At 38.9% G+C, this 140421-nt stretch overlaps 12 protein-coding genes, 1 long non-coding RNA gene and 1 other non-coding gene across 21 annotated transcripts; 2 read left to right on the top strand and 12 right to left on the bottom strand.

Moving 5' to 3' along the window:
* Positions 1-21718: 21718 nt before the first annotated feature.
* Positions 21719-22317, bottom strand: LOC132785230 (tripartite motif-containing protein 3). Its single transcript, XM_060791224.1, has one exon. It carries the CDS (start codon positions 22315-22317, stop codon positions 21844-21846), a length of 474 nt encoding a protein of 157 aa, XP_060647207.1. The 3' UTR covers positions 21719-21843.
* Positions 22318-33895: 11578 nt separating this feature from the next.
* On the bottom strand, positions 33896-40227 carry LOC132786370 (G protein-activated inward rectifier potassium channel 3). 2 transcript variants are annotated; one of them, XM_060792882.1, is made up of 6 exons: positions 39837-40227; positions 37998-38257; positions 35208-35482; positions 34366-35148; positions 34160-34307; positions 33896-34098 (listed from the first exon to the last, which is right to left on the bottom strand). In XM_060792882.1, exons 2-5 carry the CDS (start codon positions 38255-38257, stop codon positions 34249-34251), a joined length of 1377 nt encoding a protein of 458 aa, XP_060648865.1. In that variant the 5' UTR covers positions 39837-40227; the 3' UTR covers positions 33896-34098; positions 34160-34248. The 2 variants fall into 2 exon arrangements, with proteins under 2 accessions (XP_060648865.1, XP_060648866.1); XM_060792883.1 differs by lacking the exons at positions 37998-38257; positions 39837-40227 and adding an exon at positions 37608-37843 and having other exon boundaries at positions 33897-34098.
* A 1724-nt stretch (positions 40228-41951) lies between these two features.
* LOC132785635 (carboxylic ester hydrolase) lies at positions 41952-59535 on the bottom strand. 3 transcript variants are annotated; one of them, XM_060791825.1, is made up of 9 exons: positions 59485-59535; positions 57431-57615; positions 46689-46793; positions 45339-45475; positions 45110-45271; positions 43912-44642; positions 42994-43163; positions 42653-42933; positions 41952-42595 (listed from the first exon to the last, which is right to left on the bottom strand). In XM_060791825.1, the coding sequence occupies exons 2-9, from the start codon at positions 57599-57601 to the stop codon at positions 42406-42408; spliced, it is 1947 nt and encodes a 648-aa protein (XP_060647808.1). In that variant the 5' UTR covers positions 57602-57615; positions 59485-59535; the 3' UTR covers positions 41952-42405. The 3 variants fall into 3 exon arrangements, with proteins under 3 accessions (XP_060647808.1, XP_060647807.1, XP_060647806.1); XM_060791824.1 differs by having other exon boundaries at positions 59325-59524; XM_060791823.1 differs by lacking the exons at positions 57431-57615; positions 59485-59535 and adding an exon at positions 51102-51803.
* A 2843-nt stretch (positions 59536-62378) lies between these two features.
* Positions 62379-69877, top strand: LOC132784469 (uncharacterized). Its single transcript, XR_009632254.1, has 8 exons — positions 62379-62468; positions 62560-63486; positions 63557-63891; positions 64917-65843; positions 65914-66244; positions 67540-68467; positions 68538-68872; positions 69791-69877. It is a non-coding gene; the product is annotated as an uncharacterized LOC132784469 (long non-coding RNA).
* Positions 62510-64506, bottom strand: LOC132784461 (UDP-glycosyltransferase UGT4-like). The gene is made up of 2 exons (XM_060790093.1): positions 64109-64506; positions 62510-63885 (listed from the first exon to the last, which is right to left on the bottom strand). The coding sequence occupies exons 1-2, from the start codon at positions 64353-64355 to the stop codon at positions 62510-62512; spliced, it is 1623 nt and encodes a 540-aa protein (XP_060646076.1). The 5' UTR covers positions 64356-64506.
* LOC132784465 (UDP-glucosyltransferase 2-like) lies at positions 64739-67006 on the bottom strand. The gene is made up of 2 exons (XM_060790097.1): positions 66721-67006; positions 64739-66242 (listed from the first exon to the last, which is right to left on the bottom strand). Exons 1-2 carry the CDS (start codon positions 66965-66967, stop codon positions 64909-64911), a joined length of 1581 nt encoding a protein of 526 aa, XP_060646080.1. The 5' UTR covers positions 66968-67006; the 3' UTR covers positions 64739-64908.
* On the bottom strand, positions 67382-69395 carry LOC132784462 (UDP-glycosyltransferase UGT4-like). The gene is given in 3 exon segments (XM_060790094.1): positions 67382-68458; positions 68460-68866; positions 69091-69395. Coding segments are annotated over 3 exon segments (1593 nt in total). The 5' UTR covers positions 69350-69395; the 3' UTR covers positions 67382-67531.
* On the bottom strand, positions 69474-71684 carry LOC132784464 (UDP-glycosyltransferase UGT4-like). The gene is made up of 2 exons (XM_060790096.1): positions 71315-71684; positions 69474-71108 (listed from the first exon to the last, which is right to left on the bottom strand). The coding sequence occupies exons 1-2, from the start codon at positions 71559-71561 to the stop codon at positions 69775-69777; spliced, it is 1581 nt and encodes a 526-aa protein (XP_060646079.1). The 5' UTR covers positions 71562-71684; the 3' UTR covers positions 69474-69774.
* A 241-nt stretch (positions 71685-71925) lies between these two features.
* On the bottom strand, positions 71926-74106 carry LOC132784467 (UDP-glycosyltransferase UGT4-like). Its single transcript, XM_060790100.1, has 2 exons — positions 73828-74106; positions 71926-73592 (listed from the first exon to the last, which is right to left on the bottom strand). Exons 1-2 carry the CDS (start codon positions 74072-74074, stop codon positions 72259-72261), a joined length of 1581 nt encoding a protein of 526 aa, XP_060646083.1. The 5' UTR covers positions 74075-74106; the 3' UTR covers positions 71926-72258.
* A 360-nt stretch (positions 74107-74466) lies between these two features.
* On the bottom strand, positions 74467-76418 carry LOC132784463 (UDP-glycosyltransferase UGT4-like). Its single transcript, XM_060790095.1, has 2 exons — positions 76145-76418; positions 74467-75941 (listed from the first exon to the last, which is right to left on the bottom strand). Exons 1-2 carry the CDS (start codon positions 76389-76391, stop codon positions 74608-74610), a joined length of 1581 nt encoding a protein of 526 aa, XP_060646078.1. The 5' UTR covers positions 76392-76418; the 3' UTR covers positions 74467-74607.
* Positions 75857-122868, top strand: LOC132784468 (uncharacterized). Of its 2 annotated transcripts, none has more exons than XM_060790101.1 (7): positions 75857-75947; positions 108943-109441; positions 115255-116009; positions 116080-116215; positions 118721-118854; positions 121225-121453; positions 121556-122868. In XM_060790101.1, exons 2-7 carry the CDS (start codon positions 109387-109389, stop codon positions 121660-121662), a joined length of 1416 nt encoding a protein of 471 aa, XP_060646084.1. In that variant the 5' UTR covers positions 75857-75947; positions 108943-109386; the 3' UTR covers positions 121663-122868. The 2 variants fall into 2 exon arrangements, with proteins under 2 accessions (XP_060646084.1, XP_060646085.1); XM_060790102.1 differs by lacking the exon at positions 75857-75947 and adding an exon at positions 99493-99590.
* On the bottom strand, positions 95831-98282 carry LOC132786602 (uncharacterized). The gene is made up of 2 exons (XM_060793164.1): positions 97337-98282; positions 95831-97092 (listed from the first exon to the last, which is right to left on the bottom strand). The coding sequence occupies exon 2, from the start codon at positions 97082-97084 to the stop codon at positions 95975-95977; it is 1110 nt and encodes a 369-aa protein (XP_060649147.1). The 5' UTR covers positions 97085-97092; positions 97337-98282; the 3' UTR covers positions 95831-95974.
* A 12364-nt stretch (positions 122869-135232) lies between the features above and the next one.
* Trnal-caa (transfer RNA leucine (anticodon CAA)) lies at positions 135233-135351 on the bottom strand. The gene is made up of 2 exons: positions 135314-135351; positions 135233-135277 (listed from the first exon to the last, which is right to left on the bottom strand). It is a non-coding gene; the product is annotated as a tRNA-Leu (tRNA).
* Positions 135352-136573: 1222 nt separating this feature from the next.
* Positions 136574-140155, bottom strand: LOC132786248 (uncharacterized). Of its 4 annotated transcripts, none has more exons than XM_060792732.1 (6): positions 140066-140155; positions 138386-138603; positions 137781-137855; positions 137315-137720; positions 137099-137235; positions 136574-137046 (listed from the first exon to the last, which is right to left on the bottom strand). In XM_060792732.1, the coding sequence occupies exons 2-6, from the start codon at positions 138591-138593 to the stop codon at positions 136733-136735; spliced, it is 1140 nt and encodes a 379-aa protein (XP_060648715.1). In that variant the 5' UTR covers positions 138594-138603; positions 140066-140155; the 3' UTR covers positions 136574-136732. The 4 variants fall into 4 exon arrangements, with proteins under 4 accessions (XP_060648715.1, XP_060648716.1, XP_060648718.1 ...); XM_060792733.1 differs by having other exon boundaries at positions 138386-138646; positions 140066-140126; XM_060792735.1 differs by lacking the exon at positions 140066-140155 and adding an exon at positions 139352-139536.
* Between the last annotated feature and the right edge of the window lie 266 nt (positions 140156-140421).

Here is a 140421-nt window from a genome sequence, read left to right as displayed (position 1 = left end):
TTATGCTGAATTCAGGCAACAAGCAGCAACACCTGCGAGAAATACGGGACGAGAAATTCCTCAAGAGACAAATATCAATGTCAACAACAATTTTTCAAACCTTTCAAATACGAGTAATTCGTTAAAACTCAAAGTAATTAAAACAAGAATGAAAGGATTTTGAAATGTTTCATTTGGGTTGTTGATTTTTGCATGCAAAGCCGAGTGCATAATAATATGCAGGAATTTATTAAAGCTCTGAAATGCAAAAGTCTTGCCCTTACCTTGGAACCAATCGCATGACTCAGACTCAGATTCGGACAGAGGCTGGCTGGCTGACCAATCTGGTGGCCTGGTGACCGCGTCATCGTGGTCCGCGTGGTCGTCCAGGTGTTCAATTAAACACTGACGTTGACCTTAATACTCGAGTCAGCGAGTGAGCCGTTGTGTTGCAAGACTGCCAGAATTTTTGACAAATTGTCGCTGAATGTGCACAGAAATCAAGTTTATGGACAATTTGCTTGAACAACTTTTCAAAAAAAAATACTCCACACGCATGAAAAAGAATAGCCCATAATCCATCGGAGCTTGTAGTCAACTCTTTCAACTCTATCAGCGTCTGTGTTGTAGTGGTAGAAAGTTGTGGCTGCTGGCAAAGCTGGCATTAAAATACCAAAAATAGTCAACGCAAGCGATGCCAATTCCAAGGTGTTAAAATACGTTAACGTATGCATTAAAATTGCTGATGAAGCGCGTCTTGTTGTCTGGCTTGGGCCGAGGATTACCAAATATTTGCGATTGCTGCCAAAAGTCAAAAGAAATCAATCAAAATGCCACAATCAACAACAATAGCAGTAACAGCAGCAGCAGCACCAACTACAACAGCAACAATACCAACGCCAACTTGCAACAAAGCAACAGCAACTGCAACTGCGGCAACACACGCCAGCCAGAAGACAGAAGCGACAGTCTGACGTGTGCCTAAGACGCTTAGTGGCTGCCTGCTAGACGGCTGCCTGGCTGTTGTTTGTTGCTGGTTGCTGGTTGTTGGCAAACAGACAGAGAGACAGTTGGACAGACATCCCCTCGTCTCTAAGTGGACAACAAAACGCCTCCAACACTTTTGGGCGCGAAAATGTGTTGCCATTGCGCCGATGCCAATGCTCGTGGTTGTTGTTGTTACTCTTGTTGCTGTTGTGCTAAGTTTTCCCCCAGCCAAGTGTTTGCCAAGTGCTTTAGCAGTTGCAGTTGCAGGGGCGTAACGGCTTAGCTGCTCAACGAAAGAAAGAGAGCGACAGAGACAGAGAGAGAGAGAGAGAATTACGACTCATGCGCTGCATATAAAATAAATATAAAATAAATAAGCCAACGTTGATCTTCATTTGTTGTTGTCAAGAAGTTGACATGACTCTGCCATTGCCATCGGGTCTTGACACATATTTGCATACACAAAATGCGCCGAAAATGTTGACAAGTGTCAGTCAGGCAAACGATTCTGATTCGTATTTGTATTCGCATTCGTTCTCAGAGTCTTGGAAGCTGGAAGCTGCTGATGATCGTGTTGTGTTCGAAATTTGCATGTGGTCGCATCTCACGCTTTGGCCAAAGAGATTTCGGAATACATTTTGCGGTTTTGGGCCAGTGAAATTTCATTGCGATCCATCGAGCGCACCTTTATGGTCTATTATACTAACGGGAATGCCCCGAGAGCAAACCGGAGCCGCTCGTCGTCGTCGTCGTCGACGTCGGCAATAATAATAAGTAAATTGATTGAAATGTGCGATATCATGTTAGCCGCAATTGAACGGAAATGGTCAACCGGCAACCAACCGACCTCCTCCCCGCACACACACACACACAGTTTTTGTGGTAGCGCATTCAATGTCGATTTCATTTTGCACCCGAGGCGCAGATACGCAGATAGACTGAGAGACGGACTGCGAGTGGGGTTGGGTCAGTTTTGCTGGCTGCTGGCTGCTGGGTCGATGCCAATGCCAAGTCGGGGGCAGGGTGCGGCCATGACGCCCACCCAGCTTGCCCAGCGGGCAATCAGTTAAGGTCGGGGCCGGGATCGGCTATCCACATGGCTTAAATAAATCATTAGCGCTTTGTTTACGAGTATGTGCCTCAAAAACGGTTGCCAAACGAATGCGTTCTATGCTCACCATCGAGTGAGTTACATAATTGCCAATTAATTCATTAGCTTGTGCACATTCGATGTTATATAACATTTGATCCCATGTCGAGTTTCGCAGTTCGCAAGCAAGTTCGTTGCCTAAGTCTTTTGATGTGCGTGTGCAACAACAAAAACTAAAAAAAAACTAAACAAAAATTAAGATCTGCACCAATTTGCAGCAGCCGCTTGGCGACATGTTGCCGGCATGTAATTAGCATGCTAACTTGCTGTCATACTCTCAGGTTGTCTCTTGCTTTGCTTCGTTGCTGCTGCTGCTGCTGCTTCGGCTACACCAAAGTCAAGCTCTGGGCGCACCTGCAACAGTTGCCGCTTCCGTTGCCGTCGCGTCGTCGTCGTTGTCGTCGTCGTCATTTCAAATGATCTCATAAAATGCTACTTAACACGTCTTTGTTGTTGTCGATGTTGTTGGTCGGCACCTTAAACTCAACCGCAATGATAACTCTTTGGCTCGTGCAAGCGACTGGGTGCCGATTTTTATTGACTTTTCATTGATTGCCGACGCGAGCGAGGCACAACAAAAAAAAACCTTACCGAAAAATATTCTTTTTAATGACGCCGGCTTTTTTTGGCACATGCGTAATTAAAACACTGTCGAAATGTGCGAAATGTCGCTGTTGTGATTTTTGTCTCAACTTTATACCCTGTGAGAATAAAAGGAGAGGTTTAACATTTTAAAATGTAACTTTATCATGTGACATAAAAAGTTATTTAAAATGAAACTCATTAAATAAATTGTCATATATATTGGCAACTTCTCACTAACTAAATATTTGTTTCTTTATAAATATAATTTAGTTTACTTATAAACTATTTCTTCAGTAGAAGGAAGTATTTACGACCCTATAAAGTATATATGGAATATTTTCAGCTATTTTAAATATAGTACAATAATATATCAATACACCAAATATAAATATTGGTATGTTTTATATCTTTGATGTAATTTAGCCGTGTATTCGTATATAGAATTTATTAGTATTTTCTTTTTTTGGCATATTAATTTGGTATATTTTAAGATTCATATCGCACTGTTTCACTATTATTTAAAATGAGTTATGGATATCACACAATCAAGCACACTAAAGTGTAGCTTTCTTACTTGTTTTTCTCTCAACTGCATACCCTGTACATATCAAGAATGGAGTGTTTAACATTTTCGAAAAGTATATGCAATTAAATATATGTAAAATAAAATGCAGTATTCAAAACTATTAAACAATTTACTAATGGTTGCTCTGTGAATATAATCAATTTTTTATTCCTTTCAGTCGACATTTTTAATTTATAGTTTGTCGTAAATTTTGTCACTTTTTGCCTTTGCATTTGGCAACACACTTTCCTTAGCCGAAAAGTCGCACTGATGTAATGCTTTTTAATACATTAATGGACCCCTTTTTTTGTGCACATGCAAATGTATGGTTTCCTGCCAGCGCTGACAGCAATAGCCACAGATATTATAACAGCAACGAGAGCAACAAAAACAACTGTGGCCCATAAATAGGCAATTTTCGCTTTGGCCGTTTAACGCCAACACCGAAATTGAGGCTCGGAACAGCCCCAACATTTGGAGCTGGTTTGCAACGAATCGAATCGATTATCGTGCACTTAACACCAAGCAGCTCTTTAACCTGTGCACTGCTCTCGGTCCAAATTGGTAGAGGGAGCGATGTAGGGGGAAGGGAAGTTGGCATGTTGTTACCCTTTAAGGTTGCTTTCTGTAACAATTTTCCAAAGTATTTTCAATCAAAAACTAGGCGGTAACTGCAGCAGCATGTACCGAGCGTTGATTGCACTTGAACATGATTGAAACACAGCGGCGGCCACAAGAGCCACAATCAAGTCCAACACTGGCATCATTATCAGTTTCAGCGTCAGCCTCAGCCTCAGCCTCGGTCTCGGTCTCAACATCGGCATTGACTTCGTGCTGATTATCAGCATGTGCACTGGCTGCCTGACAACGTCAGCGACGACGACGACGACGACGACGACGACGACGACGACGACGACGTCGCTGCATGTGCTTTTGCCCTCGATCCATAGATCAAGATCATAAATAGCAATAAGCCCCGGCCAGACAATGTCTGCTAACTGTTTCAGGCAATCAATCAATCCATCTAGCCGATGCTGCTGCTGCTGCGCCAACTGCAGCAGCTCAGTTGACGCCGACAGCATTTCGCGAGCTGAGCCTCGCGCCTCGCCTCGCACTTCGCACCGCTCGCTGCCCATTTGGAAAGTTCATTCAGTTGCGCTTCAGTTTTTTCTCTTGCCTTTTTTTTCCTCTCTTCGGCTGCTGCATTATAAAACGTGATCGATTGATTTGTGAGATCGTAGCGGGAACTGCGTCAGCACCATCGTCGAGTACAGCTAGAGTTGCAGCTGAAGCTGAAGCTGGAGCGCCGCCGCTTGCAAGTTCAACAAGCCGATTGACTGACTGACTGTTGACTAGATAATTGTGGCGTTCTGCTGCCGCTGACGCTACTTTTTTCTATAGTATTTTTTTTTTGCGCTAAACAGCTGAAGCTCGAATCAAAGCTGAAGAGCTGCCTGCCACATAGCTGAGGCATGCAGCACATTCCACTTGGCCGGGCAACTTCTCCATCTCCAACTCCAACTCCATCGCCATCTCCATCTCGTTCTCCGGTTTCCTGCTCTCTCGCTGAAAGCGGCCAATCTGTCAGCCTGACAGTTGGCCCAGTCACAGAATTTAGCCGGCCGCCGCTGTCGGCATTGCATTTGATGATTGATGATTGTTGAAACGCGAACAAAATTATGATTAAATAAGTAATTGTAGTTAAACAAAACGGCGATAGCGATAGCGACGAGCAGCACGATTGAGCCAAAGTGGTCAGTGACAGTCTCACAAAAAAGCAGGATGGCAAAAAGATGTCTTTGAGAATGCAACTAATCAAATACTCTTCACAACACATTTTACACTTAACGAGCTAAGGATTTGTTCACCTAAATTATTAGTTTAAAGAAGAGTATTTTTTTAGTGAGAAAGAATTTTAATTTAAAACTAGTATCCTACCCGTTATCTATTTTAAATACACTACAAAACAATGCAGTATTTTTTATAAAAAAAAATATACCGAATAATATACCGCAAAATACTACAAATACCTCAGGTCATTTTTGGTATATCGATGAAATGCTACTGAGATACTTTATTCGAAAATACTAGAAAAATACCGAAGGTCATAGTTGGTATATCGATGAAATACTATATTAGAACATACTAAAAAACATACCGAAATTCATATTGAGTGGTATTTTTATTATTAAAAAATATATCAAATATTATACCGCAAAATACTAAAAAAAAATACCTCAGGTCATACTTGGTATATCGATGAAATGCTACTGAGATACTATATTCGAAAATACTAGAAAAATACCGAAGGTCATAGTTGGTATATCGATGAAATACTACTTTAGAATATACTAAAACACATACCGAAAGTCATATTTGGTATATCGGTGAAATACTACAGTCTAAATACTATATTCGAAATACTACATTCGAAATATACCACAGAGCTCAAAATATACCAAATCGTTTGCTTTATTTGCCAAACTCTGGTTAGCGGTTATAACTTAAGCGAAGCCATAGATGAATATAGAATAAGAAGACAGTGATGTTGCCTTGGTGAATGCATTTTTGTAACTTGCAGCGACATAAAATTAACTAAGCAGCGATCAAGATATCGAGCTACACTGCTTTTTTTTGGTCAGCTTGTCGAGGTCTAGGTCAGAGCAGACAACGTGTGCTTGTGGCTGCCACACACAGCTTTGGTGGTCTGGTAAACTCAACATAAGGTCAAAAGCTATTATAAACAGACTCACGAATCGAAAACACACTAACACTAACACATGTGAACAGCGTTAAATAGCACGAAATATGAAAATAGTAAAATAACTTGGCACTTATAATAAATTCAAAATGCTCGGCAATTAAATCGTAAATTTTTACAACTACAAATTTACAGTTATTAAAAGCATAATTTGCTGTTGCCGGCTGCTATTATTAATTACTACAACAGTTTGGTGTCACGCTGCACACAAAAACAACGGGCGACGTTACGTTTGTTGCATTCGTCGAATAAGTAGTCGAACGAAAGACTTAGGCAACGAACTTGAGTTCAATCAACAATTTTCAATTTAAAAGCATTTGTTGTTGTTGTGGTCGCAAGCGCTGCGCAAGTCATTTGTGCACTGGCACGTTTTTTGCTTTTTTTGTTATGTGTGCTAGAGTCGATTGTACCGAGGGTTGCCTCAAACATTTCTCAGCTCTCTCCAGACACATTTTTATAATTTCATAACTGCAATGCTTGTGGCACACTGCGGCGCACGTGTTCCCCCGAAAACGGAAAACGGAGCCCATTGCTAATCGGCCATAGTTGCCAATGTCGTTTGTTAGCTTCGCCTTTTGTCTGCTTCGATTCAGTTCAGTTCAGTTTTGTCCAAAGCCGATGCTTATCGGCAAATGTGTTGAATGCTTGGCGAGTGCGCGCGCAGTTGTTGTTCGAAAAAATTAATTAGAACAAAATACAAAACGCGCAAATATTTTCAATAATGGGCGTGCCGGGCTTCGTATTTTGTATTTTCTGTATTTGTTTAGTCCAAACAATTGGCAACAATTTGTGGCAACAACTGCCAGTCAGAGTTGCAGTCAAAGTCACAGACAGGCATGACGATGTGGCAGGCAGCAACGAGCAGCCGTGGCGCTATCGCGATTTATGTTTCTATGAATTATTTGTTAAATTGGCTGCCCGCACATGTGCTGCCTCGGACTATTGACGAAAGGTTTTGCAGGCCAATCAAATCAAAAAAGGCAGCCACCACTCCACTCCACTCGAATACTCTAGTAACACATTTTGTTGTAGGTACGGTGAAGAAAAACTGGTTTGATGCAAAATTTCCAACTAATTAGGCGTGGTGGCTTTTAATCAAAACGATTAAAATGCTTTCCGACAATATTTTTCCACGCCTAATCAAAGACTTTATGCCATTTTTTGCATTGCGCTCATGACAGCTGCAATAACCAACTGACTAAAACCTGAAGCGCAACCCGAGGCTCCAAAACTGAAGCTGAAACTGAAGCCAGGAGGGGAGCGGGGCGGAAACGGGGGGCCAGGCGTGGTTTGGCGTGGCGTTGCCATATCAAATTGTGCTACAATTTATTAAAAACGAAATATGTGCGACTCGATTCAGACGGGGCAACAGGGAGACGACGACGACGCCGACGACGACGATAACAAGTTGTCGAACCAGATGTCAAAGCGATTTGCAAATATTTGACAAGCGCAAAACACCGACACCGAAAAGCAAAATGCGGCAGGACAACAAGTTGCAACAATAAACGATCATTACATGCGACTGAATGTCGCACTAAAATAGTTGGAGCAGAAATGTGCGCTGAAAGCAGAAAGATGATACCAATTGAAATTGAAATTAGAACAGACGATAAAATGTTGAATTGCTTTGTAAACAAGAACTGTACAAACCACTTGAACTGTTATGAGCACTTATTATATAGTCACTGTCATAGTATATATTATCTTGATCAGCGTCCACTTTTTCAATATTTGGTATATTTTTAATGTAATAGTATATCAATACGCCAAATATGGCATTGGTCAACAGCTATGTTTATCAATATTTGGTATATTTTGAATGTAATAGTATACCAATATGTAAAATATAGCCTTTGCCACCATCCACGTTCATCAATATTCGGTATATTTTGAATATAATAATATATCGATATACTAATTATGAATTTCAGTATATTTTCGTATTTTTGCAATATATTAATTCAAATTAGAAACTATTTTAGTCTAATATTCTATACCCTATGCCAAATATAGCTTTTAGTATATTTTAGAATACTTTCAGTATATTAATGGCAATTAGAAACCAATTCAAGCCCATCTCAGCCTCATAAAACCTGAATCCTTTAATTGAATTGTAAAATTTCCTTTATGCTTCGCAACTCGTGCATATTTTGTAAAGCACTTTTCGGGCAACTATCGCAACGATCTTCTTTGAGGCAGCGTCATCGCGGCGTCAACATAATAATAACATAAAAATTTATTTTATTTTTATTTTCAATTTAATTTTATTGAAAATCATCAGATCATGTTCCCCCCAACAACAAAAATATATAAAAACAACATCCAAAAATAAAGTCGCGTGGCGGGGACCGAGAGACGCAGATGTTGTTTCATTTTTCGCAGGCAGGCAGCAAAGGGAAAATCAAAAATTTAATACAACACGCGGCGGTTGCAGTGGCGCACGCATTAAAACCGCAACGGAGCCCAAGACGATATTGAGTCTGTCTCCTTCGCTCTTCTCTCTTCTCCCTCTTCTACCCTCTATCAGTGTGTTAACCTTCGCGGTTGTTGCCACCGGGGCCTCAGTTTTTTTTGGGCCTGGCCACTTTTCGGCCATTGTCAGCTTGGCAAAAATCTGATAAGTCGCATTATAAGAACATAAAAACACCCAAACCAGAAAACGTAAACGAAACATACACGAGGGAGAGAAAATAATTTCGGCCTGTCTTCTGCTCTCTGTCGCTCTCTCTTTCCCTCCCCCCTCAGACAACAACAAGGCCGAAACCGAAATATGCAACATGCATGTTGTTGTCGTTGTTGTGGTCGTCGCCAAAGCAAAGCCGAAACGATGCAAAAATACTTTTGGGGCCATGCCACGAAATGAAGTTGCAACAAGATACTGTACTTTACTTAAGGGCAAGTAGATGCACAACTGATACACGGACGCGGACTTGATTTCGCCTTTATGGGTATTTCTTCAGCTGCGCTGCGAGCTTTAATTTCTTGTGCAAACTTCGGGCCACTTGATGGGGCGTGTTAAGGCTTTACGAGTACAGTGTGTGTTGCATGCTGCAGCAGCAGCAGCAGCAGCGAGTGCCCTCATTAAGTTCAACAAGGATGCAGGCAGGCAGAGAACATGCACCAAGTAACTGCAATGTAAATTTGCACTACGTGCGCATCATTTTGAGGTGTTCAATCAGCGTTCGCTTGCAACTTGAAGCTGGTCACACTTAACGATCGTGTGGCAACTAATTACACTACGCAGTTCCGAGCTCTTATTCAATTATAAATATCCAAATTATTCACATTCTTTGTTGCTCAATATTCGTAGTTATTGTTAGAAATTATTAACATCGTTTTTGGTTGCTTATTCACTTGACTGTCTTTGTTTATTTTTAGCTATGGATTGGCCTCTCTTGGTGAAACTGTAAAACGCCTTTGGCCTCATCTCCATCTCCAGCTCTTCTATCTTCTCATCTCCAACTCTGATTGATGGCGTCGACAACAACAAGCGATTTGGTTTGATTTATTTTTAGCTGTTATTTGCTTTGATTTGCTTTGATCAAGCGGCACAAGATGATGATGAAGCACTGATGTTTGAAGTGCATTTTGAAAATCGTTTAACATTTCGAGCATTTTGAATGTTAATCAATTAAGTCGATTTGTTTGGCCCATGTTCGGGCATTTAGGCCTAATAATCAGCTATGCGGAACTGCAAGCTTGCCCAAATATTTTTCGTTGGTTTCGGTTGCTTTTCGCTAGTAGACTAATTACTTTGGCACTCAACGAGCGAGCACTTACTTCTAAACAACTCGGCATGCTTTCATCTAGCTGAAATGCAGCCAAACTGCCACATCAATGAGGCATGTGGTCGAAGCTGCGACTGAGGCTGCGACTGAGGCTGAGGCTGGCTGTGGGTCAGCTTTGTACAACGGAAAAAGCCACCCGGACAGTGGTCAACCTACTTTGGCAGCACGCCACACGGAGTGAGGCTTGTGGCTTGTGTTGTGTAGCCACAAAAGGTGATGATGAGGTTGATTACTTCAACTTCCACTTCAACTTGCATTGGCGACTTTCCTTCTAATTTGAGCTGTACAAATAATCAAAATTTTTAGCGCTCGCTTTGTGGCATTTAATTTGATTTTCAGCACGTTTCGGACGTTTAATTGAAAACCATTTTCGACTGCTTCGACTGCACTTCGCTGGGTGTCAAAATGAGCGCACGTTTTTGGACCACAACTTTCACCCATTTCGTAGGCGTTGGCTAGGGCAAAAAAGTTTGGCAAACTTTTCAGTCTCTTTTTTTTTCATCTCATTATTTGGTTCATTTTCATGGGCAACATTTGGGGGAAAAAGCTTGGTCGCAATTCAGTAGAATAAAAGCTGAAATTATTAAGAAATTAAATCGAGAAAACGAAACACAAATTTCCAATCACGCGCCACACGCCACATGCCACACGCCACGCGCAACATCGATATTGCTGTCAGCACTTGACCCAATGCCCAGACAATGGCTTTAATTTCTGGCTGTCCATTTGTAAAGTTTAGCTTTATTTTTCGGGTTACGTTGCGGGTGTGGCGCATCTTTTTCTTCTTCTATTTTGTATTTCTTATTATTTATTGTTATTTTTGTTGTTGTTGTTTTTGTATTTTGTGTATTTCGTATTCTGTTTTGTTTTGATCTTTGCGCGTCGGAAAACAATAAAACAAAAAATCACAAAAACACAAAACACAAGGCAAATTGTCTGCCAGCCCCACGTCGATCGTCGGTCTCTGATGATGGCCTGGTCAAAATGCTTGATGCCCTTACAAATGGCGCTTTTTGATTTCGTTTTCGTTTTCATTTTGGCTTCGCCATGCCATGCCATGCCATGCCATGGGTCAACGTTTCTGGGCGTCTTGACCTGGCTTAAATGAAAAACCATATTTCTCCTGATGCCTGGCCCCAGTTTTTGACGTGCGATCGATTGCGCCTGTCTGCCGGACCAAAATTTGTTGCTCGACTGCGGCTGCGACTGCGTCTTGGGCGTCTCTGTGGCCTAGCCTGACCTGATTTCATTTTTTTAGGTTGGGCAGCAAAAGTCATGCACTTGCCGAATCCGAAGAAATCCGAATCCGAATCCGCAAAAGCGAAGCAAACGAAATCCAAATGCGAGTTGCCATTGGAAATTGCCTTCTAATTAAGTGCATTTCATTTAATTAATTTAAACTAACTGTAAATTGGGCGCGGTGGCGTCGTCGTCGTTGTTGTTGTTGTTGGCCAGACCAACGACCAGAATTGCCGCATCGAAGCATCGAAGCAACGAGCTCGTTAAGAGGACCAAATCGAGGGCCAAAGACGACGACCAAGTTTATTAGTTCGTGCCTTCATTTCGTAATTACTTCAATTGATTTTGCGCTGCTGATGGCTTTGCCACGGCCGAATCACAGACTGAGAAGAGAAGGGAGGAGGGGAGGAAGGGAAGTCAACGGGATCTAACAAACGAATTGAACGGAACTAAACCGAAACCGAACTCAACTAAAACTTCATTGCGACTCTTTGCGCGCTTCGTTGCCTTTGATTGTAAATCAGTTTACTTTGCCATTTAGAAGCATTTGTGTTGTTGTTGTTGTTGCTGGTTGCTAGTTGTTGTTGTTGTTAGTGACTCGCGGTTGTTGGTGGTGTTTGCCAGTTGGCAGTTTGCCTGCCTTGGCTTTGCCTTGTACAAAAGGTGAAATCACGATTTTCAAGTGCATCGCCATCGATATACAATGAGTACAAGCCCCAGCAACTGGCTGCAACTGCTTGCTGGCTGGCTGGCTTGCAACTGCCCCGTTGCAAATTGTAACTCTAACTGTACAACAGGTTCAAAGTATCTCTTAACAGGTACGCCTGACAATGCAGAGCATAGACCCAGAGCCAGAGAGCATCGAATTGCTGTAGTTTGCCTTTAATTATCACCAAGCATTTCAACGATTTCCAACCAAACTAGGCAAATAAATTTCAAATACTTGCTGCGGTGCCCCAACAACAGCAAAGTTAATTAGTTTTTCTGGGCCCCATTCGAGAAATCACTCAATTAGATCAACTTTTTTGACCGGCGAAAGGCTGCCAAAATGTGGCAATTACTTGTTAGTCCGAAATGCATATAAAATGGTATCAAGGGTAGTGAGTGCTTAAGTCTGACGAATAATCATTACTCTTACATATATTTTCTTATTTGCAAATGCAAACAATTTAAGGGTAACCTTCTTAGATCAATCTCAGTCTTTAATGTATAAGATCATTAAGATATTAGATCAATCTGATTAAATACATATGTTCACACTTTAAGGGCTCCTTCAAAGCATCTCCAACATCTTCACTTCATTGTTGTACTGTAAACAAAGTGCACACAAAAGAATCAAATGTGGCAATTACTTGTTAGTCCGAAATGAATATAAAATGGTATCAAGGGTAAAGTGTACAGAAGTGAGGCGAATAATCAATACTCTTACACATAAGAGAGACTATTTTATTATATGAAAAAGCAAACAATTTAATGATAAACTTATTAGATCAATCTCAGTCTTTAATGTATAGGATCATTTAGATTATTAGATCAAACTTATTAAATACATATGTTCACACTTTAAGGACTCCTTCAAAGCATCTCCAACATCTTCACTTCATTCATTGTACTCCAAACAAAGTGCACACAAAAGAATCAATGGCCATAAACATGAACAGCGTGTGAGGTCAACGAGGAGGCAGCGAACGAGCGAGCGACTCACGTGATAATCATGTGAAAATACTCGTACTTTGATTTAATAAAGTAGCCAACTTTGGCAGAACTGGCAGCCAACTATAACAATAATTTTGCAGCCTTAATCGCATCTAAACGTTGTTCAAGCCAAAGCGCGCACAGCTGCGAACTGCTGCGAATGGTTATAGCCAAGTTGCATCCAAGCCAAGCAACCCGCACAGGTCAGAAGGCAGCCGGCAAAGTTCGCCGGCATCAACACCTTGGTTTAAACTCGAAGATGGAGTTGGAGATGGAGATGGCAACGAGAGAGTCTTTGGCTTCGGCAAACTTCGATGCTGACCCATGGCTGGGCTAATTGACAGTATCGTGACTAAAATCAATTTGTTGTGTGCAGCAAAAGCAACAAATTTCCAGTTGTTGCTGCCGCTTCGGCTTCGGCTTTGGCTGCTGCTGCTGCTGATCCCTCTATGAATGATTTACGATGCGTCGTATGCGGCTGTGACCCCAAAGTTCGACGTTGTTGAAACATCAAAAAAAAGCTAACATCAGCCTCAATCCTGGGTACCAGACTCCAGCACTCATCGCACTCAGTCACAGGTCCGCCGCAGATTATGTGTTTGCTAGTGACGCCCGCCTCATAATCAGCAGCACATAAACAACAACATCAGCAGCTGACCACCGCATTGATCAGCCGCAATGATGATGATGATAATAGTAAGTAAAAAAGTACAAGATAGAGTCGAGTGAGCTCGACTGCGAGATACCCGCTTCGTATATTCAATAAAAGTGCAATATTATTTTTAAAACACACCATATTAATACACTAAAATATACCGAAGTTCATATCTAGTATCAAAATATACCATATTGAACAAAATACAACAAATAAATACAGTAGAATATTAAAATATACTGTAAAAATCCCATATCTAGTATATGGAGATACTATGACATTCGAAATATACCATAGAATACAAAATTTACCAAATAAGTACACTAAAATACTATAATATTCTGACTTCCAAATCTGGTATATCCTTATACTATCATATTTAAAATATACCATATAATAAAAAGTGTACAAAATAAATACACAATCCAGCTAAATATACCGCAGTCTATATATGGTATATCAATATAATATTACACCCATAATACGCTATAGAGTCCAAAATAAACCGAATTGAAACACTAAATGAACTGAAATATATCTAGTATATCAATATGATATTATACTCAAAATATACAATAGCGTAAATGCTATACCAAATTAATGAATTTAAAAAACTAAAATATACCAAAGGCTTTATCTGTTTACTATTTACTATAATATTGTATTCAAAGTATCTAGTATATCAATATGATATTATACTCAAAATATACCATAGAGTAAATGCTATACCAAATTAATGAATTTAAAAAACTAAAATATACCAAAGGCTTTATCTGTTTACTATTTACTATAATATTGTATTCAAAGTATACCATTGTATTCAATTAATAAAATATACCGACGGTTATATCTGGTAATTAGATATACCATTCCATTAAAAATGCACCATAGATAACAATTATACTAAATTAAAACACTTAACGACTTAAATATATCGAAGGCTATATCTAATGTGATAGTATACTATTACTTTTAAGATATGCCAGATTGTAAAATTCTTTAACAACTTCTACAATTTTTGTATAAATTATAAAGACTGTAGCTGAGATTTTATATACTAAAAATCATAACCGTATAATTCCCTTCTACGCAATTGGTGTCAGGTATAATGATGATGATGATGGTACAAAAGATGGTCGAAGATTCGGCGCAGATTTTCACCCAGAGAGCTATACAGACGTTGCCCCGGACGAACATAATCAGGCAGTGGGTGTCCAACAGTGAATGGGCATGGCTCTCTTTGGCCATTTGGCGGCAATAACTATGAGTAAATTTGCAGCAAGCACAGCGTAAATAACAACTGAGTTTGACTTTATCGACTAGGCAAGCCCGCCTGCTGCCTGTTGCCTGTTCATCTGTTCGTCTGTGTCTACCAACTGAATTGGCACGATCATCAACATGATCATTAAGTTTGTTTATTGGCGAAAATTTAGAAATTTATTGCTCATTTGTTATTATGACTGAAAAGTCAAAGCAGTTCTCACACTTTTCGAGGTGATAAAGAGAGCCAGCCCTAGAGAGTGTCTCCCAACTCCCACAACTCCCACAGAGCCACCTGGGTCGTATGTTAAATGTGCATTAAGCAGACATTATGGCCAATCAGCAGGCGACTCTCTTGCGGCCATTAACGTAAGAGTTGATTGCGTTTATTTTGAGGTTGCGTGTTAATTAGAATAACTGATCGATAGATATCTATCGACAGTAATTGACTCTTTTGGCTATTTATAAACATTTATTCGACTGCTGATTTATGGTGCTGGCCTCAATTTGCATTGATTGACTATTAATAGGCAGATGAGTAAATGTTAAACATAAAAATGTTATTTTTAGGAAACACTAACTAAATCAATTTTAATGTGTATAATTTGCCAAAACTTTCAGCCATTTATTCGCGGCGTATTTTCGCATTCGTTCCATATATATCCAAGGCAGCTGTCATATTGGGCCAAAGCCACCCATGAAATGACGTGATAAAGTCGCGTAATTAAAATATGAACAGCGTTCATCTGTTTGCCCCAGCATTCAGTCTATGGCCAGCATGGGGCATGCTCCATTGCCCCGAGGAAGAAAAAGAGGAAAGAAAAAAAGAGCGTTGCTCTATTTTAAATAAATGTTTTGTGGCAAGCAGAGCAAAAAGTTATTCGTATTAGCTCAAGGATAGAAACCGGCAGCACGTCGTGCTCTCACGGATGCAACTGAAGTTTTGTGGGGCCAACACATGGTTAGATGCTCGCCGCCGCGTTAACCCGCTCCTTGAGCTAGAGCTGACTCGATCTGCCACAGCTGCGGGAGCTAATAAATTTTTTAGTCAAGTCAAGACTGTTTGTTGTCTGTTTGCCAGCCTGCCTGCCGCTATTGATCGTTAAGTAAATTGTCTGCAATTATGCCAAAAGGGAAAATAATAGAAATTATAACGAAAATGCTGTTGACTTTGTGCGCCAAACGAATGAAAATTGTGGGAAGAAGCCGCAGCCACCGAAGCAGCCTCCACACACTCCACTCCTTCAAACGATTTGAGTTGAGTTGAGTTGAGTTCGGTTCCCATTTGACGCGTTGCGGCTTTTATTGCCTGTCGTTTGTATGCACAGCACAGCGCAACAAAATGCTACAAATGCTGGTGCTCATAATTTTCTCTTAGGTGGCAAATTGCTGGCAGTTGCCGTTGCCATTGCCATTTTCCATGTGGGTCAAAATGCACACGAATCTTTGGCTTTGCATCTTGACATTCATATTTATAACTCGTGCAAATTCATTTAATTGTTTGCTGATAAGTGAAAACTTTGCCATGCTTGCTCCGCTTGATGCACTAACTAACCGAACGATTGACTGACTGACAGAATGGCTTACTGATTGATGTACTGACTGACAACTGGCTGGACAACTGTCTGCTGTGATTGGTTTATGCTGCGACTTTGTCGAAGGCGACTATCGACATGTATGCCGCAACAAGAAAATCAATTAAGCAATTGCCATGCGATGCTAATAATAACCATGCCACGCCCCTTTCATCGCCTGCTGCCTCACAGACATCAGAACGAGAAGCTGTCAGAGGTTTATTTGCATTTTTGGCCTCATACGAGGGCTGCTCAGTCAGCTGTGAACTGATTTATGGCGGCATCAATCAAGCGATGCCATAAACTTGATTGCCCAAGGAAGCTAAGAAATCGAATCAAATCTCAATCTAGGTTATATTGAAAGTCAACTTAAGATAGTAAATTTTGTTGATCATCGGGCAAAGAGTTGCAGCGTATACCTCAAAGTTCAAGGAAGCTACGAGATGGAATCAAATCCCAATCTAGGTTGCATCGAAAGTAAATTTGTTGATCATCTAACAGCGATTTCAAGAGTCAACCTCGCCAACAAAGTAGCCAACGTTTTGGTTGACCAACTGACTGACTGACTGACTGTCTGTATGTTTATCCTGCAGACATTTGATTGATGCATGTTCGCTGCGCACACAGACAAACTGCTTAATTGGCGCATATTCATGACAAGCCCCAAAGGCAGCTCAGCGCAGAAAATGCAGATTACATAAACGTCGAGCGAGTTGTGACAAATGTCTAGGCAGGACTTTGATCCTGTTTTCACACATTGTGCAACACGCCTCAAAATTGAAACAAGCGACAACCGGACAACAGTTCAGTTGTTGTTGTTGTTGCTGCTGTGGTTGCTGCCCCGCCCGCGCATTGTCACTATTTCAATTGCAATTGGAAATCGCAACGTGTAAAAATATTTGTGTAACTGAATTCGATTTGATTTGTTTCGTTTTCCATTTTTATACCCATTATCTATAGGGTAGAAGGGTATTATAACTTTATGCTGTCAGGAAATGTATCAGGCAGAAGAAGGCATCTCCGACATGAACTTAATTTCTTAATTTCATTTTGTTGATTGACAAGTTCGCTGCCTAAGTCTTTTGTTTGTTATACTTACAAATGGATATAAATGCTTTGGCTGACAATCTATTTTGCACTCTACGGTATATTTCGAATGAAGTGCTATGTCAATATACCAAAAATAATCATTGGTAAGCTTGCAGTATTTTTGCAGTATATTAATCTGGTATATTTTAAAATGCTTTTAATTTCAATGGGTTGAACTACTTCAATATACCAAACATAGTCTTTGGTATATTTTAGTATTAATTTGGTATATTTTTAGTATTAATTTGGTATATTTTAAATTGAATACCGCACCGTCTTGCTATTATTCACAATGGATAGCGGGTATCTCAGAGTCGATCACACTCGACTGCAGCTTTCTTAGTTGATTTTCATTTTTTTGGTTTATTTCTTTAGTTTATTTCTGTTTCTGATTGCTGCAGTTGATGCATTTCAAATGAGTTGATTTATGGCAACATTTCGGCTGGCTTTTGAATGACTGAATGACTGTCCGACTGACTGACTGACTTTGCTAACTGGCTCGTGCATGAATGAAGGCTTGTTGATGTTGTGACAGCTCCAAAAACTGGCCAACTTCCCCAGCCAGAGCCAGAGCCACAGCAGACATGTTAAACTGCTTTAATTACTCAGCTAGCAAATGTACAACTGAACAACTCTACAACTCTGCGGCTACACATGTATATTTTGCATTTTTAGGCCAAAAGATTTATGAGAATTGAGAATTTATGCCGCGCCCAGTTTGCCCAGTTTCTGCTCGCTTGTTTTTTTTTGTTTGGCTGTTGCATTGAGCAGCAAAGCGAGGCCCTTTAGCCGAAAGGAAAGTTGTTGGACATGCGACGACTTATCTTAACTGACCTGCAGATACGTTTTGTTTGTAAAAAAGCAACATTTGACTCCCACGCGACAACAGTTCAACAGAGCAAGAGCGACACGAATTGAAACTCAAATGGCACACATGTTGCTGCCCCTTCATCTGTCCCATGAAGTTGCCTCCTCAGAGTCTCTCTCTGTCTCTCTCTCACAGTCTGCGACTTTGATAAATTCCGCACAAACACACGAGCATTTGAATAATGAAGCGGGGGCCCAAAGACTCAGTCTGTTGTGGCCAGAGCCACAGCAACAGCATCAGCATCCGTGGCAAGGCGACTGGCTGTTGGGGGCATCAATCTGTCAACGCCGTCGCGTTTGTTGCATGCGCGTGCGCACAGTTTGAGTTCGATGGGTTTTCTGCCACTGGCGGCCTGCCCAAAGGCAAAGTCAAACAAGCAACCAGCAACCAGCAACAGCAACAGAGACGAAGACCAGAGAGCAATATGCAACAGTTAAATCGCGTGCCGCATGGCTGGCTGGTTGGCTGGCGCAGCGCAGCGCTGCTTTGTCGCCGCGGCGTGGCGTGGGTCGTCTATCAATTAAACAAAGCGGCAGCCTCGGCTGCTGCAGTTGCAATATCAAATGCAAGGCCGGCCATGACGGCCACCCAAAACGCTGCTCCAGTTGCCTTTTGTGGCAGCATCGAGCATCCAGCATCCAGCTTTGGCTGCTTGTCGCTTCCGCTCTGCACTGAGGCAGCAGCAACCAGTTTGGCTGTCCGCCTCGAGAGATCTGCAGAGTCGCCTCTTTGACGTCTTGTGGCAGGATTTGCGCGACATGGCGCATTATTTAACGACACAATTCGTGCAACTCCCACGCATGCACAGCAAACTGAAAGCGAAGCCGCAAAAGCTAAATGCTGTTTTGCTGTTGCTTTTACTGTTCGCTGCAGTTGTTGCTTAACTGATGCCCCAGCGACCGAAATTGGCGCAAAAATGTCACCAGGTTGCACTCCCTGGATATGCATCGATCATCGAGCTGCGAGCAGCGAGCAGCGCAAAATGTCAAATTGGCGGCGCGTTTATCGACCCACAAAAGCTGCTTTAATGTCAGTTAAGCAATTTGACAAATGACTCGAGATACCAAACACACAAAATGTTGAAAGCTGCGTTCAATGCACGAGATGAGAACGTAGTTGAAGTTGAAATCGAAGTTGAAATTGAAGTTGGAGTTGGTGCTTTTGCTACCTGTGCCTGGGGTTATCGACTGCGTCTAATCGGCGATAAAAATGTTTGCCTGCATGTAAGATCAGTCAAAGATCGATGCCATCGTCATCGGCATTCATAAATGCGTACAACAAAATGCGAGCATATCGCATTTCAACAACGAGCAGCAACAACGAGCAGCGGCAGCAACTGCCACAAATTACACGCAGGCCAGCGACAACAGGCATTAATAATTGGCTAAACTAAACGCAATATCAAAGCAAGCTGGCAGCGCGTTATCAATAAGAAACTGTTCAACTGTTCAACTGTTCAGCGAGCCACGCCCTCGCACGCACCGCAGCAACTCGCCGCAGGATGGATGACAAATTGCGCAAATCCATGAGATAGTTTTTGCAGTGGACACTCGCAGCCAATTGCATAATGCATTGCAGCTTAGATTTGTATCTTTTGCATGCGGCTGCGGCTGTGGCTTGGCCATGTTGTTGACTCAAAACGCTGTCAAAATGGCAACAGCAAAAATGATTCGTGAGATAAAGTCTGTACCGAAAAGCGAGTCAAACAAATGAACAAGCTCCAAAACTCTGATCTGCTCAGCCCAGAGCTGGGCTAGGCCAAGTCTCTGATCGCTGGTCAAGTTGCCAGCTCTGCGCATTTAATAAACAATTTTGCACCATTTTTTTTTGTTGTTGATGGTGTTGTTGTTGTTTGCAATCATGCAGGCGGCAACTGCAAATGTTTTTCGAACTGCAGTTGGCTGCCACTTGTGTTAATTGCCATCGTTAGCTGGTCATCTGCAAGCGAGTCTTATCAATTATCTGAACTGGCCACATCGATGGCAATTAGCCAGGCTAAGCGTCTAATTAAGTTGCCCCTTCCACAGTTGCACAGCACATACGAGTTCTGATCGATGATCGTGTTAGTGTGGCGTGTTACAACTAACGTGGCCAACAATTTGGTTATACAGATTAAGACGAGGATGCAGATGGCCATCGTCATCGTGGTCGTCGTCGTTGTCGGATAACTTATGTATTTGAGTTTTGCTAATAAAATAACCAGCTTACAGCTAATGCCTTATGGTTAACGGTTGCAGTTGCCACGCTTAGTTTATGCCTCCATGCTCCATGCCTTTGCTTGGCCCATAACTAAGCAAACTAATCTCACTGTCATTTCGCTTAATTTCCCACCAATTTTCTGTCGGATTTTCTAAAACAGGTGGAACCATTAAGCAAGCTTTCGACTGGAATGAGTTTAAGGCCATGCTTCACATGTAACCTTGGCCATTTGTATACCCGCTATTCATAGGTTAGAAGGGTATTATAACAGGCAGAAGGAGGTTTCTAAGACCCTATAAAGTATACATTGTTAGGCTGTCCGTCTGTCCGTACGTATAATCATCTAGATCTCAGAGACTATAAAATATAGAAATATAATTTTTGTCTACAGCATTTGTTATGTTTGCATGCAGATCAAGTTTGTTTCACATTTTTGGCACGCCCACTTCCGCGCCCTCAAATCGAAAAAAATCAAATAACATGCTACATAAAGATACATACAATAATAACTATAGTTTTTAATGAATCCTTTGCTCGTGATAAGATATAAAATTGTAGAAGTTATTTAAGAAATACTTTTGTTTGGGCAAAAACGCTTACTGCAATAAGGTCTTAGTTCCTTTGACTAATAATCTCAGTGGTATATACTATTTTAAATGTAGTACTATATCAATATACCAACTGTAGCCTTAGTATAATCTTAGTATTTTTGGGATATATTATTTTGTTATATATTGAGATTAATACAGCACCTTTTTGACCAGTATTAGGACTATATCAAGATACCAAATATATCCTCTGGTATATTTTGTGGTATATTAATTTAGTATATTATCAAATTATTAATATTATTACTATATCAACCTACCAAATATACCATTTTTAGTATTTTTGCGGTATATTATTTTGGTATATTTTTATATTAATACCGCACCTTTATTACAAGTATTAGTACTATATCAATATACCAAATATATCCTCTGGTATATTTTTAGTACTTTTGTGGTATATTAATTTAGTATATTATTAAATTATTAGTCTTATTACTATATCAATCTACCAAATATACCGTTTTTAGTATTTTTGCGGTATATTAATTACGTATATTTTAAAATTAATACCGCATTGTTTAGCTTCAATTCACAATGGGTAGCTGGTATCTCACAGTCGAGCACACTGTAGCTCTCTTACTTGCAATCACGTGAACGGCTTTTCCTAAGGAGTCATCACACAAATCAGCGAACATCGAAAGTAGTTTAATGTGTTTTTCCTAGGTGTGGGAATTCGCCAAGTAAAAGTAACTCAACTGCAAATTGTAATATCGATTTTATTGTAATTAACCAAGTGATGAAAAGACTTGATTATCAATCAATCGAACAGAGCGAATAGAATTTGTGTTTACGAGTAAAGTGTAGCCTAAAAGGAAGTATTAACAATAGCAATGAATCATGTGTTTGAGAGCTGTGTGTCTATTTGCCAATCATGGCCATGACATCCGGATGTCTGGCTGTGATCCTCGCGGACCACTTCTCCATATAAATTGGCAAAGAAACGTATTTCCTGTTCAGTCAGTGTCAGCATCAAAGTATCGTTCAACCTGTCGAAGTCTAGTTCGAAGAGTTGATGAAGATGATGATGCTCCGTTGTCCGGACATTTGCATCTTCGATCGCTGATGGCTGAGTGGCCGACATGGCTGCTGGGACAACAACACGATGATGCGAATCTGGAGCTGTGTGGCTGTCATTGGAAGCCTCAGCGCTCACCTGAAACTCGCGACGACACAACGGACACCGCAGATCCCCTCTTACCACCAGATAACGCTGTAAGCAATCACTGCAAAATGAATGGGCACAGGGCAACCAATGCGGATGATGCTGCTCTTCCAAACAGAATATGCATGGGCTGAGGACAGTCTTCATCATAGATATAGTATATAGTTAGGAACCACTCGAAGCGATATTAAATTCGTTCAGAAATTACCAAATTTTCCTTGAGCACAACTTTTAATTGCCAAGCTCGATGCTAGACAACAATATTTCGTAGCCTAAAGTGGTAAACAAGCCAAGCAGAGCCTACTTAATAAACGAAAGATGGAAAGCTCAATAAAAAACACAACTAAGTTAATTTTAAAAGAACATTTCATTCAAAAATTGTGTTGAAATACACAGTATAGATAGATTTTAAAATTTGTGTCACAATGAAAACAAAACTAATGCTTACTTTTGAAAGCAGAGGTCAATTAAAATTATGATGCTAAAGTTCTCTTCACACACATTTAAGTGTGAGCAATAAGTGTACGAATTTATCATTACAATTTTAAACGCTCATAAACTTTACTTATAACAACTGTCTGGTGGAATAAAATGTGTTCTAAAATAGGCAATTAAAAGTGTTAAGACAGTTTGATAAACTCATTTGACATTCAATTTCAATTGAAGAGATTTCAATGCCAAACAAAATTGCGATTATAATGTTATTCTTTTTTTTACCGCAAAACATATGACAGACTCTGGGAATATTCTGTGTTGCCTTGCATTGAATAATTTCATTTAATTTTGGCCTAAAGTTTATGGCAATTTTCAGTCTCTTGACGATACTGCACCCGTTGTTATTGTTGTTGCTATTGTTGTTGTTATGTCTTGGGCTCCACTCATTCAAATTGTATTCAAATCAATTACATTCGAACTAAACATAATTCATGTGGTATGGGTTAATACAACAAATTACAACTGACATTTAAACAGAAACATGAAACGGACAATTTAACATGAGCCAAAGCCAAACACAGCCAAAAATCGAAAAAAGCCAGAAGAGAAGCATAACAAAGGCTGCAGCCAACAAACAGGCCGCTGCCAGGCATCATATGAGAGGCACAAAAATCGCAGCGAGACGAAAACGAAAATTTCAGCAAAAATAAAGGCGCACATAAAATCGGAGCCACTCAGGCCAAAAGTGACCTTCAGTGGCCACACTAAAAAAATCAAAAAAAAGGAAAAAAATAACAACTACAAAAAATTGAACTGAACACACACACTCAGGGGCCACAGCGTCATGGTTAAGAAACCACAACAACAATGAGTGAAACCAAAAACAAAACAATAAAATTCTTTTCTCACGATTGTTGACTTTAACACTTACAGCGTCGCAAAAGTTACGAGCCATATTCACTGTCATTGCCCCGCCAGAAATTAAGCCTGACAGCGTTGCACTCCTTCCAACAACTGGAAATACTTAAGCTACTGGTATTGGTATTGGAGACAAATTTCCAGTTGATGAAGCAGTAGCTATAGCTTTAGCATACATATATAAATATGTAGCAGGAAGAAGCAGTGAGAGAGCACAGAAAGATAAATGTTCTTTTTGCAGGCCATTCGCAAAATTTTTACTTAATTTTATGTGCTTTGCATATTTTTTGGCTGTGCAATGCCATTAAAATTTTGTCAGCGTGTTGAACTCATTTATTTGCCATTGTTGTTGTTGTTTTCCTTTTATCGATTTAATGCATTTTGTAGTTGGCTTTAAATCTGTTTGGCTGTTTGTTTTTGTTTATTTTGCAATTAAGTGAAATTTATGTTACTGCAAGTTCGTCGCTTAAGTCTTTTGCTTCGTGGCACGTAAATTGCCAAAAAATATACTGTGCAGTATATATATATACTGTATTTCCTACTTATGTGTAGCCCCGGGGCCACTGCGTGGGTCGACACACACACACACACTCTTCCCCTTTGCCATCCTCCAGAGCTTCGTCCTGGCTGCGGCTTCTCTCTCTCTCTCTCGCTCTGGACGATCTCAGCGAGCGGTAGCTTATTTTAATCCGCCGCGTTGGTGGCGTGCATACATAATACATAATTACCGGTTTCACTTTTGCCTGCCAGTGATTATCATCGTGGCATTTCTTGATGTCGTATTTTTTTCTGTCTGTCGCTTTTTTCTTTTCGCATTCGCATTCGCATTTTCCCCCATTCCCAAAAGCAAGCTTTGCGGTTTTTTATTACCCTGCTGTTTACTGTGCCGCATCGTATGGTTTCTTAATTTTCAATTTTTATGATGTGTTAATGGATATTTTTGTGACATGACCTCCTGGCGAGCCGTTGTTATATGGCCATAGCAAACCCGCCTACTTGATGAATTCTGCCAGACTGTCCGCTTCGGACAGTCAGCCCATCGAGGAGGAGGAGAGAACAAAGAAGAGGGAGACTAAAAGATGTTATGCAATGCTACACAGAAAGAAAAAACGTGCTAACGTCAAGAAGAAAATTCCGAGATGTTAAGCAATGCTACACAGTAAGAAAAAGTACTAGAATCAAGAATTATATCTTCAATGAAGATCGTTTGTATATCAAAATTAAACCATGAAGGTTTATTCTTAAGTCTAGATCGGAAACCTACAAAAAATCTAAATTGCTTAATCTTGAAATTCAAGATTACAATCTTATAATCTGTAGAAAAGAAAAATCTTAAAATTGAACCAAGAAAATCTTAAATAAAGATCAAACAATCTTAAATTTAGTTTGTTTAAAATAAAGAAATAGATGGCGTATATGTTATAAATTTATTCGTTACACAATTATATGTACTTCCTCTATTTTTGTTTAATATTAGTTACAATTACAACACCTACTAAAGTTTGAACAGAAGTCCAACAACCACAAGGCTTCTTTACTTTGTGAGCTAACGACAACAACACCAGAAATTGCGTTCCAATTTTAAAGGAAAGGAAATTGAACATTTTAAGAAACAAGAACAAAATTCTTTCTTAAATCAAGATTCACAATCTTCTTTTTAATACTAAAATAATATATTCTCAATCTAAAAATGCATATTAAGCATACAAATCTTGATTTAAAATTTCTTCAATAAAAAAACATATTTCAAAATTGTTATTTTTAAGATCAAAAAAATCTTGAATCAAGATTTCTTCAATCTACATTTTTTTCTCTATGTGTATGCTATGCATGTCGAGCTGAAGTGCGATATAATTGAAGCTATTTAAAGCGTGTTAAATGGCAAGGACAAGTCAAACACAAGGCTGTCTCTCGTCGTCTAGTCCTGTGTTCTGAGAGCAGACAGTCTGTCAATCAGTTTGATGAGCAGCGCGAATTCTCGACCTGTTGAGAGATGCATATCTTAATAGCATTTGGCGGCGCTAGATGGCGCCACATTTGCAGCCTCCCTAACATATTCGCAAGATCATCAAACTTAAGTGAATCGCCAATCGTAACTGGTGACCCAGTTTCCTATCGCAGATGCAAGTTCTGCGAAATGCAGAAGTGCAACTGAGTTGCATGAAGTTGGGGCAAGTTGTCGCTCAAATTACACGCACACACAGAGCTCGGTTCGGTTCGGCTGAAAGCTGATTACAGGCCTCGGGGCATGCAATTTGCATCAATAAAAAAACTGAAGCCTGGCCCCGACGAACGTCAGCTGCTGTAGGTCAGTTAGTGAGATTCCTGTTCCTGGGCCCTTAAATGCCGTTCATCTTGTTCAGCGTGGCGTTGATTTGTTGACTGCTTCTGCATTTGGGTTTCGCTTGCTTCAATCAAGTGACGATCGCAGTAAACAACCCAAAGCCCGACTAAGTAGAGGACGGATTCAGATGGGGCCAACCTAACGCACGCCCCATTTACTTTCATCTTTGATCTGAACCGTCAACGAACCCAATCTCAATCCCAAACCCAATCCCGATGCCGAAGTGGACGTGTTATCGACCAGCCTTAAGAGATAAGAGTCTGCTTTTTGATGGTGTCTGACCACTTGACCGGGGCCAATAATTACTTTCTCCCATATGTTGGGTGAGTGGGCAACGACTGTTATTGATTTTCTGATTGCGGCCATAATTTTATTATGCATCATTAAGCCGATAAAGTCGCACACACAAAACAGCACATTTTCAGCCATTTGCCAATTGCTTATGGCCTTTGAAGAACCTCTCCGAAGAACGGCAAAAAAAAAACACAACCGAAATTCGAGATCATTTTCATGATCATAAAACTTTCCAAAAATGATGTGTAAATGTGAAAGGTTCATTGCCTATCCGAGTTAAGTAAAACTGGAAATTTTCAATCAGAAACAGGGGTCAACTAATTTGCATGTAAAAAGCTGTTGTTATTATATCATTTTGCCGATTGTTCGATTAATAAATGTTGACTAATTGAGATGTTAATGCCACCAAGTAACAAAAGGTTACTTCAAATGGGTAACAAATGTGAAAACTGCTTCAGATTGCACAACGCAACGCAAAAGTCTTCAAAAGTTCTCCAATCAGTTGTCCATCACACACAATCTTGGCCCGATCAATCTTTGGCCCGATTAATGTCTGTGGCCATAAGCTTATAAAGTGAAACAGCACTTTGACTTTAAGACCCATCAAACGGCCCTTTTGTTATACTATATTTATATATGTGTATCATTGTGCAATTTCTTTTGTGGCAGCTGAAGTTGGCTAAATTAACTTCACTTCACATCAAAAGCTGCCGAAAAGAAAAAACGAAATAAAACAGCAAACAATGCAGTTCCGAAATGAAATATGTTAATCAAAATAAATGCACGACTTCAAAATATCCTTTATTCAATTGAAAGCAAGTATTTATAAAAGGAATTTGTTTCAAAGATATAATATAATATATTTATTTAAAAAATTAGATTTATAAATTTAAAGTCACTACTTACTTTTTAAATTAAAGCAGCAAAAAATTCGTTTAAAAGCTGAAGCAGATTCAAACAACACAAAAACAAACAAAACAAAAAAACGTTACATTACGTTGAGCGATAGACACATGACCAATAGAGGGCGCCACCTTTCAGGCCGATCAGTGTCCTTCGGAGCACCTCTTTCTGCAGCCTTTTCTTAGAACCCGCCGCGAAACACAACATATTAATAATTAGAACTTAATCACTATGAGATTATGATACATGCATATGATAAATTATTTTAATGCACTTCTATTAATTTGGAATACTTTCGTTTACAAAAAAAAAACACACACACACACACACGCGCACCGAAAACAAAGCACAGAAATTTGCACATATTTCTTGCACTCTATGCTGGCTTGCTTTTTTAGATATCATTATGCAAACACACGCACATATATTAACACTTGCTTAAAAGCTTATTAACATAAATTAAATACTTTATAAAGAGCACTGCACTTTAAAAAAATAAGAAAATAAAACGGCTCGCGAAAATGGCGGGAAAGCGACAGAAAAACTACTGGCTATTCTTTCGCTTTTGCAGCCCTGTCAGCTAGCCCTAGAACTTTACATTCTGCTAACTAGCCGCGCGTTAATAAATGATTTGAATATTGATCTAATTGTCATTATATGCACATTTCCAAGTAAACATATAATTTATATTAATAAAAGTAACTTCAAAATATACATATCAGCAAGAATATAATCAGAATGTGCTCAATTAGCTTTTATAAATGTCAATCAAATTAAAGGACGAGTGCTGCCCAATTAACAGTCGCCAAAAATGTTGACCCATTAATGCTAATTCATTATAGTGAACTCACGCATTGCAGCTTTTGTCACTAAGCTTAGCAGTGGCTGCAGCAGTGCTAACATGCCTGCAAACTGACAAAAAGCTCAATTGCACGTAATTAGAATATTCAATGCCCTTGCAAAAGAGCTTGATGTCGTCACTATTGCTTCGCATATTAATTAATGGGATGCTGTTGATGTGTTGCTTTCTCCAGTGTTTACATCCGTGCAAGCTGACAAAAAGCTCAATTACATGGAATTAGCATATTTCAATGCACATGATGACATCACAATTGCTTCGCATACCAATTCATTAGCTTTTGCTAATGTTGTGCTTTATTGTTCCCTCTGGCAATTCTTGCTTAATTGTAAGCATTCCCTGTTTACCCTTTTAATTAGTACAGGGTATAACTACTGTTGCTTCTCCGCATTGCTCAAGTGTGATTTCTGACAGCTCTGGCAGCGACGTGCACTCCAAAGTGAGATCTGTCATAAAAGCGACCTGTGCCGCTCTTGATTGTGATTTTGATTTTGATTTTGGCGGGTTTTCAGCTGACGGACGGATTTCGCAGTATTCGGCTATCTGCTGTCCAAGTCTGTCCTCAGTGTCCTCGGTGTCCACTGTCTTGGATGCCATTTCAAAACGCAACGCTGCCCAAAAATGTATGCAGATTTTAAATTAAAACGCGTTATCAACAACCAACAACGAGTCCAAAAAAATAAACCGGTTGCCCGATAGCCAATTTGAGTCGCGGTCTCAGTTTCAGTTGATGGGTTTGAGATGTTTTTTATACAATATTTTGTTTTTGGAGTGGCACTTCCTTAATTGAAGCAGGCATTGCAACAAGTGCAGCGCTAATTTATGATGTTATTTAATAAATATAATTAATGTGAATAAACGCAAAGAGAAGAAGAAGAAGTAGAAGCAGAAGCAGAAGAAAACGCAGCTCATTTGTTGGCAACATAAAAATTACTTAATAATTTCCATCAAAACTAATTAATTTCAATATTATTCAGTCAAGCAGAAGCTCGCGATTGCCCCCGGGGCAACAGACAAACTGTGGCAAGGGCAATGGCAACGACACAACCCGAATGGCAACCACAACATCAACAACAACAACAACAACATTAACAACGGCAACGGCAGCGGCGTGTTAAGCATATTGCCTTGCAACTTAACCCTTTTTTGCCGACTTCTGCGCTTTGAAGATTGCTGTGGTTGTTGTTGTTGCTGTTGGGGCATAAAATGTTTATTACTTGCAGCAGCAGCAGCCAAAGGCGATTTACATTTATTATGTGTACACATATATGACTTCCCCTCTCACTCTCTCCTCTTCCCTTTTTCCACACTGAAAAAAAAGGTTCTAAAATCAAAAACATTCGTACTTAATATATTTTAAAATAAAACAAATTCTTCTAACTAAGAACATTAGTATAAAAAATACTAAAAACTATGTTAAGTTAAGCTTAAGACCAAAAATACTAGATTTGGGTTACAAAATTATGTAAAAAAGAACAGTTTTGAACATCAAAAATATTCAGCTTAAAAATTGTGTTTTTGAAATAAGATTACTTTAATAACAAATTCTTAAAACTGAAAACATTAGTATAAAAAAATACCAAAAGCTCAAAAGAAGTCCAAAAATACTAGTTTTATAAAGTTTTTATCTAGTTTTAAGTGTTTTCGTTTATAGCTCAGTTAGTTGAGCTGTGTCGATCCATTCTTTATTTAAGAGAGAAAAGGTCCTGGAATCAAATGCTGAGCGAATCGATGATGAGTATTTCGTAAGTAGAGTGATTAACATTCAAGTGAATAACTGAATGCGCAACTTAAAATAAAAAAAAAACAATAAAATATAATATAATATTCTTTTGATGTTACTTACTAAGATTTTTTTATTTAAAACTTTTAGATTTAACAATAATACTATTCTTACAAATTTAAGATTTTTTGCACATAATCTTCTTATATAAAATGTTCTTGAATTCAAGGTGAGTTAACATTGAGATTAAGATTCATGTTCTTGACGCACATTGTAAACCAAAATTCTTAGTGCTCAGACCAAAATATTGATTTTGGAACTCCTTTTTTTTGTGCAGTGCACTCTCTCTAGCTCTTTCACTCTTTCTTGGTATTTTTGGGGTAACTTAAATCAATTGCTGCATATAGCGGCAAATGCGTCAACGTCCATAGTTTGGCTGAAGCTGAAAGCTTCTTGGGTCTCATCTTCAACTCGACGACGAAGTTGGAGACGAGGTTGGAGCTGGAGCCTGTGGCTCATTCGCTACGCTTGAGTAATTTCATTTTTGTCGGCTTTGTCCTTACTGGCAAATGACTTGCGAGGCAGCAGCAGCTTCCTGGCCAGCTTTTATGGCATTTATGCTACTTATGCAGCGAGTCTGCTGCCTCTACTCTGACTCTGCCTCAGTCTCTGCCTCTCTGCAGTGCGGCCAAAATGACCGTAATTAATCAATTTGAGCAAAGTGGCAGCAGCAACAGGAGACGCACAGAGGGGAAGGGAAGGAACGGCAATGTCCGTGTAATAACAATGAAAACAGCGTGTGTTGCAGCAACATTGCTGTTGCATGGGGCAAGACACAAGCAACGGCGAGTCTCTCTGGACATGTGTAGCTCTCGTTGTGCTACTCATGTATATCTGCACACCATAAATTATGTTCGCACAGGGTTAAGCGCATTATTTAAGCATTCATCACGAGCGACGACCCAGTCCGTAGTCCGCAGTCCCTTCCCTTCTCCGCCCCTTTCCTGTCCCCTCAAACTGTGTCTCATCTGTTGCCGTGTAATAATTTTTGAAATTTATGTAAACAGTGTTGATTATGGATGAGTTATGTTGCATGTTCTACCCCCGGTTGCCCCGTTAATTTAAAGCTTGTTTTGTTCGCCAGGAGTTGAACTGGATTTTTTGACTTGACTTGAGTCATCGACTTGGCCAGGCCAATTGATGTCTTTATTAGGCTAACCACAGCTCGATGCAGCGCTAAATATCAAGCGTGCTGCAATACATATTTCCACTCTGCGGCTGGCTGCAACAATAAAATGCCACCAGAGCTCATTCAGCTAGTGGAACAACCGAATGTGCTGACAGCTCTTTGAATTTAAGGCGTGTTTCGACCACTTAGCCAAAAACCATGGGAAGCCAAATGTCGATCACGGATCGGAGGCTTCTAAGCCCCCAAAAAACTGCATGCGAGCCGAATTTGTATGTGGCATATTAAAATGACACGAACAATTACTTGCCACACAACGATCAATATGCAACGGAGGTTGAACAGAGCGAGTAAGAAAGCTACACTCGAGTGTGATCGACTTTCAGATACCCGCTAACCATTTTGAATAGCAAGACAGTATTAATCTCAAAATATGCCAAATTATTAAACCACAAAAATAATAAAAATATACCGAATATCATACTTGATACTTTGAAATAGTGCGGTATTATTCTCAAAATATACCAAATTATTAAATCACAAAAATACTAAAACTATACCGAATATCATACTTGCTACTTTTAAATAGTGCGGTATTAGTCTCAAAATATACCAAATTATTAAACCACAAAAATACTAAAAATATACCGAATATCATACTTGGTATTTTGAAATAGTGCGATATTAGTCTCAAAATATACTGAATTATTAAACCACAAAAATACTAAAAATATACCGAATATCATACTTGGTATTTTGGTATAGTGCGGTATTAGTCTTAAAATATACCGAATTAATATACCGCAGATGTACTACAAATATACTATTAGATATGTTTGGTATATTGGTATACTACTTCATTAAAAATATACCATTTTATATTTAAATTATACCAAATTAATATACCACAAATGCACTAAAAATATGCCATTAGATATATTTGGTATATTACTACTACTTCATTAAAAATATACCATTTTAAATTTAAATTATACTGAATTAATATACCGCAGATGTACTAAAATATACCAAATTCTATAGTTTTTCTACCTGCACTAAAAATATGCCATATTACATTTTAAAATATACCAAATTAACATACCATAAAACGTACTATAATATACCAAAAGAATATTGATATAGAACTACTTTCAACATAACTTATAGATCACTAAAATATACCATATTGTCAGCCAAAGCAACTAAGAAAGATTACTATAGAGTAGGAGCTTTTCCTTTTTAATGGTGACAAATAGTTATAATACCCTTTTACCCTATGCGTAGCGATTATAAATATCTGTTTGGGTGGCGCTTTTGTCTTTTCGGCGAAACGTGGCTGTGCTCGTGCCACATGCGGTGCCACAAGCCACAAGCTGCAACGTTGCCAATAATATTTTAATTTTTATTTATTTTCATTTTGCATTTTTTTGCAAGCACGTTTATAGTGTCCACAATCACTCGTTGATAGTTGAAATTTAAAAGACGATATGTCACCTGAAGTCTCTCAGCCTCAGCTTCAGCTTCTGCTAATGGTTTGCACTGCTGATAAGCACGACAAACATTTAACAAGTAATTAAACAAACTCGTAAACTCTCCACTCGCAGTCACATTTTCAATCTCTGCCTGGATAGGCGTGTTCGGGTGCCAAAAGTGGGTTAAGGACGCATAAAACTCAACCGGTGGCCGCCCCTTTGCCGTTGGCTGCCAAGCGTTCAGCATTTTTACACTGGCAGTAAAAATATTTTGATATTTCTATTGAAAGCTTGGAACTAGGCAACATTCGTATCCATACTTAAAGTAGTCAACACTTTTAGGTGTTTCTTAACATTTTTTGAAACTTAAAGACAGCATTCAAATACACATATAGTTTGTCACCTAACGATCCATAAATAGTTTAGAGTTCCTCATAAACTTAACGATTTTTTTAATATTGATTTCAACACAATTTAAACGGAAAAAGTTTGTTTCTTAAATTGCAAACAAGATTTGAATAGAAATATTTGTTTTTTATTTAGTACTTAATTTGCAAAACAAATAACGATTAAAGATATAATGTTTTCTTTCTTTGTTTTCCTTTTCAGCTTTAATTTATTGCTGATTGTGTCTCATAATATTGCTAACTGACAAAGGGAAAGCTACGATCAAGTGTGACCATACAACAAACGGAATTTATATAGAATATGGGACATTTACAACAATTTCTTTTTGCTGTAGTCCCTTGCTTTGCTAAGAATTACGCTGTTAATTTTTGGTAATAAAAGGCTAAAAGGCAACATAAACATTTCAAAAATAACATTTTTTGTTATTTAGTATTTTCTTTGTTAAGAATTAAGCTGTAGTTTATTGCTTTTAAAAGGTAAAAATAAATGCCTAAATATTGATATTTTCTTTTATTGTTATCCTTTGCTTTACGAAGAGGTTAACTCGATTTTACTATAGCTTTTTTCTGTCAGTGTTTGCTTTGTTTTTTTTGGGATATATTTGCTGCTGCTTTGTAATAGAGTTGCTGCAAATTTGGCATTGTATTTATGGGCAACAGCACACAGATGTCTGACCCACACCCACATTTCATTAGCCCCCACTCCAGTTACAGCATTCAGTTCAGTTCAGCTCAGTTCAGTTTGGTCCACTCGCCGCGTTGTGATAAATGTGATAATAAATATTCAAGTTGTTTGTGAGTGTTATAATTTAGTGTTGATTAGTTTGCGCAAATAAGAGTTATTGATTCAATTTCAATTAAAAGGATATGAATGTTTTCTATAAGCGCCACACACACACCTCGCAATCCCTCACTTCTATTTCCATTTGTAGCTCCTTGTCTCCCACACTCACAAATCAAAAGACTTGAACAACAAACTTGTTCCGAGTGTTTTGAATACTATATGTTTTTTTGGCACCTTTTGCATTGATAATTTTTCTGCACTGGGATTATTAATGATGCCTAATGAGTGGGCTGGGCACTGAAACCGAAACCGAAACCGAAACTGGAACTGAAACTCGATGTGGAATTTGATGTGAACTGCAATTGGGAAACACGAGTGGCAATTATGTGTCATTTATATGAATATGAAAGAGAGCGAGAGAAACGTGTAATTTGGTGTAAACTAAAAGCTCAAACATTTATTAACTTCAGTTTTCAAGTGTTCAAGTGTCGCTAGAAAAGCCTCGCTGCAAGGGCATCGACAGCTGCCAGCGCTGCCTCCGAGCGGAGCCGTTCGATTGCGTCGAAGTCGTCGAGAGATTGGGCGAGCAGCAAGCCGTCGCAGCTGTAAAAAGATCTCAAAATATTATAGCAAAGGAATCCCTTTTGAGTGGGGAACAACTTACGAGGGGAAACGAGGGGAATAACAAAGCTAAGAACTAAATGTAAATATAGCAACAAATAGGAAGACGAAACATTGGACGAGACAGAAGCGTTATGAGGCCTGATCAGAATGATTGTTCGATGACAGCTGACGCATGTTGAAAGTGGTCTCTGCATAGACAAAGCAACAGTAAGCATTAACTTATTCATCACACCCTCCGACTTCTACCTGGTGTCCTGAATCCCTCCTGTATCTTGTAGATCTCGTTCAGCTCCCGGGCGCTGCAAAGGGGCGTGTCCACCTGCGTGGTTTCGTTGAAGCGCGCATAGTCAATCTCATAGGCCTGGAGATCTTTGTTGTAGAGCACCACAGGATCGAAGCGGTGTCCCCAGAGTATCTCAGTGTTAATGTAACTCGATCTGGCTTGAGTCGATTGTCCCGTTGACTCTACAGTTCCTTCTAGGATAACAACAATCTCAAATTTATCCTGCAGCATGTCGGTGGCATTCAGGTTGTAAAGTGGCGAACTCTCATCAATTCTATGCTCAATCACCATAGGCCAGATGAAGAACAGATCCGCGCCAGATTCGTCGGTGCCTATTTGCAGTTCCGTAAAGTGCTGCGTCATCACTTCGCCCTCCTTCGTGCTGCGTGTCCTGATCAGCTGAGCACGCACTCCCGCGCCAATGATGTGCGACTTGCGCATATCCCCAACCCGGAACATCAGCGACAAGCAACCATCTCGCTGACAGATCACCGCATGCTTGGAGAAGAGCAGCGTCTGTGCTCGCTGCTTGGCACGCGTCATCTTGGCGAACACGATGCCAGCCATGAATGCGGAGGACATGACGCCAAAGATCGATTGAAAGCACATCATGAAGATGGCTTCGGGACACTCGGGAGACGTGGTGCGCACTCCGTAGCCGATGGTATGCTGTGTCTCGATGGAGAACAGAAAGCAGGAGGTGAAGCCATCGATGGCAGACACACAAGGCGCCCAGCCAGAGTCCTCTGTGGTAACAGATTCATATTAGTTTCAACTTCTTTAACTATTTTTACTATAGACTTACCTTGATTGTGGGGCAAGTGGAGCTCCTCGAGATCGCCGTGTGTGTACATGATGAGCCACCAGATGAGAGCAAAGAACAGCCACGAGAGTATGAAACTGAGAGCAAAGGCGAGCAGTGTCCAGCGCCATTGCCAGTCCACCATCGTTGTGTACATGTCCTGCAGGAAACGCACGCGTCGTCGCTGCAAATGCTTTTGCACCACGTTGCAGTCGCCATTCTTGAAGACCGCGCGTCGTCGCACGCGTCGCATGCTGCCCGGGCGGAAGTTGCGGGATCTGAGAAGGGGAAGAGTGAGTATAAGAATCAATATTGAAGGAATAAGTTGAATGAATGTGAAAAGAAATAGAAACAACGCCACTCTACTACGATAATTTAAGAAGCGATTTTCATAAACAGCCTAAAAGTAGGCAATGATTTTTTACAATTGCAGTTGCATTGATGTTCTGCTACTTTTTTTTTGCACATTAATGTTAAACTACATTAAGTTGCCCTACCAAGATAACCGTCATTCATTTCTTGTCATTAAAAATGTTTTATTTGTTGACCTCCCAAATTTGAGCACTCATGAGAAATAACATAGTTCAAATAGAACCTAAGCAACATTAAGATGCGATGTTTAGTAAAATACAAGAACTTCCTCCTTATTATATATTTTTTGTTATATAGTATAGAAATATCAAAAAAGTTTCTGGGGTCAAAAAGCATAAAATAAAGAAAGAAATTATGAAGTTATGAAAATGAATACCAATAGCAGGGTTCGATACTCTATTTATTTATTTTTTTATTTACAAAATAATATAATAACTAAAAGAAGGGAGTGCTAGATACTAAGACCATCGACTCTCGATACTCTAAACCTCATGTAAAATTGAAAATAATATTTGCTTCGAATGGAGGGAAAAGGCAAAAGAATTCTTTGAAGTATTCTTTCGCTTTATTGAAACTAAAAACTAAAGAAAAGATACGTAGTTACTTCATTTTGAATAAAAACTAACTAAAAATGTTTTTAAGTATTGTCTTATTCTATTGAGCAAGAACTGTAAAAAAGATAAAAGATATTTACACTTTGGAATATAAATGAATTCAAAATTTTATAAAGAATTCTCTTGCTTCATTAAAAGTAAAAACTTAAAAATATAAGCTCATTAAAAATGCTATTATTATTAATAAAATATTTTGGCTCTCTACTATTTACTCATTGAAATATAAATTAATTAAAAATTTTATAAAGAATTCTCTTGATTCATTAAAAGTAAAAGCTGTAATATATAAACTTATTAAAAGTGCTATTATTATTAATGAAATATGTTGGCTCTACTTGGATTATAGCATAATGCATACTTAAGAACTAACTGCAAAATAGCTTTGACCTCTGACATTGTCAGCGAACTAGACATTTGAATGCAAATGAATAGATTCACTTGCATTCGCTGTGGACTTCAATGTCATGCAGTCTGTCTACGATTGAATTGCCTGTCCAGACTTGCTCCCGTTTCCCGTTCCCGTTCCCCTCTTCGACTAATTGTCTAAATTAAGAGGCAACAAAGTACAGCTAATTAACACGTTGCGATGTTGCATTTGGTCAATGTCAGCTAAAAGTGCCAAAGACACACTTTTCATGCTAAGTGTGATCTGTTTAATTAACTGAAATTAAAGTGCAGTACTCTCAGTGAATAAGATTCGAGTTGAGTTCAGCCCACATGCAATTTTTGTGTCTACTTTGGAATTGCGACACTTTGCAGCCCCTTGGGCGATTAATTGACATTGTGCTGGTTCCATAAATAAAAGTTAATCGAATTTAACACAGCACAGGGCTGGCGTTAGATGATTCACATTTGCTTTGAAGATGGATGAAAATGCCGCCACTCGGTTAATTGTTAATTTGCTGAACTACTGAAAACAACGCCAACGCAATGAAGCGAAGGCTTCTGCAGGAAATGACTTCATAATGTGGGAAAAATGGGGGAGAAGTAAGTGATTGATAAAATGAAATGTGGAAGTGATAAACTTGTGTCTCAACCTGAAACAAATCGCTTAACGAGTGAGAAATAAATACGACAAAATGTCAACGTTGCGGATGACAGATGAATAATACGCCGTGTAGTCCCAATTTCAATGGGCAGCCTAATGAGTGGAATGGGGAAACGAGAGAGAGATACAACTATGAACGTAACTCAAGTCAACTGAGAACTGAGAACTGAGAACTGGGAATTGCGGCGTGGGCGGCTGTATAAATTACAACCGCAAACAGCAAACAGCGCATGGAGCACTTAAAAAACCAAATAAGCGTCGCACTGCTAATCAGCAAAACAAATCATATCTGTTAGAGAGACTGTAGCTTTGATTGGGCAGCAAGTTCAAGTTGAATGTCGCGAGAGAAAATCTCGAATCTCTAAATACCCTTTGGCCAGCGAGTGGCTGGATCCTTTGAGTGCCTCGTAGTAGACTCCAGCCTGGGATGGAGTGTGTGAAATGCCTCTCATATACTGTCTCTTCCACTCCTTCATGTGGGTAAAGGTTTCATCCTTGTCGCCTGCGAGTGTCTCGCCATCAACTGGATCCACTTGGACATCGCTCAAAGGCACCTGCAGCGGCATCGCGATCTTTAGACGAACGCGCACAAAACTCAACTGAAGCTAAGAACTATCGATTGTGATAGTCAATGCCTAAGCTGTCAGTGTTTGACTGAGGAATTAGAGCAGCTCTAACTAATAATCCACAGTTGACTCTACCACTTAGAAGACTGCCAAAATATCGAGTAAACATAATCGATTCCCTCCCTTCTCTTACCTGCAACTTGGCTGCCGTTGAAACGCTTTGCCATTTGTGGAGAGACCGTAGAAGCTGGCTGGGCGATTGGGAACAATTGTGATGGGATACGATTGTGGATTGCTAATCACACTGTCCAGTGAATCGGGATCCTCTTCAATAGTTGGCGGCCTCTTCAGCGGCTGTGCAGACTTCTCCTTGTTGTAGCCAGCGACTGTGGTCGATGCTGGCGTCGATGTTGTTGTCACAGCCGCCGTGTGGCTCGTGAAATTGAAACGCATCTGTGGATGTCACATTGAAAAAGGCCACTTTAGATGCCACAAAACACTACAGAGACTACAGAGTGCCGAGAGACACTTTAAGAGGTGCGAAAAGTGCATCGCGTATAATAGATTTAGTTGATGTTTGCAAAACTTGAACGTGCTCATAACAACACTGACAACAACGATGATGACGACGACGCTTTTTTATCAGTCCAGAAAAGGGCCTCATTTGCAGCGTCTCGTGGGGTGTTGAATTTGTCACTCTTACAGCACATTGTTTGCTCTCAGATGATGCAAACAATTTCATTTTGTAACTGACTATCTTTCTCTGGTTAAATAAGACGCTGATTTACTAACTAACTAAGTGTTGATTGAGTTGAATACTCGAAATATTTCTTTCTAGTCTTATTTTCATTGTCAATTCTATGATTTAATGAAACACTTAGTTCAATAGTAAAAAAAGTACCCCTAAAGATCATTTAATTATGTGCTTTATTTCTAATAAATGTCAAATAAAAATTTACATTTTGTAACAGACTATCTTTCTCTGGTTAAATAAGACTCTGATTTACTAACTCACTAAATGTTGATTGAGTTGAGTACTCAAAATATATCTTTCTAGTCTTAATTTCATTGTTACAATTTCAATTCTATAGTCAAATGAATCACTGACTTTAATAGTAATAAAATACCCAAAAAGAACATTTAGGTATGTACTTTATTTCTAATAAATGTCAAATAAAAATCTACTCTTTATTCCTTATGACACTTCTCTGGTTAATGAAGTCACTGGTTTACTGACTAAAAATTAAATTACAACTAAATTGCTTTGGAAAAACATTTATTTTTTTAAAATTCATTCATAGAGGTAATTTTATTTTAACAATTTCATTTATCCAGCTTTGTAATATCAAATCACTGTGTAAGTAATTATTCACTTGAATATAAAATTGCTTAAAACAACATTAAATGATTTGCTTAATTTCATTGTCACTCTTTAATTTCTCTAGTTAAATAAATCAATGGCTTACTAACTGACTAAGAATTGATTGACTTCAATCTGATAAAAATTTCCCAGAAGATCAATTAATCATTTGGATCTTTTTAATTAGTATCAAATGTAAATTTTACTTTTCATATATCTAATTTCATTTTAACAACTTGTTTTCTTCAGTTAAAAAAATCACTCACTGAAAACTGATTTACTAACTGACTAAATATTGATAAACCTGAAAGAATATTTTGAGTATTTATTTACTTTATTTCTAATAAATGTCAAAATGAAATCCACGCATATTTCTTAGATTTAATTTCTAGCCGTTTGGCTGGAAAATGGGCAGTTAATTGCTGTCCAATTAAACCTTAACGACTACACAAAACGTTATTCAACATTTTATGCTCATAACAAACGATAAACAGCAGCAGCAACATTTGGCTATAAGCAGCTGGCTAAAATGCCTGGGAAGAAGCCTAGCGAGAATTCACAACACCAACAGCAAAGGCAGCTTCCGTCTTTATTTATTTAATCCTATTGAGGCACTTAAGAATGTGTTAGGCCGGTTAAAAATACATAAAAACGTTTTCAATGCGGACACACCTTTCAATTATTTTCTTTTTGGTTTCGTTTGTTGGTTGTTTGGCTCGATTGGGATTAAATATTTTTAGCACCTTTTTACGAGCGGACTATTTTCAATTAATTGGCACCTTTAAAACGAGCATTAAGCGTGTATATTTTTCTTCTTTCTTTCTTTCTTTGTTGTTGTATTTGTCATGCAAAACACTTTAACACATCTTTAGCAACTTGTGTTATTTATTTTTGCATAAAAACCGCTAAAAGTTGAGCTTTGTTTTGCGAACGAAAGAGATCACGCCAAGCCAAAGTTGAGGCTGAGTCGAGCACTAGAGACGATGTCACGGATTAAATGACGATTGCGACTGCGATGGCGAGAGTGACAGTCGAGAGTCGACAGTTGACGGTGTCAGCGACAGCAAGAAAATATCAAAACTAAACAAAAGTTGTGAACAAAAGGTGGCTCGACTCGGCTTCGGGGCTGTAAATGAGCTCAGTTCGCACTCTCGGGGCAGATTGATGCTCTCGCACAGTCACAGATACAACAAGAGATATAGAGATAGAGATACAGTTACACACACTCACACACACGGACGAGAAAAGTTCAATTGAAATGATTTTTAAATTGAAAATGAGGCGGAAGATAAGCGCGATAAGTGCAGCTCGCTTATCTATATTTGATGTTTTCAATGGACAAAAGAAATTAAAAGGTAGCAAAGAGCGAGAGAGAGTAGGGTACGACCTTGCAATTCAATGGTGGCGTATACGTAATATCGAGTATACGCCTTTACCTTGACAAAAAGTGTTCGTGAGGGGTAAACACTGATAACAGCTGATGAGTGGAGAGTGTGAAGTGGTGGTGGCGTATACGTAATATTTACGCACTGCTGACTGCAGACAGCTCACGTGTCATTTTGCTGCACGCTGCACATAAATCTCAGAGCTACGCGGAAGCCAAAGAATGGTTGAGGCAAAGCTCGAGTTACGCGTCATGAATTTGCTAATTAATTAAAAGTGAATGAACTACGCACACAATATAGAATAGTAGCAATAAGTTAGTCAATAATGAGGAGGAATCGCATTTGATCTTCAGTTTCTATGCGGTAGTCACAGCTGACAAGGGAAGCGGACAGTGAAGAGTGCAGAGCAAAGGGGAGAATGATAGCAACAACTACATGAATTACGACCATTTCTCGGTAAATTGTGAATGGCAGCAGCCACAACCCCAGCCAGACAGCTGACAGTGTTGATGAAGAGCGCCCAGTCAAAAGCAGCTGTGATAATTGAATAATCAGCTTTGTTACGCAGCTTGACAATGAGCGTGCCCCAAGATTCGACTGCACTGCCGCATTCACACAGAGAGCATATTAATGTGTGTGTGTGTGTGTGTGTACCTTCCCCCTTAACCCACTCTGCTACTCTGCCTTTGTCTCGCCTCAAGTGCAAATTTGTTGGCAATCATTGGGTCACTTGTAATCCCTGCTGCTAATTTGTTTTTAATGCATTGAATGGCGCCCATGCGTTGCTATTTTTAAATAGCACCCCTCCGTCTTACGCATTTGTTTTTCCAATTAGCGTATTTTTGAGATTTATGCATAATTTGTTTAATGATTATCTACCAGCGACGAGAGGTATGCCAAGTATTTGCATTGAGAGTCTACAACGATAAACAATTTTAATGTGGATCGCATATAAAATGAGGTGAACATATTAATATTATTAATAGGCAGAATTAAACTTAATAAATTTGTATTTTCTTTAGAATTTCAATATTAAACAATAAGCTGAAAATGATTATAATATTCAACACATTGTTTGAAGGCATTGGGTATTGGCCAACAAGCGAAGCATTAGCGCCATCTATCGGAATAGAGCTATAAGTTATAGACTATGAGCAATAACTAAAGCAGCCCCAAAGTATGCAACACTTTTATTGCATACAAGCAGTTTATGCTTGAAGCAATAGCAAACTTTTATGAGTCAACCATTCGACGAGTTTTTAAATTGAAATGATTTGTCAATTACCGTTTAATACGATTATTTTATTTGCTTTCCCATCAATGAGAATTTATTCAACGACGAATGTAAACAAGCAGCAATAATTGGCATCGAACCAATTTTCAATAAAAAGACGTTTTCGAATACGATACAAAAAAAACGTGTGTCATGGGCAAACACGTTAATAACTTTATTGTGGATCGGATCAGAATTCAATCAGATCTCGAATTGAATGTTGGACACTTTGAAGAAAAGCCGTTTGACTATTTACACCTGATATTGTACAATGAGAAGTAAGGAAAAGATTTGTTGGCTTTGGGTATGCTATAAGTACAATTGCTTAAACTACATGTTTGTGTGTGTATGTTATATGTGGAGTGTATGTGTGTGTAAATGTTTATAAATGCTGCAACACTTATGTACAAGCTAAACACTAATTGGACTAACAAACTAATTGGCTACAAACTACGATAATTTTACAATGATATTTGCATTAAATATTCTTCTGCTCACTCTCTGACAAAATGGCAAAATCGTGTGTGTGAGTGTGTAAATGGGTGTGTGTGTGTGGAGATGGTGATAAACGTGTGTGGCAACTTCACATGGCCGCACCGTTGTAATGCTGATACATCTCATCCCAGAATCTCTGACGTTCTGGCTCTGGATTTGTCTTCATGTTGATCTCATGCGAGATGTCCAAATAGTTAAGACTATTCATCACATTCGTGGCATCAATGGGCGTCCACTTGGTGTTCAGTATGGGATCATCAAAGTTTGGCGTGGGCGTGCTGAAAAGTAGAGAACATCTTAGAGTTCTGTTTATTAGATTTCTCTAAAGAACTTACCCATATTTGGCAAAGTTTGTCCACATGCGCACCATGCGATTCTTCACTTGCACCTCCATTGACTTGGGATCCAAGCTGAGATTGAAGAAGCCAAACTTGAACAAGTAGCCCATTTCATCGCCGTGGCAAACTCCTGGCCTAGGGATGCCCAACATGCGCTTGTATAATCCCAAAGCACCGTCGAAAGAGAAGCGATACATATAAACAGGCGCATTGCCGAACTTGGCATGATTACGAGCCGTGCGTCGAATGCCTTGCAGGAACATCAAATCAGTAAGGAGCTAAAAATGATGTCAAGTTAATAAGGTAATAGAAAAGTAAAGAGAAGTCTTTATACTGACCGCTATCATCTCGTCCACGGACTCGAGACCCACGTGCTTGTTGCCCAGGTAGAAGGAGCGTATCTCACGCGTGACTCTGTCGTGCACGTGCGTGACATTCAGATCGTGAGGCACGAGGCGACCAAAGTCATTCTCAATGATGCCCAACAGCTGTGGATTCTTACGCAGTCCTGCAAGCAAGAAATGTTCATATTATAAGTAAACACTTTTTGCGATTAATTAATAAGAAGTTAGAAAGCAACAGTCAAGTTATGACTGCAATAGACCCTTATCTTTTTATGTATCTACTAAAAAAAAGCCTTTCAAGTTCATTTTCAGTTATTCAACTTATGTATTACAAGTTTTGATGAACTGAATTTCATTCCTTTAAATCTTCTACGTTTATTTACGGTCTAAGCTTACAAAGCTAGAAACCTAGAATCAAGTTATGACTGCAGTAGACCCTTTACATATTTAGATTTTCGCTTTGTATAATAAACTGAGTATTGGAGTATTTTTGTTGGATTTTTGCTAGTTTGAATTCCATTCCTTTAAATCTTCTAGTTACATTTACGATCTAAGTAATTTTCACAATTTTGAGCACGAGTTAAGTAAAAAGTTAATAGTTTTATAAAATCCAGCTAATACTTGGTAAGATTATAAACTTGTTTGCGATATAATGATGTTAATTTGATTTGCAAATTGATGCTAGCCACATTTCAATTAAAATAATATATAATAGAACTTAATATACTATTTTTCACTTTTCCAAAAGAGAAGGGTCTAAATATAAAAGTGAATAAAAGTTAATATTATAAAATGTATGTTAATAACGAAATAATTAAAAGGTTTTCCCAATACTATATTATTTTATATATGTTCACTATACTAATTACTTAATTATCATATATTCAAATACGATTTTAAAAGTCTACTCACTTCGAATGAAGAGCATCGCTTCGTGTGTGTTGTAGCCTGTCATGTAAGGCACATCGCTGTTAAAGTTGTGCTCCTCGTACATGTCGCTGGGATGCTGCGTGAGGAATGGTTCCTCCAAATAGTTCTCCTCCAGTGAGTCCTGGTTCCAATATCCCTCTACAACAGGCACAAATGGCAATCCGATGTTGTTGCGTTGATCTTCAGCTGTCAGCGTTGTGGGCGCGGCTTCAACCAATTTCATAGCCGGCACCCGACGCAAAAAGTCCAAGATCTCCTCAGTGTTGTTGGCACCCACGTAGCCCAGATTGGCAGCCAGACGAGCTGCTCTCTGACTTGAACTGGCCGCCATGGACCAGGGATTCAAGGCGGAGCCGCTCTGTGAGATGGCGCGATGGAAAAGTCCCTTGGCCAGTGGCGAAAGCAGGAGGAACTGAACTGAAGAGGCGCCCGCGGACTCGCCAAAGATGGTCACTTGATTAGGATCGCCACCGAAGGCTTCAATGTTATCCCTGACCCACTTGAGTGCGAGAATTTGATCCTTCAATCCCTGATTACCAGGCGCATCGGGTCCAGCAGTGAGAAAGCCAAGAGGACCAAGTCTGTAGTTGAGTGTGACGAGAACGATGTCTTCGGCAACCAAATAGTCAGGGCCATAAAGGAAGGAATTGCCAGAGCCAAAGGAGAAGCCGCCTCCGTGAAGCCAGACCATGACAGGCAGCTTGACCTGGGATCTAAATGAAAGATTGATTTAAATTAATGTAAGGTAGAAGTAGAAGTAGAAGTAGAAGAAGAAGTAGAAGTAGAAGTAGAAGTAGAAGTAGAAGTAGAAGTAGAAGTAGAAGTAGAAGTAGAAGTAGAAGTAGAAGTAGAAGTAGAAGTAGAAGTAGAAGTAGAAGTAGAAGTAGAAGTAGAAGTAGAAGTAGAAGTAGAAGTAGAAGTAGAAGTAGAAGTAGAAGTAGAAGTAGAAGTAGAAGTAGAAGTAGAAGTAGAAGTAGAAGTAGAAGTAGAAGTAGAAGTAGAAGTAGAAGTAGAAGTAGAAGTAGAAGTAGAAGTAGAAGTAGAAGTAGAAGTAGAAGTAGAAGTAGAAGTAGAAGTAGAAGTAGAAGTAGAAGTAGAAGTAGAAGTAGGTCTTAGAACTTCTTAAATTATGTATAAAATAAATAAAAAAAATTATAATATGAATAACTTCTCTGCTTACTCATCCTCCTTGGGCATTCTTGTAGTGAACACGTTGAGGAACAGACAATCTTCGTCTCCCTTGAACGTGTCAAGTATCATGTTCTTGTGCGGACAACTTTGACCCTCTCTTGAAGCATCTCTCACACCCGTCCAAGGTTTCTCTGGCTCCGCAGCGCGGAATCTGCAAAAGAATTACAATCTTTTTATTCACAATTCTGCTTTGCAAATACCAAGTTGAACCTATGTACCTTCTGGCTCCTATTGGCGCCGCTCCGTATCGCATGCCCTTGAAGCTGTAGTAACCGCCTCGTTCACCTGAGCGATACTTCAGATATCTGCCTCGCACCTTGCCCAGCGTTGTGCTCGCCACAATTTCGCGCTCCTTCTACAAATTTAAGTAATGTATATAGCGAATTTACCAGCAAGCAAATCAAGCAAAAAGTTGCCAAAACTCTAGCGTGCGAACTTCTCTAATTTACAAGTTGCTACAACAGAATAAACAATAAATAAAGCTGGTCGAAGATTGAATGCTCTATAAGGTTTTGGGTGTTTCTGTATTGTAATTCAATTGTTTGGTAGAAGATTTATTTAAAAATAAACATTTCTATTGACTCTTAATATGTCGCAATGTTAAGTTGTAAGTAAATCAGTTGAGTTTAAAATAGTTTAATGTTTCTATAGATTTATTATTTTCATATAACAACACTCAATATATTTGATTGTTATAAATAGAGTTCGTTATGAAGATCTAGTTAGATTAATTGCCACAACTACAAAAATTAATAAGTTGCTTTAAAGCTGACTTCAATCTTTAAAAATATTTTCTTTTGTAGCGATAAATTAAAGTGCTGAAAGATGGCTCAATAAATGTCAATCGTTAAGCTGACAGCTATATAGCAAGTCGAAGTGACATAGATTGGTTTTAAAGCATAAGTTACTTATTTATAAAGAAAAAAGTCAAACAATTAAATATGGTATTATTCTTAAAACAAACTTCTTTGAGGTTCAGTATGTAATGCACTTCTGTAAAAAGAGTATTCCGACAATTTGAACTGCCAAGTGAAGTGCTACTAATTTTTGCACCATGCCAAGTATCCATGAGGTGGCAGCATTTGTGGCAGTTGGTTGCAAGTGCATGTTTATATTACTATTAGTGTGATGTTTCTATGTAAATGTGTTGTGTCAATGTGTGGGTTATGATTGAGCAAGAGCTGCAAGAATTTGTAAGAATTAATCTTGAGCAGCGGTCGAGTGTTTGAGCGTTGGAGTTTACTTCGCACAAGGAGGCCATGGTGCAAATGTTGCGAAATCGTGTTTTGGCCAATGGCCATTGGCCATTAGCCGCAATGTAATGGCCAAAAAAGACAAGACAAGACAGAGAACCAGCTTTGCATTAAATAATTAAAATTTCGTGCCACACAGCTGATCTTTCTTTGTTCTTGAAGCCGGTTGACTAGAAGACTTGACCCGCTTCAAGCTGCAGTTGCTTGGAATTCAACGAGTTGCTGATTGATTCGTGTGCACACAACACAACACATAACATAACTAACTATATTTGGCATTTAACCACAAGGTCGTCAAGTTGTCTTGTTACTTACCCGCAGCGATCTCACCACCTCCTGCACCACTCGCATGGCCCTCGATGGCAGCAATTGCACCAACGAATTGGGATGCGAGGTCAATGTTTTCCAGGCCGTCGTCTCCTGCAATTTGAGTTTTGTTGTTTATATTAAGTTCACGGCATCAATGGCAATTTGCAAGCATGTCAGCTGGCGAGCGCCTTGTGCAAACACTCAAGTTCACCACGAGCATATTCATTCACTCATTACTCACTACTCACTGGGTATTCAGTACTCAGTATTCGGTTAGTCGCTTGTTGCAGTAATAGTTGACAATTTCATTATTGTTATTGTTTCTCTTTATTGCCCTCTCTCTTTCTGTTGTCTATCTCTCTCTCTCTCTTTCTTTCTCTGTCCCCGCTGGGGCTGCCCAGTTTTAATGATGTTAACGGGCAACCTTGCCTTACCTTCCCTTCCCTTACCTTGCCTCGCCGACAAGCAAATTTCATTTAATTGAAATGCCATTTACATCATACCAAAAGCTAAGTATATTAAAACAAAACAAACACAAATTCAACTGGGCGCTGAAGAAGTCTTAATACTCTACCATTTAGTTGACAATTAATTTGAGGTATTTTTAGTTTTATTTAAATGTATTTGAACTACAACTTTAATATTTTAAATATGTATTTTAAGTCCCTAACTATATGACATTTAGTTAGACAATCATTTTAGGTATTTCAAATTAAATTTAAATGCAGTAATAGTTGAAATTTAATATTATATATGTGCAATAAAAGAAGTGTCAGACTTATAGTACTATGATATTCTTTACTATGATGTTCCATCTATATTTGAAATAAGTGCTTTGAGTATTACAGCCTTAATTGAAAACATTGTAAATGAGGTTTTAGCTTGCTAATTTTTACTTTGATATTTAAAATGTGTGCCTTGAATATCTAACTGCTTGGTATATTAAGTTTTAGTGTAATAATATTTGATATTTAATATATAATATAAAATATAATATATGCTTTAAATACTTTGCACTTTGGTATTTAGTTAGACAATCATTTTAGGTATTTCAAATTAAATTTAAATGTAATAAAAGTTGAAATTTTATATCATAAATGCAATAAAAGAAGTGACAGATTGACTATTCTTTGTACTATGCTGATCTATATTTTAAATAAGAGTTTTGAGTATTATACCCTAGATTGAAAATATTGTAAAAGAGGTTTTAGCTTGGTTTTCTACTTTAAAATTTAAAATATGTGCCTTGCTTTTAGATTAAGCTGTTTGATATATTGAGTTTTAGTGCAATAATATTTGGTATTTAATATATAGAATATATGCTTTGGCTATTTGGTATTTAGTTAGAAAATCATTTTTAAGTGATGCAAGTTAACTACAATAAAAGTAGTCTTAGTTTAACTATTTCTTATAGCTTTGACCAGTCTCTGTTTAGTACTTAATTTGACAAGCATTTTAAATAATTAAAATGTTTAATTATAATTTACATGTATTTAAATGTAATAAGAGCATTTGGAACTTAATTATTTCATTAGCCCACAAACAGTTTTGTACTTAATTCAAGTTAAATTTAAATATAATAACAGACGAAGTAATTAAACTGTTTACTCTGCTGCATCTCTAAATATTTTGTGCTTAATTTGACAACCATTTGTGGTAATTCAACTTGAATTTAAATGCACTTAAAGCACTCTTTGAGCTGCTCTAGTTGAGTCAAGCCTTGGCTTTAAATATGCTTTGCTTTGACGAGCCCCCCTTTGAATGTGTTGCCAAGTTCGTGAAGCAGTTGCAATGCTCTTTAGTCTAGTGTATAGAAAAGATACACATAAAGAAAATGAAAACACTTTGCCAAAGGCGGCAACAAGCGAAGTGGCAACAACACAATGGCTTAGAGTCACGTGCAGCTTGAACGCTTGAAGCTTGAAGTCTGTAGTTAGATCTACTCAAAGACACATTTGTATCCACATTGTTGTCCGTCTGTCCGTCTGTCTGTCCGTCCGTCTCTTGTTCGTCTGTCAGCTGTCACATTAGCCGGCTCGGCGTGTGCCCCACAGCTGAAATGTATCTGTATCTCGAAGCTGAAGTGAATCATGACACACTTGGCCACTCGGACACTTGGACAGTTAAACATTTAACCATTTAACCAGTTGGCCATTTGGTCATTTGAGCACTAGAGCACTGAAGTTGAACAGTTAAAGAGCCGTCTTTAACGCACCAAACTCTAGACGTTCGTCGCTTGTGGCCAGTTTCAAGTTCACATTTTATAACACTTTATGCTAATTTCATTTATTTCTTTTATTCATCATTATTTTTTGTTTATGACACTCACTGCCCAAACTCTTGACCCGCTATAATATGCGTGGTCTCTATTTTTTGCTCTGTCTCTATCTTTCTCTCTGCCTTTGTCTCTCTCTTTTTATGCTAATGTGGGTGTAGCCGGTTATAAAACTGTTTGCGATTATTATTTATAACTGTTTCTCGATCGAGATACATTTTTTAATTAAATTCCCCACATATCAATTTAGTCAGAAGTAGGTCAGAGTTAAATCTCCTCTCTCGAGACTCGAGACAAACTCATGGAAATACCCCAATTTCCTTTTCATTGACGTCTAGATTAGTTTTTGATCTTGAACTCAAAATGCGACGCATAAATGTGGATATTTTAACAGGTTTTGTTTTACTTTAAGTGTATAATTAAATTTTTTTTAAGAAAAAATATTCAACAATGAAGTATATACTTAATGAATGTGTTTCTTGAGCTACCAATTTTGGTCAAATTATTGAATAAATAATATTAGTTCTGGTCATTTATGTTTTCAATTAATTTTTAGCTCTTGTCAAACGGTTGAAATCACTTTAATATTATTAATTTATAGTTGAATATATAATAATTAATTTAAATTAATTTTTGTAGTATTAAATTTGAAATGGACTATTAAAGAAAACATAACGAATCAAACGAAACCTAATGAGATTAATATAAATCAATTCACATTGACTGAAATTTACTTAACATAGCAAAATAAAGAAAACCTAAATTAAGATGCATAAAAATATTAAAAGAAACATCATAAAATTTATAAAAATATGTTCAAATTGTATAAACTTAACTAATAATAATAATGAAACAAGTAAGAAAGCTACAGTCGAGTGTACTCGACTGTGAGATTCCTGCTACCCATTTTAAATAAAAGAAATATATTTTGTGGTATTTTTCTCAAAATATATCTAATATACTACAAAAATACTAAAAATATACCAAATGGCATATTTGGTATATCGATATAGTATATAGTACCGCATTCAAAATATACCATAGACGGCACAATATACCAGATTGTCGGCCAAAGCAACTCAGACCCCTTGTAAGTAAGCGTTTTTGCCCATACAAAAGTATTTCTTTAATATCTTCGACAATTTTTATCTGATCGCAACCAAATTTTCAGGAATCATAACTATTATAGTTATTATTGTATATACCAAAATTCGCTCTTCTAGCTTTAAAATTACGTTTGTTTTTGATTTGCAGGGACTTAGGTGGGCGTGGCAAAAATTTGAAACAAACTTGATCTGCGTTCAAACATAACAAATGCTGTCGAAAAAAAATTATAGCTCTATCTCTTATAGTCTCTGAGATCTAGGTGTTCATACGGACGGACGGACAGACGGACAGACAGACATGGCTACATCGTCTCGGCTGTTGACGCTGATCAAGAATATATATATGTACTTTATAGGGTCGGAGATGCCTCGTTCTATCTGTTACATACATTTCCTGCCGGCACAAAGTTATAATACTCTTCTACCCTATGGGTAGCGGGTATAATAAAATGAATTGAAAATTGAGAAGCTCACATAATTCGTTGAATCGAAATGTTCGTGTTGTTAATATTTTATACACAAAATAGGAAGTAGCATTAATAAATGCATTAGGTAATGCATTTTTCAAAGAGTTTCCTCTCATAAAGTAATTACAGATTGAATAAATAACTCCCTTTGTTAGCCTCTTGAATGCAAGTGAGTAGCTTAACACTTTGTTGTGTGTTGAATTCTTCAGTTGGTTGCAACTGGCAATTTGTGGCATTTAAACGCAGTAAACACACAAATGATGCCATTTATAATGCACACACACATATTATGTAATAACAGCAACAATAATAACAACAATAAAGTTAACATCACCAACAAACAACAACTACAACAACAATGAAGACAGATGGACGCTTTCACGCTACGCTCGAAATATAAAAATAAATACGAACAAAACAGAAGGCAGGAGCAGAGGGGGAAAATAAATGCAGTCCGGCAGATCGCCAACTGCAACTGCAACATGCAACAAAGTAGAAAGTTGCAGCAATAGAAAAAGCATTGCATAAATATTTCACTATGAAGCGTAATCAAGTCAAAGGCAAAACAAACCTCAACTGGGGGCGGGATTCCGGTTGACCCGGAAGCCAATTCAGTGGTCAACGATGATGATTGAGTTGTAGTGGTTGCTGCTGTTGTTGTGGTTGCAGGTGTGGTAGCAGCGAGTAATAAAGCTCTGGCAAAAGCGTTGAACACATCTTCGGACTGTGGCAAACTCGCTTCGGTGGGCAAAACATCTTCAAGCTGTGCGTAATCCCAATTCCAATTCACATTTGGAACTTGTTGCATCTTCAGTTGATTCTTTGGCTCCGAGTGACGCTCCATGAAGATGGCAAAGAGAATCAGACCGAGGGACAACAACAATGCAACGCTCGCCAGCACATAGGGCGTGTATGGGCGGCAGGCCATGGCTCCAAGGGGGGGCGTGGTCGCTTGTCGCTCTTTTTTATGCAATGCAAACGCTAATAATTGCCAGACAGTAAACAGTAAAAAAAGTTGCTGCCGTTGCAGTTGCAGTTGCAGTCAAAGTTGTGGCTGTTGCTGTTGCTGCAATCGCGGCACGCGTCGCAATGCGAGAGACAGTAAAACTTTTGAGTTATTTGAATACTATATTTCTGCTTTATGATTTGTGCTTTGTTTTCACAGTGGAGCACATTGGCACACTCTGTCCGCACAGTGGGAAAAAACACGAGACACAACTCCCTCTGTCACTTTTTGAAGGTATCTTTAACTGTCTGTCTGTCTGCATCCGTTAATGTTGCACTCGCGACCGCAGCTAACCGACTTTTGAGCCAAAGCCAAAACAAACGTTTCCAATTTAATTGAAGTTTTCGCTACTCATTTCGCTTCGTTCGCTTCGTTCGCTTTTATTTCAGCTTCAGCTTCAGTTGCACTTGAGTTATCGCCACAAAACAGTTGCGATTTAACGTGTAAGTTCGAGTATTTGCTTTATTTTACTCCATTTTTATATTAATGCTCGTAACTGTTATTCGTTCGTATACCGAGTAAAATGTCGAATAATTCCAGAGGGTAGATTAGACTTTAAAGTGAAGAATGTATAGATTTTCTAAGAGTTGTTTTTTATTGCTATTTTGATTAATGGCATTGAAGAATTACTGCATTACTGTTGAAGTTGTTTAGGCTATAATTTGGTTGTACTTTAGTATATTTTGTACTATATGGTACATTTTCTGGTATATTAAAATACCAAAAAGTATATTTTGGGATATATTGATTCAATTTTGAATGTAATAGTATATCGACATACCAAATATAGCTTTCGGTATATTTTAGTATTTTTTGGTATATAAATTTATTTTGTTTTAACAATTACTGCATTACTGAAGTTTTTTAGTATATAATTTCGTTGCTTTGCTTAGGTTAACAATCTGGTATTATATTTTGTGCTATATGGTATATTTTCAATGTAAAAGTATATTGAAATGGCAAAAAGTATTTTTAGAGTTTATTAATTTTATTTTGAATATCGATATACCGAATAAAGCCTTTGATATATTTTATATTTTTTCCAATATATTAATTTTAGTTTGAATGAAATACTATATTTATGTACCAAATACAGAATTCGGTATATTTTAGTATTTTTCAGTATATTAATTCAATTTTTAATGTAATAGTATATCGATATACAAAATAGAGCCTTTGGTATATTTTTGTATTTTTTAGTATATTAATTTAATTTGTTTTATGAATAAAACCCCACTGTTTGGCTCTTATTTGAAATAAAAAAGGGTATCTCACAGTCGAGCACAATCCACAAAGTCATTCTTACAGGTTTATAAACTTATTAGTCCTTAGTCATAAAAATAACTTTGTGTAATTTTGTTTTATTTGTAATTAAGCATGGTATAACAAACATTGTTGCCAGAGTACAGAGAGTAAATGAGTATTCAAAGGTCGAGCATACTCAGCTTTGAATTGACAGCAAACTAAAGACAAAGAAACATTGCCTGATTTATTCTATAATCGATTTCATACTAATATCATCTACAATTTTAATATTTTAGCTGCACACATCTCTTACAGCATAACTGCAAGTCGAGCAAGCTCTTCTAAACGCCGCCTACAACATGCAATAAACCAAAGCAGACGCTGTCATTGTTGTTGTTCATGTTGTTGTTGTTGTTGCTTTACTTGCCTAATTGTTGTTGTCTCCATTTGATATTTATTAATCTTTCAATGTTATCTGAGAAGCCAACGGAAATGTTCGATTGTAATTTAGTTATTTATTTAATTACACAACATTTTAATTGCATTAGCCACATAATTCGTTAATCAATTGTCGTTGTGTTGGTGTTAGACGTGTTAAACAGTTAATCGAGTAAATCTACAACGTTGACATTAATTACACAAAAGTGAGACACAAACAAACAAACACACAGAGGACACACAGAGATTTCCAGCTCACCTGATGCCAATCTTCAATTATCATATATAACATTTGCTGCAGAGTTGACATACTATATTGCCCTTTAACCAAATGTAATACCTACAATAATATATTATTTAATATTATGGAATTATTGAATTATTTGATTAGCAAACGTGTTGGGCTAAAGTTACAACTTTTGTTTACTTTTCTATATTAAAAAATCAAAAGATGCAAATCAAAATTTTATGAAGTCACAGTGTTAAAGTATTCATTCAAATTATTAATCTATAATAATTAAGTTACAATTAAACTGCAAAATGTATAAATATTTTAAGGCAAGACAAGAAGAACATAAAAATTGTTTTCCTCAAAAGATCTTACGTGTATTAATAATACTTCAAAGATGTGTTAAATATCTGCTTGCTTTGAATTAACTTTATTAAACAATTAAATTCTGTAATATTATGACCATGCATTTTCTAAAGTCTTAATTGCAATTAAGTTGCAAATAATGATAACTACTTTAATGTAAAAATTAGTCTTTCAAACAAAATTCTGAAAAACTTATTTGTCATGCATTTTACGATGATTTGACCAAAAATGCTGATTACTTAAGTTACTAACGAAATTAATAGAGAGACTAGAGGAAATGAAACAAACTTTGTTCTTGCAAAGATCTATATCAAATGCTTGTATTGGAAATACTTTACAATAATTAAAATGTTTATTGAAATAAGTATTTAAAATATTAATCAAGTTTTTTTTTGCAATGATTAACTGCAAATTAGATTCTGATTGACAAATATCGTAATGAGGCTGTATTTAATAGAGGAAATAATCGATTTTACTGTTTTTTAAAGCAAACAACAATCTATTACTATGTTAATCAAGTTTTTGCAATAATAATAAAGCTCTACAAAAGACTTAGAGGAAATAAAACAAATTTTTTCCTGCCAAAGATTTCTTTCTATCTCTTATTCTTGAACTTTTCTAGGTTGCACTTACTATATATATATTTTTAATTAAGACTCGTTTTTTTTGACTGCAACTAAGGTAATCAAATATCGTAATAAAACTGCCAACAAATTTGACAACAAAACGTTTTTCTGCTAAGATCTCTATCTAAAAACTTAAGCTCTGTTTCCTTTGAATAGAGTATTTTAAGCAACATTCTATAAAAATATTAAACCAGTTTTGTTCACAATGATTTGACTAGTATGTAGAAATGATAATCAGGAATTCAAATCTAATAATTGAGCTGCAAAAAAATCTAAGAGGAAATAAAACAAAAACTTTTCCTGCCAAAATCTATTGAAAAGTTAAAGTTCTGCATCGTTTGAATTGAGTGTTTAAAACAACATTCTATAAAAATAATAATCAAGTTTTTTACAATGATAATAAAGCTGTACAACGATTTAAGAAGAAATAAAACAAACCTTTTTTTCTGTCTCGATCTCTGTGTAAACAAAGCTAAGAGCTTCGAGTTATGCAACTGCATATTAATAGCCCATACAAATTCTATTGATTGTTTACAAGCTGAGAGAATAAATCACAGCAAGACATAATCATCAAAGCATCGTGATGAAGTGGAAGTTAAATGCTTAATGTGCACGCTAAAGTGCAGCTTAAGTTGGAGAGGGAGCAGGGAGGGGAAGCAGCATAATTTGTGTTGGCATTGGCAATGCGATGTAAATAAATCGTACAAGATTCAAGATTCAAGATCGGTTGGCAAATAGTCGCGTACTCAACTCGAAGCGACTCAACTCGACTCGATTTAAGTCGTATTTGGTGAGCAGTTGTCATTCACGCGCATTGGGCACAGATTCTTTAAAGCCATGGCCAAAAGTCAATTGAATAGCACCGAAAATATTTGTGTTGTTTTTTCTGTTTTCGTGGCTCATAAAGTACAACTTGGTCGTATAACGAGAATTGCTCTGAGTAGAGTCGAAGTGTAGACAGAGACCCAAACCGAGGCGAATAACGTATGCGCATGGCCATAAAATCCATTAACAGGCACCTGTAAATGCAATCTGCATTTCGGTCTTTGAATATTTTCGCACAAAGGCGGCAACTCAGACACAGTTAAAATAAAAAGAGAAGAAGCGTTTAAGACAATGGCTTTAGCTTCATTCCAGAGACTTACTTTTCGAAATAGCAACAACACATTTTGCGACATGCCAACGACAGAGACAGCAACACCTTTTGACTCTAGTGAGTGCGAAAGAAATGGAGACTTGTTGTGGCTTTGATTTAAAGTCAAAAAAGCGTTGTAAGCAAATTTTTCGACTCTGGCACGCTTCAAGTGTTGTCAATTGTGTGGCTGCTTCTTTGTTTAAATATGTGTCTGTGTGTACATAATACATATTTACATATATTGCATGCATCACATTAACATTGGTTTTCCCGGCATTGCTCGGGCTTTCAATGGGCTCTCAATTTAATGCCATATTTGGCTTAAAGCATAATTTCAAGATAAACAACTTTAAATTTCACGCTAAGAAAGAGCTGCGAAAGTAAGTTTTATCTTCAAATGAATTAACTATTTAACTCCCAATAAAGTTGGTATTTTATGTAGCATTAATAGGGCTAATTAAAGAAAACAATATTGAAGTATTTGCTAAGAATAAGCTGAATATCTAACGAATAGAAAATGCTTTAAGAAGTGTTTATTTCTTCAGCAAATATTACAAAATATGTACTGAAGAATTTTTTAAAATTTTATAATATGGTATATTTTGTACTCCTTAGTATATTTTCTATGGAATGGTATATCGATATACCAAATATAGTCGTAGGTATATTACAGTATTTTTGTAGTATTTTCTAGTATTTATTTGGTATATTTTAAAAATACAAAACTATATATTTTGAATGATGTAGTGTATACCAAAGTATAGCATTTGGTATATTTTAGTATTTTTGCAGTATATTCATTTGATATATTTTAAGATCAATACTGTTTTTCTATGGAATATTATATCGATATACCAAATATAATCTTTAGTATATGACAGTATTTTTGTAGTATTTTGTAGTATTTATTTGGTATATTTTGAAATTTTCAAAACTGTATATTTTGAATGAAGTACTGTCTAAATATACCAAAGTATAGTCTTTGGTATATTTTAGTATTTTTTCAGTATTTTAAATTGATATATTTTAAGATCAATACTGTTTTGATTTTATTCAAAATGGGTAGCTGGTATTTCACAGTCGAGCACACTCGACTCTCGCTTTCTTACTTCTTTTAATATGCATCAGAGCAATATCACGAATATTTACTAAAATAATTGTTAAACTCAAGTGGCAAATCAGCTAAAGAGTCTTCTCTTTAAAGTAAGTTTCTGCTTGAAATGAATTTACTACTTTTTAGCAATTATTAGCAAAAGAATTAGCATTTTATTTAATCATTTAAAGACGCGCTAATTAATAGAACAATATTAGCAATATTTGGTAAAATAATTGTTAAAGGCAAGCTGCTCATCAGTTGAAAATCTGACTTATAGAAATGATCTTCTTCATAAGAATTATCTTTTTGTTTGCAAATGAAATGCGAAAATACTAAGCATTTAATTTCTGCTAAAAAACGGCGTTAATCAATGGAAAAATCTTTCCAGTAGTCACTAAACTAATGATTAAACAAAAGCAGTTAAGTATTACATCATTAAAGTATCTTATGCACAAATTGAACTTTAATAGAAATCGTATAAAATTTCGAACTAAAATGAATCGAGTATTTATGGCAGGTAAATTTCTTATTAGGTAAATAAGTTGGCCTTAAAAAAGCGACACTTTCGCACTCGGATTTCCGAATAAGGTTTGTCAATAGTTACTAACTAAAAACTTCCGCTCGAAGTTGAAACCACGCATTGATGGTCAATAATTTATGGAGTCAACACAAACAGCTATAAATAAGTTCAGAGAGAATCTCCCTCTCTCTCACTCTTTCTCCCTCTCTTTCGGATGTCTACGTTTTCTTTGAACTCACCTTTAGCGTGTTTGAAATCTTTCCAGCGCGTGCAATCGCGGTGCCAAATGTGGAGGGCGCGATGGCAATAGAGGCGGATTCATGGCAGAGCAGCAGCGTGAACAGCAGAAGGCTGAGGAGGAGGAGCGGGGAGAGGAGCAACACCGGACACGAGAGTCTTTTACATATCATGTTGACAGCGGCGACTAAGCAAATAGAAGCGAATAATGCATTAGTCTTGAACTGATAATGTCTGTTGGCAAAGCACACACTCAAAACACACACACGCACACACTTGAGACACACAGCGACTAAAGCGAACCGAAGCGAACTGCGACGCTTCTGAGACTACTTCTTGGTCAGGGCCAAAAAATGCGAATGTCAACAGCAGCAGCACAAAACACAAAACTTTGAGCTGAGCTCAACTAAACCGAAAAGCGAAAAGCGAACTGAGGTTGAGCTCAGTTTTTCCGACGCGAGTCTTTTTACGTTTAATTGGCAGATATTATTTTCGAATTTGTTGTCGATTGTCGTGGCTAGTTAGTCGCTTGTTCTCTCTCTATTGAAATTATTCAATTTGATTTTGTTGAGGTCATTGTGCGCACTTGGAAGCAGCAGCAGCATCGCGACTAAATATTTGCATGGCTCACAGGGCGTATGATTAATTAGCTATGCATAAGGTGTCGCATTTGATTGTATCTGGTTTCCATTTGTGACTGACAGACGAGGTTAATCAACCAAGCTATAAACTTGCTCTCATTTCTCTCTCCCTCTCAACAAAGATGTTCTGCCAAATTTCGATTCAAATTTGTGCAAATTAACAAGTTTTTGCGCAGCCAGCCACGCCCACTATTTAAAGCCAGTCAGACAACGCTTAAACTAGTAACCCACTTCCTACTTGAGTCTCCAAGCGGGCGGCCTCAAGTGCGACGACGTCGACATTGTCGTCATTTGTGTGCTGTTGCCTCAGCAGCAGTTTGATCATAATTATGACAATGATTATTAAAGCGATCACGAAGCTCACGTTGATGATGATGATGACGATGAACAATGAAAAGGAAACACTTGCAATTTCGTGGAAAGTTGTTTGGCCAGTTACCCAAAAGAGAGCGAACGAAGTAAAGAGACTAAAGTCAGCTGTGTTGTGAGCTACACTGACTGTCAAAAGTATACAGACGCACATAAGTATGGAAATTAGCAGAGAGAGAGAAGCAGACAGGAGATCGAGATGTAGATGGAGACAAGTGGCAAACTGGGAGCTTAAAACTGGGAGCAACATGTCCAGTGATAAAACTCGGTCAGGCTGAGACTTCGAAGCGACTTCGAAGCAAAATACCGCTATGCAATGCATTACGTAAGCGCCGATCAAAACAAAAAAGGTAAATATTGAAGAAAAATACAACAGACAGCAAAAAGAAAAAAAGAAAAAAAAGATAAATAAATAAGTCAAACATGTTGAAGAGCCTAAAAACTGAGCAAAGCCAAAAGTAAACTGCGAAAAAAGCAGCTGCAGCAATGTGAGAGAAAGAGTTGAGAGAAAGACCTCAGAGAGAGAGAGAGCGAAGTTGAAGAGCGAATTTTGATAGATGGAATTTAATGTTGATAACGTGACTTTAAAAAATTAGTATTGTCTTTATTTGCGCGTAATTTATGCATGCTTTTGTTCACACTCAAATTTCGCTTTTGACCTGCGATTATATAAGAGCCGGCTGCTGCCAAACGGAACTAATATGCCTAAAGAAAAGAGTAGAGTATGTGTGTGCGTGTGTGTGTTTGTAGTTGGAGTTGAAACATTGTCAAAATGCGATTTCAATGACAATTGCAAGCGATTTGATCATTGAGCCGTTTATTATTCAATCGATTGCGCGTTTAACCGTTAACCGTTAACCGTTAACCGATTGCAGTTTACCGTTACCGTTTGACAGGCTGCACTTTCGCGTGCACACATAAACACACACACTTTGAGCAAGTTCAAGTTTGCAAGTTTGTCGCCTAAGTCTTTCGTTTGCCAGGCACAAACTTCACTGCTTCCTCTTCTTCTTCTACTTCGATTACGGTAACTGCGACACACTCACACACAAAATGACTTCACGTGCTTCACGTTTGACTGTCGCCGTCGAACTGAGTCTGCGGCTGGCCAGCGTTGCGCTTAAGCGTCGAAAAATTGCTCTTCGCTGCCGCAGAGAAACCAAACAAAGAGTGGTGAGTGAGGAGGGGGGACGTGGGAGAGGGGAGGCGACTAAATGTGAGTGTGAGCAGCATCCTAAGCCTGGCTTTTTCTCTTCTTGTGGCGGTGAAAAACGCAAAAAACTAATTTCGAACGCGTTGACAACGAGTCACGCATAAATTATGCAAAAATCTTTATGGTATATATTTTTTTTTATTTTTGGTCATTTGTATGTATAACAACGAGCTAAAGACAGACAACAACAACAACTACTTAAGAGATCAAGCTGTCGTATTCTTGACCAAGATTAGCCTCTTTTTTTTTATTTGTTTTTATTGTGTTAATCTATGGACACGTGCAATTAGTTGCTGTCGGAAAAGCTGTTGGCAATGAACCGCAACGAAATACACGCATCTGGAGTTGCTGGCGACACTTCTCATTTGAGATCAAGGATAAAGCATTATTTGTGCTTGCCACACACATCAAACACACACACACACACACTTTAAGCGACAAAGTTCCCCCAGAATGATGGGCTGTAAATGACACGTTACGCGTCTCTCTTGAATAACATTATTATTATTAATTAATCTGCTGCTTTGGCCATTAAGTTTGTTGCACTAATCACCGAAAAGCTTATTGTGCAAGCGTTTTATTCATTTACTTTTCTCACATGATCTTTTTAAACTACAAAAAAGTAAACATCTTCTTTCCTATCTCTAGATTTCTAGGAAATAATTTTTGAATAAATGCATTTAAGCACATTTATATTGACTATGAAAAAACAACACCAAAAAAGTAATGATGAAGTAATGAAACTTTAAAGTTTAATAGTTTTTTATAGATATTTATTATAAATTATAGACTGTTAATTATAAATTGCAGGGGGTTTTGAAAAGTCTTTACTCTTATTCATTTATCGATGGAGGGTAGTATTCTAATAGATAATAGATGATAATAAATATTTGGAATATTGAGTATATATATATATATTTTTGCTATCACTTTTCAAATGTAATAATATTGTATCTCTTGTTGTCTATTCCTGAATAAGTTCTAAATAGTTTTCAAAATATAAATCTACAACAAATTATTTGATTTACTATTTCACTACTAATAACAAATCAATATTAAGTTAATTTAGCAATTTTGCTTTAACTTTTCCTTAATACAAATAATATCTCTCATTCTCTCTCTCTCTCTCTCTCTCTCTCTATCTCTATCTCTATCTCTATCTCTATCTCTATCTCTATCTCTATCTCTATCTCTATCTCTATCTCTATCTCTATCTCTATCTCTATCTCTATCTCTATCTCTATCTCTATCTCTATCTCTATCTCTATCTCTATCTCTATCTCTATCTCTATCTCTATCTCTATCTCTATCTCTATCTCTATCTCTATCTCTATCTCTATCTCTATCTCTATCTCTATCTCTATCTCTATCTCTATCTCTATCTCTATCTCTATCTCTATCTCTATCTCTATCTCTATCTCTATCTCTATCTCTATCTCTATCTCTATCTCTATCTCTATCTCTATCTCTATCTCTATCTCTATCTCTATCTCTATCTCTATCTCTATCTCTATCTCTATCTCTATCTCTATCTCTATCTCTATCTCTATCTCTATCTCTATCTCTATCTCTATCTCTATCTCTATCTCTATCTCTATCTCTATCTCTATCTCTATCTCTATCTCTATCTCTATCTCTATCTCTATCTCTATCTCTATCTCTCTCTCTCTCTCTCACGCTCTCTCTCTAGAGATATCTCGTCTGCAATCGCCTAAATAGCACACATACTTTTCGTTATTCATATTTCATATTCATGAATAGGTATTTTTACCATTTATTTGAGTTTTGTGCATGCAGCGCAGCAAAAGTCTGTTTGCTCTTCTCGAGTGGAAAGTGTGTCACCATATTGTTCTATACAAATATTGTTTATACTCGCATTCGCCGTGAATTACAACTGAATAATATTCGAGTATAATGCGAGTACTCGACACACGCATCGCTTGGCCAAACAAGAATTTCGCTTTCGAAAGCCACCAAAACTAAATTGTCAACAACAAAATGACAAAAACTCGCTTCGCATAAAATAAACTTTGCAGATAAGCTGACAGAGATTATTGAGAGCAGCGTTGACGTGGCAACTGACAGAATGGAAGGAGGAAACGCGTTGTCCCGTTGCATGCCACTTTCAGGGTCATCTCTAGAGTCAATACACTCCAACTGACGTCATTCCAGTTTACAAATTTACATTCTCAATTAACTGCAAAACTCTTTAATTGCAAGTGCAAAACGAATTTAATTATACACTGCACAACGTGATATGACAACTGCAACCCACTTAACCTAGCATTAAGCATTTATTCTTTATGCCCATTTTATTTCTCATATATATCTTTAACTTAACGAATTTTTTATTGAATGCCATCAGTCGCTAATCAAGTTTAACATTAAGCGCCTACAGCAAGTTTCAAATGCGCTATGTGCCTAACACAACATATAGGTGGCGCTAATGACGTGGTTTGTGTCTTTGCTGTGAGATAAACAGCTGAGCAGTTTACAAGCCTGAACTTGGCTATGCGCATTTTTGCGGTCTCGCGTGAAGTTAGCTGCGCGCAAATTTTGCTCTCGCGTGAAGTTAGCTGCGCGCAATATTTATTCTCGCGTGAAGTTGGCCACGCGCAATATTTACTCTCGCGTGAAGTTGGCCATGCTTAAGTTTTTTTCTCGCGCAAAATTACGCGAAAAGTGAAAAGTGAATTTAAAAAAGTTAAACAAAGTGCCAAAATTTACATACATATAAGTGTTATTAGCTATTAAATTATATAGTAATATTAAAAGAGATTGCGTTTCTATCTGGGCATAATGAGTGCATAGAGATCGGTAACAATTACAACAGTGAACTATCATATTAACTTGTGCGTTTAACGGTTAACGGTAAGCAGAGTCTCACTCTTTCTCTTCATACATGTAGATGTGTAAAACACCGATGGCTCCTCGGCAATTTTCTGAAACTCCTTCAAAAAGAAGTTTATAGCAAATATGCAGGCGAAGAGAACAACTAATCCGGAGAACGCAATACGACCAAAGAGTATGGAGAATATGTTGAGTTTATAATAAGGCACAAATGCCATGTCGTGATCCGTCATTCGCATATGCGGAGCTCCCTTGTGCCTTAGTACGTATTCTGTCCACCAGATGGCTCTCTCGAGGGCAGTCGTTGGTTGGTCGCGAAAACGCGTCGACAGCTCCTTGGCCTTAAGCGCATATATGGGATTCTGCAGAAGTTCTTTGATGTTATTCGTCAAAAGTTCCACTGTTAAAGTGTTAATATCCAGTTTACGAGCCACACCCATCTTTAGCATGCGCTCCACATTGTCGAATTGATCGAAATAGATGGGCAAGGCCAACATAGGCACTCCAGAGTGTGCTGCCTCAGTGGTGCTCAACAAGCCGCCATGTGTGATGAATAGCTTCATGTTCGGGTGCTCCAGCAGCTGACGCTGCGAAGCCATGGGGCTCAAGAAGACGTTATCCGACTTGTTGACCATTGTATGCATCTCGTGTTTCCACACGACTCGCTGCTTCAGTTGTGAAAAGGTCTGCTGCATCTTTTGTTCCATATTTTTGGGCAGCCATCTGTTCAGAATCTCCATGCCCATGGAAAAGTAAATGACACCGTGCTCCGCCCCATTAACAAAGTCCAGCAACTCCGGCTCGAGCGATTCACTGGGTTCAGCCATATGCATTCCCGCTACTTCGATAACATTCGGCACATTGGAGCGAACGCGACCGAGGCTAAAGTGTTGATTGATCATAATCAGAGAATAGCTTGTGCGTCGCTCGAATAAACGCGACGATGGCAGTTGAAAGTGTCGTGTGAACAGCTCCAGTTGTCCAGGTAAAATAAGCAATCTATCGATTAACCATTCCTCGGATATGTAAATCCAATTGTTCCATTTATCCAACAGCGAATCACCATGAGAATAGCCCATTGGTTGTATGGGTCTGTAAACACTTGGCGCCGAGTTTCCAGCCAAATGATCAATCAACCAAGAGGAACCAAACGTAGACAAACCAACGAGGGAAGCATTAAAATGCTCTGCGAATCCAATAAGCGCATCAGAATACGTTGGCTCTACGACAATCATGTCGAAATGCTCGGATTTATCATGTAGCAACGATTGCACTCCTGAATCACTGAGAATGGCGTGTGACATGTTGTAATGAAAGCTGGAGGCTACTAAAGATTCCTTCCATTTGCTGTACAAGCAATCTGAATAATCAAAGTTCATGATGTCTGCAAGTAAGCCAAATAATATAATATTAATGTAGCTATAAAAGGCGTCTCTAATGTACACTCGTGCAATTATGAGTACAATTCAATATTTTCAATATCGATAAGACAAGCTTGTGCTCGTTTTACTGATATGAACTTTACGAGCATTGATTGCCGTCTGTACACGAGTTGGGTTGTTGCGTCTAAGAATAACATTCTCCTTAGAAGTATCTTGTAGACTTACGTTCTATGATCCGATCTAGACCAGCAACGCGAATGTGGCGTACGTTCTCGATGTCCGGTAGAAGTTCTTTCGATGAGATGATAGTTACATTATGTCCGTTGTGTACTAGAGCTTCGAAATACGGTTTAGCCACTTTGTAGGGAGTACTAAAAGTGTATGAAAATATTCCTAGAATATTTTCCGATTGCGTTGACCGCGTGCACAAAAGAAGCGTGAACAAAGCGACGAAAACTTGAGCAGTCTTCATGTTAAACTACGTCTGTTCATTGCGATATCCGATGGTCAACTAACTTTTTAACTACGCTGCGAGCTCAGTCGAATGGCAATCTTATCTTTTACCACTTGCAATTGATAAGCAAAGGTACAACAATCAAACTACAATTCTCGCGCTCTCTTCGAGTTTATTCGCGAATGAGTGTAGATAAAATTTCTAGTGTCTGAGGTGAGCCATCACTTCAAATGATTATAGAACACATTGTTCCTTATCTTTGTTTATGGGATTTCGTTTATCAACGGCAAACCTTTTAGAATTCGCATTTCATTGTTTTGTTTTGACGCTGCAGGTTAGTCAACTCCTAACAATGTTTTGCTTATTCCAAAGTTTATGTTAGAATGATTTACTATACATAATTTACAAACACTTTATTAATAGAAACTTTAAGAAAATTACTAATAACATATTTAGATAAAAAAGATGTTAAAACTATATGTCACTCACTAATTAATTGAGATTGCATTTCGAATGGGAGTGATAATAATTTCAACTATAAACTATCACAGCTGACTTTCACTTTTTCTCTTCAAATAGATGTATAAAACGCCAAAGGCTCCTCCCGAATTCTCTGAAGCTTCTTCCAGATGAAATGTACAACAAAAGCACAAGCGAGGACAATAACGAATGCAGAAAACGCAATGCGAGCAAGAAGGACCGAGAATATATTGAGTTTATAGTACGGCGCAAAGGAAATGTCATCTTCTACCATTCGCATGTGAGGAGCTCCTTTGTGCCTTAGTACATACTCCGTCCACCACATGGCTGCCTCCAATGGAGAGGTTGGTTGATCGCGAAAGCGTTTGGACATCTCCTCGGCCTTGAGCGTGTAAATTGGATTCTCTAGCAGTTCCTTAATAGTACTCATTACCTGCTCCTCTGTCAGAGTGTTGATATCCAACTTACGGGCTACGTCCATCTTCACCATACGTTCCACATTATCAAACTGATCGAAATAGATGGGCAAACCCAACATGGGAACTCCCGAGTATGCTGCCTCGATCGTGCTCAGAAGGCCGCCGTTTGTGATGAAGAGCTTCACGTTGGCATGTTCCAGCAGCTGACGTTGAGGTACATTATGACTCAAGTAGATGTTTTCCGACTTATTAAGCATCGTGTGCTCTTCGTGCTTCCACACGACTCGCTGCTTCAGCTGTGCAAAAGTCTGCAGCATCTTTTGTTCAATGTTCTTCGGGAGCCATCTGCTAAGAATCTTCATGCCCATGGAAAAGTAAATGACGCCGTGCTCCGCACCATTCACAAAGTCAAGTAACTTTGGCTCAAGTGGCTCACTGGGCTCAGCCATATGTATGCCAGCCACCTCAATAACATTGGGCACATTGGAGCGAACGCGACCGAGGCTAAAGTGCTGATTGATCAACATCAGGGAATAGCTTGTGCGTCGCTCGAATAAACGCGACGATGGCAATTGAAAGTATCGTGTGAACAACTCCAGTTGTCCAGGTAATATAAGCAATCGATCGATTAACCATTCCTCGGCTATGTAAATCCAATTGTTCCATTTATCTACCAGAGAATCTCCATGAGAATAGCCGATTGGCTGCACGGGTCTATAGACACTTGGTGCCGAGTTTCCGGCTAAATGATCGGTCAACCAAGAGGAGCCAAACGTGGACAATCCAACCAAGGAGGCACCAAAGTGCTCTGCGAAGCCAATAAAAGCTTCCGAGTGCGTTGGCTCTAAGACGATCATGTCAAACTTTTCGGATTTGTCGTGTAGCAGCGATTGCACTCTTGAATCGCTGAGAATTCCGATCGAAACGTTGTAATAGAAACTGGAGGATACCAACGATTCTTTCCATTTGCTGTATAAACACTCTGAAAAATCAATGTTCATGACATCTGTAAGTAAGCAACAATTTTTTATTTTTATTTTTAGGTATAAATACGTTAATAATGTTTTTTCGAGCAATTCGTATATTTGCAATAGCGATAAGACAGGTTTATGGTCTGCTTACTGATATGAACTTTACGAGCTTATAGAATAGCTGCACAGTGGTTCGACTTCGGAAAACTCGTTGCGAAAATCGAATTTCGATTTGCTGAAATCGGCAGTTCATTAAAAAAGTCATAAAGCTTTTTACTTGACACTTTTTTAGAAATTTATTTTTTTTGTGTTTTGTAAAATGAAAAAAAGAATTCCTCAAAGCAGAAAGTTAAAAACATGCCTCTTAACTACCTTTAAAGCTTTCCGGCTAAAATTGTTTTTCATGATTGAAGAAATTAAGTTGTGTATTTAAAGAAAGCTACTCACTGTGAATTGTGGTTCCTAAGAACCACAACAACCTTCGATTTTATTGAAAAGTTATTTGAGACTTACATTCTGTGACTTGATCTATGGCTGCCACACGAATGTGTCGCACGTTCTCGATGTCCGCTAGAAGTTGTTTCGATGAGATAACAGTCACATTATGTCCATTGTGTACTAGGGCTTTAATATACGGTTTAACCACTGAGTAAGGCGTACTAAAAGAGTACGCGAATATTGCCAGAACATTTGCCGATTGTGTCGAACGCGTGCACAGGACAAGCGTGAACAAAGCAACGAGAATTTTAGCTGTTTTCATATTGCACTGCGCCCGCTAATGGCAATATCCGATGGTCAACTAACTGTGGAACTACATTGCGTGCTCAATTTAATGGTAATCTTATCATTTACCACCACTAATTGATAAGCAAAAGTACATCAATCAGTCTACAACTCGCGCTCTCGCTTCGAGTTTATTCGCGAATGAGTGTCAATAAAATTTCAGCACATAAACCATCAGTACAATTTGTTTTAGAAAACATTTCTCCTTAAATTTATTTAAGGAATTTTACCTATCAATGGCAAACTCTTTTTTTATTTTATAAGCGAATAACTCGCTGCATTACTTTGTCTAGTTTTGTCTTGACTTCGTTGATTACTAAGATCTTAACAAAATTTTGCTTTTCCCAAAGTTAAACTGAGAATTAAATAGAATGTAAATATAATATCTTGTCTTTTAGTTTTATAATGGTCATACTTTACATATTGATGATAATTATTTCTTAAGGAGATTACGTTGCTTAATATAATAATGAGTGCGAAGACATCGGAATAGAAACAATTACATTACATTAATCTAACGATTAACTCACTCTTTTATTTTTCAATTAGATGGGTAAAACACCGAAGGCGTCTCAGTGTTTCTTTGAAACTCCTTTAAAAAGAAGTTCACAACAATAATGCAGACGAGGAGAACAACGAACGCAGAGAACGCAATGCGACTGAAGAGTACCGAGAATATGTTGAGTTTATAATAAGGCACAAATGCCATATCCTGATCCGTCATTCGCATGTGAGGAGCTCCCTTATGCCTTAGTACGTATTCTGTCCACCAGATGGCGCTCTTAATGGGACTTGTTGGCTGATCCCGGAAGCGCTTGGACATCTCCTTGGCCTTGAGCGTGTAAATTGGATTCTCTAGCAGTTCCTTGATATTACTCATCAACTGCTCCTCTGTGGGATTGTTAATATCCAGCTTACGAGCTATGCCTACCTTCACCATACGTTCTACATTATCAAACTGATCAAAATAGATGGGCATGCCCAACATGGGAACTCCCGAGTATATTGATTCGATGGTGCTAAGGAGACCGCCGTTTGTGATGAAGAGCTTCATGTTGGGATGTTCCAGCAGCTGACGCTGAGGTGCTAAGGAAGTCAAGTAGACGTTATCCGACTTGTTAGGCATTGCGTGCACATCGTGCTTCCACACGACTCGCTGCTTTAGCTGTGAGAATGTCTGGAGCATCTTTTGTTTCATGGTTTTGGGCAGCCATGCTGTAAGAATCTCCATGCCCATGGAAAAGTAAATGACGCCGTGCTCCGCTCCATTCACGAAGTCCAGCAACTCTGGTTCGAGCGGTTCACTGGGCGCTGCCATATGTAAACCGGCCACCTCGATAACGTTGGGCACATTCGACCGAACACGACCGAGGCTAAAGTGCGTATTAATCATCATAAGTGAGTAAGATGTGCGCCGCTCTAATAAAAGTGATGATGGAAGATGAAAGAACTGTGTAAAAAAGTTCAACCTGGCCAGGTAAAATAAGCAATCTATCGATCATCCATTCCTCGGCTATGTAAATCCAATTATTCCATTTATCCAACAGTGAATTCCCATGAGAATAACCCAATGGTTTGACGGGCTTGTAAACACTTGGCGCCGAGTTACCAGCTAGATGATCGGTCAACCAAGAGAATCCAAAAGTCGACAAACCAACCAGAGAAGCATTAAAGTGCACTGCGAAGCCGATGAGAGCGTCGGAATGCGTTGGCTCCAAAACGATCATGTCGAAGTGCTCGGATTTATCTTTTAGTAGCGATTGCACTCCCGAATCGCTGAGAATGGCGTGTGACATGTTATAATGAAATCTGCAGGATACCAAAGATTCCTTCCACTTGCTGTTAGACCACTCTGAATGATCAAACGTCAAGACAACTGCAAGTAAGTAAAATAATTGTGGCTATAAATAACCTCTCTAAAATATACCCGGATAATGCGGAGTACAATTTAGTATTTCCAGTATCGCTTAAAAACAATATCGATAAGATAAGTTTGCTTTACTGATACGAACTTCACAAGCTTCAATTGCCCTCTATACACGCTCTATTATGTTCGTTTTAAGAGGAATTTTCTACTAAACTTGGGGTGTCTAGACTTACTTTCTCTGAGCCGATCTAGAGCTGCAACACGAATGTGACGCACATTCTCGATGTCGGGTAGAAAACTTATTGATGAGATAATTGTCACATTATGTCCGTTGTGTACTAGGGCTTTAATATAAGGTTTAACCACTTTGTAGGGGGTATTAAAAGTGTATGAGAATATTCCTAGAATATTTTCCGCTTGTGTTGGACGCTTGCACAGAACAAACGCTAACAAAACGACAACAACTCGAGCTATCTTCATGTTGTACTCCATCCGTTCATGGCGATGTCCGACGGTCAACTAATTCCAGAACTATGCTTCATGCACCACCTTTTCGTAATCTTATCACTTACCTGAATGTGATAACCTAGGTTCAACAATCAAACTCTCACTCTCGTTCTCTCTTCTTTATTTAATTTATAAAAATTATTCTCATTGTTTTGTTTTGAAGCTGATTGTTAGTGAACTCTTAACAATGCTTTTACCAAGTTGAATGCTGGCGACTGAAACCCGCTGCATATAAACTACAACAGAGCTAACATTTTTGACAAAATTTGTCGTTCGCCGATCAAGTTTATTATACTTAAATCGCAATTTAATTGCTAAATGAGATTATGATTATTACTGGGGCATGGATATTAGAATAGTAACAATTACAAGTATGACTAAAATTATTACCTCTGTTTTTCCCTCTTTCCTTAAATATGTGTGTAGAACACCGAAGGCTCTTCAGCGATTCTTAGAAACTCCTTCGAGATAAACTTCACAACAATCACGCAGATGAGGAGAACAAGGATTGCAGAAAACCCAATACGACAAAAGAGTATCGAGAATATGTTGAGTTTATAATAAGGAAAAAATGCCATGTCGTGATCCGTCATTCGCATGTGAGGAGCTCCCTTGTGCCTTAGTACGTATTCTGTCCACCAGATGGCAGTCTCAATGGGACTTGTTGGCTGGTCGCGGAAGCGCTTGGACATTTCCTTTGCCTTGAGAGCATATATGGGATTCTGCAGCAGTTCCTTGATGTTATTCATCAGCTGCTCCTCTGTGAGAGTATTGATATCCAGTTTACGAGCTAAATCCATCTTTACCATGCATTCCACATTGTCGAACTGATCGAAATAGATAGGCAAGCCCAACATCGGCACTCCCGAATACACTGCCTCGATAGTGCTTAACAGTCCGCCATGAGTGATGAAAAGCTTCATGTTCGGGTGCTCCAGGAGCTGACGCTGTGATGCCATGGGACTTAAGTAGATGTTATCAGACTTATTGAGCATCGTGAGCTTTTCGTGCTTCCACACAACTCGCTGCTTCAGCTGTGCGAAGGTCTGGAGCATCTTTTCATCCATGTTCTTGGGGAGAAATTTGTTAAGAATCTCCATGCCCATGGAGAAGTAAATAACGCCGTGCTCCGCTCTATTCACAAAGTCCAGCAATTCTGGCTCAAGTGGCTCACTGGGTTCTGCCATATGTAAACCAGCCACCTCGATAATATTGGGCACATTGGACCGAACACGACTTAGACTAAAGTGCTGATTGATTATCATTAAAGAATAGCTTGTGCGTCGCTCGAAAAAACGCGATGATGGAAGTTGAAAGAAGTGTGTAAACAGCTTCAGCTGTCTAGGTAAAATAACCAGTCTGTCGATCATCCATTCCTCGGCTATATAAAACCAATTGTTCCACCTATCCAACAGTGAATCACTATGAGAATAGCCCATTGGCTGTACGGGTCTATAGATACTTGGCGCCGAGTTTCCAGCTAGATGATCAGTCAACCAAGAAGAACCATACGTCGACAAACCAACGAGAGAGGCATTAAAATGATCAGCGAAGCCAATAAGCGCATCGGAGTTCGTTGGCTCCAAAACGATCATGTCAAAGTGCTCGGATTTATCTTGTAACAAGGATTGCACTCCTGAGTCGCTGAGAATGCTGTGCGACATGTTGTAACAAAAGCTGGAGAACATTACGGATTCTTTCCATTTGCTGTTTGACCATTCTATATAATCAAAGGACAAGGTATCTGCAAGTAAGTAACTCATTAAGTGTTATTTGTAGTTATAATTAGTGTTTTTTTTTAACACTTTTGAGCAATGTTGAGTACAATTTTACAACAAAATCGATAAGAGAAATATGTACTCATTTCACTAATATGAACATCACGTGCTTCGATTGCTCGTATAGCGTGAATACTCATTCCTTTAAGTTGGGTACATTTTCTTGACTTACGTTCTATAAAGCGATCTAAAGCTGCAACACGAATGTGCCGAACGTTTTCGATGTTCGGTAGAAAACTTATCGATGAGATAATTGTTACGTTGTGTCCGTTGTTTACTAGAGATTGGATATAGGGTTTAACCACTTTGTATGGGGTACTAAAAGTATATGAGAATATTCCTAGAATATTTTCCGATTGTGTTCGACGCGTGCACAGGAAAATCGCGAATAAAGCGATGGCAACTCGAGCAGTTTTCATATTGCACTACGTCCATTCATGGCAATATCCGATGGTCAACTAACTTTTTAATTACGCTGCATGCTCAACTTTATAGTAATCTTATCATTTACCCATTGCTATTGATAACAGTAGGTAAAATAATAAAATTCGCTCTCTTTTCAAATTTTATTTGAGAGTCAATAAAGTTTTGTCTGAAATGAGAAATTATTTCAATTTGGTTGTGATACAAATTTTTTCTTACCTTTGTTTCGGGATTGCGCTTATCACCAGCAAAGCTTTTTCATTGTTTTGTTTTGATGCTGCCGGCTCATCTCATAACAATGTTTTGCTATTCCCAAATGGAATACTGGCGCCTGAATCCCGCAGAATATGAATTAATATAGACCCGTTCATAAGGAAGTGAATAATGGTTTTATTTCAGTTATAAATTATAACTTTGGCTTATGTATTTGCATATATGTATGTAGTTTTATTCCTGCTAGAAATGCATTGAAATTTTCTGTCAACAGTAAACATACTTACGTAAAAGATAAGAGGAGTCGAATAGCAAACATAATTTAAACTAGATTTTTGGTATCCACTATACTTAAAGAAGTTTTTAATGTCTAAATGAGATTACGATTTTTACTGGGCATGGATATCGGATTAGTAAAAATTACAGTTGTGAACTATCACATTACTTGTATGACTAACGATTACCTCCCTCTCCTTTTCTTCAAATAGTTGTGTAAAACATGGAAAGCTCTTCAACGATTCTCAGAAACTTCTTTAACATAAAATTAACAACAATCACGCAGATGAGGAGAACAAGGATTGCAGAAAACGCAATACGACCACAGAGTATCGAGAATATGTTGAGTTTATAGTAGGGCACAAATGCCATGTCCTGATCCGTCATTCGCATGTGAGGAGCTCCCTTGTGCCTTAGTACGTATTCTGTCCACCAGATAGCAGTCTCGATGGGACTTGTTGGCTGATCGCGAAATCGCCTGGACGTCTCCTTTGCCTTTAGAGCATAGATGGGATTTTGGAGCAGTTCCTTGATGTTATTCATCAGGTGCTCCTCTGCGAGAGTATTGATATCCAGTTTACGAGCTAAACCCATCTGCAGCACGCGCTCCACATTATCGAACTGATCGAAATAGATAGGCAAGCCCAACATCGGCACTCCCGAGTATATTGCCTCGATAGTGCTTAACAGACCGCCATGTGTAATGAACAACTTCATGTTCGGGTGCTCCAGGAGCTGACGCTGTGATGCCATGGGACTTAAATAGATGTTATCCGACTTATTGAGCATCGTGTGCTCTTCGTGCTTCCACACGACTCGCTGCTTCAGCTGTGCAAAGGTCTGCAGCATCTTTTGTTCCATGTTCTTAGGGAGCCATCTGTTCATAATCTCCATCCCCATGGAAAAGTAAATGACTCCGTGCTCCGCCCCATTCATAAACTCCAGCAACTCTGGCTCGAGCGGTTCACTGGGTTCTGCCATATGCATTCCCGCCACCTCGATAACATTGGGCACATTGGACCGAACCCGACCGAGGCTAAAGTGCTGATTGATCATCATCAGCGAGTAAGATGTACGACGCTCTAGTAAACGTGACCTTGGCAGTTGAAAGTATCGAGTGAACAGTTCCAGTTGTCCAGGTAAAATAACCAATCTGTCGATCATCCACTCCTCGGATATGTAAATCCAATTGTTCCATTTATCCAACAGCGAATCACCATGAGAATAGCCCATTGGCTGTATGGGTCTGTAGATACTTGGGGCCGAGTTTCCAGCTAGATGATCAGTCAACCAAGAGGAACCAAACGTCGACAAACCAACGAGGGAGGCATTAAAATGCTCTGCAAATCCAATAAGCGCATCTGAGTACGTTGGCTCCAAAACGATCATGTCGAAGTGCTCGGATTTATCTTTTAGCAGCGATTGCACTCCTGAGTCGCTGAGAATGCCGTGTGACATGTTATAATGAAAGCTGGAGGCAATTAAAGATTCCTTCCATTTGCTGGCTGACCACTCTGTATAATCAAAAGTCAATACAACTGCAAGTAAGTAAAATAACTGTAGCTATAATTTGCGTCTTGAAAAAACACTCAAGCAATTCAGAATACAATTCAATATTTCCAATATCACTTGAAAGCAATGTCGATAAGACAAGTTAGTGCTCATTTTACTGATACGAACTTTACGAGCATTAATTGCCGTCTATACACGCGTATCGTATTTTGATTCTAAGAATAACATTCTCTTTAAGTAGGGGACGTCTTCTAGACTTACGTTCTCTAACTTGATCTATAGCTGCAACACGAATGTGGCGCACGTTCTCGATGTCTGGTAGTAAATCTACCGATGAGATGATAGTTACATTATGTCCTTTGTTTACTAGGGCTTGAATATACGGTTTAACCACTTTGTAGGGGGTACTAAAAGTATACCAGAATATTCCTAGAATATTTTCCGATTGTGTTGAGCGCGTGCACAGGAAAATCGCGAACAATGCGACGACAACTCGAGCTATCTTCATATTGCACTACGTCCATTCATGGCAATATCCGATGGTCAACTAACTCTTTAACTACGGTGCATGCTCAGTCTAATGGCAATCTTATCATTTACCCACTGATATTGATAAAGCAATCAAATTCGTTCTCTCTTCAAATTTTATTCGCGAATGAGTGTCAATAAAGTTTTGTCTAGAATGAGAAGTCATGTCAATTTGGTTGTAGTACAAATTGCCCCTTATCTTTGTTTATGGGGTTTCGTTTATCACAGGCAAACCTTTTTCGTTGTTTTGTTTTAACGCTGTCGATTAGTCAGCTCTTAACAATGTTTTCCTATTCCCAAGTTAAATACTGGCGCCTTAAACCTGCAGAATATAAATTAAGATAGAGCTCCAATTTTTAGAAAACTTTGTTATTGTTCTACGCCGATCAAGTTTATTATACTTAAAATAATTTTTAAATGCTAAATGAGATTACGATTATGGATAAATGGATAATAATTACAGAATCACATTGCAAGTATGACTAACGATATTAACTCTCTCTGCCTCTTTCTTTAAATAGGTGTGTAGAACACCGAAGGTTCTTCAGCGATTCTTAGAAACTCTTTCAAGATAAACTTCACAACAATCACGCAGACGAAGAGGACGAGGATTGTAGAGAACGCAATACGACCGAAGAGTATCGAGAATATGTTGAGTTTATAATAAGGCACAAAGGCCATATCCTGATCCGTCATTCGCATGTGTGGAGCTCCCTTGTGCCTTAGTACATACTCTGTCCACCAGATGGCGGTCTCAATGGGACTTGTTGGCTGATCGCGAAAGCGTTTGGACGTCTCCTTTGCCTTTAGAGCATAGATGGGATTTTGGAGCAGTTCCTTGATATTATTCATCAGCTGCTCCTCTGTGAAACTGTTGATATCCAGTTTCCGAGCTACGCCTACCCTCACCATTCTTTCCACATTGTCGAACTGATCGAAATAGATGGGCATGCCCAACATGGGAACTCCCGAGTATATTGCCTCAATGGTGCTTAGCAGTCCGCCATGTGTGATGAAAAGCTTCATATTCGGGTGCTCCATAAGCTGACGCTGTGATGCCATGGGACTCAAGTAGATGTTTTCTGACTTATTGAGCATCGTATGCTCTTCGTGCTTCCACACGACTCGCTGCTTCAGTTTTGAGAAAGTCTGCAGCAACTTTTTTTCTATACTATTGGGCAACCATCTGGTTAGAATCTCCATTCCCATGGAAAAATAAATGACTCCGTGCTCCGCTCCATTCACAAAGTCCAGCAACTCTGGTTCGAGCGGTTCACTGGGCTCTGCCATATGTAAACCGGCCACCTCGATAACGTTGGGTACATTGGAGCGAACGCGACCGAGGCTAAAGTGCGTATTAATCATCATCAGAGAGTATGATGTTCGTCGCTCAAATAAACGTGTCGATGGAAGTTGAAAGAAGTGCGTGAACAGCTTCAGTTGGCCAGGTAAAACTACAAATCTTTCGATCATCCATTCCTCGGCTATGTAAATCCAATTATTCCACTTATCCAGCAGCGAATTACCAAGAGAAAAGCCCACTGGCTGCACGGGTCTATAAACACTTGGCGCCGAGTTACCAGCTAAATAATCAGTTAACCAAGAGGAACCAAACGTTGACAAACCAACGAGGGAGGCATTAAAATGCTCTGCGAATCCAATAAGCGCATCGGAGTACGTTGGCTCTAAAACGATCATGTCAAAGTGCTCGGATTTATCTTGTAGCAACGATTGCACTCCTGAGTCGCTAAGAATGCTGTGCGACATGTTGTAATAAAAGATGCAGGACATTACGGATTCTTTCCATTTGCTATTTGTCCATTCTGAATAATCAAACGACAAGGCATCTGCAAGTAAGTGAAACATTAAGTATTGATTCTAGCTATAATTAGTGTATCTTAAACACTTTTGATCAATTCTGAGTACATTTGAAAACAAAATCGATAAGATAAATATGTACTCATTTTACTGATATGAACTTTACGTGCTTTGATTGTTCGCGTAGCCTGAATAATATTCCCATTAAGTTGGGTACATTTTTTTGACTTACGTTCTATGAGCAAATCAAGAGCTGAAATGCGAATGTGGCGCACGTTTTCGATGTCCGGTAGAAGTTTATTCGGTGAAATAATAGTTACATTATGTCCGTTATGTACAAGGGCTTCGAAATACGGTTTAACCACTTTGTAGGGCGTACTAAAAGTGTATGAAAATATTCCTAGAATATTTTCCGATTGCGTTGACCGCGTGCACAAAACAAGCGCGAACAAAGCGACGAAAACTTGAGCAGTCTTCATATTTAACTACGTCCGTTCATGGCGATATCCGATGGTCTACTAACTTTTTAACTACTGTTTATGTGCTCAACCTAATGGCAATCTTATCATTTACCACTTGAGTTTGATAAGCGATGGTTCAACAATCAGTCTAAAACTCTTGCTCTCTCTTCGAGAGAGTGACAATAAAGCTTTGACTGTTATCTTTCTTTGTTAGATTTCACTTATCTCCGGCTTTAATTTGTTTTGGCACAGGAGGTTAATGATTTTTGGTGTGTTCCCTAGATGAGACATCTCTTAACCACTTTTGGTATGTGGCCAAGTGGGATTTAATTAATTTTAAATACTCGCGCTTAAATCATAGTTCTGTCTCTATCTTTTGCACAGCTTTTATCCCTTTCGCACAATTTCAGAGTATATTTATTTCACTTGCCTTGTCTCCCTCACTTTTCTATGAACTGCGCATGTCCCATTTTCGCCCTCTGTTATGAATTTCTGAATTTATTTGAAAAACTCGCAGGATGTAAATTTAGATAGTGGCGCCCTCTAGGCTGCTGACAATGTACTTCACCTTGGGATATCCTTTACAGAGATATGTTAACAGAAATTACATTTCTGTTTTGGGTAGGAATTGGGTAAAAATCCTAATATTGGGAATAACAAGGCAAGTTAAGGTTTCGGATTTCTGAATTTTTTCCTTACCCAAATAGAATTTGTATTTTTTTATAATTTATTAATGCAAAATTATAGTTTCTGACAATTAATAGTCTTTATATATTTAGACATAGAAGATTGTTTTAGGACTTAAGGATAAAAAGGCTTTGGTAAAAAATGTAAAAAAAAAGTTCTCTCCTCCCCTTAGGTCGAAGGGTATTTGCTTAATATATCATAATAAGTATTAATTTTCAACAATTGGCTTGTTTTTGGGATGTTTTATTACACCTATCAGTTTCTTTCAAAGTTTTCTTATCCTCACGCAAATATTCTTTATAAATATGAGTAAATGTGAGTGAAGGGAGTATAATAGAAAGCAATGTCTTTGCTAATTGCAGAGAGTTTTGCAAGTGCAATTAGCTATACCCCAAACTCTTTTCTTTTCTTTTTTTTTTTGGAAAGTGGGAAAATGGTGTTGGAAAGGCCATATATTTTGATTCACCTCAGATGCATGCACTATAAATGAAACTGTGCGTTTTATATTTTGACTATAACTCAAAGTGCATTTCGGGTGGCGGGACGAGAGTTGCCTGCAACCTTTTTGTGTGTCGGCAGAATAGGTGTGTGCATGCTTTATGCACTGACTGTGTGTGTGTGAGAGTGAGTGCATGAAGTTGCCTCTCAAACATGCATGCGCCACATGAACAGCATTCCGAAAATGTGAAGCAGCAGTTGTTGGAGTTGATTCAGGTTGGGGTTGAGGTTGGGTTTGGGTTTGGAGTTCGTTGCTGCAATGGGAGATGCATCCGCGCCTGGCAGCCCAAATTAACTTAACACTCATAAATCAGCGTTAAGGGCGACCGCAAAAGCGTTGCATAAAAAATAGTTATGACGCTTATTTTTTTTCGCAGCTTTTTTTCTGTTAGCGCTGCGAAACAGAAACAGAAAACGAAACCCGAACTGCAACTGAAACCGGGTAACAACAGGGCAAAGTGAAACAACTGGCAACTGGGATGATGCAGTTCGTCAATTCGTCAGCAGCAGAGTTGCATGCACCAAATAAACGATACTCATAAAACGGCTGCGTTTGCAATGCCCCAACTTGATGAGTATCTTCCACCTCATTCTCCCTTCCCCGTGACTCCTTTGACTGCCAATGAAACGGCTGGACAATTTCGTTTGCTGGACCAAATGGCGGCTGTCATTCTTGGTAATCAAATTGTAGTGCGCAATTTGGTTACTTTTCTCACATTTTTTTTGTTGTAGCATAGTTGTTGTAGGTTGCATAGATGATGGCTTCATGCAGTCATCATTTTTTATTCAACGTTTTGCACTAGCGATGAGTAATGTGGATAATTGAGTAAGTCGCGTAATCGCTCACTAAATGAAAACAGTTAACCGAACCGTTTAAAATGTCACTGTCAGCATTCGCAAACGCAATCGCAATCGTATGAAATGGCAGCTCAAATCTCTGCAATATTTAAAAAGTTAATTAATTGAATACTTGCAACGCGCTTTCAATCATACTCAAATTTCGCAGCGATTGATGTGCTTTTAATGGACGCATCAAATGAAAGCCTGCTACAACAATAAATGACAATTGTGTGTTCGATTTAACGACAGACTCTCTCTTATTAAATATCCAATGCAACAGGTGGTTGTGTCCTAAATCGATGACAGTGACTTTCCATTTAAAGCTTGGATTAAACCAAGCAAAATAATGAAAGCTTCTTAATGACTTATTTTCGATTTAATATGCTACTTGTTCTACTCGCTAACCATAAGGTAGAAGGGTATTATTACTTTGTTCTTTGGTATACTTTTAGTATTTGTTTGGTATATTAATTTGGTATGTTATCAGTATTTTTGCGGTATATTCATTTGGTATATTTTGAAATTAATACCCCACAGTTTTACTATTATTCGAATTTACTTTGGTATATTTTTAGGATTTGTGTGGTATATTAATTTGGTATGCTATCAGTGTTTTTGCGGTATATTCATCACAGCGAAGAAAGGGTATAATAACTTTGTACTTTGGTATATTTTAGTATTTGTGTGGTTTATTTGCAGTATTTGGTTGTATAGCAATTTGGTATATTTTCAGTATTTTTGCGGTATATTCATTAGGTATATTTTGAAATTAATACCTCATTGTTTTACTATTATTCGAAATGAGTAGCGGGTATCCTTAAGTCGAGCACACACTGTAGCTTTCTCTTTCACTTGTTAAAGTTAAATATTATACCGAAAACAGCTGCTGTCTGTCCAATTACTCAGCAACATTTGGTTAATAAAGCAGTCAGCGATGAGAAGAGAAGAGTTTGCCAGATCTAAATACAATTTGCATTTTCATTAAGTAACCTTTTCGCAAAGGGGTTTTCCCGCCGGTTGAGGATGCTTTTAATTATCTTAATGCGGCAACTGAGCGTATGTGCCACATACTTTGACTTTGAACGGTGTGTAAATCATTCAGGCAGACGTTAAAGTGGGTGTCTGTGTGTGTGTGTGTGTGTGTGTGTTGTCGCATTGCATTAAAAGCAAAACATTAAAATGCTTGCCAACTTACGCCGGCAGGTGTCGCCAGCGTGATAATGTCAACAGAGGAAACAATAAAAGCCGCAGTTGTCTTTTACTTTTGCTGCGGGATACGTGGCACGTCAGGATGCATGCCACGCCAGCGAGTGAGTGGAGGAAGCGCCACGGCAAAGCAAAAGGATGCTGCTTCTTCTCTCTACACAAACGTTAACTGTATCAGTCGCATTTATTCACATACGTGCTGCTGTTCTTTATTGACTGCAGACTCTATCCAATTTATAATTTACATTCTATATCAGACAGAGTTGTGTGGGAAGGAAACGTAATGTACTCTCTCTCTCTCTCTCTCTCTTGGTTGATAATTGAATAGCAAAAACAATCTATTATGTTTAATCAGCAACGCTTTTACTTTAATTCAAATTCCCCGAATTTCGAATATATACAAAATGTCTCTTTACCGCAAAAGGGTCTGTCTGCGCTTTCCTACGTTTCTCTCTGCCATCAATTCGGGCATCAAGCGCTTTACGGCAAGACACTGACAGGTGTCAGACTTAATAAATTACATTGCAATTTGGCGCCTGCCCTGTCTTTGTCTTCATAAATGAGCCTCAGTGCTCTGAGTCAGTCTGGTATTTTTCATCGTTTTGTGGCTACTTTAATATAATAGGAAGAAACAGCTGTGTTGCGTGGGTGCCCGCAAAATTCCACTCTGGGGGCAATGAAAATTTATATGTCAAGTTGGAGCACAACACAACACAACAGAGCAGAGCTGAGCTGAGAGCAAAAGTTGCAGAACAACTGCGTTGTGGCTTCAGGTTATTTCACATTGGGCACAATAATACTATGAGAGCAATAACAATATTATCCAACAGCAGCAACAATGACAACGCAACGCAACTGGCACAAGGCTAATGCAAACTAATGCAAAATTCACCACACAAAAGCTGAACTCTGCCAGCATCTGGCTTAGAAGTAGAAATAGAAATAGGAATCAGAATCAGAGAGTCGGAGTCAGAATCAGATTCAAAATTCGTATAACGAGAGAGAACTCTAGCTGCGTTGTGTGCTGTGGCTGCTGTTTGTGGTTCTTGCTCCCAGCGGTGCACTGTGTTGTCAGTGTTGTTGTTGTCTGTGTTGTTGTTGCCATTACGTATGCGCTCCACAAATGCAAATGTGATCTGCAAGGGGTTAAATGTGTCAGCTGCGGTTTCGCCACGTGCCTGTTTGGGCTGCCAAGTTTTTAATTGTCAGAAACAAGTTGAAATTAGCTGCAGGAAATCTTCAAAATCCCATAAAATGAACGCAGAGATGGTGAAAACAAGTAAGAAAACTGTATTCCTCGACTATGAGATACCCAAAAGAGTGCGGTATTAGTTGTAAAATATACCAAATATTATACCGCAAAAATACTAAAATATACCGAAGGTAGTATTTAGTATATCGTTGAAGAAAACAAGTAAGAAAGATACATGGCACGACTATGAGATACCTAAAACAATGCTATATTAGTTGTAAAATATACCAAACAATATACCGAAAAAATACTAAAATATACCGAAGATAGTATTTAGTATATCGTTGAAGAAAACAAGTAAGAAAGATAAATAGCACTACTATGAGATACCTAAAACAATGCGATATTCGTTGTAAAATATACCGAATAATATACCGCAAAAATACTAAAATGTACTGAGAGTCGTATTTAGTACATCATTGAAGATTTATTCAAAATATAAAATTGAGCTCAAAATATACCAGATTGTCATCCAATGGGTAGCGGGTATAAACACACAAAAGAAGCAAGACAGAGAGAGAGAGAGAGAGAAAAAGAGAGCAAGTTTTCATTTAGCCTCGCGCGCTTTTCTCACTATAAATAAGCTCAATATGAGGTTATCGTTGTTGCTTTGTTAAGCAGCTGGCGGCGTTGCAGCTGCCAAATGGTGCAGCTCCCGCTGCTCTTCGAAGTCTCGAATGATCCCGTCGTCCAGCTTTTAAGCGTTCAAATATTTATAAAGCGAAAAACGTTATGTTTACACGCTGTGGGTCGTTTAGAGAGGTGCAAGCGCTGCTTGTTGCTGCTGTTGTTGCATTTAAGTGCTGCAAATGAGAGTAAATGCAAAGTAAAAGTGCTCGAGTGGCTGAAAATGTGTTAACGCTGCTGACCTGGCTACCTCTCAACTGTCGCCAGTCAACGTGAATGTCGCCTTAACATGACTTTAGTTTTGGGTTTCTAGTTCACTTAGTCTCTTCTCCTGTTTTACGCATCATCAGCTGAGGTTCGTTTGAGACACATTTGTGCAAAGGCTGGATTTTAATTAAAACCATCATTAAATATGGCGTGGAGCAAAAAGGCGTAAGCTTCACTTTTGCTGCCAAAGGCGGCAAACAAAGGAAGCTTGCATTACAAATATTGCGTATGCGCCGCGTTGCCGCGCTGCCACGCTGCCAGTGCACTATTTGCCTTTATAACAAACTGTCTGCGAGTATAGACAGTGACAGCATTGCGGTATTAAGACCTCAGCTGAAATGATTACATGCCTGTTTAGATTTGTCAGTCGACAGCCAACAGAAGTGAAGCGAGAGGCAGGCAGGCAGGCAGGAAGGCAGAAGAGGCGTTGGCTTCTCTTTTGATTTACTGCCATGGCTGAGGGAAGACGCAAGTTGAGTCGAGGTTGGGTGCTGGCTGCCAGCTCATGCATTTTACACTTGATAAATGATCAAATTAGGCAAGGAAAGCGGCAACTTGCATATGTATGCTACATACAAACTCTGCATGTGTGTGTGTTTGTGTTGCCTTGTTGATGTTGCAGCTTGAGGCGGAAGCAACTTCTGCAGCATTGTCCCGACCGACGCAACGACGCTGGCGCTGGGGCAGCCACGGACTATGAATAAGTAAGACTCTAGCGCTGCTTTATATGCGTTGCATGTCTTGCACTTTTGCAGCTGCCGCGGCTGCTGCCGCTGCTTTGCTTTTGCGGCTACTTGCTGCTGCTGCTTAGGTTGTGGAATCTTCTTGGGCTTGTGTTTCGCTCTGCTCTGTGTGCGCATCGTGTTGCATGGCTCTAAACTATTTGGAAACATCATGCACGTTTTCATTTAGCTGAGTGCATGCAACTGCCTCGAAGCAGCAGCTCGAAACCTTGTCTACATTTCGCAACTCACTTGCCACAGGGCAGAAGCACAAGCATGTTGCCAGTTCAAGTTGCTCAAACTATGGCTTAAATGTTGCCATTGACTGCTTGCGCTTAGACCCATAATTTCCAATACATAAATAACGATTTTAATGCCAGTCAACATCTATCCATTTGCATCGACTGGCAATTAAGTTCATAGTGCTGATTTAAGCAGATGTTAATTTCCCCTTTCAATATTTCATTTTCAATTGCTTACTGTTTGCAGTTGTCTGCAGTCTGCAGTTTGCAGTTGCTTTGCCGGGCCAGTAATTTCCTAACTAATTGCAATAATAATAGCCGAAATTATTCGAGCATTTCTGTAAACTGACCTTACAATTACAACCAGCACAATTCTCTCTCTAGGCAACATAGATAGCTAGTTAATTGCATTTCCAAGACTCTTTAGTAAACAACATCAGCAAACTGCTGCATCTAATATTCATGTGAAAATCAATTATTAAATGCTGGAAAGTGCCTGCAGATTTGTTCTTTAAAAGTCGATCAAAATTTGTGCTACCTTTGCAGGGCTTCAAGTACGTGTTTACAGGTTATTATACAAGATACTCATAGGGTAGAAGGGTATTATAACTTTGTGGCAAGGAGACATCTCCTTTCTTTCTTTCTCAGCGTCCACAGCCGACAATCGGGTCATAGCTGCTCTAGTTGAAAATCTAGTATATTTTGTATTCTACGGGATATTTTGAAAGTATAGTTTGCATTCTATGGTATATTTTGAATTTATAACTATACCAATATACAAAAAACACCCTTCAGTATATTTTTGTATTTTTTCGCTACACTAATTTGGTGTATTTTAAGAATATGGATATTAATTTGGTATATTTTTGAAATGTAGTTGTATAAAAAAGTTTTCTTGTTTAAGAAATACTTTTGAAAAAATCTACTGCAATTGAATGTTAGTCGCTTTGGCTGAAAATTTGGTATATTTTGTATTCTATGTTATATATTGAATGTTTTATTATAACGATATACCAACTACAGTCTTTCGCATAGTTTAGTATTTTTCTGTACATTATTTTGGTATAATTTTAAGACGTGGTATATTAATTTGGTACAGTTTTTTAAAATGGTATATTAGTTTGGTAAATTTTTAAAATTTGGTTTTATTGAAATGGTATTACTCTTCATTACGAATATGGTATATTGATGTGGTATATTTTTAGAATATGGTATTGAAAATAGGTAGCGGGTATCTCACAGTCTAGCACACTCTATAGCAGCTTTTTTACTTGTTTTTCTATTGTTTTGCAAAGACTTTGTGTAGGACGCTCGTAATGAATGCCTGTTTCAGACACACCGAGGAGGGTTCAATGACCATATTAGCATATAGGTTTCAGTACTTCACATAGTCCCCAAATATATATATATATATGAGTTAAATGGCTGCTGTTGAATTTATTTGCGGTTGACGTAACGCCCACTGCTGCTGTGTTATGTTGGGGTGGAATTTTTATTGCCGTTGACAGGCGTGTTGCAATTGCAGTTGCAGTGGCAGCAGTTGAAATTTATGCCGCTTCAACACAAGGCATAAATTAAATTTAGAAGCGAAAATCGTTTCCTCTTGTTGGGCGCTCGCTTGCTCGCACTATTAGTCAGCTAGGAGAGAGGGGCGAGAGTGGCGGTAAAGTTGCGCATTATAAAAACAATTTTGGCAAGTTTTTGCGCCAAGTTTCGAAATGATTCAATTTGCCGAACCGCCGACCCAAAGTTTTCGCAGGTACCAGCTGCAGCAGCTGCTGCTGTTCTACTCTTCTACTGTTGATGCTTCTTTCTGCTTCTCCTGTTGCTCACTCAGACAACGAGACTACGAGAGTCAGCTACGCGGCTGGAGCGAACGAATCCTTAATTGCTCGCGGCAGGCCACAAACAGACCCCGGCTGGCAATTAGTTCAGTTGCTGTTGCTGTTGCTGTTGCTGTTCAGGAAGCCGCGAGTCGCGAGTTGCTTTAAATATTTAATACTTTTTCATTGTTGCACATTTGTTGTAGTCAGCGCAAAAGAGGCTTTTTGCTACTATCTCTCTGTGCATTAATGATTCTCATATGATTATGCGATATTTAATTACGTATGAGTGTCATATATAATGATTGTATTATTTATGCAAAAATTAAAATGGCAAAAATGAAACATGGCTTTCAATTTCCGTCCTGTGCAAACAGCTTTAATAGAAGGGTTTATGCTTCGCATTTTTTTTTTGTTGTTGTTGTCGGTTTGCTGTTTATGCTTTAACTGGCAATTGTTGTGCACATCATAAACACGTTTAACCGCAGCTTGACATCTGCAAACAATACAAACACGCTCCCACATTCACACGCACGCACACCTCTCACTCTGTCTCTCACTCTATGCCTTCCCCTTTGGAGCTTTGCTCAGGTGGCAAATATTTAAAGCTTGCTGCGAGTTATGCATGTCAATGGCTTTGACTGTCTGCGGTCTGCGCTTCCTCGCTTCGACTGTGACAGCAACATCGCGATTCGCGCCAAGTCAGCGCTGAGGCAAGCAGCAGGAATGCCGCTGCGAATTCCGCTTAGAGCCTCAAATAGCTGATCAGCTTGTCAGAGGGGGCGTATACGTAATGTGACAAGCGTATCTATATTTATGCGCTCAATGCAGAGCAGCCATGAGCTATACTTAGCTTAGTTGGGTGTAAATAACAATGCGTTTTATTAGCTAACAAATTTGATTAAATTAATCCCTGATTACACTTGACTTTAATTTAATATGTTTTCCCCATTATTAATAGTAGTTTTCCTCTTTTTCGTCGTTGGCTGACAACTTTATAATATCCCCCCTCAAACGCATTTTATGGGTATCAAACGGGAAGAAGAACATTACAAACACACACGTGCTCACACACTCACGCACTCTCTCATATAATTTATGGAGTATGCTGTGCTACTTAGACGCAGCTCCTCTTTGGAGACGATGGATGCAAGCGCACATTAAAGGTTCTGCGTGTCTGTGTGTGTGTGTGTGTGTACTCGAGTGTGTGTCACAGGCGAGTCGAGTCGAGTTGAGTTGAGCAGTGTCACTCACTTGAGTGCCCCTGCCACTGTGCGAGACCATCAGTCATCCAAAACAGAGGAGAACATAGCAGAGGGTTCCTGTTAGAGTATATGACATAAAGACAGAAAGACAGACAGACAGAGAGAGAGAGACAGCGTGCCGCCAGCTGGCAGCTTCTAAACACATTAAATGTAATTATTACTGAAATATTCTGCACTTAACAACTCTCGATTTAAGTGGCCGATTTTGATGCGTTTTTCTTGTCTCACTTTTCGCTTAATTCCCTCAACTGTAAATTGAAGCTACTTCTCGAATTGTCGCATCAAATCCTGATGCAATCGAATTGCTTTACCACTTGTCTTGAGCCATGTTAATAAAACTAACTACAAGTCCCCAGGCAATCGAATGTGCGAGTGAGAGTGCGTTGCGTTGAGCACTCGTCGTCGTCTTGTCGTATAACATACGATAGCTTGTATTACCACGCCAAATATTATACTTTTCACAATTTCGAAATTCGTTTTCGTTTTTCGCTTTTCGAGTGGCGCACGGAATATGAAAAATAGAAAAGTTCGACATAAAATCAATAAAAGCAATTGGTACTTTACCCATGGGGGGAGAGCAGAGGAAGAAAGTCCCCTTCAAGACAAAAAACCCAGCCACAAATTGAATGACTGACAAATGCACTTATATTGGTCTAAGCTAAGCATTGCATAAAGCACGACGACGGACGACGACGAAACACATGGGATTTGCATACGCAACAAGAAAACCGAACCGAACTGAATTGAACCTAACTGAAGCCACAACAATAGATGAAATAAAACACAAGACGCAAGACGAAGCGAAGCATTCCTGAAAGCTATCCAATATTTGCACAGAACACACACACACACTTACACACATGTAAATACAATATATGTACACATACTTTCATACACTACAAATTTGTGCGCTTAAAAGCATGCTATGATAATGTAAGCGAGTGTTGTTTGTGTGTCAAATAGCTATTTCAATGATTACACTAGTTTACACGGAGGAGTCGATACAGCCATGTCAGTCTGTCTGTCCGTCAGTCTGTCTGTCTGTCTGTCCGTATGAAACACTCGATCTGAGAGACTATACGAGACAGAGCTATAATTGATCTGGTATATATAATATGACAATCTGGTATATTTTGCATGTAGTACTATATCAATATACCAAATATAACTTTCGGTATATTTCAATACTTTTGCGGTATCTGGTATATTTTTGCATTTTGCATCAATATACCAAATACAGTCTTTGGTATATTTTTAGTATTTTTATGGTATATTTTATTTAAATGGTTTATTTTGCATGTAGTATTATATCAATATACCAAATACAGTCTTTGGTATATTTTTAGCATTTTTGCGGTATATTAATTGGCCATATTTCAAAAATTTTAAAATGGTATATTTTGCATTTGGTACTATAACAATATATCAAATACAGCCTTTGGTATATTTTTAGTATTTTAGCAGTATATTAATTGGACATATTTTCAAATTTAAAATAGTTTATTTTAAATGTAGTACCATATCAATATACCAAATATAACTTTTGGCATATTTCAATATTTTTTTCGATATATTATATTAATGTAGTATATCTTAAAATGAATACTGTACTGTTTCTATTTTCCATAGTTCAAGAAGGGAGAGAATCTAGTTCAGTTTACAACATGCCTCTATCCTATTATTAACTATAGTAAATACATAAAAATTGTGCTAAAGGGCTTGCGAGTATTTACAGTATATTTTTAATAATTTTTCTGGCTGTACGAAGTAATTACTTATTAAAAGCGGGCATGCCCCCTCGGGCTCTGGGCCAATCAGAACAAAGAGTAAGGCGAAAGAGACCCGCAAGCCGCAATGTGAAATATTTATTGTAAATGCAAGCAAGTGTGTGTGTGTGTTTGGGTGTGAGTGTGAGAGTGTGCAAGTGGGTCCGAGTGTTTGTATGGGAAAGATAATAACAAACATTTTTGAAAAGAAGTTTTGCACATAATAAATAACTACAAAATAAAAGCAATGCACCATAAGGACACAGTGAAAAGGGCATAGAAAGCGTGGGAAGTGGATGAGGATGAAGAGAGTAGGAGGAGTAGAAGGAAAAGCAGCTCGTATTTTTAATAAAAGCAAATAAACAGCAAAGTGACCATAAAAGCTTTGAGGACGCGCTTGGGTTCTGCACAGCGTTTGCAATATTAAAGCAGAGCAGAGCAGAGAAATCAAGCCGAGACCGAGAAGTAAATAACGCTGGCTAAGACGAAGCGCTGAACCAGCCAGCGGGCAAAAAGCAGCAGGCAGCAACCAGCAAGCAGCAAGTAGCGAGCAGCAGGCCAAGAAAAATGAGGAAAAAATACAATAAAATAAAAATTACTGAACCGAATGCATCATAATGTTTACGTCAGAAGTGGACAACATGAAATAGCTGCTAGACGAGGCTCTGAATACAGCTGGCAACGTTCAGTTCAGTTCAGTTCAGTCCGAGAGCAAACCAAGCAAGCAAGCAAGCAGAGGCAGGCAACGAGGCGGCTAAGATGCAGTCCCCGGGCAGCTAGCTAGCGTGTTGTGCTCTTTGTTCCAGGCAACTGCAGGCAACAGCCTGTGCGATATTGTTGGCCAAACAGAATGGGAAAGGGAAAATGTGCAACGTGCACACACTTCACATAATTGTAAAGGCTGCTGTTGCTGTGTTGCTGTTGCTGTGTTGTGGCTTTAGCTTTGGCCATTTCTGCAGTTGTGGTTGTTGCTGCTGTTGTTGTGTTGTGGTTGCGAATCATCTTAAATTGATTATGAGCAGAGAAAGAAGTAAAGAGAGACAGAGAGAGTATTGGCTGTAGAGCATCAAAAGTCAACCACTTGACTGGCAGTCCGTCTGTCTGTCTGCCTGCCTGGCGTATACTTAATATTATTGAGCCAGCTCAAAAATGTAATATGTTTTAAAACGATATGGTTGATATGCTGAGAACTAAAGAGATGGCTGCATATAAAGGAATTAGCTAAATTGGCCAACTGATGGCAAGCTTTTGCTTTTCTGCACTTGCAGACAGAAACATTTTGACACTGGTATTTATAGCTGTTTAGAGCAATTGTCTGGCCTGCCTTTCATGCAGTTTGACAGCGGAGAGCAGAGCGGAGGAGTTTCTCGTTTTCACAGGTAAACAAAAGTTTGAGAAGAATAACATAAAGAAAATCCGAGCAGAAGGCTTTTAATGTCACCGTTCGGTGAGTGGCTTTCAGCAAGGGTTTTCTCTCGCTCTTCTTTTTATACCGGCTAACAGGCAGAAGAAGGCAGCTCCGACTTCATAACATATATTTATTCTTGATCAGCGATTAGAACCGAGATGACAATCTTGTCTAAGTTGCTTTGGCTGACAATCTGGTATTTTTTTCACTATATGGGATTTTGGTACATCTTAAATGCCGCACAAATATAGAATTTGGTATATTTTTAGTATTGTGTGGTATATTGTGTTGGTATATTTTGAGCGTAGTAGTATTTAAATATACCAAATATATACTTTGATACTGACAATATGGTATATTTTTCACTCTATGGTATTTTGGTATATTTTAGATGTTGTACAAATGTAGAATTTTGTTAATTTTTAATATTTCATGGTATATTATTTTGGTATATTTTGAGGGTAGTACTATTTTGGTATATTTTGGGTGTTTTACAGATGTAGAATTTGGTATATTTTTGGTATTTCGCGGTATATTAATTTTGGTATATTTTTAGTATTTCGCGGTTTTGGTATATTTTGAGCGTAGTAGTATTCAAATTTACCAAATATACTTCGGTATATTTTAAGTATATTTTCGGGACGTAGATTTGGTATATTTTCAAATTATTACTGCACGGCTTTGCTTTTATTCACAATGGGTAGCAGGTATTTCACAGCCGAGCACACTCGACTGTAGCTTTCTTGTTCTACATTGTATATTCAGTTATATATATAAGCTATAGAAGCCAAGTTGGCCCAGGTTGAGGCAAAGTTTTAAATGCGCTAAAGCCTAAGCATTTGTGAAGCGCCACAACGAACGAACGAACTGGAGGCAGCGGCACTTGAAGTTTCGCAGCTGCGGCTTTAGTGCTTGCCTTGAAAATTTGTTGCATGCAACTGCACTTGACTGCCAGCGACAAGTGGCACAAACAACAACAGCATCGAGACTTGCCATTTAGCTGCTAAAAATAGCATAACATAATTATGAGTTGCCATTAGGCAACTGTAACTGCTGCAACGACGACGACGAGTGTTGCATGCCCCCTTTCTCTGCCTCTTGTCGACGACAGCAGCAGACGTCGACCATCACATGGTCGCCACAAAGTGTCACAGTGAAATGTAAAAACATTTCGAGTGACATTCGTGTATTTTCTTTTTTTTTTGCGTACTCTCGTTTGCTTTTTTTGTGTCAACTCCAAAATGCCGCAAAACGCCCAAGTGCTCACTTCATTCACACTCTATGCGTTGCGACAGAGGGGGGATGTAAAGGGGAAAGAGAAAAGGTGCTGAGGAGATGACAGTGTTGCCGCCTTCCTCGTTTGCTGGCAAACAGGTAAAACCGACTACTGTTTTATGGCAAAATATTTACGATTCGGTATGTAAAGTGGCGTTTCTTGTGCGCTTTTCCGGCGCCTTCTCTCGCCTTCTCTGTTCTCTTTGCCAACGTTTAGTTGTACGTTTTTAAAAGCCTCTAGGGCTTTTGTTTGCACTCACACACACGGAGACACTGACTCTTTGAGTTGGCAAGCCTTTTTCCATGTCCTGTCAAGTGTTTGGCTTTGTCACAACCCGCCTGGCAGTCGAGCTCTTCCTTGTTGTTGCCTCGTTTGGATCGTTTGAATCGTTGCCTCGAGTTTAATGCCCGATGATTCGTTACCTATAAGTCTGTTAAAAATTTGTTATTGCCGTTTGTCGTTCTCGTTCTCGTTGTCGTTCTTGTTTCTGCTTTGCGCTTTTGCCATTTATTTGATTGAACAGATTCATTGTTTGCCTACCCAATCCTATTTATTTCTATGCAAATTCCACCATCTCATTCCACATTGTTATTCCTCTTCTCTCAGCCTCTCTCTTTTCCTTATCACTTTGTACGCTTTTTTTATTTCTCCAGCGATTTGATGCCTGCTCAGCGCGCTCAGCTGTCAATTTGTCTTTTCATTTTTCCACTTATTTCCTGTCTCTGACGTTGGATGCATTTTTAATTGGCTTCAAATTTCCGGCTTTGGCATTACAGCAGAAGCATCACTAGAGTAAGGAATTTCAATTTTGTTATTAAACGCGGGACTTCATTCAAGTGCCACCAGCTGCGGAGAGTCTATTCAAGCGACAGCAACTACAATTCAGTAGCTAAATTAGACGGAAAATGTTATTGAATCTATTTTGCTATTCACTGGAGTATAGCTAAATATTTGAAGTTTGAAGATATAACTATTTTCTCCATTCTTTCTGAAGACACAAAAGTCGTAAAAAAATCTTGCCGACACTTATCGATTTTAATAATAAACTCGAGCAGCTGCAATCGACATATTTTCTGGTCAATTTGTGGTTGCTGCAAATGCGAGTTGTGAAGCACATAAACTTGGGGACATTTTGTTGGCCTTGGCTAGATATTTAATTAAATCGAAATGAAGGCATTTGCATTGCTTCACCGAAATCGCACTTAATCCATCTGCAATTGTGGTGTGCTTTCTTTTGGGGCAATAAATTCAATGCTAACTGTGTTCACTCTTCAAACAAACTACTTCTAACTAACACTTGAGCATTTGCCCACAAATGACACACAAACAGACAGACAGCGAGTGAGAGAGAGAGAGAGACGCCTGCAGCTGATCTCCTCATGCTCCTGCTCCTATTCCTTCTGCCATCGCCAGCTGCTGCTGATGCTCGGCTTTCTGGCTGTGCTCCACATTTTTGTTACGAAGATTTTAACTGTCAGCAAGTTGGGCGACTTAATTTGAATTTACGGCGCCAAGAGGAGCGACTCTTGGGTCCTGCTGCTGCTGCTGCTGATGCTGCTGCTGTTGGTGCAGCTGCAGCAATGAGTTCTACTCGGGCTATTATTTCGCACAAACACCATTAAATACTGAGTGCCGCATCTAATGTGTTTATTGTTGCTGTAGCTGCTGTCTGTTGGGTCTGTCGGGCAACGGTTCTGTCCTGTCCAGGACCTAAGCTCCACAGCTCGCATGTCGTATGTGCGCGACAATAATATTCAAATGCTACAGCATAGCTCGACTCTGTTGCACTTTTTTATACCCGATACCCATTGGGTAGAGGGGTATTATGAATTTGTGCCTGCAGGAAATGTAGAGGCATCGCCGACCCCTAAAATTATATATATTCTTGATCAGTCATATGCGTCTGTCAGTATTAAATCCGTTTTAGTTGCTTTGGCTGGTAATCTGGTATATTTTACGCTGTACGGTATATCGTAAATCTATTACTATATTAATATAGCAAATATAGTCTTTGGTATGTTTTTCGTATTTTTGTGGTATATTATTTGGCATATATTGTGAATGTAGTACTGTACTAATATACCAAATATAGCCTTCTGTGTATTTTTAGTATTTTTGTGGTATATTAATTCGGTATATTTTTATATTTATAATGGTATATTTGTAATGTAGCACTATGTCAATTTACCAAATATAGTATAACAACACAGTATATTTTCAGTATTTGTGTGGTATATTAATTTGGCATATATTGTGAATGTAGTACTGTACTAATATACCGAATATAGCCTTCTGTGCATTTTTAGTATTTTTGCGGTATATTAATTCGGTGTATTTTTAAAATTAGAATGGTATATTTTTAATGTAGCACTATGTCAATTTACCAAATATAGTTTACCAACACAGTATATATTTGGTATTTTTGTGGTATATTAATTTGGCATATTTTGCATGTAATGCTATTATAAAAATTCCTAATATTGTCGTTGGTATATTTGTAGTATTTTTGTGGTATATAAATTTGGTATATTTTATAATTAATAGCTGGTATCTCACAGTCGAGCACACTCGAATATATTTTTCATACTTTTTTCTCTTGTTATTTGCTGAGTGTGGGTGTGTGTAAGTGGGCGTGGCATAACGCCTTTTCAGTCAGCACTCAGCGCGCCTAGGTGCTCACTTTTCACCCTCTTCCTCACCCCCGCTCTATGCTATATTGTGTGCTCAGAGCTCTCTCGAGTTGCCGCCTGCATTTTCATATTTATGTGTCTCCAGATAGCACCGACGCTGCTCCAGTCAAAAGTTCTTCCTTCACACTTGCAGCAGCACGTGAGTGTCTCTCCCTCTCTCTCACTCTCCCTCTCTCTGGGTCTGTATGTTTATATGCTAATATTTCAGCACACATGCCGAGCACTATTATCGCGGCTGCCACTTGGGCGTCGAACTTCCGTTTTGCCAGCAGTTGGATCTCAAGGCAAATCCTGCAGCACTGCAATTTTGGTTTGACTCTGTCTCAGTTGCTCTCTCTGTATGTGTGTGGATGGGTGTGTGTGTGTGTGTGTGTTGTAAAATGAATTTTACTTCATTTTGATATGTTTTCCCAGCTGGTTTTTAGTGCTCTCTCACACAGTTGCATGGAGTATTTGCTGCTTTGTTTCTTTGTTGGTCTGTTTGCCTTGCACTATCGCAATGATAATAAATTTTATTAATCTTGCCACCCACACACACACATGCACAGAACTCGCCCACTCGCTGATCAAGTGCTCAACTAAGTACTCAAATATGTAAACGTGGGCCAAACCCCCCGACGTACATAGTTCGGCCATCGCCATTAGCGACGTGGCAAGCGACGGAAGCGAAACCCGAAAAAAGCGCCCAGCACGCGACCAAGTTGCAATTTATTTTCATTTGTAGATGCAACAAGAGAGGCAAGCAACTAACTCCATCTCTCCTCTGGGTTGGCAATATTTATTGTGTAATTATTATAGTTCATTCTAATTGCGTGACTTATTTATTTGCAATGAAACAAACGCTGGGCGAAAGCGTTGCAAATGTGACAAGTTTTATGTTCATTTGCAGCTGAATAAATGTGCAACATATCGAGGTTAGCCACGATTTATGGCCATCACAATGATTGGCAATTTTTACTGCTGAATCCATTTCTTAACTGAACAAATTCCTCGTTTGACATATGTAAATTGAACTATAAAGTAGTGTATTTCCTACCTAAAGCAAAAGTTCGCTTTGTGTTGCCATAATCCTCGCATACATCACAAAGAAAACTTTCTTCTTAGCCGTGGAAGCTCGATAAAATTCACTTGCTAAATCCAGGTCGCTGCTTAGCTAAGAGCTGCTTCAAGCTGCTCAGCTGCTTAGCTGTTCAGCAGCTGGTTGAGGGCAAGAGGCAACCGCAGAAACATATACAAAATGAGCTAATGAAAAATTTATTTAATCTCTCTCGACAACACTCAAAGGCCGACGAAGTGAAAGTGCATCCTGGCCTCAGTTGGGGGTCAAACAGAATTCCCGAGGAATGTGGCAGCAATTAAAGCCCCAGGGAAACGGATTTGCTGTCGCTGGCCACAACGATGGCGATGCCGTTGTGTGGCCTGCGGTCGTTGTTCGTCCTCTCTCTCTCCTCTCCCTCTCTCGCTCTCTTTCTCCAACCTTGGTTAATGTTAAGCAGCAAATTTGATGATGCCGCGAGCTGTGGACTCTCTAGTTCTCTCCAGTGTATAAGCTGCTGTCTGCTCTGCGCTGTGCTGTGCGGAGTGTTGCTGCTGCTGTTGCAGGAAATGCAGTCTAAAACCAACAAACGCCGGAAATGCGCCGTCGTTGCGATTAAACTTTCTGCATTAAAAATTTGGCTGCCTAGTTGCAACTGACATTGGTTTGGGGGCAGAGCAGAGCACAGCTCGCGGATGCTGCGGCTGCTTTTTTACCAAATCTAATTGCAAATTTTATGTAACGCCCACTCAACACGGCTGCTGCATGCAGCTTGTGGCAGCAGCCTGACAGCTGTGTGTAGCTTGGCAACTGGTAATGGCGGCTATGATGGTGGATTGTTTTCCTGCTATAGCCATTTTCCATACACAACTCCCCTCTCGTTGCCTCGCAGCAGTTTCCTGTTTAGGCTCGCAGTAAATCACGAAATGTATTTGGCAGCATGCGAGAATGGAAAACCAACACACACAGGGAGAGAGTGAAAAAAATGTCAAATAATTGCAAAAAGTTGTCGGGTTTTTTCGCGCTCTCTCTCTGTCGCTTTGAGGCGACCGCTGCCACGCCTCCCTAAGGAGCGTTGGCATTAATTTAGATGTTGTTTATAATTTGGTTTTGTTGGCCAAACTCATTGACAAAGCCTCAAAGAACACAGACTCCGCAGAGAAATTTTGTTTGTGATTTCATTAAATCTAATTGAAACTTTTGTGTCCCTGCCACCCTTTCGTTCTCCCATCCCATCCCATCCTTTCGTCCTTTTGCTGCCTGCTCGCTGCTGCCAGCAGCTCAGCCGAGCAGCAGTCAATCTTGCAATTTGAGTCCCAACGAGCTGGACTCACAAATGATTTTTGCCCGGGCTTCTGTCCTCAGAGAATGCGAGTGAGCGAGGCCTCGACAGCAGCAGCAGCAACAGACATGCCAACCACTTGGCTGACATTTTGGCAAATCTGGCAAAAACTTGATAGGGGCCCTTTTCTCTTCCGGAAGTGTGAGAAGCTGCATTGCCACAGCTGGACCGAGGGGAAAGCGAACACAAACGCACTTTAAATTCGAGCTCAAGGCAAAATATTGCTAAGGAAAAGTTTAAAGCACTTTTGCTACAATTATCCAAACATTGTCCCCTCTGTTTCCCTGCCCCAGTTTCTCGCCAGCTTCGCCACGGAAATATGCACTGAAAGTGCGACAATTCCGTGGCAGGTAAAGCGCAAGAAGCAATTAGGCATCCCAATTAGGCAACCCCTCAGGCCACAGGCAAACTTGGCTAAAGTGTACAGCCACAGTTTATCCAGTGCGACTTGAACAAAAACTCAACTCGGCAATGAGCGAGGGTGAACTAATCACAAGAGTTTCTAGATAGTTAATGTCAATTTTCTACTTTTATTGTGCGAAAGAAATGAATCAAGCACCAAAGAAGCTGCCGTAAAGAGGAAACTTTTATCAGCAAGAATTCAAAGTCAGTCTTCAAGTTAAATATAGAGAAATCCCTTTCGACGTCCTTCGATCAGTTTTTGTCTTTCTTAAACAACCTGAGAAAGCTGCGCGACTTGGGCTGAATGGATAAAGATTGAATTTGAGATCGATCAGCATCCAATACCCTGGCAGGATATCTTTCTGGAGCATTGTCGTGCAGAGCACGAATATTTACACAAGTAGCAAAGCTCTCTAAGCTGCCCACCATGGGAGTGTTTGGTGGTTTCTCCCGCTGTAGATCCCCGATTGCGTTGGTGACTCTTGGCAAAGTGTCTGCCCTGGGAACATAGACAGATTGTTCTCCTCTAAAGCTCTTTCTCCACTCGCAGTTGTTCTTGAATAAGCAGGTCGAGCTCTTCATCTTGTGTAATTTAGGACGTGAATTGCTAAGCCGAGGTTGCATCAGTTGTCTGTCACCTATGGAGCTGTCCCTCGAGTTGCTAATGGGATGGACGAGGCAGCTGCTCTTTGAGCCGCCAAAAGGAGTTCTGGACAGCCGATCATCGCGTTTCACATCGAATGTGCCTTGACGCAAGAACTTGGGTCGATCGCATTGCATTAGAGGTGAACTCAGCTTTGGAGATTCCTCCATTTGCTTGAGGCGTAGTTCCTCCAACTGTGAACATATTTCCTTGAGCCTAGGAGTATTTTGTAATAGATTTTCGGAACTCGCAGAATGTCCGAGAGGCGTCTGCGTTCCTTCTCTATGATAATTCTCTTCCTCCGTTAGCTCCGTGATGCAAAGTTGCTTGAGATCCTCGTCGAACTCGAGCTGAGCTCTGGCATCCTTCTCTTCGGGAGTCGTCGGCTCTGCCCGCATCGCTGGCTTCATGTACTTCAGCAGGGGCAGCACACAGCATTTCCGTTGTATCCACTTCATGCGTCGCTTCTCGCACTTGGTCAACGCCAGATTCAGTTGCTGGCGATTCCTCGTGCACATGGCATCCACAAGTATAAAAGGCATGCCATCATTGTCGAACTGCGCGAGGTCTTCGAGGCCAGTTAGTCGAGCATTAGTTGCTGTTGTATTATTAGTCTTGGACCTGCTGAAATGTTTCCCCTTGGCTTGGGATTGGGAGCGGGAACGGGAGCGAGAGGGCGACGCAATTTGGGGGTCAATTCGATGCTTGCGATTGCTCATTGTGAAGACTGTGAAGGGGAAAAGGTGAGAAAGGAAGGAAGGGCAAGGGTCAATCAGCTGTCGTCTGCAAATCAAATTCGACACACATGACAAATCGTTTATGGCTTCTAAGCCAGCTGTCAGTTGGCGCATTTGATTTGCATTTAATTGCTGCCGCTGCGGAAATGATGTGACACGTGTCTAGACGTCATCATCCGCCGAAATCGAAATCGAAGCGGGGCAAATGGCAAATGGGATTGAAAGGGCTCTCACCTGGGCTACTGCTGCTTAAATCCTTTTGAAAGTACTCCGACAGAAATCAAATTGAAAGGGATACAAAACTTTGTCCAAGCAAAGCAACAGCAGAAGAAAGAAATAAGTCGAATAAGAATGGATGAAAATGAAGAAGTAGAAATTGTGCTTTAAGTCCTCGAGCGTCCTTTGGGCACTTCGCGCACTTGTGGCTTCTGCTTAGCTCCTTCAGTTGTTGTTTCTTTATTTTTTTCCTTGCTTGTTGTTGGTTGATGGCACTGTACGGATTCAGCAAAACTTTATTTTGTTCTGATAAAAACTTAAATGCTGCTGCTGCTGCCGCCTTTGGCTGTCTGTCTGCTTGGCCTGCTTGGTTGTTGGCTGTTGGCTGTTGGTTTGGTTGCGAATCGTAAATGCTTGATATCCCCAAAAGGTTAACAATTTCAGCTGCTGCCGCTGCTTTTGCTCTTGTTTTGTTTTTGTTTCTGTTGCTGGTTTTTCGGTTTAGTTTTGGGTTAAAACTGCGAATTAGGGGAGTGGGGAGATGAAGTTGGGGTTTTGCTTTGTGCAGCTCACTTCAGATCAGTTTAGAGTTTTAGTTTAGTTTGGTGTTTTCTATTCGTTTCGTTTCGTTTTTTTTTTGTTCTGTTTTTCGTTTTCTATAAGAATGAATTTTGCGCTTTGCCAAATGCCAAAATGAAACCACAACGTTAGAAGCGCCCCATCAAAAACGCACACACGCAAACACACACAGTTGTCGATACACACACACACACACACAACCACACGTTCACTTATGGATGTGTCTTCTTGCTGCGGTTCTTTGTGTGTTTTATATTATTTTTATGTGCTGGCTGCTACATTAGGAAAAGCGTGCTTTGTTGAATTTAGCCAAGTAAAAAATCAAAAAGAATACCTATCATGAAAGTATATGTATGTTAAGTGTATGTATTTTGCTATGTGTGTCGCACTCTGAAGTCTACAAGTCGACAACTTTCAATTGACAACATTCTCGGAGTTGTCGTAAAATAAGCAAATGTGAAAATAGAAATCCTCTTACTCCGTATATTAAAATAATGCATTCGAAAGAGTACTAAAAATTTATTTTCATATATAAAATGCTATAAAAACGAGGAATATAGTATGTACCTAGTATACTGAAGAATATACTATATACTATATAGTATATCAAGTATACTATATGCGGTATATACTATTACTATAGTATAGTATATCAAGTATACCCTTTTTATAAAAACGAGGAATATGGTATATACTATATACTAAGTATATATACTACTTACTGTATACTGTACTATAACGTCGAGGAATGTAGATAATAGTATATACTAAATATATATACTGTATACTGTGCTGTATACTGCATAATAGACAATATACTATACATATACTAAGTATATATACTATTTACTGTATACTACACTATATACTATATATATATATATACTGTAGTATATCAAAAATACCATCTTCGAACACTCATATTTATATCTCACACAGAATACTGTAGTATACTATATAGTATATACTATAGTATATTGAATATACCCTCTTCGAACATTCATATTATATTTATATTTCATACAGAAAACGAAGCACTTTGTTGCACACTTTGATCTAAGCTTACCCATATTCTCGTTCAACACATCATCTTTAAACCTTCTTATTGTACTTGGTATTATTTTGAGGGGAGCAGAGGGGGACAACGCGGAGCGCACTCTAGTTTAATGTTGACACAGAATTTCGCCTCAGTTCCGCAGAATCTGCAGTTTTCGCTGTCAAAATTCCCCAGTGTCCTGTCATGACCTCTCGGCCCTTAGCGACTTCTTTCCTACAGGTATTGTTTACCCAAATCTCGTTTAAAGACCTTCGCTCTTAGCGAAATTAAATCGTAAATTGCTCTTTCAAGAGTTTCTCTCTTAAATCGTTTACGATACTCAATGCGCTCAGTGTACTAAAAGCTCATCTGTTGGCATAGTCCTTCGGCTGAAGCACAGAGCCGAGAGTGTCAAACGAACGCGAGGACGACGACAACGAGAACGAAGTTGACGATGCTGCCAAACCGAGCGCCAAGCTTCAGTTTCTGTTGCTGGCTCGGCTAACGGCGCCCATGCCAAGGTCCGTTCAGTCTTATTCGCTTGGGTCTGCGGAACGAACGTGACAGCGGCTGGCAAAAGGCAACGGCAACGACAACAGTCATTGTAAAAAGGCAGCGAACGGTTTTTTGAGCGGGTCACGAACCAAATGCTGAAACGTGAGTGAATAACATTCGCGATTGCAGTTCGAGTCGAGTGGGTGCAACTAACTGTGGCAGGCAAAGTCTGTTGTTGTGGGCCAGGTGTGAAAGTTATTAGTCTCAAATTGTTTTCAAAGTGCGCGGGCAATTAAAGTTTCAGACTCCTCGCAGTATACCTGACGAGTGAAGCCTGGTGGAAGCCTATTGCTGCCTGATGGCTAAAGGTTGATGGCTGCATGTTGCAACTTGCAAGTCAGAGCGTAAATTGCATGTCGCGGTGGTTACATGACACAAGACACGCACACAACTCCGCATAAGAGTGAGAGTGGGTCAGTAAGGCAACAAAAAAAAAAAGAAGTGTACAATGTGCAAGCAGCCAAAGTAACAGCTGACTGTGAACGAAAAAAAAACTGGCAGCAAATTCAATAACAATCAACCAAACTCGCAACAACTGGCAAGTATTCTAAAGGAAACGCAAGGATTATAAATGCTGTGAAAATGTTACAAAATTAAAGTCAAAGAATAGTTGTAGTTGAACAGGAGAAGATAGTATGGCATTTTAAATAGAAGTTCATCATTAGATATAAACGAAAAGCTAGAATTAAATTCATACACAACGTTATAGCATCATTAATTGATTAGTTCAATATTCATTATCATTGGAAAAATAAACATTTGAATTAAATTCATGCATATAGAGTTGACTAGAAATAAATAAACAACTTTAGCATCAACTAAGAAAAGTTCAGCTTTAGATATCATGCGAAAAGTATTGAATAAAATTAAATTAAAAAAAATACAATTAACTGAAATTCAACATCAAATTGTAGTCTGAAAAAATATATGATAAAATGAATTTCATGCATATGCTTTTGGCTAGGAATATGCAGAAAAATATTGTACAAAGATATGGCATCATAATTGGGGTAGTTCAGCTTCAAATATCATTGACAGAATTAATAAGGAAATTAAATTCATACTTTTAATCTAATTGGGAATCTACAGGCAACTGTTGAGTGTGCTCAACTGTGAGATACCCGCTTTCCTTTCTAAATACAAGCAAAACAGTGTGGTATTAATTTTTAAAATATACCAAAATAATATATCTTAGAAATGCTAAAATATACCAGAGCCTTTTTTTATATATTGATATAGGAGCCTATTCACTATATATACGTTTTAAATTGTAAAATATACAACAACAACAACAAACCTGCAAATATACTAAATGCTGTATTTGGTATATTTATATAGTACTACTTTCAAAATATATCGGATTGCCAGCTAAAGCAATTAAGACCCATAGAAAGTAGGCAAAAATCGCGACTCTAGCTTCAATATAACATCATAATTTGGGTAGTCTAACATTCAACAAATCATCGACAAAAATTAGAATAAAATGATAATCATATATAGAAAAATCTTGTACACAGACACAGCATACATAATAAGTCGGGTAGTTCAGCATTAGATATCATCGAATGAATATAAACAATACCAAAGGGTGTAAAGACAAAGAGAGTGGGAGAGAATGAGTTGAGAGAGAGAGAAAGAGAGAGGGAGAGTGAAATACCAAGCTCATTGCCCTCAGGCAATTAACAAACATTGTTATGCCTCCCACAATGGCTGACAGGTCCCGGAGCTCGGTGAAGGGAAAGAAGAGAAAAACGTTGCCTATTGAGACAAACAATGCATATTGTAGGAGTTGTAGTTGTAGTTATGCGAGTGTGAGTGTGAGTGCAAGTGGTGGGCAAATTATTAGGTACATTCTCGGTTCTAATGTGGGTGAGGAGGAGAAGGGGGGAGGTGGCACATTTTGGACACCCCCTCGAGGGCAAACAATGGCCGATAGCCGGCAGCGCAGAAAGCCAAACAGTTAAGCGCCTCGTCATAAATTCAATTAAAATTCAATCGAAAATATATGCAAATTAAACAATGGCATAAATCATAGGGCTGTGCTCCCTATTAACTGAGTGTTTGTCTCTCTTTCTCTCTGTATGTATATAGTAAACAATGTCAGTCATAAAATCGCGTACATTCTATATGTATATTGAGTATTTATCGATTGTTGCGCTGCTCTGAGCTCACACTTCGCGGAAAATTACAATAATGCTTTGTTACTTTGTTTGTTATATTTCTGATTTTCCGTTTCGTTGATTATGTTGATTATTGTTATAAATATTTAAGGTTCTGTTGCTCGCTGCTGCTGCTCTTTCAATAAAGTTGACATCACTTTGCGCGAAACTTAAATATTTTTTCACACTTTCTTTTCCTTTTTTATCCAAAACTTTTCAAATTATGTGTCGCCCTTTTTTTCTCCTTCGTCTCGTCATATATTTTTTTGTTGGTGTGTCCTTTGGCTGCTGGCAAAAGTTTTTATCGTTGAAAATTATGCGGACATGCGGCTGCCTCATATGATTGGAGTCTCGCTAGAAACTTTTGCCACAAAATTATTATCATAAGAAGCGACGCAGCCGACGCCGCCTTATGAAGTAGATTCGCTTGAGGTATTCGCTGAGTTCAGCTCAGTTAACCCTTTAGGCAACTCAATTTAAGCATGAAATGACAAAGCAAAAAAAGGGGATAACGATAACGTTTTAGACGAAAATAAAATGCGAAATAAAAATTATATTTCTGAGAAAATGCTTTTTATTTGCTGTCTGTTTCCAAGAACTACAAGTACTTTGGCAAAACTTAATTAACTTTCGTAATTTAGTCATAATTACACATGGAAATTTGTCTATCGAATGTGCTATTTATTTATTCATTTATTCACTCATTCATTCGTCACACTCACACAGAGTACTCGCACTTTTATTCAGACACAACTCATACTACACGTTATTTCGCTTTAGTACATTAAGGGAAACTTCCTTTTGATTGTGCGCTTAATTTCCGGCTTAGAGAATTTGCCGTTGTCGTTGTCGTTGTCGTTGTTCCACAAAGGAGGCGACAATTGTGTTTTGTTTGTTGTCTTACATTAAATATGAAATTGTCACGTCAGCTGGAAATGCGAGGGAAGCCACAAGTGGAACGTGGACGGATTGCTTTTAATTTAAGAAAACAAATGTGCCGTTTATGTGCGCCTAAGTTACACGCTTATGTGCTTATGTGTGAATTTACGTAAAAATAATAATATCATGGAAAATAATCGGCGATATTACTCATACGCCGTGTGTGCCGTGTCGGGTCGCTGCCTCGCTTAAGGTGCCAGTTTGTTTATTTTACAATCTTATTTTTTCCGCTTCTTTTTTTATTTATTTTTTCATAACCAACAAATCTTCTGAATAACAGTTAATTTTCTGGCTTCACGTGACAGCAAAGCTTCTCCTTCCATTTGCCTTCTGTTTCTCCTTCCTTTTTTTTTGCCACACTCCCTTTTCATGTTGTGCGTTACCTTGGCTTTGGCTTTAGCTTTGACTGCGTTGTGTGCTAAAATATGCCTGCGGTTGGCATAGCAACGTGGCAACGTGGCAGGATGAGGAGGAGAATCCTGTGCCACAGCCGCAAAATGTTGGCATTGCAATGCCGGAAGATGGCACTGAGGATGTGAATGTGGATGAAAGCGTGTGATGTGATGTGCAGAAAGCAACTATTTATAGACACGCGGCCATTATGTTTATTTTAGAATGTGTTTTGCTCAGCTGTTGTTGTGCTCCACTTTGTGGCATATTTATCTACATTGAGATTGCAAAATATTATTTAAAGATTTCGAGTATTGATAAAGGAAGATCTGATAACATTTTGATGGACTATTATCTGGCATTTCTACGAATCTTATTTACCATAAGAAATGTGAGAAGTTACACGGCTGGTTGACTAAATGCGGCAGATTGTGACGCCTCTTTTTCCATCTCTCCCTCTCTCTCTTTCTTTCTCTCCTCGCTCACACAAACACAATTGTGGCCAGACGGTAGCATTCAACGTGCTTCTGCCCCAAACATAACTTTGTTGAGTTGCTGTTTTCGTTGTTGTTGTTGTTGTTCTCCTGCTTGTGTCCTTCTGTCGATTTTTCTGCCGTGTGCTCATTTATTTTTTATGAGCCTTGCACCTGAGAAAACACCAAACCAAACAGCAACGCACAAAGGAAGGAAAAACTCATATGACGACGAAGCGGAGCTGGTATTAAAAATTAAAGTTTTTTTTCTTGTCAATGAATGTCGTTTCCTTTTTGTTGTTATTGCTGCTTAAATGTACGCACATGCGAGTATAATATATTATATTATATTATGCCTGGTCTTTTCATTTGGACGTTGATTTAATTTTCGTTTATGCGCCATTTTAAATTTAAGTCGTTGTTTAGTTGTTGTTAGTTAAGCGAGTTGAGCTCACCCACACAATGAGTAACTATTAAATTTTAAATAGGCAAACATGACAAACGTGGTAAATGAGATTGAGGTGTGTGGTGTGTGTGCGTGCCTAAATGCCAGGTTATTAGCTCTCATCTAGGCGCAATCATAATATATTTATAATGGTTAGTTTAGGCTTAGCTAATTCCCACTCTCACTCACTCTTCTCTCTCTCTCTGCGTCTCTGTTGACGCACTATGAAAAAAGCCATAAACACTTTAGGCCCCCACCAACACACACACTTGTTCCTGTTTCTTTTTTGAGTGTGTGTGTTTTATTTGATACTCTCATAAACTGGTTTTATTTTCCATGCGTGATATTTATCAACTCAAAGCGAAAGAAAAATGTGTACATACGTAGTCCTTGTCGTGCACATGCATGTTTATTTCCGTTCCTGCTGTGACACTCACTCTACTCACTTCATTCAGACTCACGCATTCATACACTCACAATTCCACTGTGCTTGTATCTTTTATGAGTTTTGCCACTCTATTCAAAGGGCGTTAAGGTTCACAGTTCCAGTTCAACTATAAAATGAAATATATGCCCCCCGAAATATGCGATATTCTTATTTTTTGTGCACTGCCAATCACATTTCAATAGGCCATCTCATATATTTTACACACTGCGGCGGCAGCAGCTGCTCTCTATGAATTTTTCATGAATTCGCAACTTCGAACTTGTAAAAATTCAAATATTAGCAAATGAATTCAATAAGCCTTCACACTAATGGCTATTTCATTCGTTTATCTGAATGATAGTAAATTAATTGCCCACTGGCAATAGGAAAGGGCAATAAATTAGTCTAACAATCCTCGTTTTGACCATTAATTATGCATTAGTGAATCAAATGACCTTTTCGGACCCCACTAAATATGAATGAAAAGAAAGAAGTGTGTGTGCTTAATCGATTTGTGAGCAAAGCAAATATTATGCATATGACCTTTTGGAACAGAGAGAAATAGTTCTGCAAACAATCAGTTCTAGATAAATATAGAGTATTCTATATTCTATATATTATACTATGCGTACACGCAATAATCAGTAATTACGCATTTATGCAAGGCGCCTGCTCTTCAATTTATAGTTTGCATTTTCGACAGCTGACAGCGTGTGTAAATTTTTGGGGGGTAATCTCTTTAATTGGGCTTTGAGTGCTAATGTAAAATTTATTTTTAAATTGGATTATGTGTCAAACATTTTGACTTGTGCCAACAGCAATTTGCAGTGTTGCATCGTTGCAGCGCGCTGAATTTTAATGTGGTTTTTTGGGCAAATGCCACAGCCAGCCGCAGGTGCAACATCGTGTCGATGGCGGAGGCAATTGCAGGCTCCATCGCTTCTGTATGTGTGTGTGAAAGTGTGTCAATTTGTTAATTTTGATGTGGGTCCCCAGTCGTATGTCAAGCCAAAAATCAATATATTTACGCAAATAGGCAGCAGCTTGACATCTGCCCAGAGAGTTGAGTTGAGGGAAGCGGCGAGCATTGAGTAAATGGGATTTCGTGGGACGTTGTTGGCAGCGTTGTCGTGGGTTGTGGGTATAAATTTAATTTATCAGCCCGATAGCTGTTTGTGCAACGGCAAAGTTATAAATAATTCATGCCAACGCTGCCTACGCTGCGAATACTTGATCTGAGCAAGTGCTGCGTATTAATTGTCATCATCTTTGCCAGACAATTGCAGGGCCATAAGTGATAGCAACGAGTAAAGAGCAAAGAGCAAAGAGACTCTGAAAACACATGACCCCAAAAAGTTTGTACAACAATCTGAAAGATAAACAACTCCGAGTTCGAGTCGTTGCAGCAGGCTAAAGCCAAAGGGACAAGTTGATCGAGTTCGTGATGCTGTTGCTTGTTTTTGCTCTGTTTGTTTCACAATAATAAAGTGCGGCTGCAGCTTTAATAACTTTTTTGCTGCAGCAGCAGCAGCGGCAGCAGAGTCAGCGACAACCACAACAAAGTTGTTAATAGAGACAAAGACCGAGATAGAGTTGTAGGCAAAGCGAGAAAGAGAGACAGAGAGATGAGCTTGAATAGGACATGAGACAAAAAGCAAATACGGCAGCCGCAGTAGTCGCAGTTGTTTGTGGGAATGAAAACTGCATTCTAATATCGTCGTCAGATAAAACTAGAAAACTTTTCGCCAGCCAGCAAACGAGGCAATCGCACAGAATTTTCGCATTTTCCATGGACCAACCTCAAACCCCAAAAACAAAAACCTCAATCCGAATTGCGAACTTCAACTGCACAAAACCGAGGCAAAGACGAATTACATTTGTCGTGCGATGTTTGCACATATTTAAACAACTTAAAAATTAGCCAACTTTGCGGCAAAATGCAGCGGAAAAATGCTGCTAGCTGCATTAACGCAGATTTCCACTAACTGTACAGAACTCCATTCACCTCTCCTCTCTTCTCTCTTGCTCTCTATCTAGTTTGTGTTTCTTTGCGCTGGCCCCTTATGCATTCAGTCATGCCGTCAATTCAGAAACTTTCGTCGCTTCGCCAGCGACGTCGTCGAGCAACCCAATTTGAGTTGCCCGCGCTTTGCAATGCAAAATGACGTCGCTGGCGCTGGAGCTGGCAAAGTTTTTGCTGCATAATCGCAGGCGCAGCGCTTTCAACTCGAGATAGCAACAAAAACAATTGCGAACGCCGTAGAAACGGCATAAAATTGAAGAAAGCGCAGCTATTCAGCAAAAAGCAGCACATCAAATACTCTTGCAAACTTTTTTTATACCTGCTACCCATAGTGCAGAAGGGTATTATAACTTTGTGTGTGCAGGAAATGAATGTAGAAGGCAGAAGGATGCATCTTTGACTCTATAAAGACCTTCTTAGTTGCTTTGACTGACGATTTGGTTTATTTTTAATGTATTTCTATATTAGTATACCAAATATAACCTTTGGTATATTCTCAGTATTTTGTGGTATACTAATTTGGCATATTTTAAAGCCCTTCTTAGTTGCTTTGACTGACAATCTGGTATATTTTTAATGAATTACTATATTAATATACCAAATTTAACCTTTGGTATATTTTCAGTATTTTGTAATTTGGTATATTTAAAATTTAAAATGGTATATTTTTAATGCACTATATAAATATACCAAATGTGGTCTTTGGTATTTTTAGTATTTTTGCGGCATATTAACTTGGTATATTTCAAATTTAAAATGGTATGTTTTAATGTAGTGGTCTGTATTATTTTTAGTATTTTTGCGGTATATTATTTTGACGATTTGGTATATTTTTAATGTATTATTTTATATATATAACCTTTGGTATATTTCCGGTATTTTGAAATTCGGTATATTTAAAATTTAAAATGGTATATTTTTAATGTAGTATATAGATATACCAAATGTAGTCTTTGGTATTTTTAGTATTTTTGTGGTATATTAATTCGGTATATTTTAAATTTAAAATGGTATATTTTGAATGTAGTATATAAATACACCAAATGTAATCTTTAGTATTTTTGTTGTATATTGATTTGGTATATTTTTTAATTTCAAGTGGTATATTTTTAATGTAGTGGTCTTTAGTATTTTTAGTATTTTTGTGGTATATTTATTTTGTATATTTTCAAATTAATACCGCACTGTTTTGTATTCAATATAGGCATCGGGTATCTCACAGTCGAGCACACTCATATTGTAGATTTCTTATTTGTTTTTACTACTTCTTGATTGAAGTCATTTGTTCTGCGACACTTTATTTGCTAGCGAACTGATCAGTTATAAATTCTCTTTCTCTCAATCAACTGACACACTATCAATTCAATAGTTTATAGAGTCGACAGCAAATTGGCAATACCCGGAGCAAAGTGTATGCAAAGAACTCGACAAACTTTGCAGCAACTGCGCATAATGTCGCGCCGGGGCACAGAGAACAGAACAGAACAGAGGAGAAACAGGCAAATTCATCTGCAACTGTGGACAAAAAGTATCAAAAAAGTTTCAGTTGCGAAATGTGAAAAGAATGAGGCACAGGCGGAGAGGAGGCGGAGGCAGAGAGGGGAGATGGGAGGCAGAGCAACGACTTTGTCACAGTTTATTTGGCGTTTACATTTGCTTCGCTATGCCACGTTTTTTCGTTTTATGATTACTTCTGATTTTGATTCGTATTTCATTAAAGGTCGCATAAAGCCGCCGCCGCCAAATGTTTCGTTTCGTTTCGTCCTTTCCTTGTGCGGCGGATTTATGCACATTTCATGAGCTCTTGAAAGAGCGAACGAACATTTGATATTCCTTCACATACATATTTATATTTTGCTAAGGCGATTTGCGACTTTACTTTGCTTTGATTCGAGTTTCCAACGAATGCAGCATTGTGAAATATCACAGTTCAAATTGGAGGCACGCAAAGTGCCACAGTTTGTTGCGTGCCACGCTTTATATTTGGCTTTGATATTTAGCAGTTTATTTATGGACAAATCGCCTGCAATCAAGTTAATTTTGATGAATTCATTGACAACACACACAAAACACAAAACACATAACTGTCACATAATTACACAACGTCTTTTGGTCATATCATATATATGAATGAATATTTTACTTGTCGCAAATGTCAAGCCAAAGTCTCTGCTCTTTCTATTTTCTGTCATCGACAAGGAAGCAATTCCCGAAAGAGTCCTTGAACTGCTCATGAAAATCAATAACAGTTGTTCGTTTGCTCGGTGGCCGAAAAAACAGAAAAGAACATTTGATTTTATTGTGAGACAGATGTTCTTTATGCTTCTTTAATTCACTACATAGAAATGTAACGAGAAGTACTTGAAATTTATTAAAAATCCCCCAAAAAAAGCTGCTTATGAACTCGTGTTTTAAAGGCAAAAATGTTTATAGGAAATCAGAATTTCAATTGATTTGTTTTTCGTATTAATAATTCGCCGATTCTTTTTGAAGATTATTTTTGTTTGCGTTAGTGCCAGATGACAATGCATTTGCATAAATTATACAACTTCAAATTGAATTCATTTGTGTTATTCTCTCTCTCTTATTTTTTTCCAGACTTTGACTCGCATTTAATGAGACAGTTGCAGATGCCCACACACATGGGACCTGGACTTGAAGCTCCTCTCAACTAAGCCAATTGTGAACGGCAACAGGCCGAAATTTATGCGAAAACTTGTGCAATGTAATAAGCACAACAAGAACAAACAAAACTAAGAGAGAGAAACGAAAACAAAAGTAAAGTAAAGTAAACAACATTGCCAACAAAAGCCATAAACAAAAGGCACAAAAACTAAATCCGACGAACTATCAAAAAGAAACAAAAACGGAGGAGAGAGAAAATCACTTAAATCGGCAGGAAAAACAGCTTACAAAGAGAAATCAGAGAAAACTTTAACTTGGAAGTCGAGCTTAATCCAAGTAAGCCACGCCCACAAGGCTAAAGGAAGGGCGACAGCGACATATCATTAGAGGAGCGTATGGGATTATTATGCCATAAATATGAAACACATAAACGATATATCCATTATTGTGCTCATTTGCTGTTTGCTACAAGGTGAGTGCGAAAAAAAAAGTATGCTCAATTGAAGGGCGGTTAAAGGGGTGGGGGGGAAGCAGGGAAGGGAGAAACTAGGGAGCGACACGATGCGGGAGTCTCGACACCTTCCAAGTCAATAAAAAGCAAATTGTAACTGCTGAACAAAGTCACTTGTGGCGTTTTAACACCTCAATACACACACACACACACTCCCAACACACACACATGGTTGTCTCTGCGTGCGTGCAGCCCATTGGCACCCCCCCCTGGCAACCCTCCACCCCTTTGCCTTGCCTCTTCTTCCTCCCAAAGTTTGCTCGTTTCGCTTATTTCGGTTATTTTTCCTGTGTATGCGACACGCAGCGCGCATACAAATAAGCCAGCCAGAACGAAGTCAGGTATTCACCTGCCCTCCGCTCTTTCCTCTCCTCTCTCCTCCTCCATTGCGAAGGACACATTTTGCAGTAGATTTTAAATAAAACATGATCATTTTTAATAGAATTTTCGGCCGCCTGTTGAGCGAGCTGTCAGTTTGGGTTTTAAGTTGGCCCAATTGAAAGTCGATGCTTCTAAATTAAAGCCACACACGCATGTTGCCTCTGCCTCTGCCTGTGTCATGTGGCATGCGCCATGTGGCATGTGGCATGCGAAATGTGTGTGTGCTGTGTTCCCTAAAGAAATCAGTCGATATATGTGGCACACAGCTGAGGGAGTTGCAGCTGCCATTGCAATAAGTTCCATTTCATTTTGCAAATATGTAATCGTACTTAAAGTGCATACACTGAGCTCACACACAACACGCAACACAAATCAGTCAAAGCAGCTTGGGAATGGGGAGAGGGAGAGGGGAAAAGCGAACTGATGAGGAATTGCAGCAGGTGCTGCATTCAGCATCCTCTTAACTCATTGGCAACAGAGAAGCGGCGTTAGCTAGTTTTATGCAACGTCAGCAAATTGTTTGTCGAACGTGCCACCCGATGGCACGTTCTATTCATCGTCCTGCGTCCTGCGTCCAATGTCCTGCTTCGCCTCGGTTCGGTTTTGTGTAACAGAAGAGAGAGCGTAGAATGTTGAGCAGGTTGCATGCGGGAAGCTGCTGCACATTAGGGTATTATTTAATCCTAAATGGGTTCAAATGAATCGCCTTAAAGTGGGAACACACTCCGCACTCACGCGGGCATACACAACAAATTACACATACGCCCCGTGGCATGAACATATGTTTTGTGCTGAGCTCATCACAGTTGTGTAGCTGCTGCTGTAGCTGCTGTTATTGTTATTACTTTTTCAATTACGAGTCAGCTTAAAACAACAATGAAAGTTTTCCATTCCCCCTTCCACACACACACACACACACGCTCGCACACACACTTACGCAATTTCCCCCTTTGTTCGGGTAAATAATATTTTCTGTTATTTCGCTTTTAATTTCGTCGCTCGTCAGTCGCTTGTTTCAGCTTCTTTTCTGCTGTCATGCTTGCTATTTTATTCATAAATGTTTTTCCTAAAAGTCATGAGTACTTTTTCTCAGTGTTCCACCAACGCACACACACACACCAACACACATGCTCAGTGACGTAAGCGGTGCACTTGCAACGCTCGCTCGCTCGCTCGCTCGTCATGTCAGACTCGCTTAAAGTTGCATTGTCGCTGTCGCTTTTTGTTTGTGTGCGGATTTGCGCCAGATTTGTGTCAACTTGAATACATCAGAAGCGCTTGCACAGATTTGTTTGTTGTTGTTGCTGCTGTTGTTGACGCTGTGGTGGCGCTAAACAAAAATGCACACGCAATCGCGCGCTGCAACGGGGCGTATGAGTATCGTCTGTCTGCTATACGAGTATAAGAGCACCAAGTGAGTGTGTGTATGCATCTGATATTGTGTGTGTGTTGCCTTTGAGCGCGCTTCAAAACTGTTGCACACTTTTTGTTGTTGTTGTTGTTGTTGCTGTTGTCGTGGCTGTTTCTCTATGGAATATAAACGCGGTCTCTTGCATCGCCTTTGTTGCTGCTCGCTTACTGCAAACTAACCCAAAGGCTTTTTCATTACAATTTCGCTTAGCTTTTTTTTTCCTCGAACCTTGCTCTCATATTTTCCTTCTCCTTCTCTGTTTTTTTTTAATAGAATTGTTTGCTTATTTAGCACAAGGCCAGCGAGACGCGTAATGAACTTCACTTTCAGTTTCAGTTGAGCAAAAGTTTAGCAACTTTTGCTGCCCCTCGAGGCCGAGGCTGAGGAGAGCAAAGCACAGGCACTAATTGTTTTTTAAACACGAATTAAAAATGTCAATACCTCATAATTATGCATAGAGAGTGGAATGGAATGGTGTGATAGATGTACATTTTAATGAAGTCTAGACACTTGAATTTCCACAACAACAACCCAGTAGGGAGAGAGGTTCTTAATGAGCTGCGTCTCCGATTGCCTCTGACAACGTTTGTTTTTGTGTTTCCAACAGTTTGACAGTTTTCTCGTAGAACTTTCCACCGATACGCTTTGTTCCCGACACTGCCAGCAAATTTCCACGTTAAACGTTTTGCCAGATAACGCAAAGTTTTTCTTTCTGTTGTTGGGTCTGCTGCTGGTGCCGCATAATTGCTGCAAAGAGCGAGGAACTCATTAGCGGTGTAATGTTGAGCCCCTTTCAGGGTGTCCATGTCAGAGAACGACGCGGGATTTTCGGTGGCCGACGCCGCTTCGATAGATTTTTAGGCCGGTGTTTTTATCTTCTAATGATGTGCTTCATTATGCATTGCAGCCCAGATCCGCTGAAATGTTACTGCCTGGATGGTTTAACCTATTTTACGGGCTCTTGTCGTAATCTGCGTTCGTTCTTGCCTTTGTTTGCGTTTCTACTTTCTACTCTCCACCTTTTAACGTTCACCGTGCTCTTTACTTTGTTTGCCAATTTTATCGAATTATGCTAAACGTTCAATTTGAAGTGAAGCCAGGACACCAAAGGCAACAAAGGTGGGAGGACCACAGTCACTAGGAGTTCCTTCACTACAGACTAAAGAGAGAGGAGCGTCTCCCTTGGGACTAGCTTGTTTAAATATGCGTTAATGAAAGAAATTATCATGCATACTTAATGATGTTACTTCATGCTGCATCACTCCCTGATGTTGCCACGCTTGCCACCTGTTTATGCATATTCAATTTACCTAAAAGTACGCTTACGATTTCCATAAATATCTGAGTGCTGGGGCAAGAAGAAGGGCCATAGCAAAAATAATCAATTGAGATGCAGCTGTGGCAAAAAAGCACCGACAGAGGCAGCACAGACATGCGATATGACCGAGCGATATGCGAGTGTGTGTGTGTGGGAGCATTTTTATGTCATAGTCATTCCTTGAGCAGCATTTTAGTGCACAGTGGGGCAACTGCCTCTGGTAACATTTTGCTAACCTTTTTATACCCGCTACCCAAAGAGTAGCCTCCATGAAATGTTTGTAACAGGCAGCAAGAGGCATCTCTGACTCTAATATATAGTATATTCTGTATCAATATACCAACTATGTACTGTAGTATATTTTTAGTATTTTTGAGGTATACACATTATATATGTTTGAATATTTAATATTTTGAATGTACTTTTAGTACTACATAAATATCCGAATATAGCCGCTGTTATATTTTTACTCTCTTTGGTAATATACCAAATTTGGTATATTTTAAAATTTTAAATGGTTTAATTTTAATGTAGTATTATATAAGTACATCGAATATAGCCTATAGTATATTTTTAGTATTTTGTGGTATATCAAATTTGGTATATTTTTGCGTTTATTCACAATGGGCAGTATTTTTGTGGTATATTAATTTGATATATTTTAATATTTAAAATAGTATATTTTGAATGTACTTTAAGTACTATATAAATATACGAAATATATAGCCGCTGGTATAATTTTTAGTATCTTTGGTATATTAATGTGGTATATTTAAAAATTTTAAATGGTATAATTTGAATGTAGTATTATATAAGTACATCGAATATAGCCTATAGTAAATTTTTAGTATTTTGTGTTATATTAATTCGGTATATTTTAAAATTTCAAATGGTATAACTTGAATGTAGTATTATATAATATAAGTGCATCGAATATAGCCTTTAATATATTTTTAGTATTTTTGTGGTATATTAATTTGTTACAATATATTTCAAAATTGAAAATGAAATTTTGTTATGTACTTGTGGTGCTATGTAAATATAGCGAATATGTTCGTTGGTTTATTTTTTTGGTATATAAATTTATATATATAATTTAAAATCGTATATTTTGAATGTAGTACTATATAAATATAGCAAATATAGCCGTTGGTATATTTTTAATTTTTTTTGGTATATTTTAAAATGGTATATTTTGAATGTAGTACTATATAAATACACCAAATATAGCCTTAGGTATATATTGCTAGTATTTTGTGGTATATTAATTTGCTCTATTTTTGCTTTCATCAAATATGGGTAGCCGATATCTCAGAGTCGAGCACAGTCGACAGGAGTTTTCTTACTTGTTTCCTCGTCTAACATACATATGTGTCCCACAGTACCATAGTGTACCTCATGCTTATTGTCGTCATCCTTCTTTTTTGCTGCCTTTGCTTTTGTTCCTCGCATTCGCTGTAGTTGTTATTGTTGTTGTTGTCATTCTCGTTGTTGTTGTTGGTGGTTGCGTGCAAGCTTTGCTGCTTTTAATTAATATTAAGACACTTTGTAATGTAGCCAAAATGACATGTGTTTGCATTGTCAGCGCTGCTGCTTTGTGTTCTTTATACCGAGTACATACTGTGGGTGTATACATATATCACAGACAAAGACAGCTGCTACTTGCTCTACGTCTCTACGGTCTCTCCTGACTCCCATCTCTTATCTCTCCTCCCACTCCTCGGTGGAGTATTGTGCTTGTTTTGTGGCACACGGACGAGCTGTATAATTTTATTAAAATTACGTAGGCGACTTTGAAGTCGCAAGAGTAGAGAAGAGAAGAGCGGAGAGCAGCTAGAGCTCATTCCTTGGCTCGTTGAAATTATCAATTTAATTACATATTTGGCCATAAAGGCCTCCTTTGCATTCCCCATTCCCCTTTTCGCTTTCTCGTTTCGCGCTTACATGCCAAATAATGTTAATTGTTGTCATAAAATATGCACGTGGCTTATTAATGTCCAATCTAATTAATCCAAATGAATTTCGCTGCCTGAAAGAAGCAACTGAAGCAACTCACTGACTGACTGACTGAGCATCGCTTTGGTCTTTGGCAACGCTCCAAATTGCCCCAGTTTATGCCGATGAAATGAAGTTGGCTTTAACTTAATAGCCAGGCATTCAGTCCAGTTTTGTGTGTGCTGGCTATTAAAATATTTATATTAAAGAGGCAAAATGTTGAGCTGGTTTTCTAATTTAACGCTGTATGAGCACGTCCTCTCCTCTCCTCTCCTCTCTGCTCTGCTCTGCTGATATAAAGGTTAGATGAGGAAATGGGGGCCAATATCCTGTAGCACAGCCCTTGCCCATGCTCTCTCTCTCTCGCTGGCTGCGTAATTTGTGGCCAGGATGTGCGATGTGGCAACCGGCGTCATAATTTTACAAAGGATTAAGCCCGATTACGCACTCATTTATGAATATTTACGAGCTGCGCAGCTATTGGATAATAAAACAAGGGAAGTCCGTTCGTTGGTCGATTTAAAAATGGCCAACGTATTTGGCCAGGACAATGCGCGCATCCTTTTTCACATATGTTATGCTGGCTGCCACTTTTTCGTGTATTTATTTCACACAAACTTGCATTGCAATTGACTAACAATTATCCTCACTCTCTCTCCATTCTGGCAGGTTTCGCTTTGGGGCTGCGCATGATCAAGGTCTCCATACCCGCGTATAAGATGCGCGGTGAATCAGCCTTCCTCGAGTGCCAATACGAACTGAATCGCACCCACGGACCACACATGACCAACGAGGGGCATCGCGAGCGCGAACACGATCGGAACAGAGATAGAGAAAGAGATAGGGAAAGGGAATACGGTCGAGATCGATATCCGCATAATGGCGATGCTCATTACGTGGACATGGACACGGATGTCGACCATCGGCAGTCGACGTATCGTCGCATGCAGCATCAGAGTCAGAGTCAGAACCAGAACAGCCAGCGACAGCATCTGCAGCGTCGTCAGCAGCATCAGCCGCAGGCGATGAGACAGTATCAGAGCCAGACAGACGGAGGTCACAGTCCGCCTCTGCCGCAGCAGTCGCCGTACGGTCACAGCGTCTATCGGGGCAGTGCGGCATCCGGATATTTGGGCGGCCGTGTCGGCGCCAGCATACACAATGGCGGAGGTCAGCACTCGACGGGCGGTGGCGGTGGAAGTGTCGCCTCTAGCGGTTCGGTGGCGTATGTGCCAGAGTTTGAGCGCGGCGAGGACAGATACGAGGCGAGCGATGAGGAGGAAGACGAGGAGGAGCAGCCGCAGGAGGAGGGCGAGGCGCTGTATGCCATCAAATGGTACAAGGACAACGAGGAGTTCTATCGCTATGTGCCAAAGACCCGCCCCCCCAAGACCAGCTATCGCGTGGATGGCGTGCGCGTGATTGTAAGTAACCGCCTATCGAAATGCTTTTTGCCTTGTCCCTAGCTAACATTGTCTCCTCTCCCCCTTGTAGGAGGAACTATCCGACGCCAGTCGCGTGCTGCTTCGTGGCCTCACCCTCAACTCGACGGGTCTCTATCGCTGTGAAATCTCCGCCGAGGCGCCAAATTTCTCATCTGTACAGGGCGAGGGTCGCATGGATATTGTATGTAAGTAAAGAGCTTTGTCTTCTCTTGCCTCCCCTTGAATTTATTACTTCCACATTCGGTGCTGTGTAAAACATTACCTAACAAACTCGCTTTCGCTCTCGCTCGCTCTCTCTGACCAATATCCTGCAAATATTTGCACAAAAATTTCCACTGCAATTACTGACAAATATTGAATTTGTAAACAAATACTCACCACAACACACACACATGCATTCATTGTACATACATTTCCTACAACAATTCAAATTGTGTGTTCGATGTGTGTGTTCTTTTCTTGTGTCACTTCGGTTAACCATGTTTATTTGTGTACTATATTTTTTTCGCTTGGCTGTTTCTCGTTTATGTTTACATTCTTCATATGCATTTTTAGTTGTATTTTTTACAGCATATTGCATAAATGAACTTCATATTTTATTTATCGTGCGAAGCTTCATTTAATTGGTATTAAAATATTTTGCACTTTTTTCCCCGACGCACATAACTCAGCGTTAATGCTTTCAAAATGGAATGTAATAAATAGTTGAAAGTGCATTCCGAAACTATAAAAAAAATATTTCAAACTACCTCTCTAAATTCTTCTTTAGTTGAAGAATTTAAGAGAAAGAATTACATTAAAATTATTTCGTATTTCGCGTAGAAATTTCGTTGGTTCAAGAATTTATGGATTCAAGTAGTGCGCGTAAAACAGAGAGAATTAAATTGCAATTATTTGGCAGTTCGGGTACAAATTTCTTCATATTTTCATTTCGTTTGCCGACAACAACAATGAACACAAAAAGTTGAGGAAAATTTCCAGCGTTGTTTTATGCCGCCTGCTGAGTTGTTTGCAATGCATTTGAAAGGCTTTTAAAATGCCATTTATAAGCTTGGGTTCTATAACAGGGGTTTTACTGTAAACTGTATTCTGCATACTGTGAACAGTGAACAGTGCTGTAATTCCACGTTCGTGTGTATTTTTATCGTTTATTGCTCTCAGTTTTTGCGCTCTGCGCCATACTTCGACATAGACACGTATTCATACATGCATGTTGTTAAAACCGAGAGCCATGTACATCTGCAGTTACAAAGGGAATACGTAAATTTTACAACACCGGTTGGGTTGCGAGATGGGGAAGGTGGAAGGTAGAAGGAAGGTTCGCCTGGTATACCAAAAAAAAAAAAGGTTATGGCCATTGGTCCAAGCCGGCGATTTATAAGTTGAAATGCCATTTTAATGGATATTTCCGCAGCCAGGCCATGCACAGCATATTTTGTGTAGTATTAGTGTTATTTTTTATTTATTGTATATATGTGTAGTTGTACCCGCTACGGTGTAAGGTAGAAGGGTATTATAACTTTGTGGCTGCCGGAAATAAATGTAACACCCAGAAGGAGGCTACAGTATTTACAGTAGTAAAAATTATAGAATTTATTTAAGAAATAATTTTGTAAGACAATCTGGAAGGCTGAATATAGCTTTCAGTATATTTTAGTATGTTTTGGTATATTAATTTGGTATATATTTTTTTAATATGGTTTTATTGAACATTAGTCATTTTGCCTGGTATTATATACTAAATAAAGCACTTGGTATATTTTAGTACTTTCAGTATATATATTTTTATTTTTAGAATATAGGTTTCTTGACCATGTCGATATACCAAATACAGTCTCAGTATATTTTTGTATTATTTCGTTATATTAATTTGGTATATTTTTTGAATATTGTTTTATTCAACATGGGTAGCTCTATATACCAAGCATAATTTAGTAATTTCGGTATATTAATTTAGTATATTTTTAGAATGTGGTTTTATTGAAAATGTGTAGTAGGATCTTTACAGATATACCAAATATGTTCCTCGGTATATTGTGGTATTTTTTCGGTATATTAAATTGGTATATTTTTTTAAATTGTTTTATTCAACATGTCTAGCTTGTCCTACATCGATATACAAAATATAATTTAGTATTTTTCGGTATATAAATTTAGTATATTTTTAGAATATAGTTTTATTGAAAATGTGTAGCAGGAACTTTATAGATATACTAAATATGTTCTTCGGTATATTGTAGTATTTTTTCGGTATATAAACTTGGTATATTTTTTAGTAGCGAGTATCTCTCAGTCTAGCACACTCGACTTTAGCTTTTTATTCGTTTAATTTTCATTTTTGTGCACTTTCGTCCCACTCAGCTGGCAGTTGACTGTCTGTGAGTGGAGAATGGGAATATTGGAGGGCCCCGAAAAATGAATTTATATATGCAACATGCATATGCATGTGTGCGAAAGTGGACTCAATATTGAAAATGGAAGCGGGTCGACTGTATTTGCTTAACATGGCTTTACAAATACTTTTATCTGCGCGCAGCCAGCAGCGTAAATAGAAAACTAATTAATAGACCTCACAATAGGATTACGTCGAATGTCAACAGAACGCTTATTTATGACACTCGTATTATTATTATTATTATTATTGTTATTCGCTAATTCTAATGTCTAACGTGTTTTAAATGCACTTTCAGTTTTGCCACGTGACGGACCTCATATAAGGGGACAACAGTATCAGTATCAAATCGGAGAATATCTCAGCTTAAACTGCACATCGGGGAAATCACATCCCGCCTCGCATCTGCAATGGTTCGTCAATGAGCAACCGGTAAGTCTGTGTGCTCAGCCACCTTTCTATTTTACCTTTTTATTCGTTTTTTTTCGAGGGGGGAGTGTGTGTTCATTTTATGCCTTTTTGCGCTCAAACGCGTCCATACTAATCAGAGGGGGGAGAAAGGGCGAAGCGAAGTTTGGCCCCAAACAAAAAATGTTGAAATTATGCATACAGTAAATATTTAAGCTCCTAACAACGCAGCAAACAATGGACCGCGGCAGGTGGAGCAACAAGGCAGTAAAAAGAAGAGCAGGGGGAGGGACTGGGAATGGAGAAAAGGAAGGGAAGGAGAGGTTGGGAGGCTTGTCCGAATCCCTGGCACAGCTGCCAATGTAGGTGGTAGAAATTATTTCATGAGCAAAAATCATGTAACCGACCAGGCTTTTGGCTTTACAGACAACCTCTGCTCCTCCCCCCCTCACCCGGGGTGCCTGCCTGGTCTATAGGCAAAGCCTTGGCATGGTTTATGGCATGTTGTTAGTTGTCTGTAGGTGTGTAGCTGGGCCATCCATCTGGCTGAAAGCTCGTTACACGTCTACTGTGTAGCCGGAACACGAAACGGCTGTCGAACTGGAGCAGGGCAAGAGAAAGGAAAATGGGAAAGGGAAAGGGAACGGGATGTGTCCTGACAGAGAGAGAGAAAGAGAGCGAGGCTGAACTTTGGGACTGTGGTCCCTTATTGCATTTTATAGTCAACGACTACATGGTACTCAAATTGTGTGAATCGAGCCGTTAAGGTACAAGTTAGTTCACTCTACCATGTTCCAGCCTCCTCTCCTCCGTCCCGCATCTAACCTCTAGTCGCTGTTGCGTAGGCCTTGCGATGTCCCTGTCCTGTGGCCACTTTGTATAAATACGAAAGAGAAAAATCAATAAGTGCGATTAGGCACGTTTCCCGGGTTTATTTGCCTTACGACAATAGGGATATTCTATTCCCAGCTCACATCTCGGTCGCATCTCATCTTACTGAGAAAATAAAACAACCAGAATATAAAATAGACAAAAACAGAAAAACATTCGTCTAGCAGCTTTTCACTGCTACAAAACATTGTTTGTATTTATACTGAGCTGAGCTGCAGACTGCAATTGAAAGCAACGAGAGACAGAGAGAGAGCGGAGGAAAAGCTATTTGTGTTATTTATAATGAATGTCCATCAGAGTAAACGAATATTTAGAAATATTTCGAGACTGAAAAAAGCTTATAATTTCTGCTTCTAGTTTGTTTTGTGCTCTCTACGGTTTGCCCACAAAATGCCTTGGATACTTTTATTTAACATTCGTTCTCGATCTCTCATCCTTGGCATGCGATAGGCATTTTAAATGCCCTCAATTTACAGAGCCTGCCCTGCTTTCTGCTTTCTTCCCTCCCTCGCTTTGTGTCAGGACATGCAGGACAGCTTCTCTGGCATCTGCAGCATGTTTATTCTGTCAGTCCGTGAGAGAGAGAGAAAGCGAGAACGAGAAGAAGAAGACGGCAGACAGCGCGTTTAATTTATGCCTTTAAACTTGCTTTCAACTTTGGAATTCAAGAGCTTTGTAATTTTTATGGACGCCATAAAGAATGGCGAACCAATCGCATAACAAATGGCAACAATTCCGCTCGCAAAAGTGGCAAGTGGCAAGTGGCAAACTGATGCTGCCGCTTCCCCTCGCTTGCTCAATCCGCACTCAATTCAAATCCAATATAGCTGCAAAAAGTTCAAGCTATTTATTTGAGCATTTCACATTTTGTATCTGCTCACCGTATTTTTGTTATTTATTGCGTCGGGGTCTGCGCAAATGACTTCATTTTTTTTCTTTCGCTTCGCTCTCTCACTCTTATTTCGCTTGCAACACATAACGTAACTGCTGCCTCATAATGTGTGAGGCAAGTGGCTGCCAACACAGCCTGCCTCTGCCCCGCCTACAAGTTGCTGACAGCAGCAAAATTAAAAGGAAGGAATTATAAAGCGTCTGAGTGAACTGGTAATTGTAACCTTCAGTTGAGACACGAGCTCTTTTCCCCCCTCACTCACTCACTCATTCGTTTGGGGTCAGGGCTGCGTACAAAAGAACCATTTGCAGCCCTGCAGCATTTGCCAGACATGTCTGTCACACCCTCCATCAGAAGAGACTGAAGCGCATCTTTGTTGTCGTCACCCATACGCCGTGTGTTACGTCGTTCGTGTGTTTAATAATAAAATGCAATGCGGGCATAACGTGGAACATCGTTTAGCTTTCAACTAAATAAAAAACCGGGGTAGAGGACAGAAGAGAGGGAGAGACAGAGCAGAGGACAAACATATTACCATAGAACAGAGGACAGAGAACAGAGAAACGAGAACTGTGAACTGAACAATGTGCATGTCTGGGCTTACCTTGCAGATACTGGATGAACACTTCCTGCACAAATACAACGACATCGTGCACAAACACGGACTAATCACCTCGACGCTGGGTCTGCAGCTGGAGCTGGAGCCGCGTCACTTTCACGATGGCGACATGCGCGTCAAGTGCCTGGCCAGCATATCGCCGGTGCTGTGGAAGGGCGGCAAGGAGAGCGTTCTACAGCGACGCCCCGGCATCATTGACAATCGCGAGACCATGCTCCTGGGTATGTGTAAAATTGCCAAATGAGAACACACAACACACACCCACACACACACACACAGAGGAAACACAGACACTACAACTTCTGATTGTTTTTGCCCCACAGTGCGAAGTGCAGCGGGACAAGCGGAGAGCAATCTATTGCGATTGCTGACCATTACCATCATCCTGGCGCGCATCGGACAGTGGCTGCTCAGTCCGGAACTCACCTAAGGACGAATTCCAAAGTTCTTAAAATGATTTTCAATTCAATTCAATTGCAATTGCAGAGCATAAATGGTGATTTTGTATACTTTAAGTGTAATATCTTTAGTTTCTAAGCGATAACCGATAGACCGATAGCGGATAGTCGATAACTGATAATCGATAATGGATTAACTGAAGGAGAGATTCCCACGGCAATCAACAAAGTAAAGTGTAGGAAACGATTCCGAAATGATGCAAAAATGGAAAAATGGAAAGCGAAAAGCCAGAATAGAAAATGTGGTAAATCTAGTGCAAATAATGTGTCGACTCCCTCACACACATACACACACATACATACCAAAAAACATTCATATCTAACATTAACTGTTAAATTCTAGAGAAGAAGAAGAGGAGAGAGCAGCTCTATACTAAATACTATATACATAGTATTTACGACTATTTAAATGTTTGCTTCATGTGCGACTGTGTGAGTGTTTGTGTGTGTGTGTGTGTGTGTGTGTGTGTGTGTGTGGCGAAACGAAACGAAAAACGAAATCCAATTAGCAACAATCTAACATGTTGCGTGACAAAAACAACATCATATCCCAACCCGATTCCTACCTCTCTCAACCCTTTTCTCTCACTCTCTCTCTCTCTCATTTCCCTCCAGTTGCAAACAAACAACACAGTTTAAGGATAGTTGAGCGTAGTTTCTGTGTAAATAATTCAATGAAACCAAAGCATAGTGCAAATTTGAAACCTCAAATGTACCACACACACACACATACACATTTGAGTCAATTTCAATTTGAATATTTATATAAATAAGTTGAGGCAATAAGAGTTTTTATCACTATCATTCAATTAATTTTCTTTTTATGGGTTTTTTATTCAATATTAAAACTGAATTACCGCAAGAATAAATATAATGTGATGTTGATTATTAGATTAGATTTCGTCTTTGATTTTCTGGAATTAAGTTTTGGGTCTAGAATTAAGAGTACACACGCGATTTAATATACGAATATGTTATGGAGTAAATCATTGTAAATTAGATTGTAAGTGAATTTTGATTTCTAGTTGATTCATTCGGTAAACAGAAACAACATCAATTGAATTGTTTGTAGTGCTTAAGCTAAGCTAAAGTATTAAGTATAATAATATTAACGATCTGACGTCCCGCACACACACACACACACACACACATAGACACCGACATATACATATACAAACATACACACTCTGACTCCCTCTCTCTTCCTCTATCTTAAGTGTTTAAAATATATATATAAATGAATATATATAAATGTGAAAACGAAATGCGTGGTTTGCCTTTTATTCTCATAGCTTGGGGTCGCCGCTTCTCATATGAGTGCATTTTAATTCGTATTTACTTTTATCTACTGCAGACACGCGCAGCACGCGTCGGACTCGGGCTCGGGCTAAATAACAAACATTAACACCTGTAAAACCGCAGCAAAGTTGTTGCACAGGTGTCGAAAGAAAGAGAGAGAAGGCGAGAGGCTGCTGCAACAAAATAAAAGATACAAGAATTATATGCGCGGCGAGTGCGAACACAAAAAGCGAGCAGCTCAGCTCAAATGTTTGTGTGCAAACAAACCGCAGCTCGCGGCACTCACATACATATATATAAACCCACACATAGACACAGACGGAAGAGGAAGCAGCACGTAGAAATGAAAAAATTGCGTGCATACTTTTAGGCGCGCGCGTAAAAATAACTAAAGCAAAAGGAAGCGGCAACTGAATTTCTTTTTTATACCCGCTACCCATAGGGTAGAAGGGTATTATAACATTGTGCCGGCAGGAAATGTATGTAACAGCTAGAACGAGGCATCTCCGACCCTATAAAGTATATATATATTCTTGATCAGCGTGAATAGCCGAGACGATACAGCCATGTCCGTCTCTCCGTCCGTCCGTATTAAACACTGGATCTCAGAGACTATAGGAGATAGAGCAATAATTTTTTTTCGACAGTATTTATTATGTTTGCACGCAGATCAAGTTTGTTTCAATTTTTTGCCACGCCCACTTCCGCCCCCGCTAAATCGAATAACAAGCCTAATTTTAAAACTAGAGTTGCGATTTTTAATATATACAATAATTACTATAGTAGTTATGATTCCTGAAAATTTGGTTGCGATCAGATAAAAATTGTCGTAGATATTAAAGAAATACTTTTGTATGGGCAAAAACGCCTACTTACTAGAGGTCTTAGTTGCTTTGGCTGACAATCTGGTATATTGTGCCTTCTATGGTATATTTTGAATGCGGTACCATATCGATATACCAAATAAAATATCATTTGGTATATTTTAGTATTTTTGCAATATATTCGGTATATTTCGAGAAAATATCGCAATCGTTTGGTATATTTTTAGTATTTTTGCAGTATATTCTGTTTATTTTGAGAAAAAAACCGCAAAATATATTTCTTTTATTCAAAATGGGTAGCGGGTATCTCACAGTCGAGTACACTCGACTGTAGCTTTCTTACTTGTTTTCTCTATCTCTCTCTCTCTCTCTCTCTGTTTATTTGCCACACAGACGGCGTTCCCATTGCGGTTTCCATATTCTTCTTCCCTTTTTCCCCATTTTGATGGCGCACTAAACTTTATGCCATGCACATAAATAGAAATGCACGCAAAACAACAATGCGACAAAGGCAAAAGCAAAGGGTCGAGTTGAGTTGAGTTGAGTCGAGGAAGACACGCAAGCGCGTCGAAAAACACGCCTCGAGGCACAGAGAGTTTCGTGCGTGGGCCAAGTTAGTTGGCTGCCACCAAAAAGGGGCAGTCCACTCGTAATCTGTTCCTGCACCTTAGAGCTTCGCCAAGATTTATGTTCGCCCTGCACTGCATAAGCGGAGCGCCATTTAAAAGCCCCAAGGATCGTCGAGACTCAATCGGCCTTTGGCCTGAAGCGGCAGGAAGTGGGCGCAAATTTATTGCCAATGATTGCATAGCTGATAAATTCAGTTTGCACACACTGACCAGACGCCTCTGCTCCTTGGTAATTATGACATGGGAAGTGCTAGCAAAGGAACAACAATTGCTTTTGATTTAAGCTGCATTAAATTAGTTTTTAACAGCTTTGATTAATGAGCAACGGCAACAGTCTGACACCTAAAAGAACAGCAACGAAATTCCCTTCGCTAATTAATTAATTTACTCGCTGTTGAAGTTTACTGAAGTTGCTTTAAATTTAAAGTCAGAGTTTCTTTTAAGAACTGACCATGCATTCACATGCATAATTCATGAGTCCTGCCCTCGATTGTGATTCACTCTTGCTCTGACTCTGGCTCTTGCTCTCTCCATCCATTAGTGGCAAATCAAAATGCATTTCCATTGTACGCTGGAGCGAAGCAACATAATAATAATATGACAATTGAAAAAATGACAACGAACAGAGCGAACGGAAGCCATAAGCTGGCAAACAGCAGAAGAGTGAAAGAGAGAATGTCCCTTTACCTTCTCGATTTGCATAACGTTGGAGCACGTAATGTCCTTTGAAGGACAACAACCATCATCAGCGTTGTTATTGGCATAAATCAATCTCCAACTGCCGTTGAAATTGTATCTGAAATTTAAGAGCCAGAGCCCAGAACAAGTGTAGCCAAAATCTGCATTAGTCGCCGCATCTTCTCATCGCTTTTGGTAATTAGAAGAATCGTGTCCAGCTAAACGATAAATGCAAAAATGGGGGAAAACGTCAGTTGAAACTGCATTTCAATGAGCTTGTGCCGCAACTGCGCCTCTAGCAGCATAATGATGTTGCCACAATTCGGGTTCTGCCTCTGTGTTCTGTTGTGTGGCCATCTGTCTGCTGTCTGCTGTTGCCACTTGCCACCAAAAATTGTACGGAATAACATTTTGCATGCCTATCTAATGGCCAGGCAGCTTCACTGTTCCCAGTTTCGAGGTCGCTTAGCTGTTGTGTCATTGCCATAATGAAATTGGTATGGACGCTACTGCTGTGGGCTGTATTTTCAACCGACATTTGCATAGAGAAAACTCGCTCGTTACGTTATGAATACACACCAACAACGTGCAACGTGCAACATGCAACTCGAGTACTCGAGCTGGCTTTTCGGTGCCAAATTGTTGGCCAAATGATACTGTTGTGTTGCCCGCTGTTGCAGCTGCTCTTGGTTGGCATTTTGGCGGCATTTTCATGCGCGGATATTAAGTGGTTCAGTTTAGCTTTTGATTAGATGGTCCTTCTTTCCCTCCCTTACTGAGTGCCAAGCTGTGTGCCACCAAGTGGCGCTGTTGTGGCTGCTAAACCATGCAGCTTGCATTTCACTTAGTTGACCCACTTTGTAAATCAATTTCGGCACCGAGTTACGTCTCGCAATTAGCAGGGCCAATTGCTGCTGTTGCTGTTGCGCCACTCTCGGTTATCCGCCCCGTTGGACAGCAGTGGCATAAAACCCATAAAGCTGCTACAAGTATGCTGCAATTAGCATTTAACGAGTGCCACATGTTGACCAACAGCAGCAAGTTTCTCCTTCTTCTCCTGCTCCTGCGAGTGGGTAACACTTTAGACGCCAAAGACGTGCTTGGAATTGGAGTTGGAACTGGGAATGCAACCGAAAACTATGCACATGCCACACAACAACAAGCTCGAAAAATGTCATCAACAAAATGCTAGCAGGAAAACGGAAACTCTTTTGTTGTCGCAGCCAGCAATTTTGAATGACTTTCTCATATGCATTCGTATTCACATTCGCATTCACATTCGGTTATTTGGTTTGTTGCTTAGTTAAATATGGCAGCACTTGGCATTAACTTTATTGCCAGAAGGCAACTCTCACAGTTGAATTGGCTTTCGAGTACAGTTATGGGGATTAAAGCATGTGATTCTCAATATTTTTCATCATTTCATATTTGTATACCATTTATTAGGCTTTCAAATGCAAATCTTTTACATTAATGAGATGCAAGTAAGCCTTTTAAGGTGTTGCATCAAATACATTTAAAATTGGTCTATACTTTACTATACACAGTTGAATTGGCTTTCGAGTACAGTTATGGATTATGTAATTCTCAATTTTCTTACATTTTTCATAACTTTTTTAAACGCAAATTATTGTTTTATATTTATTGACATATTGAAAGCAAATCTTTTTGTTCATTCAGATGAAAGAATTCCTTTCAACGTATTCATGTTAGAAGGGACTATTAAAAGTTGATATATATTTTACTGCGAGAAAACAACTCCAAATTGAAAACACTTCTGGTTTTTCAAATTAAAACATCTAATTCTGACTGTTGTTACAAGTTATTCCATTGTCATGTAAAAAACTCTTTAAATTATTATTTCTTAAAGGCAACTATATAAAATTGGTATTAACTTTATTGCCAGAAGGCAACTCTCACAGTTGGATTGCCTTTCGAGTACAGTTATGGGGATTAAAGCATGTAATTCTCAACATTTTTCATCATTTCATATTTGTATACCATTTATTAGGCTTTCAAATGTACATCTTTTATATTAATGAGATGCAATTAAGTCTTTTAAGGTGTTGTATCAAATGTATTTAAAATTGGTCTATACTTTAAAAGCAAACTCTTACAGTTGAATTCGCTTTCGAGTACCGTTATGGGAATTAAATTCTCAATATTTTCCCTTCCATCTTTTATAATTTTTTCATTATTTTAAACGCAAATACTTGTATTGAATTTATTGTCATTTTGAATGAAAATCATTTTAGTTAATGAGTGCCTTTTAAAGTGTTGTTCTTATAAGAATGTATTTAGAATTTGTATTAGTTTAATTGCTAGAAGAAAACTTATAGTTGAAATGTAAATTTCTGATTCCTCTAATTAAAGTCCATAACTTCTTTTTTCCTTTAAATGAAGAATATATATTATATAAATCTATTCAATTTATTGCCCTAAAAATATGATTTTTAAAGTATGGTTCATATATGTTAGACAACTATTTAAAATCTCAGTTTGATTGTTATTTGAATTCCTAATATCTTCTCATATCTTATATCTGAATGCTGTCATTCAGCTTTGTCGTCCCCTCACAACTATTTCGTTAGTTGAATTGGCTTTCGAGTAAATTTCTGATTCCTCTAATCAAAGTATATAATTCTTAGCATTTTCCATAACTTTTTTTTTTCCTTTAAATTATGTATATATAAAACATACTTCTATTCAATTAATTGTTTAGAAAATATAATACTTAAAGTGTGGTTCATATATGTTAGACATCTATTTAAAATCTAAGTTGATTGTTATTTAAATTTCTTGTCATATCTTATATCTGAATGCTGTCATTCAGCTCTGTCGTCTCCTCACAACTATTTCTTCGCTAATGTTGGCAATTATTACTTTGTTCTTGGCACATTTGGATTTTACACAACTGTTTGCTTGCTTGAAAGAAGTTGTCTTAAATTTCGGGTAAACTTTGGCACATTTTGGGCATTAACCTTTTGAAAAGTTCATGAGCTCTGCGTGCGCTCTCTTCGATTGCTCGAAATGTGCCACTAAACCGATAAGTTTGTTTTTCGGCGGAAAACTTTAGCATTTCTTTTGCAGGCATTTCGTGGCATTGTTTTTCAGCGTCAAATAACTTCTGAGCACACTCGTCGTATACTCGTTTATTCGCTGCCACACGGCGCAGTTCATTAGCATGGGGAGTACCCCCTCTTTTTGAGTACTCCAGTGTACTAGTCCGTTATCCAAGGCTAGCATCTTTGGCATCGCCATCGACAATAGCTGAGTTCTTCGCATTATCTGGCAGCTCTTATCTAGAATACATAAATTCCAGCCTAGACTTGCGTCGGCAAACTTTCTTGCGGTTTGCTTTCCTTGTGAGTGTGGCAGCGGTGGATGGAGGGGAGTGGGGTAGACTGGGAGTGCGGGGGCGCTAATTAAGACACGCAAAAAGCGGCAGCAAGACAAATGTTTCTGTGGCACGTAAGCGGCGCGTCAATCCTCAGCTGTGAGCTGTGAGCTGTGAGTCTAGCAAACGCCCTCGAGGCAGACATTTTTCTTTCACTTTTCCGAAACATATTTTCCTCCTCTCCTTTTTTTTTGTGTTACTTTACTGTTGTTTTAAAATGTCCGAAATGCCGCGCAATTCGCCGCCTCATAAAAAAATGTCAATGAAGTGATTTATAAAAAAAATGTTGGGGAATCAAAACAAAAAATATGCTAATGTGGCACGGTTAATCAGGATGGCCACGTGATCAACTGGGCTGGCCAGCTTATTAGCCAGCCTGTTATTTGGTTCGCCAAGCAATGCCCAGCAATTTGTATTCCACATTCCAATAATGTCTTCATACAGCGCCCCAAGCATTTGCTTTGGCATTGCTCTTTGAAAAGGTAGGTTTATTTTTTAGAGAAGTTCATTACGAGTTGTAGAGAAGAATGTGAGATTATGGAAGAGTCTTTAATTTTGGATCTGGATTCCATCTTAAACTTATCTAAAATAAAGTCTTTAACAATTCATTGATTCAAATTCTTTATTCTTTAAATAGAATAAAATTGGAATCATATTGTATTCAATCTTCGTTTCTAAAAAAAGTTCTTAGTCATTGAATTGATTTAAAGGACTTTTTGTATAGAAATTTTGTTTTATTATAGTTACTGAATAGAATAGATAAACTTAATTTTTAGAGAAGTTCATTACGAGTTGTGAAGAAACAATTCATTGATTCAAATTATTGATTTCATTGAGAAAGTCAAATATTTCTTTTAATAGAATACCATTACAATCATATTGTATTCAATATTCGTTTCTAAAATAAGTTCTTAGCCATTTAATTGATTTAAAGGACTTTTTATATAGAAACTTTATTGTTTATATTAACTGAATAGAATAGGTAGACTCAATTTTTTGAGAAGTTGTAGAGAAGAATTTGAGTATATCAATGAGCCTTCATTGAAGCATTAAACTTCTCTTAAATAAGTTCTTAAATATTGAATCTATTTTTATATAGAAACTTTATTGTTTTTAGTAACAGAATAGAATAGAATTGAATAGGTAGACTTAATTTTTAGGGAAGTTTGTTACTAGTTGAAGAGAAGAATGTGAGACTATAAAAGAGTCTTCATTGAAGCATTAAACTTCTGTTTAATAAGATCTTACTTACTTTACATAGATTCAAATGTCTTTTAATATAGAAACTTTATTGTTAAGATGGAATAGAATATCTTCTTAGTGTATCCAATCTTCGTTTATTTCAATTCCTTCTTGTCATTTGTTTTCTCTATGTATTTTGTTTTTTTTTCTGTGTTTGCGTGCGCAGAGTCGCACATTAAGTTTTAATGCCATATTTTATGCTAGCAAAATGTATATAAATTTACTCAGTGGCCAGCCGAGCTGTTTTGTGGTCGTTGTGTGGTCTAATCAAATCAAAAGTGAGCCAGAGAGAAAGGGCAAATCAGACAGAGTGAGAGAGAAAGGAAGAGAGGGCAGCAAAAAAGAGCGAGCAGCAATAGCAATCCATGAATTAGTAAGCAGACATGCAAAGTTTCTCGACCAGCACCTCAGGAGTTAAAACTAAAGAAAAACTTACACTGACTTGACTGCTGCCTACACATGTATGTGTAAGGACTTACATGTGTTTGTGCTCTGGGGCATAAAAATACTGTGGAGAGGGAGAGGGAGAGTTGCGCATACGACGTGTTGTCCCAAGCGAAGAGCGTAAAGTTGCTGCTAAAATACAAACAGCAACAGCAACGAGTCCAAGAGGAAGTCGCTTCTAGGAAGGCGCATGTATAATTAGAGCTATGAAGCATGTCCGGTGAAGTTTTGCCATTGAAATGCAACTACAACAAAACAAGAACTGCTGCAAAACACATACACACACATACACACACACACTTCTACACTCGCATTGCATTTGCAACTTTTGAATTGGGCAAAAAAGTTGCGCCTTACTGCGATGCGATGCGATGCTATTGCCATAGCTTTTCTCTCTCCCTCTTTCCTATTCCCTTTGTTATTGTTATTGCTATGACTGTAAAGTTGTTGCTCTTGTTGCTGTTGCTGTTGCTGTTATTGTTGTTGTTGGTCAGATATATTTTATAGTGCCAGGAGCATGCATCACAACAATTTCGCATATGAATTTATGTAGCTGTAGTTCACTTTAGCCATTGCTTGGCCTCGCATTGCATTGCATGCTAAGGTCTGGCTGGATAGACCAACGACAACGAGCCCAACTACAAATAATTCCTAGTAGGGAACCCAGCCACAACTTTATATATATTGTATGTGTTGTATTTGTTGCATTTGTAGTGTGTGTGTGCAGGTTTATCCCTTGATTTATACAATAATAAACATAAATGTGCATGAAACTTCTTTTCAAGCTATCGTTGGCTTTTTCGAGGAATACGACTCTGCGATATCGTGCCTATAAAGAGAGTGAGAAGAGAGGAGAGGGGAAGCTAGTTAGAGGGTATCTGTTAGTCAAACACGAATAGCTGCAGCGCTTGTGCATGTTTGTTATTTACTCTCCTTCTTTTTATACCCGCTATCCATAGGGTAGAAGGGTATTATAGTTTTGTGACTGCAGGAAATGTATCTAAGATACATACTACTACTATACTTGGTATATCAATATACTATTACATTTCATATATACTAAATATATTCTAGATCAGCATCAACAGTCAGGTTTGTCAGTACTTGGTATATTTTAAATGGAATAGTACATTAATATGCCATTTGGTATATTTAAAATGTAATATTATATTGATATACCACAACTACTGTAAATATTTGGTATATTAAAAATAGTATATTAATGTACCAATTTGGTATATTTTCAATGTAATAGTATATTGATATACTACAGTCGATTATAAAATATTTGGTATATTTCCAATGTAATAGTATATTGATATACTACAGTCAGGACTGTAAATATTTGGTATATTTGTAATGTAATAGTATATTGATATACTACAGTCAGGACTGTCAATGTTTGGTATATTTTGAATAGCATATTAATATACCATTTGGTATATTTTGAATATAATAGTACATTGATATACTAAAGTCAGATTTGTCAATATTTGGTATATTTTAAATAGTATTTTATTTGGTATATTCGTAATGTAATAGTGAATTGATAAACTACAGTCGGGTTTATCAATATTTGGTATACTTTGAATGTAATAGTATATTAATATACCAAATATCTGGTATATTTTTATTACTTTAATATTTTGATATACTGAACAGTTGGTATATTTTGAAGGCGACAGTGCATTAATATACCAAATGTAGCCTTTAGTACATTTCAGCATTCGTAGTATTTTTCTTAGGTATATTAGGTAGAAAAATACCGCACCTTTGCTACAATTTCGAGCATTTCGACAGTATTTCGAGTATTTCACAGTCGACCACACTCGATTGTACCTTTGTTACTTATTATTAATATCATTTTGTTGAAGTTAAGTAAATATTTTGATGCGCGGCAATTGCAATTTGCTCTAGAAGTAGAAGTAGGACAACAGCTTAAAGTCGCTCAGTTCACTCGCTGCTCGAAACTTGTTTGCATCGTAAGTCAGCAGCTGCACCCATAGAATGTTCAACTTTAGTCCGATTACAAACCCTTTGATGGCACTCCTCCCCTCCCTCTTTGGGGATAGAAGTGCAATGAAACACGCCAACTTTTTTGAACGCCAAACACCGAGCAAAGACACAAATGTTGCCGGCATTTATTTTTATTGAGGCCCAATGGCTGACTATTTGGCTGGCTGGCTGAGCTGGCTGACTGAGTTGGTGGCGTGGCTTATGGGCAGCCATTTTTGGGTGCAGCTCGTAACGTGGCGTCGAATGTTGTGCACATTACGGTTAACACCGCTTAAATGCCGCGACTTTAAAGAGCGAGTTTATCGCGTCATGCAACTGACTGTGGCAGCTCAACTCTCATTCGCATTCGAGAGAATTGTAATATATTCGACTGGTCGCAGTTACAGGCGTCGTGTAATAATGTTAAATGTCAGGTGCAATGCAGTTGCAGTTGCAGTTGCAATCGAAGTCGCTGCCGTAGCCAACAGCAGCTAATTAAGTTGCCCCCCCTCCGTCTGTTGCAAGTTGCCATAAAATATGCGCAGAGTCAGCCGCATTCCCCAAGTGCAGAGCGGAGGCAAGGCACTTGCCACTTGGCTTTAGAAGCAGACGTTTATTGCGAGCAGTTGCAATGTGGCACGTGTATTTAATGGCACTGTGTGTGGCAAGTACAAAGTCGATGCGAGTCATGAAGTTTTCATTTGTTTTGCGCTTCAAATTTACACTCAGCACGCAAACGCAGTTGCTCGCCTCCACTTGACTTGACTGTGATGAACAGAGGGAAGCGGGGGCGTGGTTCAGAGATGGACAGACGGAAACTCAGCCTAGTATATTAATGTCTTACTTACGTTGCAAGTGGCAGCTTTAAGCACAGCTCACAGTGAGTGCATCGAAGCTTGAGATACATTCAAGTACATTAGCCAAAATGTGTTTGCATTTCCGGATCAACCCAACAACAGTGCCTGCTAACAACTTGTCTACACTGATACTTCTAAGCAGCTTTAAGGTGATTTTGTTTGCCTTTGAATAGTATATAAATATACCATTTTGGTATATTCTCAATGTAATAGTATACCATTTTGGTATATTTGTAAAGTAATAGTATATTGCTATACTACAGTCGGGATTGTCATATTTGCTATATGTTTAATAGTATATTAATATACTGATTTGGTATATTTTCAATGTAATAGTATATTGATATAATGAAAAATGTTTTTGCATTTCCGGACAACCCAACCAACAGTGCCTGCTAACAACTTGTCTACACTGATACTTCTAAGCAGCTTTAAGGTTCTTCAGTGTGATTTCGTTAGCCTTTGAACAGTATATTAATATACCATTTTGGTATATTCTCAATGTAATAGTATACCATTTTGGTATATTTGTAAAGTAATAGTATATTGCTATACTACAGTCAAGATTGTCATATTTGCTATATTTTTAATAGTATATTAATATACTGATTTGGTATATTTTCAATGTAATAGTATATCGATATAATTCAAAATGTGTTTGCATTTCCGGACAACCGAACAACAGTGCCTGCTAACAACTTGTCTACACTGATACTTCTAAGCAGCTTTAAGGTTCTTCAGTGTGATTTTGTTAGCCTTGAAGCACAACTTTTGCCAAATAATTAAGTATATATTATATGTGCCCTGTTATTTCTTTAATTAAACATCGCCCACTTTTCTCTTCTATGCTTTTGGTCCTCTCTGAATTATTGCCCAATAACTTTGTAGGCATTAGCTCATCATCAATTTGTTGCTTTCTGAAATTGGCAGCAATCACGTTATGTTCATTCAGACACACCCACCACATCAGAGAGAAACACATACTTACATATATGTATGGCATAATGTAGATTTGTGTAATTTTCAAAGTGAGTTTCGTTCGCATGACTTATTGGAGTACCCTCTTCGCCCCCTCTGTCTCCTTGCTTCCTTCCATCAGTTCGCACTCCTTTGCTTTTTTGCTTGCTTTTGCCTTTGCCTTTGCTCTCTCTAACTCTCTGACTCATTTATATCCTTTCTCGTTGATTAAATACAAAAATTGTTTGACTTTATTTACGCGCATGCAATTAATTAAATTACAGCAGACAATACTATATATATCAGACAAGACTCGAGCCAAATCAAATTCGAACATAAAAAGCGCTGAAAGCACATAACAAACAAGGAGAAGAAAGAAAGGGAAAAATAGAAGAAGGAACACGGTTTTTTCTTTATAGCCGGATATTGAATTATCATTTGACGCGCCACTTAATGCAAATTTCAATTTATGCAGCGCCAAAAAAAAGTAGTTCGAGTCCTTGGCAGATATCCTCGCGTTTAGTTCAAAGTTTACGACTTTATTTCATGACTTCTTGTCATTTAAGTGTAACACGCCAGTTTTACCATAATGACGGAATTGCGTTTTAGTTTCGACCCGACCCGACCCATACATCATGTATTTTCTATAATATGAAACACATTAAGTCTGTCAGGTTGTGGCACGTGCCGCCAAATGGCGTTGCCAATAAAGTTAAAGCCCTCCTCATATAACATAAAAATAGCACAATGCTAAAACACTAAATATATGCAAGCGAAAGCCCATTAAACAGAGTAAATTTGCATTCAAACAAGAAAGTCGCAACTATCTAGCCAAATACTCTAAAACAAATGTCAGACCAAGTGAATGATCTACGCATGCGACCCTCTCTAAGGGAAGGGTATCACATTTATCCAGGTAGACTTTTTGCACACGTAATTTTGTTTAATTGGATGTGTCAGGCGTGTAAATTTATAATTAAATTACTTGAACTTTAACTACATCGAATGCAATCGCACTTACATAATTGATTACAACAAATTAATTTAGTTAAAAAGTCAGCCTAAGTGCGTGTGGCATAAATAAATACCACCCCAGGCTATTTATATAATTATGTTAATTAGCTAGAATTGCTATTAACTGTTTATAACACGCAATTACAGCGTGCATTAAATATAAAAAACAAGACATCGAGCATTTTAAAAAAGTGCAAAAAACTATTTGTCAGAAGTGGGATTCGAACCCACGCCCTCAGAGAGGACCAGAACGCTCATCGACCCTTCTATGAAAGGCAAGAATGTATCTTGAGTCTGGCGCCTTAGACCGCTCGGCCATCCTGACATGTTGAATCGAAGCTGCCAAAGGGCTGCCTTTAACTGCGAACGTGAAATGAATTAAACTTTAAATTATTTTTAGAACGATAAGAGCAACGAAAATAAGAATAACAACAAAAACACGAGTTTTCGCGCCTCAGCGTCGACGTCGACGACAGCGTCAGCGTCGCATGTCTGCGGGCTATTTTTAGACACACGCTGTTCTCGTTCTCGCTCTTGTTCTCTCCAACGAGTTGTGGAAGCTTGCGTGTGTGCTTTCGGCGGAGAGATGTGAACTTTAATTGTTGCATTGTTAAGCAGCAAGTGCTGCATACTTTTAGGTGCATTCGTTTTTCGAACTTCGCATGAGCGAGGAAATTTAAAGCATACTTTTGGGCTGTTCTCATTATGTATTCAGAGCAATTGCCCCAAATGGAACGATGCCATTTAATTTTCTAAAGAATTTAAAGTTTTAATCAAACCGAAAAGCCTCCGAAAGTTTTGGCAAATGATGCTCATTCTCGGATTTTACAATTCGCATTATTGCCTTCCTACTCCGACTCCACCCAAATGGGATGATGGCACATTAATCGCCCGCAGAGACACGGACATCTACATTTACAGCATGGACTGGCGATGCGACCTTCAAACAGGCAATTCAATTTCAATTTATCAAATGCTTCAGCAACTTCTCTAATTGAATTCCATCTCGGCATAATTCACAAAATATAACATTTCAATGCAAAGAGAGCAGCACAAAAGGCATTTTGCCGCCCCTCTTTGATACAGTTCAGTCAGCCAAAATGCGAGTACTCAAATCTATTATATGTTGCTCGATTTGCTCCACTGTTGTCATTTCCCTCCCTCTACTCCTCTCTCTTTCTCTGTCGGAATCACGTTGAGCAGATTCCTTGCCACATCAACGCGATAAGTTTGCTTATAAATCACAATCGGCCATCGGCAAAAAGGAGATGGAGCTTTACCGAGGATGCTCGGCTTCGCTCTGCTTTGCTCTGCTCTGCTCTTGCTTTTAAATCGATGAGCATCGCAAAATTGACAATGATTTTTTAAAAATAATTTTATTACTTCATTCAGTGGGGCATTCATGCAGACAGAGACTGACGCATACACAACGACGCCGACAACATCAGTCCATCAGCAGGCTTCTGTGAGAGGCTCGCTTGTCCTGTGATTGGATGCACTCATGCGCGAATGTAAACGCTGTGCTTCGATCCACTCGAGAAGCACTAATATAAATTATGCCAGTTTTCGCTTTCGCTTGGCTCTTTAATTAAATGCTCGACAACAGAAAAAAACATAATCTAATAATTATACATAAAATTATGTTTGTTCTTGGCAGTACTTTTTCGTACCTCACTTATTATCTACTCTTCCCTTTTTGGCAGTGTTTAAGGCCAGCGGGCATCGTACTGTTTGATGACATAAGTCAGCTTCTTAATGGCCAATTCCACCTGCTCGTCATCCACCTGGTGATAGAGCACCAAACGCATAAATTCCCAATCTCTGGCGCTGGCTTTCAACACAATTCCTGCTCCCTGCTTGTCGGTCACTCCGGCTGCGATCTCCTCGGGCTCGACGATGGCCAGACGCTTGGCAAACTCATCGGCAGCGAGCTTGGGCTGCTTGATCTGCAGCAGCAGAATATTACTCTGCACAGAAGGCATGTCAACAACGATATTCGGACTACGCAGCTTATCCACGCCTGTCGGAAATTAGCCAGATGAATTGATAAAACACACAGTCGAGCGAATTACCTTCTGCGATGCGCTTAGTACGCTCATGGTCCTTTCCCAGCAGCGGCACCACCTGCTCCAATGCCACGAGGCCAGCGGCAGCCAATATGCCCGCTTGCCGCATGCCACCTCCCAAAGCTTTGCGCAGACGATGAGCTCTTCAGACAGAGATGAAATAGATGAGACCAGGGAACGATAGCAACGACGAACGATGAACAGCGAACAACGATTACTCACTCTGCAATGAAAGCCTTAGAGCCCACCAAAACAGATCCCACGGGCGCTGACAAGCCCTTGCTGAGGCAAACGGACACCGAGTCAAAATCACGAGTGATGCGCTCCACGCTGACGCCCAAAGCTGCGGCCGCGTTGAAAACTCTCGCCCCATCCATATGGAGGGCAATTCGAGTGGTGCCCACACCAGGTTCACGGACCAAAGCCGCCAGCTCATCGAGATAGGCGAGGGGAATCACCTTGCCACCGCAGATGTTGTGGGTGTTCTCCACGACAACGAGCGAGGTGATTGGCTCGTGGCAGTCCTTGTAGTTGCGTATCTTGTGGCGCAGCTCCTGCAGACTAAAAGTGCCGTCCGGCTGATTTCTAATCGTGGCTAATTGGACGCCAGCCAAGTGTGAGGCGCCACCTAAGAGAGGGAGGAAGTGTTGCAGTTAAAAAGTACTCGGAATTATTGGTGAGTGTTTACCTTGTTCATACAGAAAGATGTGCGATAAATCCCCAACAATAGCTTCTGCGCCACGTCGATGGCAGTGAACCATAACTGTAAAGAAAAAAGAGAAGAGAAGAGAAACCAGTTGCAGGTGAAGTTATGAGGCAAGAAAGTACTATAGTACTTAGTGCATTTTCACTTTTCATAAAATGAAAATTCCATTAGAAATATTAATTTGAGCGAGCGCATAAATTGTCACGAAGCTAACTTCACAATGGACTCAACATCGCTCTGCATCGCTTGCAGGGCAGCACGTCCAATATTTAAGTACATAAAAATAAAAATTAATGTTATGTATATGGTCGCCCTTAACCTTTACGATTATGAGCCTGATGCATGATACGAGTCGAGTTCTTTTCTTCATTTTCGTTCGCTCGTTTTTGTTTTTGGTTTTGTTTTCCCATCACAAGGCGCGCTCGAAGCCAATAAACATTAGCGAGATAGGAGCCCACACCCACATCCCAAACACAGCTAGAGTTTAAACTCGAGAGTCCGAGCAGAGTCCTTATTAAAGATTCAGAGCTCACATCGAGCCTCTTCTGTGCTCGATGTTATTTATGTGCACGTCGTGCCTTACTTACCCGCCAGTAGATTTCCCATGGTGCCGCTGGGCACAAAGAGGCCCGCCTCCTTGCCGAAAATGGCCGCCGTTCTCGTCTCCAGTTCGGTGACAGTCGGATCCTCGCCATAGACATCGTCACCCACTACAGCCTCAGCCATGCGTGCCCGCATCTCAGCCGTCGGCTGGCTGACAGTGTCCGAGCGTAGGTCAACAACGGTCGTAGACATTATGCACTGACTGTGTTAGGGATTTTGTGGGTAGAGAGGAATGCGGAAGTTAGCTATACGTTTACACAGAGAGAAACCAGAATCTAGATTACAAAATTCCTGATTTTACAATCTTAAGAAAAGATATTTTGAAAAATTCTTGATTTCAAATCTTAATTTAAGATGTTTTCAATCTTAAAAAGAAAGATCACGAAATAAGATTTTTGAGTTGACACAATCTTAAATCAAGAATTTTTGGATTGTGGGTAGAGAGGAATGCGGAAGTTAGCTATACGTTTGAACAGAGAGAAACCAGAACCTAGATTACAAAATTCTTGAGTTAAGATTTTTTGAAAAAATCTTGACTAAAAGGAAAGATCACGAATTAAGAGTTTTGAGTTGAAACAATCTTAAATCATGATTTTTACATTTTAAGATTAAAAACATCTCATTTTGAGATTAAAAACTTGATTGAAGTACGTTTTATTCTAGATTGAAATGAAGATTGCAAATCTTGATTCAAGAATTTTTTGATCTTAAGGAAAATTAATTTTGTCGTTGTTTCCAAAAATGGTCAAAATTGCCTTTCTTTAAAATGACAACCTTATTTTGATCTACTTGCCGTTAGCTCAGTAAGTAGAGATGCCGCAAATCTTTGTTCTTGTGATCGTTAGTCTTGGGTTAAAACTCTAGACGGGTTGGATTTTTGTAGATTTTAGAAAAAACTTTTGTGGTTCAATTTTGTCATGGAAACAATCTTGACTCTTGATTTTTAGCACCTTTTTTCTTACTGTGTATGTATGTTATGTACTCTGGGTATTGAATGAGCTGGGCAGCAAATCGAGTTGATTTCGAATTTGCATAAATGATAGATGCCAACTTGACTTGACTTGCACTCTATTCCTGTTTTGGGCGGTGTCTAGCCTACTTGCTCTTGCTCCTTATATGGCAAACGACAAACGACTGACAACTGAGGAGTGACGACAAGTGGCTAAAGGCAAACGGCAAATGGCAATTAAAGTACATTCATTTGCATTATCATTCATGAAATTGATAAGCTTGGCCTGACGTGGTCGTCAGTTTGCCTTGACCACATCCAAAGAACACGTAAACATTTACAGATAAATCCGAATCGAGTGCAATTCACTTTATTTATTGATAGCAAATTACAAAATCAAACAAACATCAATCGAACGACAACCTTCTAGACGCCAAAGCGAATCAATCACACGTGTTTTTGTTTTTGTTAACTATTAACTTTCGATTATCAGTTCGACGACCGAATTTTCCATTGCTTTCCACTTGCAATCACATAATCAGCTACAAGAGCAACACGTGCTTTGAGAGAGAAATATAAATAAACCTTTGCCACATTCCGCTGACAATAACAACCACAACCACAATTTGCACTTCACTTCAAACCAAACTGATTTATTTAATAATATCAAATTCGTTTCAGCAAAAAAAAAGAACAACACAAAAAAACAACTCACAGATTTGGATACTAATTGACGAAGAGAGCGCAAAGCGACACAACTTGCTGGGAGCGGCGACAAAAAAACACTAAACAGCCGGCAACAACTGGGAGAAGTTCCCTTTTGAGTCTCCAGCAGAGCACAGAGAGAAACGATTGTTCTATCAGCTGAGCGAGAGCGGCGATCTGATGACCGTGTACAGTGGGACAATGCTGTCAATTACTGATCAAATTCACATAGCTTAACATTTATGTTTGTATATACATAATTATAAATTAATTTGGGAAATAAGGGGTAACTGGGAAATTGGGAAACTTCGGACAGTTCAAGGATTATGAAAATATTTTATGCTTTAAGGAATATTCTCTGTGTAA

Source organism: Drosophila nasuta, chromosome 2R (genome assembly GCF_023558535.2).
Source record: "Drosophila nasuta strain 15112-1781.00 chromosome 2R, ASM2355853v1, whole genome shotgun sequence".
Lineage (NCBI taxonomy): Eukaryota > Metazoa > Arthropoda > Insecta > Diptera > Drosophilidae > Drosophila > Drosophila nasuta.
The sequence above is the reverse complement of the archived record's forward strand: the minus strand, read 5'-3'. Positions and strand labels throughout refer to the sequence as shown.

Bases quoted from the DNA above. Each gene is read 5' to 3' on its own strand.
- LOC132786248 (XM_060792732.1), bottom strand. From the start codon at position 138,593: ATGTCTACGACCGTTGTTGACCTACGCTCGGACACTGTCAGCCAGCCG. The intron at 137,721-137,780 runs GTAAACACTCAC...TCCCTCTCTTAG, and splicing joins CATCTTTCTGTATGAACAAG to GTGGCGCCTCACACTTGGCT. The intron at 137,236-137,314 runs GTGAGTAATCGT...CTCTGTCTGAAG, and splicing joins TCTAAGGCTTTCATTGCAGA to AGCTCATCGTCTGCGCAAAG.
- LOC132784464 (XM_060790096.1), bottom strand. From the start codon at position 71,561: ATGAAAACTGCTCGAGTTGCCATCGCTTTATTCGCGATTTTCCTGTGC. The intron at 71,109-71,314 runs GTAAGTCAAGAA...ACTTACTTGCAG, and splicing joins TTTAGATCGCTTTATAGAAC to ATACCTTGTCCTTTGATTAT.
- LOC132784468 (XM_060790101.1), top strand. From the start codon at position 109,387: ATGAAACACATAAACGATATATCCATTATTGTGCTCATTTGCTGTTTG. The intron at 118,855-121,224 runs GTAAGTCTGTGT...CTTACCTTGCAG, and splicing joins GGTTCGTCAATGAGCAACCG to ATACTGGATGAACACTTCCT. The intron at 121,454-121,555 runs GTATGTGTAAAA...TTTGCCCCACAG, and splicing joins TCGCGAGACCATGCTCCTGG to TGCGAAGTGCAGCGGGACAA.
- LOC132784463 (XM_060790095.1), bottom strand. From the start codon at position 76,391: ATGAAGACTGCTCAAGTTTTCGTCGCTTTGTTCGCGCTTGTTTTGTGC. The intron at 75,942-76,144 runs GTAAGTCAAAAA...ACTTACTTGCAG, and splicing joins TCTTGATTTGCTCATAGAAC to ATGCCTTGTCGTTTGATTAT.
- LOC132784467 (XM_060790100.1), bottom strand. From the start codon at position 74,074: ATGAAGATAGCTCGAGTTGTCGTCGCATTGTTCGCGATTTTCCTGTGC. The intron at 73,593-73,827 runs GTAAGTCTAGAA...ACTTACTTGCAG, and splicing joins TATAGATCAAGTTAGAGAAC to TTGTATTGACTTTTGATTAT.
- LOC132786602 (XM_060793164.1), bottom strand. From the start codon at position 97,084: ATGAGCAATCGCAAGCATCGAATTGACCCCCAAATTGCGTCGCCCTCT.
- LOC132785635 (XM_060791823.1), bottom strand. From the start codon at position 51,458: ATGGCCTGCCGCCCATACACGCCCTATGTGCTGGCGAGCGTTGCATTG. The intron at 43,164-43,911 runs GTGAGTAGACTT...TCTTGCTTGCAG, and splicing joins AGCGATGCTCTTCATTCGAA to GACTGCGTAAGAATCCACAG. The intron at 42,596-42,652 runs GTAAGTTCTTTA...TCTACTTTTCAG, and splicing joins ACAAACTTTGCCAAATATGG to CACGCCCACGCCAAACTTTG.
- LOC132785230 (XM_060791224.1), bottom strand. From the start codon at position 22,317: ATGAAGACTGTCCTCAGCCCATGCATATTCTGTTTGGAAGAGCAGCAT.
- LOC132786370 (XM_060792882.1), bottom strand. From the start codon at position 38,257: ATGCGTTTCAATTTCACGAGCCACACGGCGGCTGTGACAACAACATCG. The intron at 35,149-35,207 runs GTAAGTCTATAG...CTGTTACCACAG, and splicing joins CCACTTGCCCCACAATCAAG to AGGACTCTGGCTGGGCGCCT. The intron at 34,308-34,365 runs GTAGAAGTCGGA...TTGTCTATGCAG, and splicing joins GGAGGGATTCAGGACACCAG to AGACCACTTTCAACATGCGT.
- LOC132784465 (XM_060790097.1), bottom strand. From the start codon at position 66,967: ATGAAAACAGCTAAAATTCTCGTTGCTTTGTTCACGCTTGTCCTGTGC. The intron at 66,243-66,720 runs GTAAGTCTCAAA...GCTTACTTACAG, and splicing joins CATAGATCAAGTCACAGAAT to ATGTCATGAACATTGATTTT.
- LOC132784461 (XM_060790093.1), bottom strand. From the start codon at position 64,355: ATGAAGACTGCTCAAGTTTTCGTCGCTTTGTTCACGCTTCTTTTGTGC. The intron at 63,886-64,108 runs GTAAGTCTACAA...GCTTACTTGCAG, and splicing joins TCTAGATCGGATCATAGAAC to ACATCATGAACTTTGATTAT.